The sequence below is a fragment of the Hemicordylus capensis genome, chromosome 6 (assembly GCF_027244095.1).
Source record: "Hemicordylus capensis ecotype Gifberg chromosome 6, rHemCap1.1.pri, whole genome shotgun sequence".
In the NCBI taxonomy this organism is placed as follows: Eukaryota; Metazoa; Chordata; class Lepidosauria; order Squamata; family Cordylidae; genus Hemicordylus; species Hemicordylus capensis.
In genome coordinates, this window is record NC_069662.1 from 33,450,872 (window position 1) to 33,554,393 (window position 103,522).

Genomic DNA, 103,522 nt, shown 5'->3' on the forward strand with positions numbered 1-103,522 from the left:
AGTCCCTAAATGAGCTGATGGATGTGGTTGCACAGCTCATGTTGGGGTCACCTAGGTTTTTGGTGTTTGATGACTTCAGTGTTCACTTTGGGACTGGTTTGTCTGGTGCAGCTCAGGAGTTCATAGTTCATTTCATTAACTTGTGTTTTTCAGGCAGGGTGGGGGGAGAGTGTGAATTTATCTTAGTTGAAGGTTTTGCAAGGTATATGCAGATTCAGTCAGTTTTATCTTGTGGTATGCGTAAGCTCTTCTACATATTGTCTAATCATATTTTCCCCCATTGTTTTAACACCAGGAAGTTCAGTTATCCAAAAACCTCTGGTTTAAAATGAGAGTTCAGCTGCTTTCGATTTTCACTCATGCCCTAAAAAGAATGGAAATTGCAAATTAAATCACCCATCAACTTCCACGCCCTATAAGCTGTAAAGACCTTGTACAGACTGGTATATGATGATGGCTTTAGAAATGAGGCTCCATGCACCCATGCTTTGCTTTGATCTTTCAGATGGACATTGGGCTGGGGAGAGATATAACCAGGCAGCTTGTGTGGTTTGGAGCACCAGCAGCACTCCACTTCCAGCTACTCTAGAATGTGGTAGACCACCAGTCAGAGTAGACAATGCTGCTGTAGGTGGACCAATGATCTGACTCATTAGGCAGCATTCTCCTATGTACCAATGGAAGCACCTTGATCCAACAGAACTGAAAGTGTATCTTGGCCTACTCCTCCTGGTTGGTGTGTTACATGCTAATTTTGAAGAGCTGTATGGACTGTTGGCAGGAGTACATCTGAGGCCTTCCTACTTCTGTGCTCCGATGCAGCTTAGAGGGTGTGTCTTGAGGACATCACAAGTAATTAAAGGCTTGATGACAAAGCCACGTGACTGGAGAGAAGAGTGATTGTAAAGCTGGTAATGTTAGAGGTATCTGCCCTTTGTTTATACAGGAGCTGCAGCAGAACAATTCCTGGGTGTGACCTAACAGTTTTTGAGCAGCTGTTAGGCTTCTAAGGTGTTGTCCCTTCTGGGAACACATGCCAAAGAAGTACAGTTTGATAATATGGTGGTGCAGATGCGTCACTGGGGTGGGGCAGTCAGGACCCTGAGTGCACTTGAAGGGGGCGCCACACCAGTGCCACTGCTTCCTTCTTCCTCCTCCTCCGTCCTGCCGCCGCTACTGCTGGCCAGTTCTGCCGCATCAGGGGAAGACCACATGGAAGGGGGGTGCCACCATGGGGGGGGCACCGTTGGGAGGGTGCCCGCTGTGCTTCTTCCATCCTGACTGTGCCTTTCCCCCATCCTCACCCAGCTTATCCCTTCCTCGACTCCACTTGCTCTTGCTCAGGCTGCTCTCTGGGCACCCTCACACTTGCTCAGTCTCTTCTTCCATCCCTGGGCAGGCGCCTCGGCTTGTATGTGTTCACCTGCCTGTGCCTGCTGCAGCAGCTCCTGATTGCAGGACTGATTGCATGTGGAGGAGGAGCTGCAGACAGAGCGAGTGGGAGAGGCTGCTCCAGGCCAAAAAGGCAGAGAGTGGGGTTGCCTGGGACGAGCGGGTGGGAGCCTGAGTTGACACCTGCTCTGACGGGAGCTTGTGGGGATCAGTTTTCAGGGCAGGGCAGAGAGGGAAGAGCAGGCAGGCTGTTTCATCATCTGCAGGGCACGCATCCCCTCATTTTGTCCCACACAACAGGTAATATAAAACGGCACATGCTGCTTTACTGAAGTGGGCATCTGTGTCTATCGGCTCTGCGCTTAAAGAAAGACCGGAAAGGTTAGTTTGGGGTGTTTCTTGAGCCTCTCTCAAGGGCTTGTGGTGTGGATGGGTCACATTCCATCTCGCCGGGTTTCTCTGCCTCTCCTTTTGTACCTGCAAATTTGATCTTTGCTCCCCCATCCTTGCGACAGGGTTAGGGTAAACGTGCTGGGGGAAGGAGCTGCTGCTGACGGGGAAAGAGCGATGTAGTTGCCCCACTTCCTGTCTAAACTATTTGACTGCTACTTTTCTTTTCTTTTTTTAAGGGGAGGGGGAGTCAAAGCTTCTTCCCATACATTTGCATATAATGTGCATTTTGCCTGGGAGGGTGCCAGAGATGTTTCTGATCGGTAGGAAGAAGCAGCCGGAATCTGCTAGTGTTGTGCCGAAGTGTTGGAAGACTCGTTACTCCCCAAAAGCGGATCTAGGGCTGATTGGCAATAGGCATGCTGGTTTAGATGGAACATTAGCCTAACATGGATGGTATGCCGTTATTATGGTGTTTCCCCTCCACGCTGAATAGCTTGCACTACCAGTGGCATATGGGGGGGGGGGATCAGCAGTGGCTGACACTGATTCTGGAGAGGGAAGGGGGCTGCATGCGAGGTGAGGGGAATGTTGCAGAGATGGGCTGCTGCTGGAAGCTCAGCCTGGCTCTCAGGGGCGCTGCTGGGATGGGAGATCCACCCCAATTCTGCTGCTGCTTCCCTGCTGCTGCTTTGTATACAGTATGTCCCTACCGATGCTCTGGAGAGTGTGAGTTTTTCTTTGTTGAAGGTTTTATAAAGTTTTTGCTGTTCAGGAAGTTTTATCTTTTGGTATGCGGAAGTTCTTCCCTATATTGTCTAATCATAGTCCTCACCCACCCACCACCCACCCCGCTTTTTTAACACCCGGAAGTTCAGTTATCCGGAAACCTCTGTTTTAAGAGATTTCAGGTGCTTTAGATTTTCACTCATGCCCTAAAAGGAATGGAAATTGCAAGTTAAAGTGCCCTGTAAAGTACATCACAAGTAATTATGGCTTGATGACAAAGCCATGTGACAAGAGAGAAGAGTGTCTGTCAAGCTGGTAACATTAGAGGTATCTGCCCCATTTTTGTACAAGAGCTGCAGCTAAGCTATCCCTGGGTTTACCTAACAGTTTTTGAGCAGCTGTTAGGCTTCTAAGATGCTGTCCCTTCTGGGAACACATACCAAGCAAGCCAAAGAAGTACAGTTTGAAAATATGGTGGTGCAGTGATGCAGAAAGATCATACCCACTGACAGGGAAGCAAGCTGGAGGAGTCCCTGTCACACACACTGATGGAACATTTACAGGAAAAAAGCTGAGGGAGGACTGTAAGAAATTAAAGTAGGCCTGCAAGTTGTACAGCAATGTGTACAGCCACGGAACCACACTTGGGACTGTTTCAGGTGAATCGCCCCTCTACCGCATTCCAAAGCCCTGGTGAAAGACATATAGTGTGGTGATTCTGATTAGCATCCCTCTCATACTATTGAAGGATGTGCCAAAAACACATCAATAAACCCACCAGTTACATCAGAGCAGATGCCATTTTGTGCGGGCCTGATGTCATCACTTGTTCAGGGCTGTGTTTGTCTGTACGTGCCCTCAGGGTATTGTGGTGGGGGCTAAAAAATTTCCCATTGTACAGATGGCAGAAGCAATAGGGGAGCCAGGCCAGCAACAGCCCACATCCGGCTGCGCAGTGGCCTTACTAGCTCCGCCCCTATGTCTTACATCAGACGTGGGGGTTAACCATGCCCCCGTGTTTGAAGTCAGACCTGGGGGGCATGGTCCAGCTCCCGAACAGGGCCACGTGGCCCTGTTCGTGAGTTAGAACCAGACCAGCGCTGCATTTGCAGTGTGGCCAGGAGTGGTTCTCCCTGTCTCAAAGTCAAGGAGAGCTTGACTCAAGGAGGGCTTGCACTGGCCATCTAACTCACTAACAGGGTTGCACGGCCGTGTTCAGGGGCTAGATCGGGGCCAGCGCTGCGTTTGCAGTGCAGCCAGAAGCAGTTCTCCCAGAGGGAGAGCTGCTCCTGGTTGCGGTGTGAATGCAGCGCTGGCCATTTAATCCCTGAACGGGGCTGCACAGCCCCACTTGGAAGCTAAACCAGCCCCCCCCCATCTGATGTCAGATGGGGGTGTCAGGGCTGCGAGGGGCAGTGACCCATGTTCTTTGAACCCCGTCGGCCAATGATGGCTACAACCTTGGGCAGACAACCTCCTGAGCAAAGGATTCACCTATGTAGCCATTATGAGACACCCTAAGACAGAAATACCCCCAGAGATGCAATCACATTCACAAAGGGAAGGAGTGCCACCTGTATTTGGCTGGATGGAGAGCATATCATGGTCTGCTGTGTATCCAAGAATTGCGTGTCTAAGGATAGCTGACAAGCAAAACATGGGGTGATGGTGAGAGAGTAGCCTGAAGAAGGCACCTGGCCAGCTCTCAGACGTCTGATTATTGCCTTTAGGTCAGTCATAGAGTGTCATTTCAGCTTAAATGCTGAGAACTGAGCTGTTGAAGTATGGATCCTTATATGTGTGGGGTTTGAATTGTTTCTTTTTCTTAGCGGAGAACTCACATTCTCAGTGAGCCATGCAGGGTACCATATCTGGGATATGTGGGTCACCTTTGCACTCCTGTGGAGTGAAATGTTAAATTATTTTGAATTTTGTGACCTGAAAAAGTTGGGGGGAACACCCATTGTATTCAGTGAGATTACTTGGGAGTAGGAAGTCCTACTTGTGTGTAAAAAAATCATGATGCTAGGAGGAAAATTAGGAGTGTCTGCAGTTTCCAGCACTCTGTGCACACCATTCCAAGATAGTGCTGAGCTCCAGAGGGCTCAGTTTCCTTTAAAGGAGTCCCCCTATAGCTAGGCAAAGTGCAGCACTACTACTACTACTCCAAATATTTATATACCACTTTTCAACAAAAGGTAAGGGTTAGGGTCACAATGAATAAAATATGCATTTTGTTATGGGATTTCCCCCCTTTAAATGAGAAGAGTTTTTTTGTAGAAGAACTTGTGGAGTCCAGTCAAGTTATATCATTTTAATATAGTTCATATGGAAATGTGTACACAGAAAGATGAGGTATATGAAGTCAATGCAATGAAATACGCCATGAACATGACACTTCCTCCCAATTCTATCTAGGAGTTTAGTTTGCAAAATTGCATGTATCCATACAAATGCATTTCCACTGGCAATTAAGTACTATCTGGTTTAAACAGGTTGTGTGAATCAGTGATTAGACCAGTAGAGTAGAAGCAGTTTGCTTAAGCCTTTCGTGAAAGAGGACATGCAACATGCTTGATCTCCTCTAGAATCTTTTGGTGATTATGAGCTACGTTCTTCTTTGCTGCAGTGAGCAGTTTTTCAATTTCCTCCTCTGAATAGCTCATCTTGAAGGTGCCAAACTGATCTCTGTATTCAGCAACTTTACCTGAAAATGAAAGATATTGTGAATTACTATTTATGTTTTTGTGCCATCCTTCTTCCAAGCAGCATGCTTCTTCCCCTTCAGCAATTATTCCCTCACATTCACCCTCTTTGATTAATTAGATTGAACTGGCCAAAGGTCACCTTGTATGCTTCTTCTCCAATTCAGGATTTGAACCCTCCACTCCTTTGTCCTAGTACAATAATCTAACCTTACACCACACTGACTGCAACATGATCAGGAAGCTTTGAAAAAAAAAATGAGCAGGAAAAGACACTCCTCAGCACAGAAGAAGAGCATCTATGGAGAGACTGAAATGCATCTCAGCTTCATCACAGATGCCGCATCCCTTTGTAAGGATAAATTTTCTTATAAGGAAAGAAAACTAGTTGAGATAGCTGGCTTGCAGTTAAGGGGGAGCCCATTATACTGCAAGTCAGGCATGAATTTGGAGGGGCTTTGAAGAGGCTCTTAATGATGCCCAGATTTCTGAATGGAAGGTGGGGTCACACCGTCCATATTTGTCCCAGTTACTAAGGGCGGGAGATGTCTTGAAGACCAAGATAAGGAGTTCTACATGGTGGGTCATAAGCTGTGCAGTCCAGATCTGATTGATTAAGGAGGGGAGATTCATCATTTAGAACATTTAAATGTATCAAAAGGAAAAATGGAACAAGAATGCACAAGTTTAGACTTTAGGGAGATAAGTTACAATCAGGAAGAATATTAAGTTAATTTAGTGCTGGAAACCAGATGATCCACTGGAGGTTTCCCATCTTAATTTTGCAACTCCATTATCTCACCAAATAGGTATTTCCCCAGTGAATCTCAATCTCATCTTACCTGGACAATTGAATTTGTTGAATAGTGGGAAATGCATGACAGTTGGTGCATTCTCCCCTTTGAAGATATAACAGTCTGATGGGTCGTCTGTATCCTGAAGTTCTATCTCATCTATCTTGGGAAATGGCAGTCCATGCTCCTTGCAATATTCAGCAGCTTTTTTGATAGTCTGAACCAAGGAGAAAAGGCGAAGTCTATTTCATAATGGTATTACCAGCCCCATATGGAAACGTCTGCTCGATGGCTGGTAAAGGCACTTATGGGACCCACTCCCAACATTACCCAAGTGGCATGGGAGGCAATGTAGCTTCCTCCCGTGTTACTTTAGTAATCTAAAGCCCAGAATCACATAGAAAGTTATTCCACATGCCAGCGTCACCCCTGTGGGGAACAGGGATATCCTAGATGCCTCTTATGGCAGACTGCAAATGAAAAGGCCCATACCATGGTAGCTACCAGACCATTAAAGGTTTCTTCAGCAAAGGCCCATAGAGAACATACTGCTGCTGCAACATCCCACTCATGTCTTACTGATCAAAATCAAAGAAAGATCATGAGATGCAAGTTTCTCTTAAGTCCTGGCATAATAACCCTTTAGTTCCGATCACCATCTGAACTATCTTTGGTTAAACAGAAAGAAAAAGTAGCAACGAATATATTGGAGCTCACAAAAGAAGTTGTTGAATGCAGATCCTTATGGCATCGACTATTAGCCACAGCAACCCTATTGAGCACTTGGGGCATTAGTGGTAAAGATAGTGAGTAAGGGGATTCCTTCTCTGACCATGGACCGGGTCTCAAGATCCGTGAGACCCGGTTTGGGGTGGTGAGCGGGAAGAGCAGGCTAAGCCCGCTCTCCCCACTCATGAGCGGGGAGGGAGTCCTGGGTGGCTGGATCGGCTGCCCACATGATTACCGGCTCCGAGGCATAGCCAGTGGGGGCTGGAGGGAGCAGGGGCCGATTGGCCCCCGCAAGCTCCAGCATGCCCTGCGCGAGCATGCAGGGCATGCTGGCAAGACCCCCGGAGCTGGGAGGCGGCTTTTCACCTCCCCTCCAGGGGGTCTCCTCGTGAGTAGCCACGGCCCGATTTTCTTCAATCATGTGAATAGCCCCCATGTTTTATCTACTCCAATTAACCTTTGTTAGACTTATTCTCTCTGGTTTCATTCTCTCACCTGGAGAGAGCGGGCGGGGGAGGACTTCTGTCTTCTTCCTCTCCCTGTTCCTGGAGGCTTTACACAGAGGGCTTTTACTTCGAATCTTCTCCGGAATGGAGTGGGCCAGTTCACGTATTAGCTGTATTTAACCCCAAAGTAGCTGCAGGCTATCAGGGACCCATAGAGACAGGACTCTGTTTCCTCCTGAATCGAGGCTGCACATTCTCTGGCTTAGCCCAAAGTATGTCCAGCTTTTAAAAAGTCCTCTAGTTTCAGCGGATTTTGAAAAAATATCCCAGGCTTCTGCTATGCCCTGCCATTTCTCTGTGATGTGTGGAGTGGCAATTAGCAGTAATTCGGCTTTTCAAAACTCAATGAAGGGGAGTTTACATAGGCTTTAGATATGCAGAATGGATGTAACCTGAGCCTTTTTGTCTGTGCCGATTCCATTAGCCTGCCAATTTTCTTCATGACAAAGAGAAAGTTCTGGTTTTTGCTTTAAACCTCCCTGCCTCTTAAATTTTCTGGGGTGTGTGTGGGGGGGGGAGGGAACATGAGGTGATGAAGGCAGTCACTCACAAAGGCAAGGATTACGTGTTCTGTTTGACTGACCTTTGGATACTTATGGCGGTCTTTCACTCCTCCATAGCTCAAACAAACAAACAAACAAACAAACAAACAAACAAACAAACACTATCTCACCTCCTCCTCTCTGTGATTGGCTGGAGGAAAAATCCAGAGCAGGTTAGTGGGAATGCACAGGAAAAATATCTCCCAGGGATTGCAGAGAAGAGTCGACCCTATGTGAACTGTCCATTTAATCCCCCTAATTAAACATCTTGTGAATCTGCTGCGAAGCAGATTCGCTCTTCAGATACCCTGTAGCATGAAGGCATGTGTGAATAACTCCCTGATGTAGCAAACAGCTAGACGTTAGGCTTAACCACCTCTCTGATGTATTTCCTAAACCAACTACATTACCTGGAACTTTAACTCCATGTTTCCCAACAATATTAGTTAGCAGTGCTCGCCTTACTTGTACATTTCTGCTGCAGCTGGGGTAGATAAACAGATCTGCCCTCCAAGCTCTCTCTCGGTGCCATCTTATCTCCTCCCTTCTTTAGTTATAAGTCTAACCTTGTAAGCCCTTTAACTTATAAATAAATTACCTCAAAAGGGTCCCCAGCACTGAAGTCAAAGGAAAGGATCAGTTTCGCCTGCCTCTCCGGACGCAGAACAAGTGGGTAAGCAGTGTTTATGGCCAGACCAGCATCAATGAGGGACACAACCTGTTTGTCCGTCAGCTCCGGAAGTTTGACATCCGCTAATATCAAGTGAAACAGAGCTTCAGTGTAATGATGCTTAAACCAGTACAAATTGCTGAAGGTAGCTGGTTACAAAATAGTAACGTTATTAGTCTAGATACCTATGATCAAGCTTCACCCTGCTGCTCAGTACCCAACTGCAACCAAGCTTTTATGTGTATACACAAAACACATTTTCTTCCCCAGTTTACACTACTTCCCAATCATCTCCCCTTCTTCCATTATCTCCCTTGTGTCCATCTTTAAATTGTGAGCCCCTTGGCACAAGGACATACCTTCTCAGCTGCTGTAAAGTGCAGCATCCAGAGATGGCATAAATATTAATAACCCTCAGTTCAAATTGGGTTCAACTGGATCCCATTGAAGAGGAAATCATCATACCAACTTAATGTGTTAGAAGCCCCACCCACACCTCCTTTCAAGCCTAAACTAGTTCTGCATGTTACTACATGTGAACACCACTGAAAATGACATCCACTGTTGACATTTCCCCTCCCCACCATAAGGTGTAGGAATATTTATCTCATCTGATTTTATTTGATTGTGTTTCCATGCTTCTACAATATTGGCTGCTGGGAAGGGTAAACTTCAATATTACTTTCAGGAGTGAGTAGGAACATAGGAAGCTGCCATATATCGAGTCAGACCATAGGTCCATCACGCTCAGTATTGTCTTCACAGATTGGCAGTGGCTTCTCCAAGTTTGCAGGCAGGAATCTCTCTCAGCCAGGGGCGTAACTACTATTAGGCAAGGGGAGGCGGCTGCTGCCTGGGGGGCCCCACGCCTTGAGGGGCCCCCCAGAGGCAAGTCACATGAGACAAGTCACATGACTATTGTGAAGTGTGTGTGTATCAGCGAGGGGCCCATTTTAAAATTTTGTCTCTGGGCCCACTCCAGTCTTGTTACACCCCTGCTCTCAGCCCTATCTTGGAGATGCCAGGGAGGGAACTTGGAACCTTCTCCTCTTCCCAGATATTCCACCCACTGAGGGGAATATCTTACAGTGCTCACACTTCTAGTCTCCCATTCATATGCTTAGCATATTCATGTGCTTCCTACTGCAAGACCAGCTCTCTCAGCTTATAAACTGACAAACCATGGGTTAAGTAGTCCTAAATGTAATGGGAAAGAATTGGAGAACTCAACATAAGGATGCCATTTTGTGGACATCCCCATGTTGGGTCCTAACACAGTAGATCAAACCTCAGCATATAATATTCATAAATGCAGTCTATATTTTAAAAGTTATGCTACTGCAGTATAACCTTACAGCACTGGTACAGGAAGTTATTGGTGCTTCCCCATGTCCATCCCCAAAGGCATGAAAGGGTCTTTTTCACCATGGTATGGAAGTGGTCACCAGAAGCTAGAAGGAATGAAATGCCAAGCTAAAATAATTCTACAAATCATAAACTGAAATACATACACCCAAAATCATTTTTCAATCAATTGATTCTGCATCTCCAACATAAAAGCTTATCTGTTGTATTGTTTTTATCCCTGTTTTATATGTTTTTAGCTTGATGTTTTTATTGCTTTTTATTGTATGTTTTAATTTTTGTAAACTGCCTAGGGGGTTTTCTTTTAACGAAAGGCGGTATAGAAAGGTAAAAATAAATAAAATAAAAAATAACACAAAATGTACATGCAAGTGTGATCTGCATCTCATGTCAGCATTTTTCCTCCAGAGTATTGCTACAATAAAAGCTGAACTTGCCAACATGTTCTTACTCTTTCATAACGTGCATTTGAATTCAGGCCAGTAACAGTTCAATTTGTTTAAGTCAAGAAACTGCTAGAAATGGCTGCTCAAGTGAACAGAAGGTATTATTCTGACCCTAGGAGAAATCCTAAAGATCTTTTCCAGGGCTAGAAAAGATCTGAGAGACACCTACTGTATGCTGACTGCCTTTCCTTCTGCTTGTGTGTGTCCTTTCATGTCTGGGAAATTCTGAGAAGTTACAAGTTGGTAGCTAGAAAATCTCAGTCCCAGAGGACAATCTCAAACCTAATAGCAACCTAGAGGTATCGGCCAGTGCAGCAAAAGGAGAAGACCAACAGCACTTCCAGACTACTTGCATTAGAGAAGGGGCAGTTTTTGATTACCTCTCCAGTTAAGTGCCTGAAACAGATTTTTTTTAATCAAAATAGATAACTTACAAAAACTGGCAAAGCTGCACAAACCATTTTTCTTGCTACTTTTGCTTTGGTGAGAACTGAGAGTTTTTTCATTGTCACTTAGTCAAATTGGCAGGGCCGGCTCTAGGGGATCTGGCGCCCCGATGCAACATTCTGTTGAGCGCCCCCCCCCCATAGTAAAAAATAAAAATTCAAAATAATTACAATTAGTGTGTATTCAAAATTTAATACACAAAGATTTTACTTAATTATGTACATAACATTGTATATAATATAATTATGTACATAATATTTATATAATATAATTATAATTATATTACTCCTATACTTAAAGAGCTATTTGGCTACCAATATGCTTCTGGGCAAAATACAAGGTGCTGGTTATAACCTATAAAGCCCTACACAGCTTAGGCCCTGGGTATTTAAGATAATGGAGCAGTCTTGGCTTGAGTGAGTGAGAAGGGAGCAGTCTTGGCTTGAATGAGAGAGAGAAAGAATGGAGCAGTCTTGGCGAGAAAAAGAGAGAGAGTCAGTTCCCCATTGTTCTGGAGGTCCCTGTCCACATCTTGCCAGAGGCAGCTTCCCCCGCCCCCGACAGCGCTTTCTCTCCCCACCGGGCTCCCTCCCTCCCTGCCATTTTCGCCCGCCCTTCACCAGGCTCCCTTATGAGACCGCCAGCCGCTTCCTTCTCCTCCTCCCTCTTCCATCATCACTGCGTCTGGGGCCATTTTCTTCTCGCCGCCTCCCGCCAATTCGAGCCGCCGCACGGCTGAAGGGATGGCTGCGGGGGTCCGTGTGTGTCCTTCTAACCCCGCCCCCCCGGTGGCAGAAGATATCAGAGCAATGTCGTGCCTGCTGCTTGGCCTGGCATTGCTTCCCAACTGCGAGGCGTGCCTGTGCAGTTAAGAGACTTAACTGCACAGGTGCGCCTCGCAGTTGGGAAGCGACGCCCCGACTCATGGGCTCAATGCCCTCCTGCAGACTGCGCCCCGAAGCGGTGCATCATCTGCTTACTAGTAAGCGCCGACCCTGCAAATTGGAACTCTGTCACATGAAACTACTTCACACTTGTTGGCCACCTCCCAATGCAAATAGGAGCCATGAAATTCCTTATTGGGGTACTCTGCTGTCAGGAATCCTTGCATTGACTTGGGGGAGCAAATGAGGCTAGACTAGTGCATAGCATTACTGTAATGAACTCAGGGCACTTTAAGTTGTCTACCTGTGTGCAATACTGAAGCATTCATATTCTAAAACTAGTCAAATGGCTTGCGGTTTGCAAGCAAGCCATGAACTTAAGTTGCTGTGACTCTTGTGTTTGAATAGCTCTGAGGTCTCTCCTTGGCTAAACTGGGATTTGAATACAGGCACCTCAAATCCAAATCCAGTTATAAGTCTATCCACTAGATGGCACTGGCTATAAAGAGTCAGAAGAGGACTATAAGTGTAATATTCAGTTACTTCACCAATAAATACTTAGTATTTACTTCTACAAGAATTTCCATGTGTCTTCTCTAAGCAGCTGCAACAACTAAACTCTGCATTCTACTCTGTAACTGGAGTGGGTAACTTCTTTAGTGCTCTGCTAAACCCCCAAATGGGGGTTTAAAACCCCAGTTTACCGAGAATAAAAGTATAACCCCCAACAAGAGCAACTCTGAGGGACTGTGAGGCCCTCAGCTCCTGAATCACACTAGATTCTATTAGAATTGCTTCAAAATACTCATTCCTCCTATCATTTCCCCCAGATTCCCAGCTTTCGTTAAAAAAAAAAAATTAAGTTCTAGCCCTTGTAGAAGTGGAGTTATAGAGCAAAAGGTATGGGCACTATTTTTCAAGTGTTTGGATTCTTTGATGTATAATAACGTTTCTCAATGAATCCTTATGAGGATTCATTACACACCTTCATTTCTTCTATTCATTCTGACTGCCTTTTGGACAGTGCCAACTGTCAACTGCCATGTGCCAACTACACACCTCTCCCACCTGCAAGGCAGTGGGGTACTACTCAGTTTATGTTCTTTGAATTTTTTCAACTGTTTAGACTCTTTGGTGTCTAATAACCTTTCCTCATAATTAACCCCTATGAAGATTCATTACACACCAAAGAGTCTAAACACTCCAAAAAATCCTAAAAAATAAAATGAGTACCCCACTGGGGGAGCGGGGGTTGTAGTTGACACAGGGCAGTTGGCACTTTCCAATGACAGCCGAATGAAGAAATGAAGCCATATAATAAATCCTCATAGAGATTCATTATGAGGAAATGTTATTAGACACCAAATAATCTAAACACTTTAATATTCCTAAAAAATAGAATTTTTTTTTACCTTGCAGGTAATAGTTGGCACATGGCAATAGACAGTTGGCACTGTCCAATGATACTAAAAATGAACAGAAGAAATGAACGTGTGCAATGAATCCTCATAGGGATTAATTAGGAGGAAACGTTCTTATACAGCAAACAATCCAAACACTTGAAAAATAATGACTGCACATTTTGCTCCATAATTCCACTTCTACGGGGCTAAAAAAATGTAAGCTGGGGATCCATGATAGGGTTAGGATAGGGTGGCTTTGATTCCCCATTATTTCCTATGGCAGAAATATACAAAACTATTAAAAACAAAACAAAAAATTAAAAATCAAGCAAGTTCCCCACCACCTTGAAATTTGGGTGGCTGGTGGAACCCATGGGGACCTACCCACTATCCAAATTTGGTGCCCCTAGGACCTTATTAAGTGGTCCAAATTGACATTAATCCAAATTGAATAGAATCAAATACAAATTGAATCTGGGATAATGGTGGGTAGATTTGGACACAAAACAAATCAGGGGTGATTTGATTTAGGCACAAATTGAATCAAAAAGACATATTTGTGCACATCCCTACTTGAGCATCAGGAGGGATGGACTAAACAGATGACCAGATTACCTGATTCTTTCCTTCATGGAGGTCTGGCAATATTGAGAAAGAGCTGCTGCTAGAAAGCAGCAGCACCACTATGGTACTTGCCTCCAAAATCTATGTCCAATGCTTCACCCAGAATCATGCACTCTTTCTTCCTTTTTTCAGGATTTAAAGAAAGCCAGATCTGACGCATTTCTTGGACGAGTCCATAGCTTTTGCTGCCACTGTGATCTACATGAAAGGCATCATGAATTAAGGCAGGACAAAAAGGGTAAGGCTTTGCCAATAGAGGGGGGAAAGGGTGAATATGAAATAAAAGCAATGGCTGACATCCAGACTAATGAAGCGCCAGTGCAGCATTCCAGACTAGAGGGGAATGCTCTCCCCTTCCTTCCCCACATGTCTGTGCCATCCAAATATATGCCACTGAGCCACTGTTTCATATGCTTTCAGTAGACAGCAATAATTCCTGTTAGCTGTAGTGGAACTTGTTCTGCTGAAAGGCGGGATAGAAATGTTGTAAAGAAAGCCTATAGGACCATACTGCTTCCAGACAGACAGAAATCTTGGGTCCACAGTTCACTTACCTTTCAAGATGCTTTCTAAATTGTCAAAAAGTTTCTCATCAGTTTTTTCATCTGATGAACACAGCAGCAGCTCCAGAACAGCCAGATAGGCCCAGCCAAGTATTCCAATGTCTTGATCATCTTGGGAGTGAAAAGCTGTTGAGAAGAGTGTTGCAAGTACTAACTTACGCTTTGTTTCTCTGAAGTGAGCAATCTTCAGTGGCCATTTTGGTCAAGTTTCCAGGTGCTGACCTTCACCCTTGATGCACATTAAAGACCTGGTTGGAGTATGACCTCTTTTTTATTCTTTGTCTCCAATAGCGTCATGAAGTCTTTAAGCAACAAAAACCACACACATTACATTTTCCTTCCTTCCTGTTTCCCATAAGGAGGTACAGCAAGTTACTTCCAGATGTTCCCTACCTTGGATCCCCAGAGATTGTTAGACTACAACTCCCATCATCCCCAGTCACAGTGGCCAAAGGTAGAGTGATACGAGTTGTAGTCCAACAACATCAGGAGATCCAAGGCTGTTTTTTCTGGTGGAAGTTGCTACCTTCAGAGGAAGGAAGCCTTTGGATGCAACTCAACATATTTATGATCCTTGATTCTGACCCAGTCAACATACAGCCTGGAAGGTAAGTTGTATCTCCAAATCCTTTATCTAAAAGAATCATTGTTATTCATTAATAGTGCAGATTAGAGCATTGCCCATTATCCCACACCTTGCCAGTTCCAAATTTGTAGGGCCACAACATTTAGTTGATTAATTGCTTAGATTTGATCAAGTAAAAACATTTTGATCAATAACAGTAAAAAGCCCAACAAACAAGGTATCAGATTTTAGATTTTTAAATTGTCAATAAACATAATTACATTGCAGATGTCAAGCAACATACTCCCTGGAGGCATTCACTCCTGTACAAGTAGAATACCTATTCCAAGATGTCTGTTATGGCACACATATGCATCTTCCACAAACAAAGCTCATTTTTCTTTAGAACACTGCCCCCTTTTTCTTATGCAAATGAAAACAATTATGGACTAAATGTGATAACTATAATATACAGCTGCTTGGGCCTCACTCACTGACTCGACTGACATGAAACTTCCAGACCAAACCACAAGAGATTGAGAGGCTATTCTCATGACCAGCTGAAACTGGGCTAAGGGAGCCCAGCGTGGTTTGGGCTGATTGCATGCTGCAATGGGAGCTGTGTAGCTCTTGGCGGCAAGCCTGCTTAAAAGCAAAGAACTGCAATCTATCAAGTTCATGAAACACCCCCCCCCCCTTTTTTTTTTTTTGTTCTGTGTATCTTCAGAGCAGTTTTTTAAGTTTAGGTATTTTCCAAGGCGGATGTTTCTATTTTTTCCCATCAGGACCTTTTTTTGTTTTGTTTTTTTGTTTTCCTCTGCTAGTGATTGTTTTCCCCGTTCAAGGTTAATTGTCTTTCTTTGTGTCTGCTTATCTATTACTCAATGGAACTTTTGTGGATTACAACTTCAGCCTGTTTTTTTTACAGGAAGAAATCAGAGCATTACTAATTTTTCTGTTTGAACATTTTTAAGTGCTTCGAGAAAATTAGTGCTTAAACCAAGCACAATTCTTACTGGAGGGGACAGTTATAATATAAACATTATTAGACATTAATGTGTTTTGGCTTAGTATACTTTGAATCTGGTCCTGATAATGTTTTTACTAGGCATTAAGTCCTTTCCCTGACCACTGTTTTTACTGGATTTGGTTTGTAACTTTATAATTTGTTTCTGGTTTTACTTTAGTTGGCAATTAATTCAGGGATTCCTTTTATGGCTTCCTCTTTTTTTTCTTTTGTAGCGATTATATATCTTAATGAAAGTTTTAATGACTAAACAGTAGTATTCCTTTTGACACAATTAAGCAGCAATGCATTGAATAGGGACTTTGGATAAAGAAGTCTTACTTAGTCATATCCCGAAGGTAAACGGCTTGTTTATAACTTGCCTGTTCTTGAAGAAAGATGTGTAAATAAGAAACTATTTCAAAATGATTGATACATTTTCAAACAACAATCAAACCAACCAGGTCTACAAATTCAGGAAGAAGTCTCCAATGGATGGACCTAATGAGTGAGAATATGGTTCAAGACTAGAGATCAAGTCTCTCGATCACTTTTTATAGGTTGTTACCATGGAGGTTAATGAAATCTTTTCATGGGTAGACAAGTGGCCTAGGTCTATGACTGTAGCATCTTCTCCTGGACAGGAGATGATTGAAAGCAATTCTAGGGGTCAATGTCAGAAAATTCCTTTCGGGGAACTATTATCTGCACAAAGATATTTTTCATTGCAAGATGATTTCTTTAGTAGAATGGAAAGTGAAAACGTATCTGCCCGCTCTGTCTTTAGAGCAGCAACATACTTTACAGCAGTATTTTTCTTTCAGAACTTGGAACCAGCTAGCTATCCAACAGAACTACAGAGGGAGTAGTTATCCTGACTTGTATTCCCTCTTTTTACAGTTACATCTCCTTTACAAGGAATCAAACACAGATGGCCAGCAGTTTTTTGGCATGTACCCTTTTGAGGTTTTAGAAGAGTATGGATACATATGTTTTTTGATTCAAAATAAGCTTTAATTGCATTCTTATGCCTTTAAAGATCTCCACCCCGGATTAAGATTAACTGGATCTTTCTCTTGACAATGATTATAAGATAAACCCTTTGGAGTTTCCCTCCGCTTTTTCTTTCTTATCCTTGTTAGTGACAAATAGTATTTTAATATGTACTACTCCAATATTACAATTATTACAATATTATTACAATAATATTACAATCAATTTTAATTCGCTTGGAATTAATTACCTAACACATGATTGCTTAGAATATAAATTGGTATCTTTTACAATCAGGTATCCTAAATAAACTGATATCTGGTAGTTTGGATTACAGCTTGGAATATATTCAAGTTGAATAAAAATTGATGGTCTAGGTCTATTTGTATATGTAATTTGGCTTTAATGCTTGTTTTGTATTTCTTTGTATTTTTGCCTTGTATCTTTTTAATCTTAATTGTGGAAGGTGGTTTTGCTGGATAAGTTAACCTTTGATTAATGATCTGGCTGTTTCTTATGCTGTAAGCTGAATGATTAGAGATGGTACTCATCCCTTCTTTTTTCTATATATTTTTCTTTTTATATGTATTAATAAAATGCAATAAAAAATAAAAGCACCCCCCGCAAATGACATTAATGGAGCACGCGCTCTGCTAACTCTGTTTCTCTGATTGTGTGTCACCATGGCGCGGCTCCATGCTGTGGCAACTCACAAGTAACCTTCCGGCATCAGGAGGCTCCTCAGAATGCCCCACGTACTTGTGTGGGTCATTCAGGGACTTCTGGGGGCCAAGAGGCCCCCGAGCCCTACCGCCCCAACCAGCTCTGTGACGGAGCCGGTAATCATTTGGGCAGCCGATTCAGCCTCCCAGGGCGGGCTACCTGCTCCTCTGTGGGAGGAGCGGGTCAAGCCCACACTCCCCACAAAACCCCTCTAGGCTCTCCACACTACTCATGTGGAGAGCCTTAGAAACTTGTCAGTTTCATAGGTAAGTTCCAGACCTCACCCAGACGACCCAAAAGATCCCAAAAGCCCAACATTCATTTGTGTCCTGGAAAAATGTGGAAATACTCTCCCATTGGAAAGCATGGGGAATGAAATTTCAGAGCTAGGAAAAGACTAGCATCACAGAGAGACAAGACATTCATGGGCTTGCAAGCCCTTGTACTAGTAACTGATGAAAAATGCTTTTGTGTGACTGCCCTGCAGAGTAGCAAGGATGGAGGAGTCATTTGTTCATGTACAAACAAGGCCTGGCTAAGTTACTTCCTCAACATTCTCAGGCAATATAAATTGGGTTTTGAAGAGAGCTAGAGGAAAAATAGTTTGACTAAAACATTGGCAAGTGTTCTCAGGACAGAGATAGCATCAGCCATGCTACCATGTTTAGCATTCTCCCTATTGCCTTTCCTCTACTGATGAGCCTACTAAAGTAGCCTTTAACTTACGATTCTGCCACAAAGTTCCTGAGATTCACACAGAAGGCAGACTCTTCCAACTAAGTACCTAGTACAGTTTAGAGATATCTAAACAAGATGGATGTTCCTACACTATAAAGTGCTTCTAATGTGGCATGTAATATATCCTATATGTTTGGGTCTGTAAAGGCTAGAGGAACTTCTGATAGCTCTAGCTCTCTGAGGCATAATCCAAAGTTCAACCTGACATTTACCAAATTCATCTCGAGATACAAGTGAACCATAGACCTATGCTCTGCACCATTTTAGCCCATGGATCTATTAAGAATACATTCATACTGACTAGCCTTGGGGCCTATCTGAATGTACAAGAGAGAAAAGGGCAAGCTGACCATGCAGCTAGCCCAAATTAATCTTCCGGATTGTCTAAGAATTTAAGGTTTGATCAGAGTACAAAAAAGAGAAGAGAAGCTGGGAGAGGAGACAGAGATCATAAAGCCTGTTGTAATGACTTACCGGACTCTGTTGAACTGTCAGGTCTTGGACTGTCATCTTTTGGGAAATCCATTAAAGCACCTTGAAAGGTGAAATGCATACATTCATATACTTGAGGGACTACTTCCATCGCAGCCATCTAGTCAGTGTGTTCACTTCTCCCTTTTGGCTTTGCCCAAACCAATGCCATTGCCAAAACACCATCACCACTTACCAGACACCGTCACCAAGGTTATCCTTCCATTTACTTTCCCTTTGCTCTGCATTTACCAGTGTTTTCTTAATTATGTTACATGAAGTGTTTTGTGCACTTGGGTAAAGAGTTGTAATAGTTTTCATTCAACACCACATGATTCTCTATACAGTGTATGATTTCTGAAACAGCTGAAATAGTTTGAAATCCTGATGGAAAGATAACCCGAGAGCCTGTGGGCAAGTGGGAAGTACTGGAAGACTCAGAGGCCATTCTCACATGCAGCCAATACTGGTCCTGGTCACATGCAAGAAACAGTAGTGGGAGGCGAGCAGCTACCAGCTGCAGCAAACCGAACCATGGGACCTGCCTCTAAAATGGGGTTAGGAAGCAAATGTTCCCTTAGTCAGTTTTTTAGCTTACTTTCCAGGACGCTTGTGAGATCACCCGGCTGTCTGTGGCTGTCCATGTGGCACAAGTGCACTAACTTTACGACTGTCTAATCAATTTGAACCAAATTTGGTACAGTTGTAGTGAGTGACACACAGTGACACCTCAGTGGAATAATTTGTGATGTCGTCTTTGGCCTCCTTGTTTACATTCATAGACAGCACTGCCCAAGTCCCCCCGGACTGGGGTGATAAAAGTCCCTATTTATTAAAAAGGGTGCCGAGCTGATCCATCAAATTATCATCCCATTAATTTATTGAGCATTATTGCCAAGCTATATGCTATACATCTTTTAGCTAAGCTCATTGATTGGGCTGATACCCATAAGGTCCTTATTCCTGAGCAGGTAGGCTTCCGTCCAGAGGTGTAACTAGGGAAAACGGCGCCCAGGGCAAACACTGAAATGGCGCCCCCTGCGCCCCCCCCCCCACATACTACATTATACTTAGGTTTTTCCTCACAAGCGCCCGCCGCCGCCAAGCCAAGCCACTGACTGGCCGCCAGGCGCCAGCAAAGCAATGTGGGGGGGGTGCGGGCAGCGCGGAAGGGACCGCTCATGGGGGAGGGGGCGCTGACGCACTCCCTTGACTGCTGCAGCGCTGCTGCACTGAGCAGGAAACATTTGTATTAACAAAAAAATTTAAAAAAAATTTAAAAAAAATTGTCATGGCGGCGCCCCCCCCATGTGACCAGAAAAGATGGCGCCCGGGGCACGTGCCCCCCCTGCCCCCCTATAGTTATGCCTCTGCTTCCGTCAAGGGCAGTCCACCACGGAGCAAGCATTTATATTACAGCACCTGGTCGAAAAATACTCCAGCAAGCCAGGCTCCACTCTGTACATGGCATTAATGGATCTGAAAGCCACTTTTGATTTGATCTCTAGAGACAGATTATGGGTAAAGCTGCAGGAGTTATCTCTGGATAAGTGATTGTTACTATTGATCTACAAATTACATGAGAGAACACCCGTCTGAGGGTCTGACTGGGTGTTCGGGGCCAAGTCTCGGCTGAAATCCCCACTTCTAGACGGGTGAAGCAGGGATGTATTTTGGCCTCTCTCTCTCTCTCTCTCTCTCTCTCTCTCTCTCTCTCTCTCTCTCTATATATATATATATATATATATATATATAGTTCCTTTTATGAATGTCCCCTCGATCCATCCCCCTAAACTGGTGCATAAACATGTTGCCATTTTGCTGTACGCCAATGACATGGTCATTATGTCTTTGACACCCGTTGCCTTGAGACGGGCCCTCTCATTGCTTCGTTCCTATTGCACTGAAGAGCTTATTGAAATAAATTATCAAAAAACAAAGTGTTAATTTTTGCTAAGTGCCCCAAACAGCATACATAGCGAGTGAATGGTCACCTCCTGGAACAAGACGAAATTTTAAGTATCTTGGCATGGTCTTCCACTATCTGAGCCATCGACAGGCACATCTAAATTACATCATGCAGAATGCTCAATCTTCAGTTCATGCGATTAGATCTTTTTATTTTACCAAGGGGAAACTTTATATACCAGCTGACATCAAACTATTTGTCACCAGGGTTAGGCAAATATTATATGGTGCTCAGCTGGGCCCTTTTGCTAATTTTGTAACCCTGGAAGCTATTCAAATAAAAATTCATTAGATCTATATTACAGTTCCCCAGATGTGTCCCCAGTGCTGTCATTAGATGTGAGGTGGGCCTTGGCTCTTTGGAAGCAGAATACTGGAAATGCATTTTTGCATTTTGGTTAAAATTAGCTTTCTTAGACAACAATCATGACCCCTTCTGCTTTTTTTGGGGGGGGGGGGCGGTGGGTAATACTGCTTTTCTCACCAGCCATTAGGGATGTGCAAAGCGCCGAACCGGTCCGGTCTAGCACGGGGTGGGGGTGTAGCTTTAAGGGTGGGGGTGTAATACTTACCCCCCCGCCGCCACTCTTCCCCCTCCGGTGCTGTGTTTTTTGACAAAGTTTCTGGGGCGGCAGCGTTCCTCCCTGCCGCCCCTGCCCCCATCGTTAGCCTGCCAGAGCTGAAGTAAGGAACACGCATGCGCCCGTTCTGGCGCACATGCGCACCCGCCGCGCACGCTCCGTATATGTCACATGTCGACGTGTGACATATATGGAGCACGCACGCGGCGGTGGCGGGTGCACACGCGCGCCGGAACAGGCACATGCGTGTTCCTTACTTCGGCTCTGGCAGGCTAACGACGGGGGCAGGGGCGGCAGGGAGGAACGCTGCCGCCCCAAAAACTTTGTCAAAAAACACAGCGCCAGGGGGGAAGAGCGGGGGGGGGGGAAGTACTACCCCCCGCCCTTAAAGCTACAACCCTCCTCCGTGCCTGACCGCCGGACCGGCTCGGAACCGGACCGGTTCGGAGGCCTCCAGCATGGCCTCCGAACCGGTTCGGGCACATCCCTACCAGCCATTTCACAGCTTTGTGTTTCCAAGGGGTAGGGTTTGAAAAGGAGCAGCTGGATCAAGTACCAGTGGTCCCCCCCTCCACAAACACCCACAGAAAACAGCAAAGATGCATGTGAAATACGACCCAAGTTACAGCAGAGGATTCTGATAACATGGATGCTGCCTTGTACGTTGTGTGGTCTAGTATTATTACTGCCCTATTACAGTTACTGGGATGGGGGGCAAAGTCAAGATGAAGTGACTTCCTTATGGCCACCTAGCAGGTTTATACCTGTGAGATTGGAACCAGAGACTTTACTAAGTTCTGGCCGAACTCCTTAGTGCAGGGGCCTTCCCTATATTTCAAGTGGGGGCAAAGGACCTTCAGTGAGAGCTATTCCCCATGGTGTTCTCTATTCTCTGCACAGTTTTACACTTCTCAGTGCTGGAAGGGCTATTTAAGAGAGACAGCGTCCTCTCTTAAGGGCTCTAGGAGGAAAGCACTGCAAAGGGCTATAGTTCCCAGCACTCTGTGCCCGCCTGCCAAGATAGTGCTGGGCTCCAGAGGGCTCAGTTTCCCTCAGGGAACTCCTGCCTGGGCAAAGCACAGCCTGATGAGAATGGTTGTCTCCACATGGTGCCAGGGGAACTGTGCAGCTTCAACCAAAGCTTCACACAGGCCCAAACAAACAACTGGGCGGGGTGCACTTAGGGTTGATGGGGGGTGCCACTAGAACCCCAGGCATTGCCAGGAAGAACACTGCACCAAGGGGGTGGGGGTCCCCAACAACTCAGGAGTGCGCTGTCAGGAGGGCAAGGGCAAGATGTGGAAATGGTCAGGGATGATGGCAGGTAGATGGAGACAGAAGCCAACAACTGCTTGGCTCCTCTGCCTCCCACAAAGCCAAGGGAAGGCAGGGCAGTGGTACTTCTTTGGCTGAAAGCCCAAGGGAGAGTTCCCTCTCAGAAGACATTTACTAGAGCTCGTCCTGAGAGTGGCCAAAGTAGTGTCTTTGCTATGCTGCCCTTGGCTTGGTGAACATCAGATGCTTCTGTCTCCCTGTCTATCTCCCCATGCCTTGGAGAAGCTGGACTAGATCTTTGCTTTACATTTGCAGCAGTGTCTCTTCCTGAATTTTGGATTCATGTGCAAGCTGAGAACCAATAATTAAGTGAAAAACCATTGAAATAAATTACTTCCTTTGCTGGATTCCTACTTGTGCAATCCAGCAATTTCAGCAGTTGCTGCTATAAGAGCAGCCCTGCTGGATCAGGCCCAAGGCCTCTCTAGTCCAGCATCCTGTTTCACACATTGGCCCAACAGATGCCTCCGAGAAGCTCACAGGAAAGAAGTGGGAGCAAACACCTAGTGAACAGCAAATCACTAGCAAATACCTAGTGAAAACAACTTAGAGCCTAAAATTAGATTGGCAGTCTCGAACACAAAGTCCAGGTTTGAGAAAACTGAACTAGGAGCAAGGAAGCTCATCCTCATTTAAAAAGGTAAATGTGCTTCATTTATCTCTACCTAAGCAAATCAATGGCCAACATCCTGATGAACAAAGTGTGATGGCTCCCGACCTCAATGAAGCACTAGCCTCTCTGCTGCTCTGCTGTGCTTCCAGAGTGTGGACAATCCTCCATCCTTGAGAAAGAGTGCAAATAATTTTTGGAGCTCGCCTGTGCTCTGGGAGCACTCCAGAAGTGCCCTGCTAGAATGGAAACATGTTTGCATGCTTAGCAACATGTTTCTGGTCTACACATCATTTGTTGGGATGTCAGTCAGCAGCTTTAAGCATGGGGGGAGTTGTGTTATTTTAGGGGGCCACAGTATAAAAACGTTTGAGAACCCTTGCCTTTGGGTCTTTGATGAACAAGAATAGCTTGTTCAGTCATACGACCGGGCCTTCTGGAGTAATGGGCTCCTATCAGATTCACACGGTCTCCAACAATAGCCCTGACCACAGACAGCCATACCTGACATCGTCTGAATAAGTTCCTTCTCACTTCCAAGGGCACTTCCCCATAAACCTGGAAATAAGGAAGAAATTGTATTAGTAGTATGGATGTGCACAAATTGGTTTTAAAAAATTAGATTTGTACCTGAATCGAATCACCCCTGATTTGTTAGGGGCAAAAAAGGGGTTCTGGGGGCATAAGAGTGGGGTGGGTGGTAGGTCCCAATGCATGGAAGCTACCACCCAAAATTTCAAAGAAATTGGGCAAATGGGTGATTTTTCTGGATTTTTAAATTTTCATTTCATGTGTCTTAAAGCTTTTTCCTATAGGGAATAATGAGAAATTTCAGCAGCCTTATAACTTCACGCGGGGGGCACCAGGGTGGCTTAGAATGGGCTGTGGTGGGTGGTAGTGCCCAATGGATGGAAGGAAGGTACTAACAAGATTTCAAAGAAATTAGGCAAAGGGGTGATTTTTAACAATTTTCTGAAGTCAGCATGTCTTTGGGGCAGAAAAGGGGTTCTAGGGACAGAAGAGTGGGTCAGGTGGTAGTGCCCCAATGGGTGCCTGCTAACACCCAGATTTCAAATAAATTGGTGAAAGGGGTGATTTTTTAAAAAAAATTAAAGAAGTGTGTGTCTTTAAGCTCCCCCCCCCCATGGGGAATAATGGGGATTTCAGCAGTTCCATAACTCCACTTGGAGGGCACCAGGGTGGCCCAGAGCAGGTTGTGGTACAGTGAACATAACGCGCCAACCACCCACAAGCCCATGTGGCACTGGGTTTTGTTGTTTTCAATGTCTGAGGTGTCCTGAGAGTAGATTCTCTGGTAGGAAATGAGAGGTTTTGAGGGTGGCTGGCACCCTTTGTGCACTACCCCACAACCTGCTCTGGACCACCCTGGTTCTCCCCCCCCCCCACACCTAGTGGAGTTATGGGGCTGCTGAAATCCCCATTATTCCCTATGTGGGGGGAGCTTAAAGGCACTCGAACTTCAAAAAAAAAGTTAAATATCACCCCTGTGCCCAATTTCTTTGAAATTTGGGTGGTAGCTTCGACTCATTGGGCACTACCACCCAACCCATATTGGACACAAAATGAAGGTCTGAATCCCTGAATTTTTTCGGGTATAAATCTGGGTGATTTGCTTTGTACCTGAATCTGGGCAATTGAACAGAGGCACGATTTGTTCTGTCTGCAAATCACCCAAATCAGCAAGATTCGGGTGCAAATCATTTTGTACCCAAATCGATTTGTACATCCCTAATTAGTAGTCCCGTGTTTCATTGATGGCAACAAGAGGCCCAAATTAATGTTCTGTTTTAATAAAATTGGATTTTTCACCATGTTCGCCTAAGATGGCCCAATCAACACCGAAAGGAGGAAGGTGCAGCCCCACCTCTCATACATGTGCACCATCCTTTCCCTGGACACCAGTTTAACCCCTGCTAACAGGGGAAAGGGGGACCTTTCAAAGGGATGATTATGTTAAGCAAGAGAAGAGCAACTGACTCTATTCACCCCAGCAGTGTCCTCCAGCAGTTGTTGCTGGTGTCTACCTTGTGTTTCTTTTTAAACTGAACCTTCTAGGCAGGGAACTACCTTCTCCTTCTGCATAAACCACTTTGTGAACTTTTTGATTAAGAGCAGTATATAAATAATTGTGTAGTAACGTAAGTTTTTTTAAATTGACAATGTTTATCTGCTATAACTGGTCCTCTCACATAGCCTATAAAGAGCAGTAGTATCATAACTTATTTGGTTTACATATATATATTTAAGTGTTGATTAGTACTTGGCTACACACCCTTCTTCATCATTCCTATCAGTTGATCATGCCGACAGAAAATAGTTCAGGAGTTTGGCATTCTGAGAATGGCAGACTTGGGAAGCAATTTGGATGGTGTACCTTGCAGATAGCAGATGTTTTTCCCCTTCTTTTTTTCATATAGTTGCCCTTTCTCAAATATGCTCCCGAAGTGTTTGATGTCAACATATGCACCTAGACCAGGAACCCCAGCTTCATGAGGGGTAAATTCAAACCAGGTGCCTAGAGAAAATAAATGGGGGAAATAAATGAAGACTGAGAATAAAAGAACTAAGCGTTATGTGAACTGAACATTCAGGAGACAGACTGCCACCAAATATTCCTTACAGCAGAATTCAAAGTGAATTTAGAGGGAATTCCCCCTGGAGGGGATTGGCTTCACACATCAGCAGAACTGCTACCACATTAATGTTTACACAATGTGTAGAAAAACCACTTATTTATAGGGATGTGGGAACCAGCTCAAACTCAAACTCAAGCCGGTTCACCATCAAACCTGGCTGGCTTGAGGGCTCACCCCCAGCTTGCCCTCTATCCAAAACACCAACACCCACCCACCCCACGGCCGGCCTGGGAGTTCCAACAGCAACAGCAACAGTAACAGCAACAAATTTTAAGGAACTCAACACTTCCAGGGTGTGCTGCTGCATCTGCGGGAAGATCTCTGGAGGTCCCCCCCCCCCCCGCTGGCCTCCCGGTCTCCAATTAGGTCAGTTCCAGCCATTTTGGGCCTCTTTGAACTGGCAGCGACCATTTTGGAGGCCACCATGCAAACACACTGGCCATCTGCATGACCTGCATTCATGGCAGTGCTCCTTAGAGGTGTTGCTCCTGGAGGCGGTGAGTTTCTTTTTAAAAAAAATATGATTTTGTTACAACTCCCAGTCTGGATCAAGCTGAACCGGGGTGTCTGTTCAAGGGGGGGGGGGCGCAAAACCAAGCATGGCCAGTTCTTTTGGAGTCCAATTTGGACTCAAACCAAACTGGGCATACTGGTTTCATGCACACCCCTACTTACCCATGCTATCATTCAACAATGTGGCAAGATGGGTTTACTTTCACTGCTTCTCTCGTTGTTAGCCCAGGAAATAAAAAATGCAAGCTCATGTCACATTTTCTTCCATGACAGTAAAATAGGGGAACACATCTACTCAGAGTTGCTTAATGCCTCACACACTCTCAAAGATAAAACTTCTACTAGGTGAGGTGTGATATTTCTTCTTTGATTTATTTTCATTAGTTAACCGAATATAATTTGAAGATATTGGCAAGATATCACCTTCAGATCTGTGGCAATGAATGCAGGTTCTTTGGAAGAGAACCCTGCTAACTTGGCAAAGAGGCACCTTTTAACATGGTGATTCTTTTTATTTAGCAGGAGGAGAATAACTGGCCCTATCCACCCCACCCCCGCACAGTACCTCCAGTGATGGTTGCTGGTGTCTGTCTTATGTTTCTTTTTAGATTGTGAGCCCTTTGGGAACAGGGATCCATCTTATTTATTTATTATTTCTCTGTGTAAACCGCCCTGAGCCATTTTTGGAAGGGCGGTATAGAAATCGAATAAATAAATAAATAATAAGAGATACTTATGTAACCTGATATTGAGTGCCTTCCAGAAGTATTGCAATAGGTTTTTATGTAAGCTGGCTTTGTTAACTAAGGTAGGTTATAAGATAGGAAGACCATGGTAGTTCAGGTTTATAATTAACATACTGTTAATTAACATACTGTTAATTATAAATAAACAATAAATAAAATGGCTCCATGTCCCCAAAGGGCTCACAACCTAAACAAGAAACATAAGACAGACACCAGCAACAGCCACTGGAGGGATGCTGTGTTGATTTCCCCGCCTTTCTTTCATCAGGATAAGCATGAAGTGCAATCACCTGTATTTTGTTCCTCACATGTTTCCTTGTCCACAGCTGCATAGATAGGATAAGGATTTTTCCCTGTCTCACAACATCTCCTGTGTGCAGACAGTTCAGACTCATCGAACTGAAAAAGACATGGATTTAATTCAGTCTATCAAATATGTTCGCAACCCACATGTGGCAGCCTGTTAAGAGAAATGGTTCTCACCTTGTCTCTCAAAACCATTTCTGTCTACCCCCAGGCAGCCCCATCATATTTTATATGCGGGTGTGGTTTTTAAAAATTGATCAGCTTAGCTTAGTGATAAGGACATTGTTAAGTTCTTCTCTTGTCTGCACTTGCAATGGAATGAACTGTTCCAGACCTCTCCTATCCTCCAACAGGCTGAAGTTTATAAGCTATGGAGATATCTACGATTTGGGCATTCCATGTACATATCTTTAAATCAGAATTTTAAAAGGTGTACTTTGCAATGTATAGTTATACCAGATGTTGGCGTGAGAAATACATCACAAGATAAAAGTGTGGTGTCTTGATGACCCCCACAAAAAAACAACCTAGAGGAATTTTTAGCATACAGAATCTGAATAGAAAATCCAGATGGAAAATGAGAGTTCCATCCATCCTTGCTTTGGATGGGTCTCTCATGGAGAGTGTAACATTTGAGGGATCATAGCAGAATCTCAGGGGGATGTTATTGTCAGAGTTGCATAAGAACAGCAGAAATCTCTGCAACCTTTCTTTTCTTTTCACTTTACATGGGGCTTTGGGCATTACTATTTTATTCTCTACCCACCTCCTTTAGTAGCTTGTGCACAATAAAATAGGACCAGAAATCAGTCAGAGAGTAAAGTTCATCTTTTGAAGCCTCCATCACAGCTGTTTTGGCCATCTTCAGATCCCACTTGCTTTTGACAAGATTTTCACGCTGATGTTTTTCCAGTAACTCTATCTTTTGTACCCAGTCTTCAGTTCTATAGAGAGCCGATATGCACCTTTGAACAAAAAAAAAATTATCGTATTTTTATACCGCCTGATATGTACATCTCTAGGCAGTGTACAAGATTTAACACATTAAAGATCAACACAGATTAAAATACACAAGACACAATAAAAATAGTATAAAACAGTTATTAAAAAAATTATTAGAATTCATTCAAATTAAAAGCTTGCAAGAACAGGAGAGTCTTGAGGGTCTTCTTGAAAACAAACAGAGAAAGAGATGCTCTTATTTCAACAGGGAGCATATTCCAAAGCCACAAGGCAGCCACAGAGAAAGCCTGGTTCTGAGTTGCCACCAGATGAGCTGGTGGCAACTGGAACTGGACCTCTCCAGAAAATCATAATAGGCAGAAGGTTCATGGCAAAGGAGGTGCTCTCTTAAATAGCCTGGACCCAATACATTAAGGGCTTTATAGGTAATAACCAGCACTTTGTATTTCACCCAGAAACATATTGGCAGCCAGGGCAGTTCTTTCAAAACCAGTGTTATGTGGTACCTTTGTGTTGTCCCAGAGACCAATCTGGCTGCCACATTCTGTACCAATTGTAGTTTCCAGACTATGAACATAGACAGCCCCACATAGAGCGCATTACAGTAGTCAGGTCTGGAGGTTAACAGCATATGGTTCTTTACAAACAAGATCTCCTGTATTCCGGCCGACTTGGACTCCACTATTTTAGCAAAGTCTATGGAGGAGGTGTCCAGCGATCCCTCTTGTAGTATTAGATTGGATCTGTTTCAATCTGTGACTCCTGAGAATGTGGACAAGCTGCTTGGGGTGGTGCGGCTTACCACCTATTATCTGGATCCTTGCCCGACTCGGCAGCTTCTATCTAGCAGGAAGATTGTTGGAGGTGGCCTGGTTAATATCATAAATGCATCGCTGAGCGAGGGTAGGGTGCCTCCTTGTCTGAAGGAGGCAATGGTTAGACCAGTCCTTGAGAAGCCTTCCCTAGACCCCTTAGTGATGGATAGTTACAGGCCAATCTCCCTGGGTTGGGCAACGTGGTTGAGAGGGTGGTGGCTGACCAGCTCCAGGCAGTTTTGGAGGAAACTTTTTATCCAGACCCATTTCAAACTGGCTTTAGAGCCAGCTATGGGGTTGTGACAGCCTTGGTTGGCCTGATGGATGACCTTCACTGGGGAACTGAGAGAGGGAGTGTGACTGTTGGTTCTTCTGGATCTCTCAGCGGTGTTCAATACCATCGACCATGGTATTATTCTTGATCACCTGGGGGAGTTGGGGATAGGGGGCACTGCTTTGCAGTGGTTCCACTCCTATCTCTTGGGTACATTACAGATGGTGGAGTTTGGTGACAGTTGCTCCTCAAAATGGGAGCTTTCATATGGAGTCCCTCAGGACTCCATTCTGTCACCAGTGCTTATCAATATCTACATGAAACCACTGGGTGAGGTCATCAGGAGATTTGGTGCTGGGTGTTATCAGTATGCTGATGACACCTAAATCTACTTCTCATTTTCATTTTCAAGAAATGGCACTCATTCTCTAAATGCCTGCTTACAGGCAGTAATGGGCTGGATGACGGATAACATATTGAAGCTGAATCCAAGCAAGACATAGGTGCTCACTGTGGGGGCTCAGAATCTGAGGGGTGAGTTAGATCTTCCTGTGCTGGATGGGGTTACACTTCCCCAGAAGGAGCAGGTGTGCAGCTTGGGAGTACTCCTGGACCCAGGCCTCACCCTGGTATCTCAGGTGGAGGCCATGGCCAGGAGTGCTTTCTATCAGCTTCAGCTGATTCGACAGCTGCGCCCACTCCTTGAAAAGGGTGACCTCAAAACAGTGGTGCATCAGCTGGTAACCTCCCGGCTTGAGTATTGCAATGCGCTCTATGTGGGGATGCCTTTGTACATAGTTCTGAAATTTCAGTTAGTTCAAAATGCGGCAGCCAGATTGGTCTCTGGGGCAACCTGGAGAGACCATATTATGCCTGTCCTGAAACAGTTACATTGGCTGCCAATATGTTTCTGGGCAAAATACAAGGTGCTGGTTATTACCTTAAAGCCCTGAACGGCTTAAGTCCGAGTTATCTTAGAGAGTGCCTTCTTCTGCATGATCCCCATTGCACATTAAGGTCATCTGCTGATCTTTTATTGAGGTTTTTATTTTCTCTATGTGATGAAGATAAAATTAGAACTGTGGCTAAATACTGTTATATTCTTTGTAAAATACGTGCTAATGTTTAGTTTATGTTTGTATGTCTGTATTTGTAATACTGCTGGTCAAGGACCGAATAAATATTATGTATGTATGTTAAGGTCATCTGCAGAGGTCCGTCTCCAGTTACCACTGGTTCATCTGGTGGCAACTCAGAGGTGGGCCTTCTCTGTAGCTGCTTCTGGGCTGTGGAATGCACTCCTGGCAGAGATCCGTAATTTGAGTTCATTACTGTCTTTCAGGAGAGCCTGGCCTTCCAGGGTTATTAAACTACTGTAAACTGTTGTAAAGTGTTTTAAATAGTTGCCCTGGGTTTCTAGGGTTTTTAGCTGTTTGCATGTTTAATACGTTTTGTCCTGTTGTAAGCCTCCCTGAGACATTTTGAAAGGGCAGTATATAAATCGAATAAATAAAAAACAAATAATAAATATGTACCACTGTTTTAAGGTCATTTACCTCTTGAAATGGATGTAGCTTATCTATCAGCCGAAACTGATAAAAAGCGCGCCTGGCCACTGCCTCAACTTGAGAAACCAGGGAGAGCTTTGGGTCCAGAAGCACTCCACTCCACCAAAATGGCAGAGGAGGGGGGAAGAATGTTTGACAGGATTTCAACCACAATCCCAATGGGGAATTTACTAATTTGTTTGTAGGACTTGGAAAGTCTAACTCTGATCCCTTTTAGTTTCAGCTTGGTGTTCCCAGGAACATCAAGACACCAGGAATACACTTTACTAAGTTGCATCAAACTACAGAAGATGTCACAATGCAGTCAACCAAGACTAAAAATCCCAAGTCCACAATAATGCGACCCTTTCCCCAGGCACAACCTGGAAAGACTCTTTTGCCACACCTCAGCTTCTTAATGAATCACAAAACGTTTTGGAAGCCTGATTGGATGAGAGACCTCAGTGGCTGGAGTTTGTGAGCTATTGCAGCTTCAAACACTCATTTGGTGTTTGAAAGGCAACCCCTTCCCTCCCCCCACACCACAACCTAGGAGGGTGGCGTAGGTTTTGGCTGATTGCCCTTTTGGGGGGCCAGGTTGATATCAGCCTCCATTTAATTGACTGGTGATGGGAGTCTTTTTTGCCCACCTCACACTCTGTTCAATAATTAGGTTCTTTTCCTGGTCACAACCGCAAATACAGAGCAGCAATAGGGAATTTAGGATAGCAACTGGCAAGTACCTTACGTCATGTGTCTGGCATGAGGAGGTAGTCCCTGGAGGATTCACAACTCAGGGTGCACCAACTGGGTTCCCCCCGCCCTCTAGCCTACAGGGCACTGCCAACCTTAAAGGCTACACAACCTGGGGGTGAAGGGTGATGCCTCCAGCAGATGCCTTGATATCCTTTGGTTGCTAAGAAGAGCAGCAATCAGCCACAAGATGTGAAGCTGTTCTGAGCCACAGTGTGTGCCCTGACATGTCGTCGTTCACCGACATGAAACTTCCAGACCAAAACACAAAAGCTAGAGACATGCTGTTTTTGTGGAGAGGCTCCAGAGTCCAGACTACCCAAAAAATGCATAGGGAAAGAGACCTTATAGAGCTAGGGAAAGACTAGAGTCACAGAGATAAGATATTCATGGATTTGCAAACTGCAAACCCTTTTATGATTATTATTAATCCCCAGTGTAACATGGAGACCCAAGCACTTTGTTGATGCTGATTTGGCAACCAGTTGAATAAACCTAATTTCCCCCACGTAAGCCTTGTGCCTTAACTGGTGTGGGTTCAATAGATATTTGACAAACTGGAGTGCATTAAAAGTAGAATTCACAGTGTCCAATTATCAAGGCACTGTTCAAAAGAGCACATAGTGCTTGAAAATGCAACTGGATGGATGAGGCTGTTTATGTGAAGTGGCTCCCCAAATTGTTGCCAAGTCTTTCCTCATGCAAACACCACCAGCCTTTATGGTGGTAGAATCTCTTGATATACAGGGAAACCTCATTATCCATGGATTCATTATCTGCAGATTCATTATCCATGGCCGGGTAAAAGACACCCAATCTCGGCATACGCAGAAAATAAAAAACATGCCAACCTTGCGTATCCGCTGGTTGGAGATGGCCAGAAGGGACTGTGGAGATTAATTCCGGCCACCATGTTTTTTCTCAGAGCCACAACATGGCTCCCATTCTTTTAAAAAGTGGTTATTTTTGGCTGAATTTAGAGCATTCTGGGGGCACAGCACAATGTAGGGGGGCAGAAAATCATGGTGAAGAGCTCCCCCCCCCATGGTTCCCTTCACATTCGGTCAAAAATCGGCATTTTTTCAAATTTTCCAGAAGTTTTTTCTGAGGTGTGAATTCTCATTCTATCATAGCAAATGAGATATTTTTCAATTAAACAACTCTCATGACCCCACTTTCACTTTTTCACACTTTCCTTTACTATGAATAATATGAGGAAGTAATCAATTTAGCACACTTCACCTTATGAAGACAAACCTCATAAAAATAAATTCACCAAAATTCCCCCCTCTGCCCAATCACTCTTAAATTGGGGATGGGTGGTAGCCTCCAGCCATTAGGCACTATCTACCAGCCCACCCCACTCCTTTGGGGCAGATCCACTTTCTGCCCCCAATCTGCCCCAAAGACACCCAAACTTCAAAAATTCTCAAAAAATCAGCCCTCTGCCCAATCCCCCTGAAATGGGGTTGGTAGCCTCCACCCATTAGGCACTACCAGCCCACCCCACTCCTTTGGGGCAGATCCACTTTCTGCCCCCAATCTGCCCCAAAGACACCCAAACTTCAAAAATTCTCAAAAAATCAGCCCTTTGTCCAAACCCCCTGAAATTGGGGTGGTAGCCTCCACCCAGTAGGCACTACCACTCCACCCCACCATTCTTCCCCAGGCCCCACTTTCTGCCCCAATATGCCCCAATCTGCCCCAAAGACATGAAATTTTCAGAAATTTACCAAAAATCAGCCCTTGGCCCAATCCCCCTGAAATTGGGGTGGTAGTCTGCACCCATTAGGCACTACCACCCCACCCCACTCCTTTTGCCCAGATCCCATGCTATGTCCCCGAACTGCCCCAAAGTCACTAAAACTTTAAAAATTCACCAAAAATCAGGATTTTGCCCAATCCCACTGAAATTGGGGTGGTCGACTCTACCCATTGGGCACTACCACCCCACCCCAAAATTTTGCCCCTGGGCCCCTTTTTACCCCCTCGAATCGATTCAGATTCAGATTCAGATTAAATCCAAATCCAAACCGAATCAAGGGTGATTCGGGTGACCCAGATTCGGGCACAAAACAGAACAGGGGTGATTCGGTTCGCGTCCGAGCCGAATCACCCGAAATCCCGAATTGCACACCCCTAGTATTCAGCTTCTGTTCTCTGAATATCCCAATTATATATGGCATTGCCTTATGTCAAATATAATTATCACCTGACTTGAACACTTGCATTTTAGACATTTTGCTATTTGACAGTATTTGATAGGAGATATGCAAAGTATTAGCCGATGACCGGAATGCAATGGTATTTACAGCTTATGAAATCTGTATTTGAAAAAACAAAAAGAAACGGCAATCAGTGTTTCCTCTCACAGGGATTCCCAGATCTTGTTGACTACAACTCCCATAATCCCCAAGCAAAGGCCACTGCAGCTGGGGATTCTGGGAGTTGTAGTCAACATCATCTGGGAATCCCTGTTAGAGGGAGGACTGATGGCAATGCAGAGTGCCAAAAATTCATGATCAAAGTTTGAATGCCAAATTACACAATTGAAATATGGCATGCAACATTTGCTAGTTTGACAATATTTGAGTTTTTTTTAAAAAAAAAAATCACTTCAGCGCTAGTATAATTGCCTTATATAAACTCATATAAAGTCTCATAATATCCCTGTGCAAAATATGTACAGGTGAATTGATGAAGGGATGTGTGGGAGAGTTACTGTTACACACACACACTCGACCTCCATGTATTTCAGGTCTCATTTGCACAGGTGCTTATGCACGTACACCCAATGCTGCTCTTTGTGCCATCTTCAGACATCACATTAGCCTATGTAGATCCCAACATATGTGGGGTGTTGCACTTATGGAGTCTGGGAATCTCCACATGCAACCCCATCCTTCCCCTTCTCCACAGATTCAGCTGTAGGACATTTTGAACATCTGCAGGAGGCCAATATCCTTTCCAGAGAACTGGCAAGTTTGTGTGCTCTTTTTGGATATGAAAAAGGCAGGGGTGGCCCTTCTATTAGGCAAGGTGAGGCAGTCACTTCAGGCAGCCAATTTTTGGGACGCTAGTGAGGCAGAACGATGCCTCCACTTCAAAGAAGGAAAAACAGTCATGTGCAAGGGCTTGCAGCATTAGGCACCCTGCTTCAAGCACACAGCAGTCTTTAGCCACCACTGGAAAGAGGCCTCATGGAATGCCCTGGCGAAGCTTCCTGGTAAGGTTGGGAAATGCTTTCTAGGGCAGGGGTAGGCAACTACAACTTGAACTACAACTCCCATAATCCCCAGCCACAGTTTATAGTAGCTGGGGTGACAGGAGTTGTAGTTCAACAGCTGGAGTGACAAAGGTTACCCCTGTTCTAGGGTAACAAAATCAATGAAATCCTACCATATCACACTGAATTCCAAGCTTGGCAAGGCCTTTCTTCACCTCTTGCTTTCTAGAAGCAATAGCTCTTTTTTCACCATCTGAGAGAGATTTAGAGATCCGGACTTTGGCTCTTTCCTGACAAAAAAGAGAAAATAGATATGGCAAAATATGCTCCGTCTCACCCCAACAAGCTTGATCCCATACTGTGGCCCTTCAGCCAAGAAGCCCAAAAGCATCAACTGGGATGATTGCAGGGGCACAGCTACAATTGAAAAGGGATGGGGGAGGGACAAATGCCCCTCCCCACCACAAGAGAGGTGGGCCTGCCAGCTGGGTGACAGTTTGCTCTTTGCTCTTCCCCCTCATGTCCTTCTGAAGAAGGTTCCCATCCAGCGTCTCATCTTCACTTTTTGTCTCAGGGCCCACTCCAACCTTGCCATGCCTCTGAAAAGCTGTTTCAGGGACTATATCCCCCAGTCTATATTGTGCCATCTGCACTGGATTATTTCACATGATGTACTGAGGCTGTCCACACAGCCAAAAACAAGCCCTACTGAGCTTTCAGAATTAATTTTATTTATTTATTTACTTACTTTATATAGTGCCCTTCCAAAAATGGCTCAAGGCGGTTTATAACAAAACAATTTTAATCAAAGCTAAATCAATTACATAATTAAAGTCATTTAAACATTTAAAACTAACATTAAAAATTTTAAAAGGATAAATCTAATAAAAAGCCTAAGTGAATAAATGTGTCTTCAGTGCCTTTTAAAAAGTTGCCAGAGATTGGGAGGCTCCGATTTCAACAGGGAACGCATTCCAAAGTCCAGGGGGAGCAATGGAGAAGGCCCATTCCTGAGTAACCGCCAGCCGAGTTGATGGCAGCTGAGATGAACCTCTCCAGATGATCTTAACAGGCGGTGGGGCACATGGTGAAGACGGCATTCTCTTAAATCCCCAGGGCCTAAGCTGTTTAGGGCTTTATAGGTAACTAGTAGCTTTAAGCCCGTTTCATTAATGGGCGCTAGTAGAGAAGACTCACTTGCCCACTCTCTTGCCCTCCCTCCCCCTTCCACCCCCTCTCACCCTTCCCTCCCTGTCAGCCTCCTGCCCCACTCTCTCTTACCCTTCCCCCTCCCCCTCCTCACATCACATCCACTCACTTGGGCCCCGAGTCCGCTGCTCAGACGCAGCTTCCTTTCTTTCTCCTTCCGCTCCCTTTGTCTCTGGCGGGGCCAAGTGCGGCCGCCGCTGCCGCCAGCAGGCTGGGCCCAGTCGTCTCACTGCGGCCGCCACCGCCATTGGCCCCAGTCGCCCCGCAGCGGCCACCGCCACCAGCAGGCCCAGTCTCCCTGCTGCGGCCGCTCGGCCGTACCGTGTTCTCTGACCGAGGCCACGGCTCCGCCGCCGCCGCCTCGGCCGGCTTCCCCCGCCGCCTCCTCCCCCCACCCGGCTTCAGCGGCGGCCGGGCTGGACCCGCCGCCGCCGCCTCTGCCCTCTCTGTGGCCGCCTCCGGCCTCCCCTCGGCCAGGCCGACCAGCCAGCCAACATGGCCGCCTGGTGCCTGCAGCCGTATCTCCCTCAGACGTTCTGGGCATGCACTCCGCGCATGCCCAGAACGGCCGAGGGAGACACGGGTGCAGAGACGTGGGCGCACACCCAAGGCTTTTATTATAGAGGATAGCCAGCACCTTGTTATTTGACCAAGGTAGGAGGAAAAGCTGTCCTATCAAGTTGCTGTCTCTCACACAATCACTTCTCCCTCCTCCTACCTAGTTGTTTGCTCACACTAGTGGTGGATTAATGGAGAAGTGGAGTAGACATTTGCCTCTGGTGGCAGAATTTGAGAAGCAGCCAATATTGCCACCCCTCTCTGGGGGCAGCGGTGGCTGCAGCAAGGGTGGGGGGCAAGGAGAACATCCCCCACCCTTTTACCTTAAAAAAAAAATGTTGCTGTGTGGTGGCAGCAATAGCTACGGGGAATGGGGGCAAGGGGAAGGTTTCCGCCTTTCCCCTGTAAACAACGCCGCTGCCGGTGGTGGGATGAGGCGCGGTAGCTACAGGGAGGGAGGGTGGGTGGGGGCAAGTAGGGGAGAGTTCCCCATTTAACCTTAGATAAGTCCGCTTTGTGGCAGGATCGGGGGCAGTTAAGCTCCTTCCAGATCCCCTCCTCCCATGGGCCTCTCTGCAGTGCAGCCCATTTTCGGCCTTCCTCCTCCATGTGTAGAGGAAGGCCAAGAATGCTGTACAGCAGAGAGGCCTGTGCAGACCCTTGGGAGGAGGGGAGCTGGGAGGAGCTCACCACCCCTCCACCATCCTGTCACGCAGCAGTCTTTTTGAAGGTAAAAGGGGGGGAACTCTCCCCTCCTCACCCCCACCCACCTCCCTTCCTGCAGCCACTGTGCCCCAACCTGCTGCCAGTAGCAGTGTTCTATGCAGGGCAAAAGGGGGAAATGTTCCCTTCGCCACCCTCCCCACAGCCACAGCCACGCAGCAGCACTTTTTTAAAAAAAGGTAAAGGGCTGGTTTTGCCTAGGGGTGGCTAAAAGCTTAATCCACCCCCGGCTCTCACACAATTGAAAACTGCACATGCACACAGCTCCCAAACCTGGGTAGGAAATTCGTCCTACCCTGTTTTCAGTTGTGTGAACAGCCACACTGGCTCTCTTTTGGGGAATATGAAATGCCTCTGCTCTACTTTGCAGCAGAAGGGGAAAAAAGTGCAGACAAGCTCTTGGCCAGGGTTTCTTAACCTTGAGGGCGACATGGCTGTTGTGGCTGAGGATGATGGGAGCCCCCAACATCTGGGGGCTCAAGGTTAAGAAACCCTGCTCTTGGCCGTTTATGCCATAAGCTCTGTGCACATGTTTTGCTCAATAGCTGTACACAGAGTGCACACATACGGACCTGAAGACATGAAGAGTTACCCACGTTATGTTTAACATGCACACAGCTGTACATGTCCTGTCTGTATCCTGGATTTAGGGGCCTGTACCAAGGTCCCATTTCTAAATGAATGCATGCATAATCATTCACACAAAAGTACTGAGCTGCTTCAGACAATGTTTTGCCCATCTGATCATGGCATCTGCACATCATAAACACATACTACCCTTCCCCGTCCAGTATCCTGGGGCACCTTTCCCTATTTGTGTGGGAAGGGAGCTCATGTTAATTGCTCCTCTACATGTAACCAAAATACTAGTTTAAATAGTACGGAGTGCACGGGAGATAGGAAGGGCAGGGCATATGTGTGTGTGGATACACACACCCTGATCACATGTGGTTTGTTTAGCAGATGAAGCATTTTATAAACCAGCCCATACACATGTATGCAGACCCCTGAAAACCCTTACACTGTCATGTCTGAACAGGTCAATCATATGCATAACAGGTACAGAAGAAGTGTGGAAGAGAAAACCTGCATTCTGAGCAGATGCCCATTGGCAGCTGTGTTGCAGTTTGACCAAGGGATAGCTTACCTTCTCAGCCATTGCTGGTGTCCAATGTGGTCCGTCTCTTCTTTCTGGCTTTCTTATGGGCAGTTCAGTGAAATCACACTCGGAGCCAAAGAGCAGGAGATTGCCTAAGATGCTAGAAAGTAAGGTTTTTTAAAATCTGTGACTTCCTGTTCACCTTCTTCTTTGCTTCTGTTCAGTTCAGGGCAGTGAGGCCCTGCTGGGAAAGGATACATTTCCCAGCACTGAATGCCTCAAGCGCAAGGAACGGTAGGTAATAAAATACCTTTAACATTTGGTTTACTAGTGCAGCTATTCCTGGCTTTCTAACCCTAGAGTCTGGTTTACTTAACGCACTGTCCAGCAGCTGGGGCTCAGATCCCAGTTTTGCTGGCATCTCTGCATATGTAACACTATAGCTTGCTGGCTGATCAATTGGTTTCGAGGAGGCTCCGATTAGGACGAAAGCATTTCCAGAATGGGTGCCAGCCCAGGAATCCTATGGAAATAGCATCACATTGGGACATCTCCAGGCAAGGGTAGTTCAGGGGCAGGGCAAATGGCCCCTCAGACAAGTCACCCCCCCCCCATTTCTGTTTCAGAGATCTAACATGTGAGGCATAGCTCACTCATCCAGAACTGAGTGTTGCCCCTTCTGCCCCCCCCCCCCTTCATTTTTTCTTCTAGTGCCACCACTAGTGCCAGGTCATGCTGTATCTTCCTCATATGACAATAAGCTTCTAAACAGCAAAAAAAGTCATGTTATCTCTGTAGTCCTTGTGCTAGCAGCTATGCAGAAACAAAGAGCAACAGCCACAGTGCAACCAAGGAACAATCTGATGGCCTCCAGCACAGAAGTGAGGGTGAGAATACCACGGAGCCCTCATTCAATATCCTCCTAGGTTTCATGACAATAAGGATACTGGTATGCACAAATGAGAGGGAGGGAGGAACAGAGTCCCTACACCCAGAGACATGGCCCGGTGAACAGTGGCAGGGCCAACCACTGTTGGAGATGGAGTTCCAGTGTATTGACGTTTTGCACCAACTAGCCTAACAACCACTAGGGGCATTGGGAGTAGAGTAGTTAGTGAGGGTCTCCTTACCTGTCCCTGTTTTACCTCTACTCTATGACCCCTGCCTTGACTCCTCAGGTGTTTCCTGTGGGAAGTCAGTCCTCTTCCTTTCCTCTTGGAGAGTAGATGGAAAGATATATATCCACCTATCCATTATATAGCTTTTGGACAGGACTCGGTCTTTTCTATCCAAAATGTATTTCACTAATAAACACATTTAGTTTAGATTGTACAACAATCTCCATGTGTGTTCTTTAGATAACTGCAGCAATAGAACTCTGCCCTCTACTCTGTAACTGGAGTGGGTAGCTTCCTTGGTGTCTTGAAAAATTACAAACTCCAACAAATACAACCCAGACTCATTTGTGCCCCAAGCAGCGAGAACCACAACCACATGCAAGCAGATGGATCCAGAAGGCAAAAGCAATTGCTCAAGCCCCACACTACAGGGCAGGATGAATAAATAAAGACCAATGCACTGTGTGGTATTTATACCCTTTAGAAAGAAGGTTGATCCTGATCAATTGACCAGGGACAGTTCTAGCTGCGTGGGGCCAATCCCTGGCAGTGTATGACATGCTATTTGGCAGCACTAGGAGCACACTCACTCATCACCCTGACAATCTGGGCAGTGCCTCTATGCAGCTATTCACACAATCAGAAGTTGTGTTCTACCATAGTTTGGAGAGCTGTGTGTGCTCCCAATTTTCAGTTGTGTGGAAGCAAGTTAAGAGGAAAACCTTCCTCCCACCTTGCTTCCACACAATCACTTCTACTCAGGTTTTCCTCTTAGCACACTGTGTTGCCAAAGGACAAGTAAACAAGTTCGAGGATTCGGGAGCAATGAACCGCAACTAAGACAAGGTCCCAAAATCAACCATTTGAGAAGGATGCAATACAGCAAGGAAAATACGAGAATCTCTTGTGTCCCTTCTGCTCATCAGGAGCCCCAGATGACAGTGGACGAACCCCAAGCTGGCAGACATGCAGCATCCTCCCAGGAACCTTGATCAACACTGAGGTTAAATCTTTTTTTAGAGATGATCTGTTGATTTATATACTTAATCACACTCATTACTGATACTTTCTGACTGGTTTGTTCAACTTGCTAAGGACATTACGATAACACTCCTACATCCCCTTCTCCAGTGGGGATGGGTCCAGACCGGTCCGGAGGCCATTCTAAAGGCCTCCAGACTGTCCCGACCTTGCCGATTTGGATGGTGGGGGGTCCTTTAAGGTAGGGGGAGGGTTTACTTACCCCTCCCGCCAATTTTCCCCCTCCAGCGCTCGTATTTCTTGTAGTAATCGGGGCAGCAGGATATCTCCCTGCCGCCCCTTCTCCCTCCTCAATGTAATATTGGTTCAGATGTTGCAAAGTTGATGCGGGGGACAGACACACACAGAGAATGCCAGGTGATCTCATAAGCCTACTGGAGAAGAGGCTAAAAATAGGGGATAGCACTGTAATCAATTTGTTATGGAGCAGCTAAATAAAGTTTATAATTATCAACATCATCTTCGCCATGAACCCCATGGCCCATTGAAGTTTGCCTACGGTTGCCACCAGCTTCTCTGGGATTTTTCTGTTGCTGCCTGGACTTTGGAATGTGCTCCCTGTTGAAATAAGAGCCTCCCCATCTGTGGCAATTTTTTAAAAGGCACTAGTCATATTTGTTCACCCTGGCTTTAGATTAGATTTAAAGGTTTTAATATTGGGTTTTAAATTATTTCAATTGTAAACTGCCCAGAGATGCATAGGAACATAGGAAGCTGCCATATAGTGAGTCAGACCATAGGTTCATCTAGCTCAGCATTGTCTACACAGACTAGCAGTGGCTTCCCCAATGTTGCAGGCAGGCGTCTCAGCCATATCTTGGAGATGCCACAGAGGGAACTTGTAACCTTCTGCTCTTCCCAGGGCCGCTCCATCCCCTAAGGGGAATAACTTACTGTGCTCACACATGCAGTCTCCCTTTCATATGCAATCAGTGCAGATCCTGCTCAGCTAAGGGGACAAGTCATGTTTGCTTCTACAAGATCAGCTCTCCTCAAGATTTCAAGGGTACAGAAATATGTTAAATAAATAATTATTAGATCTCCCTTTCCTTTATCCCTAACTGCAAATGATTAGGATAAAACTGCAGTCATTTATGCACAGAGGAAAAGGTAAGGGTTATGGGCACAATGAATAAACTATGCATTTTGTTATGGGATCTTCCCCCTTTAACTGAGAAGAGGATTTTTGGAGAAGAACTTGTGGAGTCCAGTCAAGTTACATCATTTTAATATAGTTCATATGGAAATGTGTACACAGAAAGATGAGGTATACAAAGTCAATGCAATGAAATACATGGATGGACACTTCACACTGACCTGTCTAATTATTTATTGGCTACCTTTAGTGTGATCCTGAATCATGTTTTACTTATTAATGCAAATTTACATTTTTATTGTAATTTTACCTTATGTAAGTATTTTACTTAGATATGAACAGGACACTTTTCCTGCCAGACTCTGTGAATATGACACTTCCTCCCAATTCTATATATGAGATTAGTTTACAAAGTTGCATGTATCCATACAAATGCATTTCCACTGGCAATTAAGTACTGTCTGGTTTAAACAGATTGTGTGAATCAGTGATTAGAACAGTAGAACAGAAGCAGTTTGCTTAAGCCTTTTGTGAAAGAGGACATGCAACACGCTTGATCTCCTCTAGAATCTTTTGGTGATTATGAGCTACGTTCTTCTTTGCTGCAGTGAGCAGTTTTTCAATTTCCTCCTTGGAATAGCTCATCTTGAAGGTGCCAAACTGATCTCTGTATTCGGCAACTTTACCTGAAAATGAAAGAGATTGTGAATTACTATTTATGTTTTTGTGTCATTCTTCCCCCTTCTGTAATTATTCCCTCACACCAACCCTCTTTGGTCAATTAGGTTGAACTGGCCCAAGGTCACCTTGTACGCTTTTGAGATTTGAACCCTCCACTCCTTTGTTCTAGTCCAATAATCTAAATTTATACTACACTGACTGCAACCTGATCAGGAAGCTTTGCAAAAAAACCACCCCAAAACCCACAGATTTTATGAGCAGGAAAAGACACTCCTCAGAACAGAAGAGCAGCATCTATGGAGAGGCTGGAATGCCTCTCAGCTTCATCACTGGTACCCAATCTCTTTGTAAGGATAAATTTTCTTAGAAGGAGAGAAAACTAGCTGAGATAGCTGGCTTGCAGTAAAGGTGAAGCCCATTATACTACAAGTCGGGCCTGAATTTGGAGGGGGTTCAAGAAGGTTCTTAATGATGCCCAGATTTCTGAATGGAAGGTGGGGTCACATCATCCAAATTTGTCCCAATTACTAAGGTGGGGGTGGTGTCTTGAAGACCAAGATAAGGAATTCTACATGGTGGGTCATAAGCTGTGCAGTCCTGATCTGATTAAGGAGGGAAGATTCACCATTTATTTAAAATATTTATACCCCGCCCCTCCAGTGCACTACTGTTTGGGGTGGTTTATAACAATAAGATAGACACAGATACAAGTAATAAAATAAAATCAGATTAAAAACAATTATTAGGTTCAAATTAAAATGGATTATAAAAAACTAAAGAACCTACCAGATATAACAAAATAAAAATGGAACATTAAAAAGCCTCGTTAAAAAGGTGTGTTTTAAGCAGTTTAGACTTTAGGGAGATAAGTTACAATCAGGAAGAATATTAAGTTAATTTAGTGCTGGAAACCAGATGATCCACTGGAGGTTTCCCATCTTAATTTTGCAACTCCATTATCTCACCAAATACGTATTTCCCCAGTGAATCTCAATCTCATCTTACCTGGACAATTGAATTTGTTGAATAGTGGGAAATGCATGACGGTTGGTGCATTCTCCCCTTTGAAGATATAACAGTCTGATGGGTCGTCTGTATCCTGAAGTTCTCTCTCATCTATCTTGGGAAATGGCATTCCATGCTCCTTGCAATATTCAGCAGCTTTTTTGATTGTCTGAACCAAGGAGAAAGGAAGAAGTCTCGTTTTTAATGGTATTACCAGCACCATATGGCAAAGTCTTCTGGGTAGCTTGAAAAGGAACTTATGGGACCCCCTAACAATATTACCCAAGTGGCATGGGAGGTAATGTAGCTTCCTCCTGTGTTACTTTAGTAATCTAAAGCCCAGAATCACATATAAAGTTATTCCACATGCCAGTGTCACCCCTGTGGGGAACAGTGATATCCTAGATGCCTCTTATGGCAGAATGATAACGAAAAGGCCCATACCATGGTAGCTACCAGACCACTAAAGGTTACTTCAGCAAAGGCCCACAGAGAACATACTGCTGCTGTAACATCTCACTCATGTCTTGCTGGTCATAATCAATGAAGGGTCATGAGATGCAAGTTTCTCTTAAATAAGTCCTGGCATAACAGCCCTTTAGTTCCGATCACCATCTGAACTATCTTCGGTCCAACAGAAAGAAAAAGTAGCAACGAATATATCGGAGCTCACAAAAGAAGTTGTTGAATGCAGATCCTCATGGCATTGACTATTAGCCACAGCAACTCTATTGAACACTTGGGGCATTAGGGGTAAAGACAGTGAGTAAGGGGATTCAGGGCCAGACTGTGGGCACTGAGAGGGCGGTGGACTGTATGTGGGGAGGGCACCAGGTTTTGAGCAGAATGGGTACTTAAGGGTGGGAGTATTCAGTGCTGCCGAGCGTGATGGGGCCCTGTTGCCTTGTGGGCCAGTCTGAGCCTGAGAGGATTCCCTCTCTGGCCATGTTTTATCTACTTCAGTTAACCTTTATATGAGAGACTGAGACAGAGACAGACTTCTGTCTTCCTCTGCCACCTCCTGGAAGTTTTACACACAGGTCTTTTAGTTCAAATCTCCTCTGGAATGGAGTGGGCAGTCCACATATTAGCTGTATTTACCCCAAAGTAGCTGCTGGCTATCAGGGACCAGTACAGACAGGACTCTGTTTCCCTCCAAATCGAGGCTGCACATTCTCTGGCTTAACCCAAAGTAAATCCAGCTTGAAGAAAAATCCTTTAATTTCAGCGGCTTTTGAAAAAATATCCGAGGCTTCTGTTATGCCCTGCCGTTTCTCTGTTATGTGTGGAGTGGCAATTGGCAGTAATTCAGTTTTTCAAAACTCAGCAAAGGGGAGTTCACATAGGCTTTAGATATGCAGAATGGCTGTAACCTGAGCCTCTTTGTCTGTGCTGATTCCATTAGCCTGCAATTTTCTTAATGACAGAGAGAAAGCTCTGATTTTTTTTAATTTAAACTTCCCTGCCTCTTAAATCATCTGGGGTGTGTGTGTAAGACCTGAGATGATGAAGGGAGTCACTCAAAAAGGCAAGGGTTAAGTGTTCTGCTGTTTGATTGAGCTTTTGTCAAATCATCATGCCAGTCTTTTACTCCTCTGTAACTCAAACTAACAAAAATCTCTCTCACCTCCTCCTCTCTGTGATTGGCTGGAGGAAAAATCCACAGCAAGTCAGTGGGAACGCACAGGGGAAAAGATCTCCCAGGGATTGCAGAGAAGAGTCGACCCTATGTGAACTGTCCATTTATCCCCTGAATTAAACATCTTGTGAAGCTGCTGCAAAGCAGATTCACTTTTCAGATACCCCGCAGCATGAAGGCATGTGTGAATAACTCCCTGATGTAGCAAACCACTAGATGTTAGGCTTATCCACCTCTCTGATGTATTTCCTAAACCAACAACACTACTTGGAACTTTAACTCCATGTTTCCCAACAATATTAGTTAGCAGTGCTCTCCTTACATGTGCACTTCTGCTGCAGCTGGGGTAGATAAACAGATCTGCCCTCCAAGCTCTCTCTCGGTGCCATCTTATCTCCTCCCATCCTTTAGTTATAACTCTAACCTTGTAAGCCCTTTAACTTATAAATGAATTACCTCAAAAGGGTCCCCAGCACTGAAGTCAAAGGAAAGGATCAGTTTCGCCTGCCTTTCTGGATGGAGCACAAGTGGGTAAGCAGTGTTTATGGCCAGACCAGCATCAATGAGGGACACAACCTCTTTGTTCGTCAGCTCCGGAAATTTGACATCCGCTAATATCAAGTGAAACAGAGCTTCAGTGTAATGATGCTTAAACCAATACAAACTGCTGAAGGTAGCTGGTTACAAAGTAATAACGTTATTAGTCTAGATGCCTATGATCAAGCCTCACCCTGCTGCTCAATACCCAACTGCAACCAAGCTTAAGTACGCATACATGAAACACATGTTCTTCCCCAGTTTACACTACTTTCCAATCACCTCCCCTTCCTCCATTATTTTCCTTGTGTACATTTTTAAATTGTGAGCCCCTTGACACAGGGACCTACTTTCTCAGATGCTGTAAAGTGCAGCATCCAGAGATGGCATAAATATTAATAACCCTCAGTTCAAATTGGGTTCAACTGGATCCCATTGAAGAGGAAATCATCATACCAACTTAATGTGTTAGAAGCCCCACCCACACCTCCTTTCAAGCCTAAACTAATTCTGCATGTTACTCCATGTGAACACCACTGAAAATGACATCCACTGTTGACATTTCCCCTCCTCACTGAAAGGTGTAGGAATATTTATCTGATTACAGGTTGAGTATCCCTTATCCGGACATCGGAAATCTGGAAAGCTCCAAAATCCGGAAACGCCGTAACAAAAACAAGAACAAAAACGTCTCAGCTCACTCACTCGCAGATTCCCAATTTTGCTGCTTTTAAACATGCAGTCAAATCTTATTTCAGAAGGCTATTAGTTACAAGGGTTTTGACTGTAAATCTCTCTTGTTGCAGCTCTGTTTTTATTGTGAAGCTTTTTAATGTTTTTGATGTTCTTGCTTTGTCACTAGTGGGGAAAGGGAAAGCCTCCCCCCCTCCACTCCCTGCTCAGTTTGGCACCTGCTCTGTTGGCATCTGTTGGTGCCTGCCCTGTTTGGTAAAGGTACAGTACAGGGTAATGTCAAAAATGTCAAAGAAGCCTGATGATACCCCTATGGGTAACCGTGATAGTAAAAAGAGGAAGCATTTATATTTATCTAGACTCTGATCCCGTGCCCAAGGTATCTTATTATGCAAATATTCCAAATTCAAGAAAAATCCAAAATTCGGAACTCTTCTGGTCCCATGCAGGGACCAGGGATACTGCATGGACCAGGGATCAGGGATACTCAATCTGTATGTGATTTTATTCGGTTGTGTTTCCCTGCTTCTACAATATTGGCTGCTGGGATGAGTAAACTGCAATATTACTTTCAGGAGTGAATAGGGACATAGGAAGCTGCCATATACCGAATCAGACCACTGATCTATCTAGCTCAGTATTGTCTACACAGACTGACAGTGGCTTCTCCAAGGTTGCAGGCAGAAATCTCTCTCAGCTCCATCTTGGAGATGGGAGGGAACTTGGAACCTTCTGCTCTTCCCAGATATTCCAGCCCCTGAGGGGAATATCTTCCAGTGCTCACACTTCTAGTCTCCCATTCATATGAAACCAGGGTGGACCCTGCTTAACTAAGGGAACAAGTCATGCTTGCTACCACAAGACCAACTCTCTCAGTTTGTCAACTAACAAACCATGGGTTAAGTAGTCCTAAATGAAGGAACTGAAGAACTCAACATAAGGATGCCATTTTGTTGACATCCCCATATTGGGTCCTAACATGTAGATCAAACCTCAGCATATAATATTCATAAATGCAGTCTATATTTTAAAAGTTATGCTACTGCAGTATAACCTTACAGCACTGGTACAGGAAGTTATTGGTGCTTCCCCATGTCCATCCCAAAAGGCATGAATAGGTCTTTTTCACCATGGTATGGAAGTGGCCACCAGAAGCTAGAAGGAATGAAATGCCAAGCTAAAACAATTCTACAAATCATAAACTGAAATACATACACCCAAAATCATTTTTCAATCAATTGTTTCTGCATCTCCAACATAAAAGCTTAACACAAAATGTGCATGCAAGTGTGATCTGCATCTCATGTCAGCATTTTTCCTCCAGAGTACTGCTACAATAAAAGCTGAACTTGCCAACATGATCTTACCCTTTCATAACGTGCATTTGAATTCAGGCCAGTAACAGTTCAATTTGTTTAAGTCAAGAAACTGCTAGAAATGGCTGCTCAAGTGAACAGAAGGTATTATTCTGACCCTAGGAGAAATCCTAAAGATCTTTTCCAAGGCTAGAAAAGATCTGAGAGACACCTACTGTATGCTGACTGCCTTTCCTTCTGCTTGTGTGTGTCCTTTCATGTCTGAGAAATTCTGAGAAGTTACAAGTTGGTAGCTAGAAAATCTCAGTCCCAGAGGACAATCTCAAACCTAATAGCAACCTAGAGGTATCGGCCAGTGCAGCAAAAGGAGAAGACCAACAGCACTTCCAGACTACTTGCATTAGAGAAGGGGCAATTTTTGATGACCTTCCCATACCCTCCCCAGGAAGCCCTCTGTGCCCCCGTCAATATCCCTCACAACTCTGCAGGGGAGGAAAGAAAAGGGGAGGCATTAAAAAGTAACTCTTTCATTGGTGCAGTTAGTCCAGAAGAGCTTAGTCCATTCCCCTTGCTGTAATGGTGCTCTGGATCTTAGCCATGGTATCCGATATAAGGCTGCTTGGGCCTGCCTCACTGACTGCGAGCTCCCAGACTACAGGTAGGTACCAAAACAATCCCAACTCCAGAAAAATTCATTACATTTCCAGAAAATCCAGAAAAACTCCCCCCTTGAAAAGAAAGGGGAACATGATCTCATAGAGCTAGGAAAACACTAGAGTCACAAAGCATGAGATGTTAATATGCCAGCATACTGCAAGCCCTCATTTGACTGCCATGGCGCTCCCAGATCAAACCATGAAAAATAGAAACATGATGTTTTTGCAGGTAGGTAGACGTTGACCAAAATGAGAGGGGGAAAATCAACCCCCACCCCCAATGCATTACCACCCGGGGAAATGTGGGGAAACTCTCCTATTGGACATTAGGCAAAGACAAGAGTCACAGCAACTTAAGTTAATATGCCTGCAAACTACAAGCCATTTTACTAGTCTTATAAAATGAATGCTTCAGTCTTGCACACAGTTAGGCTGCTTAAAGTGCCCTGAGATTAGTGCTATGCACTAGTGTTGCCTCATTTGCTCCCCCAAGTCAATGTTTTTATAGCAGCAAGGATTTCTGACAATAGAGTACCCCAATAAGGAATTTCATGGCTGCTATTTGCATTGGGAAGTGGCCAACAAGTGTGAAGTAGTTTCATGTGACAGAGTTCCAATTTGACTAAGTGACAATGAAAAAAACTCTCAGTTCTCGCTGAAGCAAAAGTAGCAAAAAATATGGCTTGTGCAGCTGTGCCAGTTTTTGCAAGTTATCTATTTTGATTAAAAGGATCTGTTTCAGGCACTTAACTGGAGAGATTTGGAGCAGTAGTTCGCAGCCTGGGGGCCTCCAGATGTTGCTGAACTACAATTCCCATCAGGCTCAGCTATAATGTATTGTGGCTGGGCCTGATGGGCATTGTGGTGCAGCAACCTCTGGAGGCTGCCAGGCTGGGAACCACTGTTCCAACCGCTCCAGTTAAGTGCCCAAAACAGATTCTTTTAATCAAAATAGATAACTGGTTTAGAACCAGTTATAGTCAGTGTTCCCTCTAACAGGGATTCCCAGATGTTGCTGACTACAACTCCCATAATCCCAAGTCAAAGGCCATTGCAGCTGGGTATACTGGGAGTTGTAGTCAACAATATGTTGGAATCCCTGTTAGAGGGAACACTATTATGGTGTCAACATTCATCATTGTGACAGATCCTGCCCTTTGTTGCACATTTTTTAATCTTAAAGGCTTTCCCCTGCCTTACAACCATCTTGGGCAGATCTTTACTATTCTGGTAATGCTATTCAAACACTCATTTGAATTTATCATACACCCTGGTACAGACCTGTTCACAAGTACAGTTATTCACGCATTATATACAGCAGAACACTTCCTATCTATACCATGCATTTTAGGGGCCTGTACCAGATTTCCTTTTAAAATGCATGTAGGTAGGTACAATCATTTACACAAATACGGTTATGAGTGTACAACATGGAGTACAAACACAACATTCATACAACGTGATGTCTGTACAAGGCTAGTGACTCTCTCAAGTGTACATTGTGGGTGGGATTCAGAAGTCCTCTTTCACATGTAGAACAGAACTCTAAATGGAAGATACTTGGAACCAGAGCATTGTATGAAAAAACTGAACTTGAATCCAAATATGTTCTCCGGCTTGCTTAGACAACAACCTACTTGGCACAAGCAGGAGAATTGTTATGGAGCTTTCATACAATCTCCTTTCAGCAACTCTTAAAAAAAATTGGGAAGACATTTGTGGAACTGCATTAGTGACCATTTTCCTGCTGCTTACTTTGGTTTTGATCCAACCTAATGAATCCTTGGCTAAACTGGGACTTGAATCCAGGAATCTCAGATCCAAATCCAGTTGTAAGTCTATCCACTAGAGGGCACTAGCTATAAAGAGACAGAAGAGCACTATGAATGTAATATTCAATTACTTGCCTTTATTTTTGGAATCCGGTTGAAGCTTCGTCTCAATTTCTTTTACTCCTTAAAAGAAAAGATGCAGTAAACTGACAGATAGACCTCAATTGAAAAGTCACAACTCCCTTCTTGAGAAGAAGAACATTTTAATGAATTTGTTTCCATTTAAAATGTCATCTTTTTTGTTTAAAGTTACACTGATATTTCATTTCTGTATTATTGGTCAGATTGATAGAAGATTCCAGTTAGACAGTGCTCTGAGTCACACAGCTCTCATCTGTTTTAACCAGTCATGGTACAATCCAAAGACTGAGGGCAGAAAGGACCATCACCCAAGACGCAGTCAAAGGAATGGCCACCCCAAACTTCTACAGAGCAGAAAGAGCTGTTGGAGATGGAGTTCCAGTGCATTGACCTTTTGCATCAACCATCCTGATGACCACTAAGGGCACTGGGAGTAGAGATAGTGAGTAAAGGTCTCCCTAGCTGTTCTACCCGTCTCTACTCTATGACCCCTGATTGGACTCTTCAGGTATTTCCTGTGAGAGTCAGATTCCCTTCCTTTCCTCTTAGAGAACAGATGGAAGTATCTCTCTCTCTCCCTATCTATTCGGTATGTAGTCTATAGGTTAGGATTGGGTCTTTCCTATCCAAAGGGTACTTCAATAAATACTTAGTATTTTCTTCTACAAGAATCGCCATGTTTCTTCTCTAAGTACCTGCAACAACTAAACTCTGCATTCTACTCTAACGGGAGTGGGTAGCTTCTTTAGCGCTTTGTTAAACCCCCAAATGGGGGTTTAAAACCCCACTTTACTGAGGGTAAAATTACAACCCCCAACAAGAGCAACTGAGGGACTGTGAAGCCCTCAGTTCCTGAATCGCACCAGATTTTAATAAAATTGCTTCAAGATACTGATTCCTCCTGTCATTTCCCCCAGATTCACAGCTTTCATTTAAAAAAAAAAAAAAAAAGCTAAGCTCTAGCCCTTGTAGAAGTGGAGTTATCGAGCAAAAGGTGTGGTCACTATTTTTCAAGTGTTTGGATTCTTTGGTGTATAATAACTTTTCTCAATGAATCTCTGTGAGGATTCATTACACACTTTCATTTCTTCTATTCATTCTGACTGACGTTTGGGCAGTGCCAACTGTCAACTGCCATGTGCCAACTAAATCCCCCCTCCCAACAGTGGGGTACTGTTCACTTTATCTTCTTGGAATTTTTTTCAAGTGTTTATGTTTAGGCTCTTTGATGTCTAATAACCTTTCCTCATAATGAATTCCCATGACACACCAAAGAGTCTATACACTTGAAAAATAGTGGCAGTTGGTAGTTGGCACTGTTAGCACAGTCCAATGACAGCCAAAATGAACAGAAGAAATGAAGGAATATAATAAATTCTGATAGGGATTAATTATGAGGGAACGTTATTAGACACTAAAGAATCTAAACACTTCAATATTCCTAAAAAATAAAATGAGTACCCCACTGTCTTGCAGGTGGGGGTGACAGTTGGCACATAGCAATTAGCAGATGGCACAGTCCAATGATAGTAAGAATGAACAGAAGAAATGAAGGTGTGCAATCAATCCTCTTACGGATTTATTAGCAGGAAAAGTTTGTATACAGCAAACAAACCAAAAACTTGAAAAATAATGATCACACATTTTGCTACATAATTCCACTTCTACAAGGGCTAAAGCTTAGCTTTAAAAAAAAAATGAGAAAGAAAGCTGGGGATCCATGTTAGGGTTAGGATAGGGTGACTTTGAAACCCCATTAATTCCTATGGAAGAAATATACAAAGCCATTAAAAACTAAAACAAACACACATTAAAAATCAAGCAAGTTCCCCACCTCCTTGAAATCTGGGTGGCCAGTGGAACCCATGGGGATCTACCCACCACCCAAATTTGGTGCCCCTAGGACCTTGTTAAGCAGGCTGAATTTATATTAATCCATCACATTCAAATTGAATCCAGGTTAATGGGGGATAGATTTGGACACAAAACAAATCAGGCATGATTTGATTTAGGCACAAATTGAATCAAAAAGACATATTTGTGCACATCCCTACTAGAGCATCAAGGACTAGAGAGATGATCAGACTACCAGATTCTTTTCTTCATGGAGGCCAGGCAATGTTGAGAAAGAGCTGCTGCTAGAAGGCAACAACAGCATCACTATGGTACTAACCTCCAAAATCGATGTCCAAAGCTTTACCTAGCATCATGCACTCTTTCTTCCTTTTTTCAGGATCTGAAGTAAGCCAGATCTGACGCATTCCTTTGAGGAGTCCATAGCTTTTGCTGCCACTGTGATCTACATGAAAGGCATCATGAATTAAGGCAGGACAAAAAGGGTAAGGCTTTGCCAACAGAAGCAAAAAAGAGTGAATAAGAAATAAAGGCAATGGCTGACATCCGGACTAATGAAGCGCCAGTGCAGCATTCCAGACTACAGGGAAATGTTCTCCCCTTCCTTTCACACATGCCTGTGCCACCCAAATATATGCCACTGAGCCACTGTTTCACATGCTTTCAACAGAGAGCAATAACTCCTGTTAGCTGTATTGGAACTTGCTCTACCGAAAGGTGTGATAGAAATGTTGTAAATAAAGCCTATAGGACCATCCTGCTTCCAGATGGACAGAAATCTTGGGTCCAAAGTTCACTTACCTTTCAAGATGCTTTCTAAATTGTCAAAAAGTTTCTCATCAATTTTCTCATCTGATGAACACAGCAGCAGCTCCAGAACTGCCTGATAGGCCCGTCCAATTATTCCAGTGTCTTGATCACCTTAGGAATGAAAAGCTGTTGAGAAGAGTGTTGCAAGTACTAACTAGCATCACAGAGAGATAAGACATTCATGGGTTTGCAAGCCCTTTTACTAGTAACAGATGAAAAATGCTTTTGTGTGACTGCCCTACAGAGTAGCAGGGATAGAGTCCTTTGTTCATGTACAAACAAGGCCTGGCTAAGTTACTTCCTCAAGATTCTCAGGCAATATGAAGTGGCTTTTGTAGAGGGCTGGAGAGGGGGGGAAAAGTTGACTAAAACATTGGCAAGTGTTCTCAGGACAGTGATAGCAGCCATGCTACCATGCTTAACATCCTCTCTATTGCTTTCCCTCTAAACTGATGAGCCTGCACGATTCTGCCACAAAGTTCCTGAGATCCACACATAAGGCAGACTCTTCCAGCTAAGTAAAAAGTAAAGTCTGCCGTCAAGTCAATTTCGACTCCTCCCAAAGAAAACCACAGGGCTCTGTGGTCACCAGAATACAGGAGAGGTTTACCATTGCTTCCTTCCGTGCAATATGAGATGATGCCTTTCAGCATCTTCCTATATCGCTGCTGCCCGATATAGTACCAGCAGGGATTTGAACCGGTAACCTTCTGCATGTTAGTCAAGCATTTCCTCGCTGCACCACTTAAGATGTTTCAGCTAAGTACCTAGCACAGTTTAGAGATATCTAAACAAGATGGGTATTCATACACTATACAGTGCTTCTAATTTGGCATGTAGTATATCCTATATGTTTGGGTCTGTAAAGGCGAGAGGAACTTAATGATAGCAGTTCCAGCAGTGCTTGAGAAGATGTTGGGCCTGTTAGATAATGGCTCTCTGAGGCATAATCCAAAGTTCAACCTGACATCTCGAGATACAAGTGAACCATAGACCCCTGCTCTGCACCACTTTAGCCCATGGGTCTATTAAGAATACATTCATACTGACTAGCCTTGGGACCTATCCGAATGTACAAGAGAGAAAAGGGCATGATGACCACACAGCTAGCCCAGATAAATCTTCCGGATTGTCTAAGAATTTAAGGTTTGATCAGAGCGCCAAAGAAAGAAAAGAAGCTTGGAGAGGAGACAGAGATCATAAAGCCTGTTGTAATAACTTACTGGACTCTGTTGAACTGTCAGGCTTTTGACTGTCATCTTTTGGGAAATCCACTAAAGCACCTTGAAAGGTAAAATGCATACGTTCATATACTTGAGGAACTACTTCCATCACAGCCATCTAGTCAGTGTGTTCATTTCTCCCCTTTGGCTTTGCCCAGACCAACGTCATTGCCAAAATGCCGTCACCACTTACAAGCCGCCAGCACCAAGGTTATCCTTCCATTTACTTTCCCTTTGCTCTGCATTTACCAGTGTTTTCTTAATTATGTTACGGGAAGTGTTGTGTGCACTTGGGTAAAGAGTTGTATATAGTTTTCATTCAACACCACATGATTCTCTATACAGTGTATGATTTCTGAAACAGCTGAAATAGTTTGAAATCCTGATGGAAAGATAACCTGAGAGCCTGTGGGCAAGCAGGAAGTACTGGAAGACTCAGAGGCTGTTCTCTCATACAGCCAAGACCGCCAACATGGCCGCCGGGTGAAGGTTGAAAACCAGCCGAAGAGCTCCCAAACTGCATGAGGGGGTGATTTTTAGAAGGCCAGCAGGGTGAGGGGGAACTGCAGCAGACACCCCCCCACCCCAGCAGCTCCAGGAACTCTGAGGGGAGTAAAAGGTAAAAAACCTCTTAAATTCTTTCTTAAGAATTTAAAGATTGCAAAACCACAGAACTTCGTGAGGTGTGTGTGTTCCCCATCTGGGTCTGGACTGAACCAGGGGAGGGGTTAGTCCGACCATGAACTATCAAACCCCCGAACCAAACCGGTTCGCACATCACTCGCGCCCTGCTAGAATGGAAACATGTTTGCATGCTTAACAACATGTTTCTGGTCTACACATCATTCATCGGGATGTCAGTCAGCAGCTTTAAGCATGGGGGGAGTTATGTTTTTTTAGGGGGCCACAGTATCAAACCATTTGAGAACCCTTGCCTTTGGGTCTATGGTGAACAAGAATAGCTTGTTCAGTCATACGACTGGTTCTTCTGGAGTAATGGGCTCCTATCAGACTCACATGGTCTCCAATCCTAGCTCTGACCACAGAAAGCCATACCTGACATCGTCTTAATAACTTCCTTCTCACTTCCAAGGGCACTTCCCCATAAACCTGGAAATAAGGAAGAAATGGCATTAGTAGTAGGGATGTGCACAGATCAATTTTTTAAAAAAGATTTGTACCCAAATCGAATCACCCTGGATTTGTTTGGGGTCTGACTCTGCCCCCACATATCACCCCAGATTCAATTTGTACCCAAATTTTCTGAATCCAAATCTATTCAGGACAAAAAAGGGTTTCGAGAGGCATAAGAGTGGGGTGGGTAGTAGTGCCCAATGGATGGAAGCTACCACCCAGATTTCAAATAAATTGGTGAAAGGGGTGATTTTTAAAAAAATTGAATTGTGTATCTTTAAGCTTTGACACCATAAAGAATAATGGGGATTTCAGCAGTTCCATAACTCCACTTGGGAGGCACCAGGATGGCCCAGAGCGGGCTGTTGTATAGTGAACATAGGGTGCCAACCACCCACAAGCCCATGTGGCGTTGGGTTTTGTTGTTCTCAATGTCCGAGGTGTTTTGAGAGATTCTCTGGTAGGAAATGAGAGATTTTGAGGATGGTTGGCACCCTATGTGTACTACACCACAACCCACTTTGGGTGAAGTTATGGGTCTGCTGAAATCCTCATTATTCCCTGGGGGGGGAAGGTTTAAATCGCAAACTTCAAAAAATTGTTAAAGATCACCCCCATGCCCAATTTCTTTGAAATTTGGGTGGTAGCTTCCACCCATTGGGCACTACCACCCAACCCACCTTGGCCACAAAATGAAGGTCTGAATCCCTAAACTTTTTCAGGTCAAAATCTGGGTGATTTGCTTTGTACCTGAATCTGGGCAATTGAGCACAGGGGCAATTTATTCTGTCTACAATCACCCGAATCAGCCAGATTTGGGTGCAAATCATTTTGTACCCAAATCAATTTGTACATCCCTAATTAGAAGTCCCGTGTTTCATTGATGTCAACAAGAGGCCCAAATTAGTTTTTTAAAGGTTAGATTTTTCACCATGTCCACCTAAGATGGCCCCATCAACACCGAAAGGAGGAAGGTGCAGCCCCACGTCTCATACATGTACACCATCCTTTCCCTGGACACCAGTTTAACCCCTGCTAACAGGGGAAAGGGGGACCTTTCTTCCTCCCCCCCAAGAATTTTTGCTTTTATTAGTAATAGAAATAGAACAGGTTACATCTCTGAGATCGACATAGTCATACATGAATAAGAGCAATTACTTATCCACAGCTAAGAAAACAAGAAGAAAACACAGTAATAATATTTAAGTATACTTTAATGAGTAAAGATAATCTGTTAGAAGAAGAGAGTAGATCTAAAAAATAAATCTAATCGTCAGAGAAAAAATAAAATTTAAACCTCTCACAGAACACTCCCCTGGACTTAATCAAACAATTCAGAACAAGACCAATCAATGAAGAAAATGAAAATGAAAACACTAGTTCTGCCATTACAGAAAAAGTGTATGTATTGTAAACACAATACCACATATCCACCAATATTCTATAATCAAAATTCCCATCTCATCCCATACAAGTGTACAAAATGCCATAATAAAGTAAATGGCAGAAATCAGTTAAACCGTCAATAGTCCTCCTCTTCATTTAACAAAAAACTGGAGAGATAAATAGAAAGAAGAGAAACTGGCTCTATTCACCCCAGCAGCGTCCTCCAGCAGCTGTTGCTGGTGTCTACCTTGTGGTTTGTTTGTTCTGACTGAACCTTTGAAGCAGGAAACTACCTTCTCCTTCTACGTCACTTTGTAAACTTTTTGATGAAAGGCAGTTTTAGTTTTTCATGTAAATGTATTGTACTATTTGGTCAAAGACCGTAAATAAATAAATACAATAATTGTGTAGTAACGCAAGTTTTTTTTAATTGACAAAGGTTATCGGCTATAACCAGTCCTCCTGCATAGCATATAAAGAGCGGCTGTTTCATAACTTCTTTGGTTTACATTTATATTTAAGTGTTGATTAGTACTTGGCTACACACCCTTCTTCATCATTCCTATCAGTTGATCATGCCAACAGAAAATAGTTCGGGAATTTGGCATTCTGAGAATGGCAGACTTGGGAAGCAATTTGGATGGTGTACCTTGCAGATAGCAGATGTTTTTCCCCTTCTTTTTTTCATATAGTTGCCCTTTCTCAAATACGCTCCCAAAGTGTTTGATGTCAACATACGCCCCCAGACCAGGAACCCCAGCTTCATGAGGGGTAAATTCAAACCAGGTGCCTAGAGAAAATAAATGGGGAAAATAAATGAAGACTGAGAATAAAAGAACTAAGTGTTATGTAAACTGAACATTCAGGAGACAGACTGCCACCAAATATTCCTTACAGCAGAATTCAAAGTGAATTTAGAGGGAATTTCCCCTGGAAGGGATTGGCTTCACACATCAGCAGAACTGCTACCACATTAATGTTTACACAATGTGTAGAAAAACCACTTATTTATAGGGATGTGGGAACCAGCTCAAACTCAAACTCAAGCTGGTTTGCCATCAGACCTGGCCTGCTTGAGGGCTCACCCCCAGCTTGCCCTCTATCCAAAACACCAACACCCACCCCACAGCCGGTCTGGGAGTTCCAGCAACAACAACTTTTAAGAACTCACTGCCTCCAGGGTGTGCTGCTACAGCCACAGAAAGATCTCTGGCAGTTCTCCCTCCCCCCATCGGCCTCCAATCAGTCCATTTTGGGCCTCTTTGCACTGGCAGTGGCCATTTTGGAGGCCACCACAGATACACACTGGCCATCTGCACGACCTGCAGTCATGGCAGTGCTCCTTAGAGGTGTTGCTCCATGGAGACAGTGAGTTTCATTTTAAAAAAACATGTGTTTTTGTTAGAACTCCCAGTCTGGATCAAATTCCTGCTGAACTAAAGTGTCTGTTCGGCGGGGAGGGGGGTGGGGGGGGACCAAACATGCCCAGTTCCTTTGGCGTCTGATTCGGACTTGAACCAAACTGGGCATACCGGTTTCATGCACAGCCCTACTTACCCATGCTGTCATTCCACAATGTGGCAAGGTGGGTTTACTTTCACAGCTTCTCTCCTTGTTAGCCAGAGAAATAAAAAATGCAATCTCATGCCACATTTTTTTCCATGACAGTAAAATAGGGGAACACATCTACTCGGAGTTACTTAATGCCTCGCACATTCTCAAAGATAAAATTTCTACTAAGTGAAGTGTGATATTTCTTCTTTGATTTATTTTCTTTAGTTAACCCAATATAATTTGAAGATATTGGCAGCATGTCACCTTCAAATCTGTGGCAATGAGTTCAGGTTCTTTGGAAAGAGATACTTATGTAACCTAATACTGAGTGCCTTCCAGAAGTATTGCAATAGGTTTTTATGTAAACTGGCTTTGATAACTAAGGTAGGTTATAATGAGGCAAGATGCAAGTAAGATGACTGCAGATCAGGTTTTAATTAATATACTGTTATCTGTCCTAATCCCTTGAAATAGACTATAAATTAAAATCCATTAATTCATTAAACAAACATTAAAATGCAATCCAGTTGTTGTGTTGTCATCTCAGACCTAGCTCTTAAATTTTTTAATTTATTTATTTATTTTATTTTATTTTTTGCAATTCAGACTAAAAATCTGGGATCCAACTATAATAGCATTATTTGAATAGGCCCCCTATGTTTACAGCTCTGTTTGCAGGCAAGAGGGAGTACATGAGGAGCAGAAGTTCTCTAGAGATTTAGATCAAGTCTAGAAATACTAGGTGTGGGAGCCTTACCTACAACTTTGTTTTGGTAGGGATACAAATACAATGAATATTTATATACCATACCACATTTCAGCTAGGGATCCCAAAGTGGCCCACATAGATATAAGTAAATGGAGTTCTTCTATGTCCCCAAAGGGCTCACAATCTAAACAAGACACATAAGACATGCACCAGCAACAGCCACTGGAAGGATGCTGTGCTGATTTTAAGAAAGAGTGGGGGGGTCTGCATGAAGTGCAATCACCTCTGTTTTGTTTCAGATACGTTTTCTTGTCCACAGCTGCATAGATAGGATAAGGATTTTTCCCAGTCTCACAAGATCTCCTGTGTGCAGACAGTTCAGACTCATCGAACTGAAAAAGACATGGATTTAATTCAGTCTATCAAATCTGTTTGCAACCCACATGTGGCAGCCGGTTTTAAGAAAGGGTTTTCACCTTGTGTCTCAAAACCACTTCTGTCTACCCACAGGCAGCCCCATCATATTTTTTATGAAGGTGTGGTTTTTAAAAGTTGCTCAACTCAGCTTAGTGATAAGGATATTGTTAAGTTCTTCTCTTGTCAGCACTTGCAATGGAATGAACTGTTCCAGACCTCCCCTGTTCCCCAACAGACTGAATTTTATAAGCTATGGAGATATCTACGATTTGGGCATTCCATGTACATATCTTTAAATCAGAATTTAAGAAGGTGTACTTTGCAATGTATAGTTACACCAGATGTTGGGGTGAGAAACACATCACAAGATAAAGGTGTGGTGTTTTGGTGACCACCACCCCCTAACACACACACACACAGACAGGAATTTTTAGCATACAAAATCTGAATAGAAAATCCAGATGGAAAATGAGAGCTCCATCCATCCTTGCTTTGGATGGGTCTCTCATGGAGTGCGTAACATTTGAGGGATCATAGCAGAATCTCAGGGGGATGTTATTGTCAGAGTTGCTTAAGAACAGCAGAAATCTCTACACACTTTCAGGTTTTTTTACATGGGGCTTTGGGCATGACTAATTTATTTACCCACCTCCTTTAGCAGCTTGTGCACAATAAAATAGGACCAGAAATCAGTCAGTGAATAAAGTTCATCTTTTGAAGCCTCAATAACAGCTCTTTTGGCCATCTTCAGATCTATTTTGCTATTGGCAAGTTTTTCACACTGATGTTTTTCCAGTAACTCTATCTTTTGCACCCAGTCTTCAGTTCTGTAGAGAGCTGATAGGCACCTTTGAACAAAAAAAGTCATCTATCATATTTTTATACTGCCTGATATGTACATATCTAGGAGGTGTACAAGATTTAACACATTAAAGATCACAGATTAAAATACACAAGACACAAAAATAGTATAAAACAGTTATTAAAACAAATTATTAAAATTCATTCAAATTAAAAGCTTGCAAGAACTGGAGAGTTTTGAGGGTCTTCCTGAAAACAAACAGAGATGCTCTTATTTCAGCCCTGGGGCAGCCACAGAGAAAGCCTGGTTCTGAGACGCCACCAGATGAGCTGGTGGCAACTGTAACTGGACCTCTCCAGAAGATCCTAAGAGGCAGCAGGGTTAATGGCAAGGGAGATGCTCTCTTAAATAGCCTGGACCCAATACATTAAGGGCTTTATAGGTAATAACCAGCACCTTATATTTCACCCAGAAACATATTGGCAGCCAGTGCAGTTCTTTCAAAACTGATGTTATGTGGTACCTTTGTGGTGTTCCAGAAACAAATGTGGCTGCCACATACTGTGCCTATTGTAGTTTCCAGACGATGAATAAAGACAGCCCCACCTAGAGCACGTTACAGTAGTCAGGTCTGGAGGTTACCAACATATGTACCACTGTTTTAAGGTCATTTACCTCTAGAAATGGATGTAGCTTGTGTATCAGCCGAAGCTGATAAAAAGTGCTCCTGGCCACTGCCTCAACTTGAGAAACCATGGAGAGCTTTGGCTCCACCAAAATGGTGGAGGGGAGGGGGAAGAATGTTTGACAGGATTTCGACCAAAATCCTAATGGGGAACTTACTAATTTGTTTGTAGGACTTGGAAACCAAAAGCCTTAACTCTGTGATACAATTCTAACACCGATCCTTTTTAGTTTCAGCTTGGTGTTCCCAGGAACATACACTTTACTAAGTTGCATGAAACTACAGAAGACGTCACGAGGCAGTCAACCAAGAATAAAAATCCCAAGTCCACAATAATGCAACCCTTTTCCCAGGGACATCCTGGAAAGGCTCCTTTGCCACACCTCAGCATCTTAATGAAACACTAAACATTTTGTGAGCCTGATTGGATATTGGATGAGACCCCTCAATGGGTGGAGTTTGTGAGCTATTGCAGCTTCAAACACTCATTTGGTGTTTGAAAGGCAACCCCTCCCCCGCCACAACACCACAACCTAGGAGTGTGGTGTAGGTTTTGGCTGATTGCCCTTTTGCAGGGGGCCAGGTTGATATTGGCCTCTGTTTAATTGACTGGTGATGGGAGTCTTTTTTGCCCACCTCACACACTGCTCAATAGTTAGGTTCTTTTCTTGGTCACAACCTCAAATACAGAGCAGCAATAGGGAATTTAGGATAGCAACTGGCAAGTACCTTATGGCATGTGTTTGGCATGAGGAGGTAGTCCATGAATATTGAGGTCCTTCTGAACTGAAAATCACTACAATTACACAGTGAGGTCATTCACACAATTAGAAGCTGGATTCTATCCAGATTTGGGAGCTGTGTACACTTCCAATTTTTGGTTGTGTGGAAGGAAGGTAAGAGGATAACCTGGGTAGCTTTTCTTCCTACCTTGCTTACACACAACCAAATATTGGGAGCATACACAGCTCCCAAATCTGGGCAGAACCGAGCTTTTGATTGTGTGAGTGGCCTCAGGATTTTCTGCAGACAATAGCTAGTGGTACTATCGAGAATCAGCCACTGTAGTTCAACAGAGCTTCCATATACAGAGGCAGTATACCTCTAATTACAGGGTACCAGGGACAAATAAGTGGGAATATACATAATCTTCATGCCATCTTTATAAAAGGTTTTCCAGAGACATTTCACTACTGGAAACAGAATACTGTGAAAGATCCACTATTGTTTTGATCCAGCCTTTACTTGGTCTGGCCTAATAAGCAGGGATTCCATGTTCTTACCGAACATTTCTCCCGTTTTCTCACCTTCAGTACTATATACCTACCAGGTGGAACCTGACACCCCAGCCAAGTACATTATACAGTCCAAAAATTGGTATTTCTTCAGCTCTGCTAGTGTCCCATAAAGAGCAATCATGGCCCGCAGAGCTCCTCCTGATCCAAGGACAGTAATATTGGGAATTTGGTCCTGATGAAGAGAAAATAACGTATTCAGCTATTATTCTCTGAATATCCCAATTATATCTGGCATTGCCTTATGTCAATTATTTATTTATTTATTTGATTTTTATACCGCCCTTCCAAAATGGCTCAGGGCGGTTTACAATTAAAACAAACCATTAAAACAGTAAAGAGCTAGAACAAAAATTAAACAGAACATACCAACAACTAACAATTTAAAAACATTTTAACACAACTAAATTGCATTAATTATAAACCGTGAAACTGGGTTAAAATATTAAAACCGATTTAAAAACCCTGGAAAGCCAGGCCAAACAAATACGTTTTAAGGACTCTCCTGAAGGCTAATAGAGAATTCAGATTACGGATTTCTGCAGGGAGCGCATTGCACAGCCCTGGAGGAGCAATAGACAAGGCCCACCTCTGAGTCACCACCAAACGAGCTGGTGGTAACTGGAGATGAACCTCCTCAGTTGACCTTAATGTGTGGTGGGGATCATGCAGGAGATAATAAATATAATTATAACTGGATTTGAACACTTGCATTTTAGACATTTTGCTGTTTGACAGTATTTGATAGCAGATATGCAGTATATTAGCCAATGACCGGCATGCAATGGTATTTACAGCTTATGAAATACATATTTGAAAAAACAAAAAGAAATGGCAATCAATGTTTCCTCTAACAGGGATTCCCAGATGTTGACTACAACTCCCATTATCCCCAAGCATAAGCCATTGCAGCTGGGGATTCTGGGAGTTGTAGTCAACATCATCTGGGAATCCCTGTTAGAGGGAGGACTGATGGCAATGCAGAGTGCCAAAAATTCATGATCAAAGTTTGAATGTCAAATTACGGATTTGAAATATGACATGTACCATTTGCAAGTTTGACAATATTTGAGATTTTAAAAAAACAACACTACAGCTCTAGTATAATTGCCTTATATAAGCACATATTAAGTCCCATAATATCCCTGTGCAAAGTATGTACAGGTGAAGTGATGAAGGGATGGGTGGGATAGTTACTGTCACACACAAACAGGACATCCATGTATTTCAGGTCTCATTTCCACAGGTGTTAATGCACATACACCCAATGCACATACCCTGCCCATTCACCCATGCACATACCCAATGCAGGTGCTGCCCATACACCCATATGCACATACACCCAATGCTGCTCCTTGTGCCATCTTCAGACAGAATATTAGAGTATGTAGTTCCCAACTTATATGGTGCATAGTGCATGTGGAGTCTGGGAATCTCCACATGCAACCCCATCCTTCCCCTTCTCCACAGATCCAGCTGTAGGACATTTTGAACATCTGCAGGAGACCAATATCCTTTCCAGAGAACTGGCAAGTTTGTGGCCTCTTTTTGGATATGAAGAAGGCAGGGGTGGCCCTTCTATTAGGCAAGGTGAGGCAGTCACTTCAGGCAGCCGATTTTTGGGACACTAGTGAGGCAGAAAGATGCCCCCACTTTAAAGAAGGAAAAGCAGGCATGTGCAAGGGCTTGCAGCATTAGGCACCCTGCTTCAAGCACACAGAGTTCTTTAGCCACCACTGGAAAGAGGCCTCATGGAATGCCCTGGTGAAGCTTTCTGGTAAGGTTTGTAACTGCTTTCTAGAGCAGGGGTAGACAACCTTTGCCAGCTGTTGAACAGCTGTTGAGTTTATTGTGGCTGGGGTGACAGGAGTTGTAGTTCAACCGCTAGAGTGGCAAAGGTTGCCTAGCCCTGTTCTAGGGTAACAAAATCAATGAAATCCTACCGTATCGCACTGAATCCCAAGCTTGGCAAGGCCTTTCTTCACCTCTTGCTTTCTAGAAGCAATAGCCACTTTTTCGCCATCCGAGAGGGATTTAGAGATCCGGACTTTGGCTCTTTCCTGGTAAAAGAGAAAATGGATATGGCAAAATATGCTCTGTCTCACCCCAACAAGCTTGATCCCATACTGTTCACACAACCAAAAACAAGTACTGCCCTACTGAGCTTTCATACCCAGTATTTATTTACTTACTTAATATACCACCCTTCCAAAAATGACTCATGGCAGTTTACAACAAAACAATTAAAATCAAAACTAAATCAATTAAACAATTAAAATCATTTTAACATTTAAAACCAAGATCAAGAAATTTAAAACGATACATCTAATTGAGTGAATAAATGTGTCTTCAGTGCCTTTTTAAAAGTTGCCAGAGATGGGGAGGCTCCGATTTCAACAGGGAATGCATTCCAAAGTCCAGGGGGAGCAATGGAGAAGGCCCATTCCCAAGTAACCGCCAGACAAGTTGGTGGCAACCGAGATGAACCTCTCCAGATGAAGGTAACAGGTGTTGGGGCACATGGTGAAGACGATGTTCTCTTAAATACCCAGGGCCTAAGCTGTTTAGGGCTTTATAGGTAATAGCCAGCACCTTGTTATTTGACCAAGGTAGGAGGAAAAGCTGTCCTATCAAGTTGCTGTCTCTCACACAATCACTTCTCCCTCCTCCTACCTAGTTGTTTGCTCTCACTAGTGTTGGATTAACAGAGAGCTAGGAACATAGGAAGCTGCCATATAACGAGTCAGACCATTGGTCTATCTAGCTCAGTATTTTCTTCACAGACTGGCAGTGGCTTCTCCAAGGTTGCTTTCTCAGCCCTATCTTGGAGAAGCCAGGGAGGGAACTGGGAACCTTCTGCTCTTCCCAGAGCGGCTCCATCCCCTGAGGGGAATCTCTTACTGTGCTCACACTTCTAGTCTCCCTTTCATATGCAACCTGGACAGACCCTGCTTAGCTAAGGGGACAAGTCATGCAGTTGCAGAATCTCCAGAATCCCCTCCTCCCATGGGCCTTTCTGCTGTGCAGCCCATTTTCAGCCTTCCTACTCCATGTGTAGAGGAAGGCCGAGAACACTGTACGGCAGAGAGGTCTGTGCAGTCCCTTGGGAGAAAGGGAGCTGGGAGGAGCTCACCACCCCTCCACCATCCTGCCACGCAGCAGTCTTTTTGAAGGTACAAGGAGGAACTCTCCCCTCCTCACCCCCACCCACCCCCCCTCCTGCAGCCACTGTGCCCCAACTTGCTGCCAGTAGCAGTGTTCTATAGAGGGCAAAATGGGGAAACGTTCCCGTTGCCAACCCTCCCCACAGCCACTGATGCCACCATGCAGCCTGATCACATGTGGTTTGTTTAGCAGATGAAGTATTATCTAAACCAGCCCATACACATGTATACAGACCCCTGCACACTCTTACACTGTCATGTCTGAACAGGTAAACTGTATGCATATCAGGTACAGGAGAAGTGTGGAAGAGAAAACCTGCATTCTTAGCAGATGCCCATTGGCAGATGTGTTGCCTTTTGACCAAGGAATAGCTTACCTTCTCAGCCATTGCTGGTGACAGCTGGTGTCCAATGTGGGCCATCTCTCCTTCCTGGCTTTCTTATGGGCAGTTCAGTGAAATCACACTCGGAGCCAAAGAGCAGGAGATTCCCTGAGATGGTAGAAAGTAAGGTTTTTGAAAAGCAGTAACTTCCTGTTCACCTTCTCCTTTGCTTTTGTTCATTTCAGGGCAGTGAGGCCCTGCTGGGAAAGGATACATTTCCCAGCACTGAATGCCTCAAGCGCAAGGAACGGTAGGTAATAAGATCCATTCAACATTCAATCAATCAGTCTTTATTACGATCAAGGACCAGCATAAATTATAAGGGTGAATATATGTTAAAGTGAGAGTAGATAAAAAGTGATTACATATAAGATGGAACATATTAATACTAAAAGGACTAAAAATAGTAGCTAATACACCAAAAGCATGAGGGCATAAATGCTTGAGAAATAGTGAAAGTCATAAAAATGCATGAAAGGCAGGCATAAAAATGGATGCAGAAAAGTTAAAATTCATGAGAAGACAGAAAAATATAAAATCCTGAGTAATAAAACTGGAAAGAAGCCAAATTGAGGTTATAAGGAACAATAAAAAGGGAGGTGTGTGAGCAACAGCAGGGCCTGCCTCTTTAACATTTGATTTACTAGTGCTGCTTAGGGATGTGAGAACAGGTTCGATGTTCAATGTGTTTGACGTTAAACCGGTCTGGTTCAAATGTTCAGGGTCGAACCAAACCATCCTCTTTTTGGTCTGACCCTGGACACCCCCCCACAACTGTTCAGGGGCTCATGGACTTAACAAAAAATTACCTTACCCCCTTTGGGGGAGTTGTTGGAGGTGGCAGGTCCACGGCCGTTACTACTCCCTCCGCCCACCTCCCTTGCAGCCCAAACTGGCCCATTTGGCCTACTCTTTGGCCCATTTGGGACTTCCCCTCCAGCACAGCAGTCATTTTGGAGCCTGCCACACCTGTGCAATTGGCCTCTATATGGCCTGGGTCATGCTGGAGGGAGAAGGCCCCCAACGGGCTTAAGAGCTGGCCAAATGGGCCAGTTTGGGCTGCAAGGGAGGACAGTGGGGGTAGAGGGAACCTCCACAGACCCCTGCCACAGCCAACTCCTCCCATGAAGGGGGTAAAAAAAGGTTTGTGAACCCCCCGGACTGAACCAGGGGGGTTCGAAGGAGATCCGGAACGAACTGGCCAGCCAGTTCCATGCACAGCCCTAACCCTAGAGTCTTGTTTATTTAATGCACTGTCCAGCAGCTGGGGCCCAGATCCCAGTTTTGCTGGCATCTCTGATATGTAACACTATAGCTTGCTGGATCGATTGGTTTTGAGGAGACTCCGATTAGGATGGAAGCATTTCCAGAATGGGTGCCAGCCCAGGAATCCTGTGGAAATAGCACCACACTGGGACATGTCCAGGCAAAGGTAGCTCAGGGGCAGGGCAAATGGCCCCTCAGACAAGCCACCCCCCCCCCCAATTTCTGTTTCAGAGATCTAACATGTGAGGCATAGCTCACTCATCCAGAACTGAGTGTTGCCCCTTCTGCCCCCCCCCCTTCATTTTTTCTTCTAGTGCCACTACTAGTGCCAGGTCATGCTGTATCTTCCTCATATGACAATAAGCTTCTAAACAACAACAACAAAAAGTCATGTTATCTCTGTAGTCTATGTATCTCTCTGTAGTCTATAGCTAGCAATTATGTAGAAACAAGGAGTAACAGCCACAGTGCAACCAAGGAACAATCTGATGGCCTCAAGCACAGAAGTGAGGCCTCCAGCACTGAGCCCTCATTCAATATCCTCCTAGGTTTCATGACAATAAATAAGGATACTGGTATGCACGAATGGGAGGGAGGGAGGAACAGAGTCCCTTCACCCAGAGACATGGCCAGTAGCAGTGCTAGTACTGTTAGAGATGGAGTTCTAGTGTATCGATGTTTTGCACCAACTATCCTAACGACCACTAGGGGCATTGGGAGTAGGGTAGTTAGTGAGGGTCTCCTTACCTGTCCCTGCTTTACCTCTACTCTATGACCCCTGCCTTGACTTCTCAGGTGTTTCCTGTGGAAAGCGAGTCCTCTTCCTTGCCTCTTGGAGAGTAGATGGAAACATCTCTCCACCTATCCATTATTAGGGTTGTGCGTTTTGTATTTTTTCTGTTTCGATTTGTACCAAATCCAAATCAACCCCATTTTGTATTTTGTCTGAAATTAAGCCTTCTGAATCACCCCAGTTTTGTTTTGTATCTGAATTAATCCAAATCTGAATTAAAATTCATTCAGATTAAAGAATGGGTCACATGGTCAAAACAGTGGGTGGGAGTTATAGTGCCCAATGAGTGGAAGCTACCACAAAGATTTCAAAGGAATTGGGCAAACTGCTGATATGTGGTTAATTTTTGAAGTTTATGCGTCTTTCAGATTTTCCCCATAGGGTATGATGGAGGTTTCAGGAAAAGTATAGCTTCACGTGGGTGTGGGGGAGGGGTGGCCCAGAGTTGAGTGTGGTTGGTGGTAGTGCCCAGTTTGTACAAGGAAGCAACCACAATTTTTTCAGAGGAATTTGGCAAAGGGCTGATTTTTAAAGAATTAATGAAGTTACGCGTCTTTCAGATTTTCCTCATAGGGTATAATGGAGGTTTCTGCAGTCCCATAACTCCACTTGAAGGGCACTGGGGTGGTCCAGAGCAAGTGGTGGAGTAGTGCACATAGGGTGCCAACCACCACATGGGTTGCCAACCCATGAAGTACGGGGTTTTATTGTTCTAGAGGTGTTCTGAGAGTAGATTCTCTAGTAGCATATGAGAGTGGATTCATGGTTTTTCATTAAAAATCATTTGCTACCAGAGAATCTGAACTCAACACCTCAGAAACAACAAAGCCCAGTACCCCAATGGGTTAGCAATCCAGGGGGGTTGTTGGCACCTTCTGTGCACTACACCACCACTCGCTTTGGGCCATCCCAGTGCCCCCCAGGTGGAGTTATGGGGCTGCTGAAACCGCCATTATTCCCTATGGGGGGGAATCTTAAAGACACATAAACCTCAGAAATTCCTAAGAAATCAGCCCTTTGCCCTATTTGGAATCTTGGTGCACCACCTTTGGGGCACTGCCACCCAACCCACTGTTTTGCCTCTGAAGCCTCACATATACAAGTTGAAAGAATGAAGAGAATGATGAACAACAACAACACTTAGTTTTTTGGCACAGTTATTTGAGAATTTTGCATCGGGAAGGAGCCTGTCCCTGTGGCACTAGCACAGCAGCACAACCCATCTGTGGATTCAAGCAATCTTTCAATAAAAACACTCCCTCCCCATGGAACAGTGACCACAGGGCATTTGAGATAGCAAGATAGACCAATGAACTGCCTTGGTACTCTGGAACAGCTTAACTCAACCATTCATGCTCAACAGCTTTTTGCATATCTTATCTTCTGCTAATCACTCAGTGCCTCAGCTGGAGTGGAGAGAGTCAGAGAAGTCAGTTTCAATTGCAATGCTTTTCCGAAGAACAAAGCATTCTGTCTGAAACACAGTCATTTCTATTTGAAAACAAATATCTCTGTTATTTAATTCTTGATTTTGTTTCGGTTACAAAACCTCCAAAATTGCTGTTTTCGGGCACAAAACGTTTTGTACCCGAATCAAAATGCACAAGCCTATCCATTATGTAGCTTTTAGACAGGTCTGGGTCTCTCCTATCCAAAATGTATTTCATCAATAAACACATTTAGTTTAGGTTGTACAACAATCTCCATGTGTATTCTTTAGATAACTGCAGCAACAAAACTCTGCCCTCCACTCTGTAACTGAAGTGGGTAACTTCCTTTGTTGGTGTCTTGAAAAATAGTTACAAATTCCAACAAATACAACCTAGACTCATTTGTGCCCCAAGCAGTGTGAACCACAAGCACATGCAAGCAGATGGAGCCAGATGGCAAAAGCAATGGAGCAGGCCCCAGACTGCAGGGCAAGATGAATAAATATGGACCAATGCACTGTGTGGTATTTATACCATTTAGACAGAAGGTCGATCCTGATCAATTGGCCAAGGACTGTCTGGGCTGTGGTAGGGCCAATCCTTGGCAGTGTATAATACCCGATTTGGCAGCACTAGGAACACACTCACTCATCACCCTGACAATCTGGGCAGTGCCTCCCCACCTGCAATTATGCAGAGCTATGCCTCCACCACTTTGGCTGCATAAGGTTTGGCATCCTCTCTTGCTTTGGCCAGATACTCTGCAAGTGGGAGCCTGCACACCTTCGATTTGCGAGTCCAGCTGCTGCTCAGAAGCCACAGGGACAGCAGAACCCAAAGCTGCCACTGTGAGCCTCATGTCATTTCCCCCCTTCTGTGAACCCTCATCTCCATCATGGAGATCACACACTCATGTTCCAGGTGTTAAGAAATTGTGCTCTGGGTGATGGCGGCAGCACCAGCAACACATGTGCCCTTGGAAAGCAGAGGCAGGAAGGAAGAGAGAGTGTGTGTAAAACCCATTCATGCAGTGTATCTGGAGTGATTGAATCCATGCAGAAGACAACCTATGAGCATTCGGTTGAATCTCTGCATGGAATCTTTCATTGTACAATTTTACACATATACAGCACAGCAATTCAACCCTACAAGACTATACTGAAAGAACCCTACATGCCAGAGGCGTAACTAGGGAAAACAGCGCCCGGGGCAAGCACTGAAATTGCGCCCCCCCCGCCACGCCCCCCCCGGGGAAAGCTACTGTGGAGGGGAAAACACACACACACACACACACGAGGAGGAGATGGGATTCCTCTGCCTGCCGAAGGCTTGTGGGGGGAGGGCTTGCCTTGGGCTTGAGAAGAGCAAAGCTCGACTAACGCTGCTGCTAGGGACAATGCATGTCTCTGAGGGAGACCCGGCATACTTTTGCTTGCTTGCTTCTAGGGACACCTCCTGCAAGGAGGGGGGCAGCCCGGCCAGAGGTGCCAAGAGTGAGACACCCACCCCACCATACAGTTTTCTACATGTTTTTACACTGACAGAATCAATTGAGCTCTCTTTAAGAGTAAGAGAGAGAGAGAGAGAAACTGACAGAAGCTGCTTTACCTTGATAGCCAGCCTGTTAGTAGACCTCTAACTATCAAGATATCTCAAAAGAAGGAAAAGGGTGGGGGGCAGAGCTTAGTGCTGCTAAGTCTATTCATTGTAAGGTATGCCAAAGCAAACACCTCTCTTAATAGGAACAGGAGATAAAACAAACAGAACAAATGAAGCACTGATGAGGTGTATTTGGAATGCAGGAACCTCCTGCCTGTCTCTCCCCTCCGCCCTGGCAGAATGCTGAAAGTCCAAGGAGGGACTGGAGAGAATGGCAAAGGGGTGAGAAGTGTTAAAAGTAAACAAAAGAAAAAAGAAGGGGACCCAAATAAACAGGAGGCTGGTACCTTCACTGAACCTTATCTCCGCTCCCAGCTGGATCTCATTAAAGGCACTTTAAATCCCATCAGGGGGGATTTAAAGGAGAGCCGCGTTGATTTGGTTTTTTAGTAGACAAGAAGGCACACGCGGCGAATCCCCTTCCCTGTAAACTCGCTTCTCCCCGTTTCGAGTAGGGAAGCTGCTCACAGAGTCTTTTAAGGCTGGTGGATGAAGGAGAATTAAGGAGCCTGGGCACTGTCATTAGACAGGCATGGACTTTGGCTAGCTTCAGCTGCTGCCACCCCTACTGGTGAAATGCGAGAGGCACCTTCCAGACTCCTTTTTCCTCCCCGCTTCTTACTGCACTGCTTCCCCACAAAACTAGAGCCCTCACCTCTTATTTTACAATAACATGCGAGCAAAGCGCTTCCCTCCTCCTCTGCTTGACCGTCCACCCTCTGGTCGGCTCCCCGGCCAGGACCACTGTTTTCACATAAGAACACAGCCACGTCCTCTTCGAAGCGCTCCCCTCTGTCTAAAACAAGCATGTGCTGCATTGTCCTTTTATAGTCAGGCGGGCGACTCCATTTTCCCGGCACTGAGGGGGGGAACCGGAACAAAGCAAAAGGTGAGGGAGAGGGAGCCAAACAGGCGCTTCATGCAAGCCACTCTGCGAGGCACTAGAGACAAATGTGCAGGGGCACTTTGCAGCCGCAGAAGCACTTGACTTTTATCCCGCGCAGGGCGGGGGGGGGTTCAAGCTCTGCTGCTTCCGTGGCATTCCGGGCTGCCCTTCCCTTCCCGATCCCGATGTGCCCTACTTTTGCCTCCTCCCGCCACCCCCGCATGCTAGTTGGCCCCTTCCTTCTGGGGCACCGGGGCAACCGGGGAAGAGAGAGGCAGCCGGCCAGGCCAGGCTTTGCTGCTGCTGCCTGCCTGTCCCTGCCGGGGGGAATTATTCACGACGCCCCCCTCCCCCCGCCCTTTAAGGGGATAATTGCCAATGCCTGGCTCCTGAAATGAAATGACCGCTTTGGCAGAAAGGGGGGAGGCGGCGCAGAGGGCGAACCTGCTGCCCTTGCCATGCTGGGCGGGAGGACTGGAGTGGAGGGGGCAGACAAGACAAGAGAGGAGCATCGGGGCGGCCGGGGGGGGGGGCTACATCAAGGCAACTAAGACACCCGCCACGCCCACGACACGAGAGAGAGAAGAGAAGAACACACACACCTCGAGTGCACGCTACTAATAATGCCGCCGCTGAATCCTTTTTTAAAGTTTTCTTTTTCACTCCGTGTGCTGCTGCCTGCAGCCCCAGCCCCACGCTCGTCGCTCGCTCGGCTCTCCTCTCCACGCGCCACGTGCAGAAGGCGAGGCAAGCTGGGAGGAGGAGGACAGATGCACGCATGCGCAGCTTGACGTGCCGTGCGTGACTAGACCCTCCCTCTGGCCTGATAAGTTCCATCGACTCGTCGTGACACAAGCAGTGAACTAGGCGCCCGCCGGGGCGCCGCCAAGCCGAAGCCAGGCCAGCAGCAAACAAAGCAATTGGGGGGGAAGCCGCTGGCGCGGAAGGGACTGCTCATGGGGGAGGGAGCGCCGACGCGCTCCCTTGAGTGCTGTAAATTTTATTTAATTTTTTTTAAAAAAAAAAAATTTGGATCAGCAGCGGGGCTCATGGCGGCGCCCCCCACGTGACCAGCAAAGATGGCGCCTGGGGCACGTGCCCCCTCTGCCCCCCCTATCGTTACGCCTCTGCTACATGCACACAATTCTACACTTATAGGCTCCATTCAGAAGCCTCTCCAGATCATATAGGGCTTCTATGAACACACATGCTTGAGAGAGGAGATTGACATTGTGGCAGCATACTCTACCCCTGAACAGCAGCAATTCTTTTCTTGAAGCTGTTTGAGGTGGCTGCCAATGTACTGTGCTGCCCCACCCCTCCCACTGTGCAGACCCAGCACCAACACCATGAGTCATTCACACAATTAGAAGTTGTGTTCTACCATGGTTGGGGAGCTCTGTGTGCTCCCAATCTTTGGTTGTGTGGAAGCAAGGTTAAGAGGAAAACCTTCCTCCTACCTTGCTTCCACACAACTGAAGATTGAGAGCACACCGTTTTACCAAAGGACAAGTAAACAAGTTCCAGGATTCGGGAGCAATGAACCACAACTAAGATAAGGGCCAAAAGTCAACCATCTGAGAAGGATGCAATATAGCGAGGAAAATACGAGAATCTCTGGTGTCCCTTCTGCTCGTCAGGAGCCCCAGACAACAGAGGACAAACCCCAAGCTAGCAGACGTGCAGCATCTTCCCAAGAACCTTGATCAACACTGAGGTTCAATCTTTTTTAGGGATGATCTGTTGATTTATATACTTAATCATACTCATTACTGGTACTTTCTGAATGGTTGCTAAGGACATTAACTTGCTAAGGACATTAAGATAACACTCCTCCCCCACCCCGCCCCCCGTCTCCAGATGGCCAGCCTGGAAGGCAGCCAAAGAACATCTCTTAAAGAAACAATATTCCTTTAGCCAGGCTATTCCAAGACATAGAAACTGGGGAAAGGTAACATACAAAAGCAAGAATGTATGCACATGGTAAAGAAGGCTACACACCACTAAGCTTCCTTATCTTTTCTTCTGATACAGAACCACTAATCACACACAGCTCCCAAGCCCTGGTAGAACAGAGTTTTTGATTGTGTGAGTGACCTCCATCTGTCTTAAGGGAACCATCTCCCACTCACCCCACCCAGCTCAACACTCCTGAGCTGGAAGCCCAGCACCAGTTTACCACCCATCTTCCCCCTCAATGGACTCTTCTGCAGCAACATTCAGCACTGTTCTCCAGCCAGTGATGCTTAATCCTGGCGGGCCTCTCACTCTCCCTCCAACAAACTTGCCCTCTTTTGCCCCCTCCATTTTGGAAGGGAAGTACAGAAGTTTAAGAACATAAGGGCAGCCCTGCTGGATCAGGTCCAAAGCCTATCTGGCCCACCATCCTGTTTCACACAGTGGCCCACTAGATGCCTCTTGGAAGCCCACAGGCAAGAGGTGAGGGCACGCCCTCGCTTCTGCAGTTGCTCCCCTGCAACTGGTATATAGAGATATCTTGCCTCTGAGGCTGGAGGTGGCCCATAACCAACAGACTAGTAGCCATTAATAGACCTGTCCTCCATTAGTAGACCCATCCTCCATGAATGTGTCTAAGCCCCTTTTAAAGCCATCCAAGCTAGTGACCATCAAGTTTGTTGCTGGATGCCAAGTCAAAGAGAGAGCCCAGTTCTTTCTCACAATGGGCAGCCAACATTGATCAGCAGTGGCCAGCTCCTCTCATTGCCTCAGTTGCACCTAGTTGGCAGGCTTGCTCTCTCACTCCCCTCCAGCAAAATGCTTCTGTGCTTTGTCTGCTCCCAAAACTGAGGAAGCAGAGTGGACAAGTTTGCTGGAGGGGAGAAAGGATGAGCGAGAGAGACTGGCCAGCATTAAGCATCACCAGTGAGATTTTATTGACATTTTATTGACATTGTATATCCCACTCTTCCTCCAAGGAGCCCAGAGCTGTGTACTACATACTTAGGTTTCTCCTCACAACAACCCTGTGAAGGAGATTAGGCTGAGTGACTGGCCCAGAGTCACCCAGAAAGTCTCATGGCTGAATGGGGATTTGAATTCAGGTCTCCTTGGTCCTAGTCCAGCACTCTAACACCTGGAAGAGGGGCAGCAGATCAGTGCTGGGCTTCCAGCCCAGGAGCACCAAGTGGGGCAGCTGTGGGCACAGTGAGAATGGGCAAGGTCACACAGGTGGCAGCAGCCAGAGGCAGGAGGCCCACACTCACCATCTGAGACCACCACTTCACCTTCTTGTGGAGCCACACCTCCCACTACTATTTATACCACTTTTCAATAATAAGCTCTCCAAGCAGTTTTCATAGAAACAGAGCAATGAGGAGAAAATGGTTCCCCAGCCCTAAAGGGCTTAGTCAAAAAGAAACAGGAGAGGCACCAGCAACAGCCACAGGAGCAGGGGCATAACTAAAATAGGGCAAGGGGAAACAGATGTCTGGGAGCCCACTGCCTTGGGGGCCCCCTAGAGACATGTCACATGACTGACTCCCCCAGCCACACACCCACCCAGGCTTCCTTCAGTTGTATTCATCTTCCAAAATTGATGTCAGTGTTAAGACCTGGAGCCACCAGAACAGCATGTCTTTCTCTAGTACCATTAAATGACTTGCAGCATCCACGATTTATAAAACCTTTTAAAAATAATTTAGGATGATGTTCTATTGCAGCACATAGGTTATTCTTTCTGTCTATATAGATATACATTCACACACACACATACAGACGCTCAGCTCATGAAGTAAAGAAATCTTAAATGAGGCTGAACAGTGGTAACAAAAAGCACATATATATGCCCTTTTAGTTACCACTATTCAGGCTCATTAACAATTTCTTTACTTCATGAGCTGAGCTTCTGTGAGTGGGGCGGGGCATTTTAAAATCTTGTCTCTGGGCCCACTCCAAACTTGCTATGCCCCTGCACAGGAGAGATGCTATACTGGGGCTGGACAGGGCAGTTGCTCTCCCTCTGGGAAATAAAGAGAGAAACAGCACTTTGAAAAGGTGCCTCTTTTCCTAGTCAGCACAGAAAACTAACTCTTGCCTCTTATATCTGCATATTCATTAAAATGCATGAAACTCTGCAGAGGGGTGTAGAGGGCAGCTGATGTCTTCTTCACACATTCAAAAGAGCATGGGTAAGTCAGGAAGGGGGAACTTATCCCTGCAATAGCTCTTCTCCTCAGCATGCATTCATAAGAGCCCTCTGGAATCTGGAAGAAGTCAGACTCTCACTCTATTTTTGCAAAGATCAAGGGGACTACAATCACCATTCCACTCTCCCCTTCTCCTCATCCTGAATATCCTGGGATCAGGGCTCTAATCTTTATGGCTTGCTAACAGACAGAGTGCTAATAAAAAAAAAGCATCCCCAAGAGCTACCATACTCCCTACTTACCTTGTTCAATGCAGTCTCTGCCTTCCACCACCTACAAGCAGATACTTATACTTAGCTCCAGGTCCCACCCCTTCCTGCACTTCCCACTTAATTTTCTGTTTCTCAGATAACCTTGCACCTGTTTTTCTTCTGCTCTCGTCTTTTTCAGTGTCACTTGAGGCCATATATATTTACTTGGGAGTAAAGATTTTTGATTTCAGTGGGGTTTACTCTCAGATAAATGTGTAAAGTATTGTAGCTTTAACTTGGTATTTCTCTTAATTGTTGTTGCATCTCTTTTATTTTTCCCTCACAGTTTTGTCTTTCTAACTGTTTGCACACTTTTGTCCTCTTCTGTGTTTCTCATCTCTCTCACACACACCCATTCCTTGTGTTACATCTGAATTCTATACATTATTAACTAGAAGTAAGTCCAGTTGAATTTAGTGAGGTTTGCTTTCAAGTAGAGCATGTAGGTACTTGCCCAGTTTCTGGTAGACTCTACTGTGTCTTATCTTCTCCTTTTAAAAGAGTGCTGTGGTGGGTGATTATCTTCACACATGGCTCTATGCCTTGGAGTATCTGAAGAGCAAATCTGCTTCACAGCAGATTTGAGGCATTTTAATTCAAAGAATTAGATGGACCATTCACATAGCCATGCCATCAGCATCTCCATCAACAACATCAGAGAAAGCAGAAGCCAAGGAGTTGTGTTTTTTTTTTAAGCTGCTGGAAATAGAGGATTTTTTTACCCTGGACATAACTTGGGCTAAGCCAGAATTCACAGCTTCCATTAGGGGAGAATCAAAGTCCTGTCTGTCTTGGTCCCTGACAGCCCACAGGGAGGTTGGGTTAAATCCAGCAAATGTGTGGACTGGCACACTCCAATCAGGATTGGATTCAGGGGTGGGGGGAGCCCTGTCTGCAAAACCTCCTGCTTGGCTTTCTCTGTAGCCCTCCTTCTTTCCAATGATGTAGTTCAAGTAGTTAAAGGGCCACCTTTTCTTCCTGCATAAGATCTGAGCATTTAGGGACATGAGCCTGTGATTCATATTTTACATGTTCACTGCAGGAAACACCAGTATAGCACTGGCTGTTGCATGAGGTCTGAAACTTCCCTTTGTTGGAATATTATTTGCAAATAGCTCTCACACAGCCCAAAAGCAGAGACACCTTATCAACAGCTCTTGAGGTTGCTGGTAGATCCGCCCCCCTTGAGGATATTTGACAGACACTGCTTGAAAGTATGTCTCAAGTGGGGAGGGGAGCCAGACCAAAGCCACAAGCTAGATCTCTTGAGAAGTGGAACATGGGAAATATAGCACTTGGAAGCAAATCGGAACCTTTGGGGTTAAAAGCAACGCTTTGGCTTGTAAACCGCCCATTTGTCTTGTAAACCGCCCAGAGAACTTGCATTTGGGGTGGTATAAAAATGTGCTAAATAAATAAATAATACAATGTGCAGGTGTGAAATTGGTTTTACAGCTCAGTATAAAAGACTGATGAACTGCCAGAGGGGGGGCCGGCCAGACCCAGAAGCTTTTGCTAGCATGAAATAAAGCTTTGTTTGAAACTGTGATACTGGTGTTCAGTGAAAATTACCTAACCAAGAGATGAGCATCAGGGAGAATCTCTCCTTTCTAACACCTTAGTAACCAACTGAGTTTGGTCACTCTCCTTTTGAGTTATTTGGGTAAAGGATTGTGTGAACAAATTTCAGCTAATCCATTATCTTAAGTTGTTTTGTTTGGTGATTTTAAAAAAACCAACACATTTTACTCTTCTAATGCGAGCTTTCCCCCCCAAGACCTCTTTAATGTGCAAGTAAAATAAAACCTTAAAACAGATGTTTAAAGCAGCAAACATTTCAGTATCACACATCAGCGTCAGTGCTATACAGTAGTGGCTGAAAGGTGCTCTTAAATACAATGACTCAACCTCATGACTCAGCAAAACTGGCAGTATATTAGCCAATCCTGTTACAGTGTCAAACCAGTCCTGTCACAAAACCCCCAGTGTCTCATAAGCAGAGGGAGAGGGTAAAAATTCCCATCCTCACATAATAGGAAGGGAGAGTAATAATGGGATAGAAAGATTAAAAATGCACAACCTCACTCAACAGCCAATGAATTTCATGTCTTTCTCAGATTTGTACACAACACAGAGAGCTCTAGTCACTAGGAGGAATCCTGCTGCTGTTTAGGAACCCTGCTGAGGAGAGAGTTTTTTTGATATGGAAAACAATCTTCAAGAGGAACTAAATTTGCAAATCTCTCCTGATAAAGGACACAGCCAAAAGCCAGAGTGGGGAGGAGTGGCTCAGTCATTGGAGTTAGTGAGCTTTTATTATCTGACCACCATCCTAGATAATGAGAGCTTCCTGTCTGACACTGGCAGGAGAGGGAGAACTTGCATGACATCAAGCTTTGTTGATAAGCTGCTCTACACTACCCCATAGCTAATCATCTGGGGCCTGACTGTGCAGCATTGCAACTCTGAACAAAGCAGAAACCAGGCAACACCCAGCTCAGTTGTGTTTAAATGCAATCAGACATCACAAAGAGTGCAGCCCTGGCTGGCCCCTGGAAGTGGTGTGTGTGTGTGTGTTTTAAACAACTCACAATATCACCAGCCCAGGAGGAGAGCTGAGATCCATTTATTTTCTCATTCCCAGAAAGGAGGAGGATGCAAGAAAAATTTGGATTCAAATAAATTGTACAGTATACTTGGAGAACCTGGATACCGAAACTGAGTTCTCTCCTCCTGAGCCTCAGCTGCCTAAACGGCTGAGGTGCCCAGCAGGCTCAGGCTGGACAGCTTCCAGATAAGCCTGCCATTGAAGGCAACAGTACAGAGGGTGTTCTTTGCAACCACCCACCACTCACCCTCTTTTGGGCATCCCCCCAAAATAATAGGGGGGCGGGGGCGGGAGGGAGGAGGAACTAGTCAGGGGCGTAAACAGGGGCGTAGCAAGGTTGGAGTGGGCCCAGAGACAAGATTTTAAAATCCCCCCCCCCCACTGAAGCTCAGCTCATGAAGTAAAGAAATCTTAAATGAGGCTGAATAGTGGTAACAAAAAGCATAGTAATATATACATATAACACCTATGTGCCACAATAGAACATCATGCTAAATTATTTTTTTAAAGGTTTTGTAAATTGTAGATGATGCAAGTCATTTAATGGTACTAGAGAAAGACATGCTGTTCTGGTAGCTCCAGGTCTTAACACTCACATCAGTTTTGGAGGATGAATACAAGTGAAGGAAGCTCGGGTGGGTGTGCGGTGGGGGGGGCAGTCATGTGACTTGCCTTGGGGGGTGGGCAAGGCAGTGGGCCCCCAGACAACTGTCTCCCCTTGCCCTATTATAGTTATGCCCCTGGCTGGATATCCATGCAGTAGAGTCATATTCTCTCTCTCTGCATGCAATTTATTAGCACTAGCAGTCAGCTCAGCTCAGCAGCATTGCAGCATTGCAGATTCTTTTTCAGTCAGAGAGATCTAGATGAAAATATGATTCACTTACCAAAGCAAGTAGGTCAGGCCAGACCAGGCAAACACGAGTGAGGACTCCTCCCCTCCTCCATCCTCCCCTGCTCCCCTGCTCCTCCCTTCCTCCCCTGCTCCTCCCCTCCTCCCTCCTCCCCTGCTTTTCCCCTCCTCCTCCCCCCTCCCCTCCACACACACACAGTCTCACGCCACTCAGATACTCCTGGAGCCTGGAAAGTGGGAGTCCGTTGCTTACAGCTGTTTCCTTTTTGGGCGGCTGTATTGGCATTGGTGGCCAGCCGGTGTCCAACAGGTTTTTTTGGGATTCGGAGGCAATCAGAAACCAGTGTAAATGCCAAAGTGGTTTTAATAGAAAAAGCTGAATAATGTTTTAAAGAGGATTACAGAACAAAACAGAAAGCATGCATCCCTGGTCTGACGCAATCTTTTTCATCGGGGAGCCCCTTTGATGATGAAAAGGACATGGCCCCTGTAACGCCAGCTAGTGCTTAGCACCTTCCTGGATCTCGGTCTACACTGAAGCTCCAAATTACCGGGGTGTCTGTGTGTCTTTCTTATACAATTCTCATAAGCAGCACCAAGAAAGGGGCTGTTGCCCCACACCCTTATCAGTAGCCTTGTGAGACCAATGTGCTTTGCCAGCAGCCAAGTACATTCCAATCCCAGGCAATGCACCTTCCCATCCTCCCTGCCCCAGGTGGATGATTAATGCACATAGTAATATAAACTCAAAATATGGATACAGACAGGAATGCAGATGATGACAGTTTTCAATACAAAACAGGAGTACAGGGTTATTAAAGTTTAAAGCTAGAGAGGCTTAGAATGAATGCTTTAAATGCATGGATATAAGCAGTGTCTAGAAGTTCACATGTGCAGAGGGTAAAAGTGGATCACACCACTAGGCCTCCTCGCCATACCTTCCGCAGTGCCACTGCACTGGCCTGGCAGGAGAGTGCTGCCTGCTGGTTGGCCAGTCAGGCCTTTGTGGGAGGAGCAAGGGCCAGTGGGCAGGGCTTACGAGCTGCTCGCCGGCTGCTGCCTAGCACAGCAAAACATGATCTTCAATGAATGAATGGAAGCATGTAGCACTGCACGGTGGTTGAGGGAGAGCAAGCTGGCTGTGGGGGCAAGAGAAATTTTTTCGGTGGCTGTTATGGCTCATTACCCCTTGTAGGTTACGATGCTTCTCTCATTTAGTCTTTAACGTTCATGGTGTGCCCAGCTGTTCTATAAACATAGCTTCCCTGATTTTCTGCTTGCTCACCTCTGCCTCTACAGCCAAGGTGAATATCCTTGTATTCACTGCTCCCCCTTGATGCTGTTCTTTAACATGTACACAATTTTGTTCTATCTTTATGCTGTTTGTCTGCCAGATGTGCCTTGTATCTTTTTAGCAAGGACCGACTTGTCTCCCCGAAATAAAAATGCATGCATTCCATGCAAACCATTTTAAATACCACCCCTTTATTTGAGACCTTCCTTCCTTATTCTCACAAAACTGGCAATCCTCCATTTTACATTTGCTATCATAAAGTCTTGACTTCACTAAATGTTGATTCAAAGTCATAGGGGCTGTACAAATAACATAATATTAATAAATGATAATAAATAATATTGATAATAAACATAATAAAACAACATAACAAGTAATCCCAGAGTGGCTCCATCCCCTGTAAGAGATTCCCCTCAGGGAATGGAGCAACCTCTGGGAAGAGCAGAAGGTTCCAAGTTCCTTCCCTGGCTTCTCCAAGATAGGGCTGAGAGAGATTCCTGCCTAGAACCTTGGAGAAGCCACTGCCAGTCTGGGAAGACAATGCTGAGCTAGATAGACCAATGGTCTGACTCAGTATATGGCAGCTTCCTATGTTCCTAACATTGACTTCCAAACCTTATTTCTCTAAGATCTGCTCTACCTCCCAATTAAACCTTTCAGTCACATATGGGATTTTAAGTACTAGGTACCCTTCTCATACTGTGTGGAAGATGACAATGATAAACCCCTTCTGTATTCTACCAAAGACAACCACAGGGCTCTGTAGTCGCCAGCAGTTGAAACCGACTCGACGGCATACCTTACTTTTACCCTTCTCTAAATTTGGTACTCCTTTTATTGGAAATTCATAGCCTTTTAGTGCTGCCATCATCTCCTTCTCCCCTGCTTCCTGGATTTTCCTGATTTGTACCAGGGCACTTTCCAGATTATAGGTTACAACTGTCATAAAATGCTTCGGCTTGGAAGGACTGAATTGACAACATAATTAAAGGGTGTTGTGCAAAGCCACCAGCAGGGAGAGAAGTCTTTTCTAGTTTGTGCAAAACTCCCTACAATGGGAAAATACAACGTTGTAGGACTGTAATGCAGCAATAAAACCTGAAAGAAGGCATCGGAAATGTGAACGGCACCTTGCTGACAGTGTAGGAACTGTGATGTCGATACACAGGCAATATGGAAGCACACTTAACAGAGAAGCAGTGACACTGTAGTGTCCAATCTGGAAAGTGTTGAGGTGTGACATCTAGGTAATGTATCTCACCACATGGCTCTATTAACTTCATGCTCCATATATTTATTTAGTTCCAATCCTGGAAGACAGAGTGAGTGTGTTTTTAAATGTGCGATCAGACCTAAAATGAACAGTTCAACCACACAAAAAGTGCAGTTCTAAAAGAACAGTTGTGCAGTTCAAAAATTTAAGTTATGCAAAAGTTGTATTATGTTAGATGATGTAGAAAGTGGCTGATAACAATGAGAATATTTAAGTGAGCAATCCAGGCTCCTCTACAACCCAGGCCCTGATCAACCAAACCCATTTCTCCTCCCCCTGCCAAAAGCGCTCCCCACAGACTCCACAGCTATTCTCCATAGAGTTTTCACCAAGGAATCCAACACACTATTTTCTCCTCCACTGTGTTGGTTTCCAAATGTCATGGAATGTGACTCTAGGCAAGAAAGTACGTGCGCACAGACATAGAAAATGTGCAGGGGGGTGCTGTAGCGATGGATGCCACACATGCAAATTCTACTCAAACCATTATGCAGTTCTTAAGGTTCATTCAAACAGCCCTGCTGTAAGGCCTGCTTCCTGTAAAGTAATACTGTATTAGGGTAATTTGAGTTAACAGTACCCTAAACAGTACTGAAATATTCTACAAGGACTTCAGTGTAGCTTTGTGGTTTTTGTGTTAATTGACACACAAAAACAATGAGGATTTCGACACTAAGGAAATAGGGCCACATTGACAGCTTTCCTGGCCTTTCTATAGAGAGCTTCTTTCACATCTCTGTTTCTTAGGCTGTATATAAGGGGATTGACCATGGGGGTTAAGATAGTATAAAACAGAGAGAAGGTTTCATGAAGCTCCTTCAGTGTATTGGTTTGTGGAACTACATAAACAATGATCAGAGACCCAAAGAAAAGTGTTACGACGACAAGGTGTGAGGAGCAAGTCGAGAAGGCCTTCTGTCTCATGGCTTTGGACTTGATCCAGAGGATGTTCATGATGATATAGACATATGAGATCAGGGTAAGCAGAAATGGGGGCATGGTGTCCATGGAGGCCAAGATGAAAGTTGCAAGTTCCACCATGTGTGTGTTGCTGCAGGAAAGCTTGATCACTGGGGCTAGATCACAAAAGAAATGCTCAATTTCACTGGGACCACAGAATGACAGCTGGAAAACCAGGGATGTTATTATGGTGTTACTAAGCAGACCACTGATCCAAGAGCCAATGACCAACCAGAAGCAGAGCCTGCCATTCATAAGGGATGTGTAGTGCAGTGGTTTGCATATGGCTAAATATCGATCATACGACATCACAGCCAGGAGATAACATTCTGTGGATAATAAGAAACCAAAGAAATAATATTGCACAAGACAGCCGTTCACAGTAATGGTCCTGTCTCCAGTCAGAAGACTAAACAGCATCCTGGGTAGGAGGGTTGAAGTGTAGCAGATCTCCAAGCAGGACAGGTTCCCTAGGAAGAAGTACATGGGGGTATGGAGGTGGAGATCAGCCACAACTAGGGCAATAATAAGGAGATTCCCAGCCATGGTAATAACATAGATTGCTAGGAAAGCCACAAAGAGAGGAACCTGCTGTTCAGGATTATCACCAAATCCAAGAAGTATGAAGTTTGTGATGCTGGTATGATTTGTTCTGTTTTGTATTTTCTGTAGGAAATAAAGAGTTTTCTGAAGGAGAGCTTGTATTTATAACATATATATTGAACGGAAAGGAGTTTAGATACATGGTATGTGACAATATTAGATATAGTTATAATGGAAGTATGAAGTTAAGAACATAAGAACAGCTCTGCTGGATCAGGCCCAAGACCTATCTAGTCCTGCATCTTGTTTCACATAGTGGCCCACCAGATGCCTCTGGGAAGCTCACAGGCAAGAGGTGAGGGCATGCCCTCTCTCTTGCTGTTGCTCCTTCATAACTGTTATTCAGAGGCATCTTGCTTCTGAGGCTGGAGGTGGCCTATATCCATCAGACTAGTAGCCATTGATAGAGCTGTCCTCCATGAATTTGTCTAAGCCCATTTTAACACCATCCAAGCTAGTGGCCATCACCACATCCCATGGCAGTGAATTCCATAGATTAATTACATGCTGTGTGAAAAAGTACTTCATTTTGTTGGTCCTAATTTTCCTGGCCTTCAGTTTCATGGGATGACCCCTGGTTCTAGTGTTGTGAGAGAGGGAGAAAGATTTCACACCTCTATCATGTGTCCCCATAGTCACCTCTTTTCAAAATTAAAAAGCCTCAGATGCTGTAGCTTTGCCTCATAAGGAAGGTGCTCCAGGCCCCTAACATCTTGGTTGCCCTCTTCTGCACCAGTTCTACCGTTTCCTTCTTAAGATACAATGAGGCTATTCTCACGATGGGAGAAAACTGGGGAGTCCAGCCTGGTTCTCTGGTGGCTAGCCCACCAAAGAAGCCCTCCCCTTAAATGGGTTTAGTGGAGTGAGCACAAGTCCTTGTACAAGTCCTTGTACAATATTTCAGCACTGTTTAGGGTACTGCTAACTCAAATTACCCACAATACAGTATTACTTTACAGGAAGTAACCCTGTTTCCCCAATCGTGAGTCGCCACAGCATGGCTCTGCGCCATGGTGACTTGTGAGGAGACCCCTGCCGGGAGGCTAAAACAAGCCTGCCAGTGTTAGGGGTCTCCCCAGGATGCCCCCCACACTCACACGGGGCATCCTCGGACTTCGGGGGGGCAGGCGGCCCCCAATCCCTGCAGCCCCTACCGGCTCCATCATGGAGCCGTTAGTCATGTGGGCAGTCATGAGTGGCTGCTTGTCTGCAGGGAGAGTGAACTCAGCTGCTCGCTCTCCCCACAGAACCCTCCCAGGCTCTACACACAGCTTGTGTGCAGAGCTTCAGTGAAGTTCATCTGCTCCATCTATGGGGCTTCATACCACATGTATCCCACAGAACAGTGCCAAACTGGGTGTTTAGGCAGCTGCCATCAGACACATCCATACTGAAGACCTGTTTCACATGCTGCTGCTTTCCCATTTTTGCTCAATACTGAAGTAGCATTCTAAATACACAGAATATCTTCATTCAATGAGACATAAGAGCTTGGCAATATATTTTCATCAGATCAGTTCCTTATGGCTTAGAATATCTTTCCTCAAGGCATTCTGTTTAAATTTCTGCTTAAATTTTCAAAACAATCAAACATGCATAGTCTTCACATGGTTTAAACTAGTGTATAGTTCTGGCAGCTTTTGGAATTAAGCTTGAATGTCACAAGTTTGAAAAGGTCTTTGGACAACTATTCTTGGAAGAACAAAAGTAGCAGAAACACAGGTGTGCATGCATTCTCCTCTGTACAGGCAGACTTGCAGTATGTTATGTATGTTTCAAAGTTCACATGCCATATCACTTTTCTAAGATTAAAAAAGTGAAATTATGCATGTGCAGTGTGAAAATTGAAATCAATAACATTCAAACTTTATCTTGGTCATCCACTAGCAGAAGGAAATCAATATACTGTACTGTAAAACATACATTTCATTTTAGCAGGCCTAAAAGGCATTAGAGCGATGCACCTATTAGCCATAAGTTTTTATTTATACCTTTGTAAAAATGTTACAGACATATTTAGCCATATGCACATGGAATTCTTAAGCAGTGGTGGCCAGTGAGGGCATGATGGTGGGCGGCACCTTTTAAAAGTAAATTAGATGGTGCTTCTCCACCGCAATGCTGCACCTGAAAGCCGCAGTAGCAGAGCACCTCTGCCACTCACCTAGCCTGGCAGAGGCCATGTGTGTGGTGTTGTCGACCACACAGATGGACTCTGTGCATGCACGGAGGCCATACAAAGAGGCCAGGTGAGTGACAGAGGTGCTCTGCTTTTGGCGGGATGGTGGGTGGAGCGGTGCTGGTTGAAAGAGCTTTCCAGTGCAGTGCTGCAGAGGGTAAGCATCTTCTAATTTACTTCTAAAGGTACCTCCCACCACCTTGCCCTCTGGCAATGCCCTCACCAGCCACTAGGGGTGTGCATGGAACCGGCTGGTCCAGCACCAGCTTGAATCCCGCCCCCCCCCCAAGTTTGGTCCAGTCTAGGGGGGGTTGCGAAGGTTTAAAAAAATAATAATAAATAACAATTTTTTTACTTACCACCTGTGGGGGAGTTGTTGGATGTGGCGGGGCGGCGGTCTGCAGAGGTTCCCCCTCCCCCTGCCAGCTTCCATGTCCATACTGGCTGGCCAGCTGGCTTTTCAGCCCATTCAGGCCTTTCCCCTCCAGCACAGCGGCAATTTTGGAGGCTGCCGCACCTGCACAATTGGCCTCTGCATGACCCAGGCCGCCCCCACCTCCAACAACTCCCCCAAAGGGGGTAAGTAAAAAAAATATTTTTAAAGTGGATGGTTCGGTTTTGATCCCAAATGGTCAAACCTGTTTGCACATCCCTACTGGCCACCACTGTTCTTAGGGACCATTTCTGTGAGCCATGGTTCTGGAGAACAAGGCTGAAATCTTGCATGTAGTTTGGCCCTTGAAGTAAATGGAATTTAAGGAGCCTGTGTGCAAGATTATAGCCTGATCCTGGAGGAAGAAAAACCTCATAGCTGTTCAGTATCACATTCTTACAGCTGATCTACTGTCAATGGCTGACCAAAATAACCACGCTTGCATAGCAGTGCCTGGAACAATTGGCAATTGCACAACCATAGTTGCACATAACCCAAAGGAAACAGGAAGCTAAGAGTGGTCAAGTTTCTTTGCCGGTTTCCTTTCTGCCTTGTTGCAATGGCTTAGAGTGAGTTTCAACATATCCTTAGAGCATGTTAACTTAGTGAAAAGGATATTACAGAATTCCAATCTTGTTGAAACTTGCAATGGAATACAGGGTTCCTGATCCCTCCTTTCCCCCAGTATATCAGATTTTATAAAATACTAGCTGATCATCTGCGTCCCTAGTTCTCCCTGTCTCTCTTCCCCTTCTTCATCCCCCACTTCAGCCCCAGTCCCTTCTCCCCATCCCAGTTTGCTTTCCCTCGCCGGCCAGCCTGGCCGGTGCTTTATAGTTCTCCCCACCGCCATTTCCTCCCCCATCTGCCCTCCCTATCATCGTTGCCACTGCCTCCACCTTCTCCCACCCACCCCCACCTTCTCTGGTGGGCCACCCCCACCTTCTCCTCACACCCACTGGCGCCGCAGTTTGCCTTCCACTGCCGTTATATCTCCAACCCACTGGCCGGATGGCTGCTGCCACCGCCATTTTCTCCTGCCACCCATCCCCATCGCTATCCAGCAGCTCTCTGAACTCTCGTGAGAGCTGCCACACATGGGATTAGCCACAGGTATGCCAGCGAATTATATATAAAGATGGAGATACCTATGGATTCTGAGCATTGCTCATTTTATATATGTGTGTGTGTATGTGTTGTGTATGTATGTATGCTTTTATATAAACATTTACATGCAAATGTTAATATGTAAACATATTATTGCATCAGCCATGTGAGTAATTTAAAATTTTTCAAGAATTTAAAAATTCTTGTGAGGCGGAATACATTAAAATATGTGTGCATTTTGGATGGGACCAAGTTTTGTTTTTGTTTTTTAAAACCCATTTGCTAAATGTCCAATGATTTTGGTGCAGGGGCGTGGAGTTTTCCCAGACCGCAGGATTTACCATGGGTTTACTGTGAGGATTTACTGTGAACTTGAAGTTGTCCCAAAAAAATGACACAAAATGTGGATTTTTAAATCTTGGATATAAATCAAGCTACACTCAATTGTAGCCCGATTGTAGGGTGAACAGGCAGTGAAAACTTGAATTGTGTGTGAAATGCTCCCCAATAGCTCGCAGGGATTTCGGGGTAAATCTGCCCAATATGTGAATGCACACCCTCCATTCCAGAGGAGATGTGAGCTAAAGGTCTTTAAAAGCCCTGTGTGGAGAATGCCATGGTGAGGTTGTAGTGGGCCCTGGGACACAAAATGAAGAAAAAAAAACCCACCTCCTGCCTTCTTCAGAGAGGTGCAAAGGGGAGAGTAAAGAACAAGCTGGTGGGGCCTCTCCCTCAGGGGCCCAGTAACATTTGCCCCCATCCCTCCACCAGCGCTTGACCCATTGTAACTATGTCCTTGTTTGATAGGGGTTAGAAATCACTCTCATTTTTATGGGGGTTTTCTTAAAATTTGAGAGGGGTTAGGCTGAGTAACTTACCTAAGTCAGCGGAGGAGATGCAGCTGTATATTTATCTTTCTTGCATCTGCTTAACAGGTGCAGCAATACTAGAAGCACCAATTGCATCCCAGTCAGCATTTTTTTTACTTCCAGCAATGTGCCGGGGAATGGTGTTGCATTGCGAAAAATCCCCTCTGCCATTTCCAGTGAAAACATGGATGGAAATTCAGGGGGTGATTCGCTCTAGCTCTAAGAGTTCATTGTTGTGATTCATCCTCAGCACTCAGGCTCCATAAATCCCATTGACCTCAACAGAATATAAGTAGCTTCACCACATGCAGGATGGCAGCCTCATTCTCTAGCGCCGTGGCCCACAGCAGCAGTCCAGAAGAATGAGAAGGCGGACATGAATGATGTATCATTCTAATGACTGCCATGCCAGCTTTTGTGTTTTGGGATGCTACATGGTTCTCTGGGCAGTGGACTTGGGGTGAGAAGTGTGTCACAGAACCTGATCAATTCCTTGATGGGTCAAGTTCCATAATAAAGTATCTGAATAACTATCAGTGGTGGTCTTGCATGCAAAGATAGGCATTGTGCGATCAATCTTTACAGCTTTTGAAAAGTGGGTTTTTAAAAAAAACTTTTGTTTGACAAAATATTGATAGGGCCACTGAAGGCTGAATAAATGTATTTATGGGCTGCCAGTATGCAACTGAATACTAGCTATTGGCCAGCAACAGCAAAGCTCCTGCACGTGCACTTTCAGAGCCTCTGATTTTGAATATGCAGTGGTTGGCCTCTATAGGAACCAAGATGCTGGGCTCAGGGGGTGCCCCAAGACATCTTGCTGCTAGAGGAGAAAGGCAATGTGATGCCCCTCGCCCATGCCGGCTGCCATCTGTGCTTGGGTGCTCAGGCTATGCTGCCAAGGCAACAGCACAAGAGCACTGTGCTATGTAGCCAGGCAATGGAAGCAGGGGTGTTCTTACCTTGGGCTGGGGATGAGGGGGAGAGGAAAGAAGAGTTGGAACTCAGCAGCTCAAAGAGAGCTGAAACCCAGGAGCTCAAGCATGCTCTAGTGAGGTGGTGGCAGTGGCTGGCAGGCAGGCCCATGGGGTGGCACCCGTGGTGGCAGGGAACCACTGCATGCTGTCCCCTGCATCCCTCTGTGTGACTGCACCTCACCCTGCCACATGGAAGGACCATACTTGGCTGGGCTCTTGTTCCAGTAGGGTTCTTCTTATGTTCATTCAGTAGGGGTCTGTACAGACCGGTTCAAGGCAAACTGGTTCACCTTGAACTGGGCTGGTTCAATGGTTTTAGTGTGGACCCAACCAGAGGTGGTTCAGTCTGTGATCCACCTGAACCAAGCCCAGTCCGAGGCGGACCTTGTCAAATTAGTGGAGACCAGTTAATGACGGAGCCCTGCTATGCGGGTGGGCTGCTAGGAGGTGCTGAGTGGCAGTATGGCTGCCGCCAGACCAGGAAATCTTTTTAACTATTCCCCACCTCTTTGCTTGTAAAGGGGAATCCTCACTGGATTCCTCTTTACAAGCATAGCCCTCCGAAACAAGAGTCAAGACAGTTCTACCCAGTTTGAACAATTAAACCAAACCAGTGGTCGGATTGGCTGGACCAGTTCGCAGACTGGTGGTTTGGTTTGAATTTGGCTTGAATTCTAACCGAATCGCAATAAACGGTTCCGTACACACCCCTGTCAGTCAGTTGAATTCATCTGGGCTTTTTGAGTGAGGAGTTGAATTGAACCTAATCCTGGAAACTAGTTCTAAAAGGTATTTTTTAGTGTCCTGAGCTGAACCCATGTCCAAAAAACTCTTGGCTGCCTTGAACCTGAACTGGAACCAAATGATTACTCACCAAATTGGTAACCAATTCAAAACAAGCAGTTCAGTGATAAGGCACTCCACTTTCACCCTTAGGCTTCATATTTTATTGTCCTTGTTTTTATCATGTTGGGTGCATTTTATTTGTAAGAACTTTAAAAAAAAAGCTTTAAAAGTTTAAAAATAAGTTTAAAATGTGTTTCTTCAAGTCCAACATTTCACCCTGTATTTGTTTTATAGCCAGCATGGTATGGTGGTTAGAGTGCTGGACTAGGACTGGGGAGACCCGAGTTCAAATCTCCATTCAGCCATAATACTAGCTGGGTGACTCTGGGCCAGTCACTTCTCTCTCAGCCTAACCTACTTCACAGGGTTGTTGTGAAAGAGAAATTTAAGAATGTAGTACACCGCTCTGGGCTCCTTGGAGGAAGAGCGGGATATAAATGTAATAATAATACTAACAACAATAACAACAACAGCTTGATATGAATCCACATGAAATGTGTCTAACTGATTCAAAAGCAGCTCAAACATCTGTACAGGTTACTGCCTCGCTTTTTAAGGTTATTATCTACTAGAACTGAACCAGAGACCAGAGAAAACACACTGCTGAATGTGACCCAGTACTGAATCCGAATGTTTAATGGCTCGCTCCCTGGCTTTGATGACTGAGCAGTGATAGCATTAGCTTTTATAACTAGATTGTACTTGACCAGCAGCATAACAAGACTTGGATGCACAAAGCAAAAGATATGCAAGCACTTTGTGTGATGTCACAGCCCTCACAAAATAGGATACTTCACTACTTGAAAGGGAAGGAAGAACTAGAACATAAAATTGCTTTACCTCAAAGCTGTGTTCCTTAGGAGGAGCAATGGATGTACGCCCTTCACTCTGCATTTTTTGGTTTGGTGATCCCAGCACACAATGCATTAGGATATGGCTACCACTCTAAATGACTATTAATATCCACATCTGCATTTATATTCTAAGTAGTGTCTTCAAATACTTGGAGGAAGAAAGGAATCTGTTGACTGTATCCAGGTTTTAGGTGGATTCAACCCTTTAGCAGATAGTGAGAGAGATAAACAACGGTCCTCAAGGGAGAAAAGAAGAAGAAAGGAGGATTACCTCAGAGGGAAATAGTCACAGGTGATGGCTTAATGCCTTGACAGTTGGACAGGCAATTTTGTGCACAAATGTAAAAGGCTGATCATCTACTCTTACTATTGTAGCAGAATCCAGCACCAATCAAATATATTTTCTTTCTTTTAATGACATTCATTTATATTGTAATAGGACATTGTACTGTATGCCTTATGCATCTCCAGGGGCAGTCATTATGGAGAAACTGTCCCTGAAGAGAGAGAAGCCCTGTTCAGGTGCTCAGCAAGAATGGCTGCTGTATCTGAGTAGGCTCGACATTGAAGTGGCTCAGCTTGACAAGTTTGGGTCAAACTGGACTGGCCTCAGGCAGTCCAAGTTTGAACCTAACTGGTTCAGAGCTCTACTGGTAAAGGGGAATCCGGTGAGGAGTCCCCTTTACCCGTAAAGGGGCAGGGGGGCTTCCCTAAGCCTAAGTCAAAGGGGGTGGGAGGGGAGTCAGTTAGTACTTACAAGTATTATCATTGGTGGCTATGGGGGGTGACGTGGACTCCCCCCCACCCCAGTTGGCCTCTCCCGGAATAACCAGGGCCACCACCAGCCCAGTTTGGGTCTTGTCTGGCCCAATTCAGGCCTCCGTGCACACATGGAGGCCATTTTAGTGACTTCTGCAAAATGTCCTCCACACATGCATGGAGGCCTGAACTGGGACAAGCCGGACAAGGCCCGAATTGGGCCGCTGCCAGCCCTGGCTACTCAGGTTTTCCCCCTGCTAATCCAACACTCTAACCACTACACTATGCTGGGAAACTCTTTGTGGGGAGAGGGAAAATAGCCAAGGGAGATCTACATGTAGATCCCTCTCCCCACAAATAGTTTCCCAGCTTCAAATAAGTGCTTATGAAGATATTGCATTTAATGGAGAACCAGCATAGTGTAGTGGTTAGAGTGTTGGACTAGCAGGGGGGAAACCTGAGTTCAAATCCTCATTCAGCCTTGAAATTCATTGGGTGACTCTGGTACAGTCACTGCACATGTTTGGAGGGCTTGATGCCAATCTCAAGGACCCCATTAGCGGTGCACCTCATCTGCTGACTCAGCTTGCACAAGTCACGACACAGGCAAACAACGGAAGTGGAGCAGCTGAGTTGCATCAACCTGCAGTTCCCCTTTCCAAACTCCAATTTGAATCTTTGATTTGTAGTGAGTTTCATCACTCCAACCTGAGGTTTGGGCACGGCAGTGTTACGTCCGAACATGGGTAATGTGTGAATGCAGCTTGTGTTGCATCCAAGCTAGGAAGAAGGGTCTGTGTCTCGAATCCTGGCAAGAGAGAGTTAGGAGAGGGAGCCTCAGCTGCTGTTTTTCAGCCCTTGTTCTGTTCCAAATATCACCTCTGTTGAAACTGGTTACTGTCTGGGCATCTAGGTGCTTGCAGGACAGAAGTAGACCTTGCTGTTTAAGATGCCAGGCAAGATGTGACACCTATTGAAGATATTTGTTTACATCTTTTATGGAAGAACTGATGTCAGTATTCATAGCAGGTTTTAATGGATGAAATCCAAAAAGAGTGTTGGTGCTGAGTCGAATGGTGCCTCTTCATTTCAATATCCTTTCCCATATTCTCTTCAAAATGCTGCTTTTGACAATGGTGATTTACCTGCAATCTTTGGCCAAAATGACCTTTATAGTAGGAGCATAGGAAGCTGCCTCATACTGAGTCAGTCCATTGGTCCATCTAGCTCGGTATTGTCTACACTGATTGGCAGCAGCTCTTCAAGGCTTCGGGCAGGAGTCTCTCCCAGCCCTACCTGGGGATGCCAGGGATTGAGCCCAGAACCGTCTACATGCAAGCACATGCTCAACCACTGAGCCACAGCCCCCTCCCCAAGGGGAATGGCTTACAGCAGGCACTGTTCACATGTGGCCACCCATCCAAATGCAAACTAGGGCAGAACCTGCTTAGCAAAGGGGACCAATCTTGCTCACTACCACAAGACCAGCTCTCCTTCTGCCTTATGTTGTGGAATCATTGCTCACATACTGTGCAGAGAAAGAAGAACTGTCTGAAGCATGTCAGGGCTGCTACAGAGGTGGGCTACTCCCAGCCTGCTAAGCATTGTGCAATCCCAGTTGCAATGCTGCTTCCTTTATTCCCAATAGCCTCGCAACTCTGACTGTGAAACACTTTGTTGATCCAGAGCAACCACTCTCCACAACAGCCTTGACATGCTTTGGAGGGGCTCGCTGCAGCTCAGGCAAACACCTCTCTCGCCCATTAACTGTTACTCTGTTCAGTATGTGAGCAATTATGCTAAAGATTGGTCATGCCCCTTTCAAAAACAAAGAGGGGGGGAAAGCAATTACTAGGGCCCCAGTCTGAATGGGGAGAGGAATATGTCGTCAATTCTTTTCTTTTTCCTGATAAAAAAATAATCTTCCTGAAGCTACTGTTTGCCCTCCAAAAGTACTATTTGCTGCAAAGAGGTCTCCCCATGAGCTAGAATCCTGGTCAGCCCAGATACTAAATCAAGGGTAGAGAACCTTTAGCAGAGGTGCACCTAAGTAATTTTGGAGCAAAGGCCCTTGGAGCCCTCCCTCCCTGTCACTGCAAGTTAAGCATCACCCTGCTACACACACACACACACACACACACACACACACACACACACCATGACACACACAGTTTTTCTATCATGTGGGTTCATAAGGGTACAAATAGCAACTGAACTCACAAGAAAGTAAGAATATAAAACAGGTATATTTATGCCAATATGCATTAGCAGAAACATTCCAACAGGCAACAACATATTCCCATCCCCTTTTGTCTCTAAAGCAGCGGTCACACTCGGTCGCCCGTTGCAGTGCAGGCTGGCGACGTGGCATGGTGACCACAACACTGGGACAGATTAAAGATGATTTGGAGACCCCCCAGGGAGTGTGGAGGCCCTGCACTTTGGCCCAGAAGTTCAGGGGTAAGAGCGCCTCTGACCTTTAGCACTTCAGTTATTAGGAACATAGGAAGCTGCCATATACTGAGTCAGACCATTGGTCAATCTAGCTCAGTATTGTCTTCACAGACTGGCAGCGGCTTCTCCAAGGTTGCAGGCAGGAATCTCTCTCAGCCCTATCTTGGAGAAGCCAGGGAGGCATCTTGAAACCTTCTGCTCTTCCCAGAGTGGCTCCATCACCTGAGGAGACTCTCTCATACTGCTCACACTCCTAGTCTCCCATTCATATGCAACCAGGGTAGACCATGCTTAGTTAAGGGGACAAGTCATGCTTGCTCCCTGAAGACCAACTTTCCCCTCTGTAGATCTGCTGTCCACTAAATTGTGGTTGGGGGTGATAGGAGTTGTCGTTCAACAACAGCTAGAGCACCAAAGGTTGTGTACTCCTGTACTAAATCATGGAGAGGATCTCTCCTCCCTATGATCAGCATCTGCCCTTTCAGAGGCAGATCTAGGGTAGGGCAGCTATGGCATGTGTCCTGGGTACCACTTGAGTTGGGCGCCACGCCAGTGCCCTGCCCCACCACTGATCAAGCATACCAGGCTGGTTCGGCTGCGGGTGGTCAGCTGGCAGCAGCCTGAGTGGCAGGCACCACTCACCACCACCACTGCTGCTTTTGGGCACCCTGCATGCGCTCCTCCAGGTGTCCCGCACCCCCTGCTGCTCACCACCACTGCCTCAGGGCAGGCTGAGCCTCAGCCATGGCTGCGCCGGACCTCAGCAGACAGCAGCCCCATCCCCGACTCAACGCTGCAGCCTGCAGTAGCTAAGTTAGCACACTGACTTAGTTGCTGGTTGCAGCCTGCTGCAAATGCTCAGCTCTAAGTCTGCTCTGTGCAGGGAGTAGATAACAGGCTCGTGGTGTGAAAGAAAGCAGACACATCCTTCCTATCCCATTCCCATCCTAACAGCTGTCGGGGGAAGATGCAGGGTGGTGGGAAATGAGGAGGCTGATTATTTCAAGCGGCAATCTGCCAGCAAAAGCCAGGCGTGGGGTCTTTGAACCCGTTCACACAGCGGTGGCTACGCCCCTTGCTACAGAGTCTGTTTCGTGGGTAGCGATTTGAAAAAGGAGGTGGAGGAGAAATGTAAAGCTCGGAATCCTTTCTGCTGCTCAGGATTGGAGAGTAGCTAGAAGTGTTTTCTCTTGGTACTCTTCCTTTAGCCTTCCTCAGTTGGAAAGAAATGTGAAGACGTGTCTGTAACATGATCACATCCCATGTTACATGCAGCCCTGCCCCCCACCAGCAACTGTAGCTGTGAAATCAGGACTCTTAAAAAAAAGACAGCCAAACAAATATCATGCTTTAAATATACACTGCATGTCAACTAGAAAAGGTATTTAATGATACTCTGCATTTATACAGCGAACTTGGAATAGTCAGTGTGCTTCCCTATTCCAATCATCCCCATAACAATCCTACAAGGTTTGTTAATATTGACCCTATACTACAGACTGGAGAGGAGGCTTTCATGACGACTAGCCCAATGCCACTTAATAAGATCATCTGAACCAGGGACTTCCAGGTGTAATGCTTACATTCTTAAAGTGCAATCCTATCCAATGCATGTATACTCAGAAGTAAGTTCCACTGTATTCAATGGGCCTTACTCCCTAATAAGTGTGCTCAGGATTGAAGTCTTAGCCACTCCCCTAAGGCAGTTTCAGATTGAAGATCTGAAGAATTTGGTGTGAAAGCTGACTTCTGCATGACGTATCTTTTGTAGTTCAGCAAAATATGCAATGCTTTGCTTTCAGGCACTTCTCAAACAAACTAGTGAGTGCTACAGATGTAGCATGGACATTGCCACATCCAGTATTGTTCATGATAGTATTTGTTGTATTTGGACTAAGTAGAGAAATTAGAGAAATTGCAGTTGGAGCTCTGTCTGTAATATTCTTGGCACATTCTCTCTAGCACCTGGAGTCTTAATTGGAACATTAATATAGTTATACAGCTCTGGGGGCATAAGAAGGATCTTTCTTATGCAAATTAAGTGGAGTTTGGCTCGTGGCAACTGAAGAAACGGAAAAAACTGACTTTGATCACATCATAGACCAATTTGCATCAGTGAAGAAAGCAAGGAAGGTGCAGTTATAATTTTCATGTAGTGCCATAATTTGTTAATTAAAAGATTGATGAGCTTGGCATGTATTTTTGAGCTGATATTATGGTAAAGTTATCTGAAAGATGGGTGTCAGATGTTTGGACAGGGGCACAATTTCAGTGCTTGCCCTAGGCACTATTTTCTATAGATACGCCTCTGAGCCCTTTACAGGCAAGCACTGGATATGGGAACACCCAACGTGCAGAGGGCATGGCTCGTAGGCATACTGCTGTTTGCCTTCCTCAGATGTTGGTACCGCAGATGGCTCAGGAATTTTCCAGGTGGTAAGATCATGTGTCAACAGGATAGTATTGGCATCCATCTTCAAAACAGGGAGTTGGTTTAATACAGTCTGTGCTGTGCAAACCAGGTCCTTGGTTTAAATCTTGCCTCATGTGAATTCACTGGGTGTCCTCAGGCAAGCTATCAAATCAGCCTCAGCCCCCTGTCTACAATATGTTCGTGTATGGATTATTGGACTGGTATATGTAGACGCCTTCTGGGCACGCTACTACGTACAATTACAACGGAAGGAGGCTCACAGAGATGGAGAAAACCATGATTTCTGGGATATCCTGTAAAAACTAGAATGCAGTAAAGGCATGCTTTGAAATCACAACTGGATAAGAGCCAAGAAGCCATAATTAAGAACATAAAAACATAAGAACAGCCCTGCTGGATCAGGCCCGAGGCCCATCTAGTCCAGCATCCTGTTTCACACAGTGGCCCACCAGATGCCGCTGGGAGCCTACAGGCAGGAGTAGAAGTGAGAGCAGGGGCAGCATAACAGGACAGGCTAGATAGCAGAGAGATCTTATATCTGTTCCTGAAAGAGCTGGAGACGTTATTATCCTTTTCAATGCATAACCAGAGCACCCTCAGTTGAGAGGGAAGACCCGGCAAACTCAGCGCAATCTGAAGATAAGTTTGTTTTTTAAAAATCTGAAGGGAAAAACTCTAAGGAGACCACACATGCACCCCAAACTGCCCCCAGTGTAACTCAGTGGGGCAGCATGTTCATGGACTCAGTGGGCAGTACAGTCAACTAGGTAGGTGGAGCTAATGGATCTCAGTGGTGAGGAGTTGGGGGTGGGACGACTTGAACAAAAAGAGTGGGAAATTTCTCGGTTTAAAGAATACTCCCTCAAGAGAGTCACAACTGCTTCTGCTTCTGAGGGGCAAAAGTGCTTTCACCATGTTCAGGCATTGGCTCGGGGGACACATGCACATGAGGGATATACTGCAACATTTTGTTACAAGTGCATACTTGTTCTCATGTATTCTATGCAAGGCTCTCTTGTTTCGTTGCAGCAAACCCTCTAATTTAATCAGGTCAATGGCAGGGTTTAATGATTACTGATGCTACATGGTCTACATCCAACTGTTTTAATGCTGGACTAAAGGAAGAATGCCATACAAAGATAGATACTGTACCGTGGTCCCTCGACTTACGAACTACTCGACATAAGTATTTTTCGAGTTACAAACGGCAGTTTTAGATCCGGTTTTAGATGCGGTTTTTTCGACTTACAAATTTTTAGATGGGGTTTCCTTGACTTACGAATTTTACATGCGGTTTCCTTGACTTGCCTGCCTGTTTACTGCCTGTTTATTCTTGAAAAGAAATGTTCCTGTGCAGTTTGCAAGCCTTACTGGGGGTCTGGGTCTTTTTTCTAGGCTCCGGAACGCATTAATCCGTTCCCAATGCATTCCTATGGGAAACCGCTTTTCGACTTACGAACTTTTCGACTTACAAATGTGCATTCGGAACGGATTAATTTCGTAAGTAGAGGGACCACTGTAGGTGCCTAGGCCCTACTCATCAGCTTAGCTGAGAACAAATGACCTTTAGCTTTGTCCCCTCCTCCTAGAACAGAGTTTACCTGTTTGATGTGTAGTAAATATACCTGAACTGGAATTGTTTGTGTTTGCCTCTTTACTTCCCCATATCATTCATTCGGAGAAGGAAATAAGAAAAGACAGGAAATATGGGATTGAATCTGCAGACTGACCAATAAAAGCTCTAATATCTGCGATTTACAGAGGAAAGCATCAGTTACTGAGGATTTGTCTGTAAACAACTTCATATCTTTATTAAATTAAGTATACACACATCTACATACATGGTGGTTGGTTTTTTATTTTTTTAAAAACTTATCTGGTGAAATTGCCATGAATTTAGGAAGAACTACATTTGACTCCCCCTCACATACACACAGATTGTTTCAGGAAATGATACTTCTTAAGTGACTATTATTTATTTTATATGACTGTGACTTAATGATAGAGATTAGATTCACCACTAGATGGGGATATGTAAGACCAGAATGAGTGACTTAAACGGTACACAAATAAGGAGAGCCAAATAAGTAATTGGAATTCCATAGCAAGTTTCATGTACATTTAGATGAAAATGTCATTGGATAAGGGCAAGCTTTGTCCCCTTGCGGATTTTTTTTTTTAAAATTTAAAACATTTTGATAATGTTAAATTGTTGTAATGTTTTAAACTTTTTGTTTTTGTTTTAACTAAAGTTTTACTTTCTGTTTTTATTTTGTTGTCAACTGCCCAGAGATGTAAGTTTTGGATGGTATAAAAACATGTTTAAATAAATAAATAAATATTATCATTATCTTTTATTAAAATATGGAAATTTGGTGGACTTGTGCTTATCAGTTTGAAAGCAAAACTGGATCACCAAAAAATAAGATAGTGGATTCTTCACCCTCAGGAGTCTATCCAGATACATGGAAGGATATTTGTCCATAGATTAGAAGATAAATAATTTTTAAACGCATCTGTGACCTTCCAGGATCTATGGAATGTTGAGGGTAACCACAGAACTTTCAGAGTACCTTTTGGGGAAAATGAAGGGGGTGGGGGATCGGGCTTGTTTTACCCCCTAACAGCCTATAGCATTCAGGAGGTGGGGAGAAGTCAAACAGATGCTCACTGTGAGGTTCATATGGGGAGATTTCATATGGGGAGATCCCCTGTGATATATGGGGAGGTTTCAGGATGAAGGAAAGGAAAGCAGACATCATTTCCCATTCCCGTTCTCTAGAAACCTGCCACTCCATTGTATAGCGTTCAAGCCAGCATGGTGTAGTGGTTAGAGTGCTGGACTAGAACCAGGGAGACCCGAGTTCAAATCCCCATTCAGCCATGATACTAGCTGGGTGACTCTAGGCCAGTCACTTCTCTCTCAGCCTAACCTGCTTCACAGGGTTTTTGTGAGGAGAAACTCAAGTATGTAGTACACCGCTCTGGGCTCCTTGGAGGAAGAGCGGGATATAAATGCAAAAAATGAATAATGAATAATAAATAAATTTTGGGTGGGCAGCCAGTCCCTGGACCTGTACTCGACTAGCATTTTATAGCACAGTGGGGAGAGGTTTTATTTAGTTATTTATTTATTGTTTATTTATTACATATCTATACTGCCCAAAACTTGCATCTCTGGGCAGTTTACAATTAAAATTTAAAACATCAAATCACTTCACACTTAAAATCATTTAAAACATTAAAAATTTTAAAACATTTAAAACCCAGTATTTAAAAAGAAAAGAAAAAAGAAAAAAAATTCTTTTTCTTTTTTTTAGAACCATTTAAGAGAGCAGGGGGGGAAAGAAGTCATTTCCTCTCCCTTCTGTGAGTTCCAAACAGTACTATAAGGAGCTCCAGAACCTTCACCGCAGTCTGATATATACTAATGACATGTTCAGATTCAAGCATGGCAACTAGTCCCAAACCTGAGCCTGTTAATGCTATCTAATACAGCAGCAAAAGGTTTTTGAGAGGTTGTGAAAGAAAAAGTTCTTTTTTCCTTTGCTTTTTCCTGAGCCAGTTCAGATGAAACTTCATCTGCTGGCAAGGATGTGTATGTGCATATGGGAGCTGTTGATTAATCATGTGTGGGGTGGTTGATCCAAATCATTCCTCTACACATATCCCCAATACTAGATTAAATTAGTATTTTGTCTGTATGTAGAAGAGTGGTTCAGATGCACCTCTCGCACAAGTGATAAACAAGTTCATGAGCATAGTGACACTGATGGCAGCCCACGGCTAGATTTGCCTGCCTCCCTGGCCCCCACTCACCCATGAACTCACTGCCTACCTGACTATCAAGATTACATCATTAAAGCTCCATCGCTGCTGGTATAAGGAGTAAGCTAGTGGCAAAACAGTCTAATAACATCACCATCATGGTACCAGGTGGTGATGACATTAGACTACGTTGCTACTGGTAAAAGGAGGCAAGCTGGTGGCGATGAGTCCGGCTGGATGGCCTGTGTCCATTGCCCAATTGTACATCCACCCCTAGCAGAACCCTTGTATGTTAGGAGTGAGAAGGACATCTGTGTTCACAGTGTGCACAGATCCTTATCCTATGGAGTCAGGTCAATGAATGAAGTGTCATTGAAACAGGCCCCCTGAAAAATTTTCATCCCCTATATGTCCCAAGAGCCACCTTCCCCTGCAGTGGGGAAATGACTTGACTAGAAAGCCAGAGGTTGCTGGTTTGAATCTCCGCTGGTATGTTTCCCAGACTATGGGAAACACCTATATCAGGCAGCAGCGATATAGGAAGATGTTGAAAGGCATCATCTCATACTACTCAGGAGATGGCAATGGTAAAGCCCTCCTGTATTCTACCAAAGACAACCACAGGGCTCTGTGGTCACCAGGGAGTTGACACCGACTCGACAGCACACTTTATATGTCCCAAAGTCCCTCTTCCCAGATATTTCCTGTTAGAGCTGGGAACAAACAACAATATTAAAAAGTGAGTCCTCACTTGTTATTATGATTATGATAACTATTATTATTATTACACTGTCAATGTCCATGGCACTTCACAGAGTTTCATAAACAAATTATGGGCCCCTGCTCCAATGAATTTTAATCACTTATGGAAAGCAAAGCCCTTCCTAACACTTCCTGGCCAAGACCTCCTGAAACTATGAAACTCGGTTGCTGAATTTCCTGGCAGATCTGAAAAAGGCTTCCTTCACTTCTCTGTTTCTCAGACTGTAGATGAGGGGGTTGAGCGTGGGAGTCAGGACAGTGTAGAAGACAGAAAATGTTTTGTGGAGCTCACTGAGGGTCTCTGTTTCAGGGACTATATAGACAAGGAATATTGACCCATAGAAAAGTGTTACAACAATGAGATGGGAAGAGCAGGTGGAGAAGGCCTTCTGCTGGGTAGCCTTGGACTGAATTCGTAAGACAGTGAGAATAATACAGACGTAGGAGCCCAGAGTCAGTAGAAAAGGCGGCCCTGTTCCCATGAGGCCAAGAATAAAGGTAGCAAGTTTCACCAGGTGGGTATTGCTACAGGAGAGGTTTGCCACAGGATACACATCACAAAAGAAATGGTCAATTTCATTGGGTCCACAGAATGTCAACTGTAACATGAAGCCAGTGATTATAGTGTTGGTCACTAAGCCGCTCATCCAAGAAGTGAATGCTAATTGGATGCAGAGTCTGTCACTCATAAGGGTTGTGTAGTGCAGAGGTTTGCATATTGCCAAATATCGATCGTAAGACATCATTGCTAGAAGATAGCATTCAGTGGCTGCACAGAATCCAAAGAAATAGTATTGTGTGATGCAAGCCTTAACAGATATGGATCTATCCCCAGTTAGGAAACTGGCGAGCATCCTGGGTAGGATGGTTGAAATGTAGCAAGTTTCCAAGCACGACAAGTTCATGAGGAAAAAATACATGGGGGTGTGAAGATGTCGGTCAACTGCAACTAGAAAAATAATTAGGAGGTTCCCAATAATAGACAAAGTGTACGTGGCCACAAACAATGCAAAGAGAGGAATCCGCAATTCAAGGAGGTTCCCAAATCCTAGGAGGATGAAAATTGAAACATTTGACAGATTCTCCCCAGCTTCTATTTGCAGGTACATATCAAGGCCATTCTGAAATACAATGTGAAAAACATTAGTCTGTAATGGTAACAAAAGTCTTCCTATTTCGCTGTCTCTTATGTTTCAACTTAATATTGACAGCTGTATCTGGCAGAATCTTAGACTTCAGCTATGCACTCAGTAAGAGAATGTGGTACAACCCTTGAGGTGGTGGGCCATTTCACCAAGTAAGAGTTTACATAAATGAATGTTCTCTCACTTTAAGAACTTAAGGGGGCACAGGAGTGCCCCTCTAGTTAAGTCAAGCAGCAAAAAAAGAAAGAAAATGTTTCTGCCATGATAAACCTCAAAATTGTATGGCTTATAAATATGGCAGCTGTTGAACGAATAACTTGAAACTGGGCATGTGTGATCTGCTAGATGAGTTCTAAAAATGTGCCTAAGTGAAAGCTATCTGAAGAAAATTGTCACAGGTACTGCTAGTTTAAAAATATTGAAGACTGACACATTGACCTCCTCTCCCCCAAACTTTATCCAGGTGTATCATATATTCCCTTCACAGTGGGTGAAAATGACTGATGTACTATGTTCAGGCTCATCAAGGAAGAGTGCCTGTTAATGGTTTGGTGAAGTTTTGGCCAGTGGTTCAAATGTTATTAAGGTTTTCCTGCCCCATTAAAGTCAATGAGTTCATGTGAATCACTGGGATTGTGCCCGATCCTGGTAGCCTCCTGCTTAAATGAGCTTAAAGGAGCAAGTGCTGCAGTGGGCACACTTTGGTGGGGGGGGAATCCCAGTAATGTACTGCGCACTTTCGCGGTGCATTATTTGGGCTCCGGGGGGCACGGAGCCACATGGCAGCGCTTCCCTGCACCCGACCCACGGAGTAGTCGGGCAAGGCGCAGGCGGCTCACAGGAGAGCCGCTGCTTGTCTGGGTGGGCAATCTGCCCACCCAGCGAAGAATAAGTGATCATTTGCAGGGTGGGTCAGCCATGACAAATCTGGCAGGACCGGTTTGGAGGAATGTGCCCCCCCCACCCCACGACATGTGATTAAAGCAGGAACACACTGAGAACATGCCTGCCATGACATCATGAAAGGATGTACCAATGTGTTCTCAGCACATCCTTGAATCGCTTGTGAAAGGTGATCATCTGAATGGCCCCTCTACATGCAGAACCCTAATTGGATTGTGTAGCCTGTGTAGAGGGGGGATTCAGATGATCACCCCTTATATGTGAGTAAAAGAACATGCCGAGAATGCATCGACAGATCCTTGAGAGATGTA

General features: G+C 44.8%; 4 protein-coding genes across 8 annotated transcripts; all 4 read right to left on the reverse strand.

The window, feature by feature from the left end:
• Positions 1-4,810: 4,810 nt before the first annotated feature.
• Positions 4,811-38,820, reverse strand: LOC128328892 (cytosolic phospholipase A2 gamma-like). 3 transcript variants are annotated; one of them, XM_053259083.1, is made up of 12 exons: positions 38,617-38,820; positions 28,168-28,366; positions 27,386-27,494; positions 25,575-25,715; positions 23,684-23,737; positions 18,689-18,748; positions 14,181-14,315; positions 13,699-13,824; positions 9,813-9,908; positions 8,386-8,540; positions 6,059-6,227; positions 4,811-5,218 (listed from the first exon to the last, which is right to left on the reverse strand). In XM_053259083.1, exons 2-12 carry the CDS (start codon positions 28,261-28,263, stop codon positions 5,052-5,054), a joined length of 1,308 nt encoding a protein of 435 aa, XP_053115058.1. In that variant the 5' UTR covers positions 28,264-28,366; positions 38,617-38,820; the 3' UTR covers positions 4,811-5,051. The 3 variants fall into 3 exon arrangements, with proteins under 3 accessions (XP_053115058.1, XP_053115059.1, XP_053115060.1); XM_053259084.1 differs by lacking the exon at positions 18,689-18,748; XM_053259085.1 differs by lacking the exon at positions 13,699-13,824.
• Positions 38,821-41,938: 3,118 nt separating this feature from the next.
• On the reverse strand, positions 41,939-79,711 carry LOC128331637 (cytosolic phospholipase A2 gamma-like). 3 transcript variants are annotated; one of them, XM_053265262.1, is made up of 16 exons: positions 79,626-79,711; positions 65,674-65,787; positions 64,076-64,192; positions 62,165-62,307; positions 60,000-60,198; positions 59,217-59,325; positions 57,320-57,460; positions 55,207-55,260; positions 54,151-54,210; positions 52,919-53,038; positions 52,437-52,562; positions 50,258-50,305; positions 47,438-47,533; positions 45,605-45,759; positions 43,510-43,678; positions 41,939-42,509 (listed from the first exon to the last, which is right to left on the reverse strand). In XM_053265262.1, the coding sequence occupies exons 2-16, from the start codon at positions 65,716-65,718 to the stop codon at positions 42,343-42,345; spliced, it is 1,749 nt and encodes a 582-aa protein (XP_053121237.1). In that variant the 5' UTR covers positions 65,719-65,787; positions 79,626-79,711; the 3' UTR covers positions 41,939-42,342. The 3 variants fall into 3 exon arrangements, with proteins under 3 accessions (XP_053121237.1, XP_053121238.1, XP_053121239.1); XM_053265263.1 differs by lacking the exon at positions 79,626-79,711 and adding an exon at positions 76,122-76,232; XM_053265264.1 differs by lacking the exon at positions 79,626-79,711 and adding an exon at positions 71,483-71,586.
• A 3,119-nt stretch (positions 79,712-82,830) lies between these two features.
• Positions 82,831-84,827, reverse strand: LOC128331292 (olfactory receptor 10A7-like). Its single transcript, XM_053264643.1, has 2 exons — positions 84,819-84,827; positions 82,831-83,784 (listed from the first exon to the last, which is right to left on the reverse strand). Exons 1-2 carry the CDS (start codon positions 84,825-84,827, stop codon positions 82,831-82,833), a joined length of 963 nt encoding a protein of 320 aa, XP_053120618.1.
• A 16,488-nt stretch (positions 84,828-101,315) lies between these two features.
• LOC128331293 (olfactory receptor 11L1-like) lies at positions 101,316-102,272 on the reverse strand. Its single transcript, XM_053264644.1, has one exon. The coding sequence runs from the start codon at positions 102,270-102,272 to the stop codon at positions 101,316-101,318; it is 957 nt and encodes a 318-aa protein (XP_053120619.1).
• Positions 102,273-103,522: the final 1,250 nt, after the last annotated feature.

Excerpts from the sequence above, each read along its gene's own strand:
- LOC128331637 (XM_053265262.1), bottom strand. The coding sequence starts at position 65,718 with ATGGCCCACATTGGACACCAGCTGTCACCAGCAATGGCTGAGAAG. Across the intron at positions 64,193-65,673 it reads CACCAGCAATGGCTGAGAAG|GAAAGAGCCAAAGTCCGGAT; the intron begins GTAAGCTATTCC and ends CTCTTTTACCAG. Across the intron at positions 55,261-57,319 it reads AAACATCTGCTATCTGCAAG|GTTTATGGGGAAGTGCCCTT; the intron begins GTACACCATCCA and ends CCTTATTTCCAG.
- LOC128331293 (XM_053264644.1), bottom strand. The coding sequence starts at position 102,272 with ATGTACCTGCAAATAGAAGCTGGGGAGAATCTGTCAAATGTTTCAATT.
- LOC128328892 (XM_053259083.1), bottom strand. The coding sequence starts at position 28,263 with ATGGCCAAAACAGCTGTGATGGAGGCTTCAAAAGATGAACTTTACTCT. Across the intron at positions 9,909-13,698 it reads ATTGGACATAGATTTTGGAG|CTTCTGGTGACCACTTCCAT; the intron begins GCAAGTACCATA and ends CATTCCTTCTAG. Across the intron at positions 6,228-8,385 it reads GTGCTGGGGACCCTTTTGAG|ACTATCAAAAAAGCTGCTGA; the intron begins GTAATTTATTTA and ends TCCTTGGTTCAG.